Below are 144179 nucleotides of genomic sequence, written 5' to 3'. Positions count from 1 at the left end.
GCTCTCTTGCTTCACTTGCGCTCTGATACCATGTGAAAATTTAGAAGACCCAAATTTCTATTGCAACAACTGATTAAGTATTTTCTATTTGTTAAATCATTGAACAAATTATTTACTGCATCCTATAACAAATAACAAAAATAATACTTTGCAGCCTTCACCAATTAAATTAAATGCGGAAACAAGTAACTGAGAAAGAGATAAATACATAATACATGACACCGTTATTTTTGGACAAATGTCCCCAGAAAACCCCAATGCGTGAAAATCGATGCAGCAAGTAAGGGTTTGTATTATTAAGTAGTAGTTTTCTGAATACAATCTTTGGATGCCTTACTGGATATCCAATACATATAATCAGACTGGCAGAAGATTAGTGAGAAATACCTCACACTATCATTGGCAATCTGACACTGATCCAAGCCCTGGATGGCTGGCCACACGCTGGCTTTGCACAACTACTGCATCAACCTACACAGTTATACGTCAACATCTTTGGGGACTTGCGTCACCTCTTCCCATTGTCTCTCCGGTCTCACACCTTGACTTCTGACTTAGGAACTTGACTTCCCAGCTTAATTTCAGACTCCTTCTGAAGCTTTGCACTGCCTCTGCGTGAGCATACACTGCCCAATGTGGCCTCTACACTGCCTCTTCTGGATCTCTCTCTACCTCCTCTATGATGTATTCCCAGATCAAGAAACTCTCCAACCGGAACTATCCCTACCCCTCACTGCAAGAAATCACTTCGATCTTCTCTCTAACAACTGTTATGCTGCCCTCTATGAGAAATTCGATCTCTTGATCTCTCTTTGATGTATTTTCCAAATGCCCATCGAAGTCCTTCTTATAATACTCCGGTTGAGTAATCAACAGCCCATATTAGATTCTAATCAATGGCTCAAATCATTTGGACTCAATTTCTGTCTTCTTCTAGAAGTTTCACCCTCAGTTTGATTAATACCCTTTAATTATTTTAATTTCCTAAGTTTAGACTTAGGCCTCCATTAAAGATAATTAATCATTTTAATAAAATTGTCTCCGGGTGGAATTTCCCAAAACAATTTCTTGGTATTGTGGAATACATTTGTTCTAGCCTCCCTGCAAATTTTGAGGCTAAGAACACATCCGATGTTACCAAAAATCAACAAGGATATGCACCAAGACCTTTCAAAGCAATGGTGATTGTTGTCCTTGGGGATTTTGGCTATGAAGGTGGCATTAAAGTCCTTGCAAGGATTTTCCTTGGATTTGGTTCATCCAAAAATTTTAAAAATATTTTCCAAATAGATCCATAAAATTTCGAATAATTTCATAAGGAATCCATATGAAAATTGGGGATTTTTCATTTTCCAATACGCTTTAAAGCTTTGGGGATTTTTCATTTGCTTTTTAAAGCTTTGTTGAGGTCCTCCAATGAGATAAGTGATTCACAGGTTTCATCCCCAACCCATCTATGGAACGCTGAAGCAACCCTCATGATATTGGCAATGGTTTGGGTCACTAGTGGATTGTATAATCTTGTAAAGTCCATTTGAAAATTCAGGATTTTTCATTTTCCAATATGCTTTAAAGCTTTGTCGAGGTCTTCCAAAGGGATTTTCCATTTTGTAATATGCTTTAAAGTTCTGTTGAGGTCCTCCAATGAGATAAGTGAATCATAGGTTTCATCTCCAACCTATCTAGAATATGGTAACTAGTGGATTGCATAGCTTTCTAGAATAGGTTACCCCAACTGAAGCAACCTTGATGACATTAATGGTTTTAGTAACCCCAACTGAAACAACCCTCATGACATTGCAAATGGTTTTGATAAACCGACAGATTGTATGGTCCTCTAAACTGGGTTACCCTCATGACATTGTCAATGGTTTTGATAACCGATGGATTGTACGATCCTCTAAAGTAAGTTACCCCATCTGAAACAACCCTCATGACATTGCCAATAGTTTTGGTAACACCAATTGAAGCAACCCTTCATAGCATTACCAATGGTTGTGGTAACCCTACAATCCACTAAAGTAGATTACCCCAGCTGAAGCAACCCTCATGACATTGCCATTAGTTTTTGTAACCAGTGGATTGTATAATCCTCTTAACTAGGTTACCCCATATTGGCTAATGTGACCAAATGATTTACATAGTTCTCTGTGTAATTGATAATGCACAAGTACCTTTGAGTTCACTTTAGATGCCCACTTGTGAAAGATGTACTATGATCCTTGAATTTTGACCAAATTGCCATGCTTTTCATGTGCCACCAAGTTTAAGATGGGTGATTTAAAACAATGACAATAAAATGAAAATCCAAGCAAGTCTTCGATTCAATGGATGCAAAGCAGCATCAGAAATCAAATAAGGCCCACATTCATTGGATTCAAGACAACCTGGCTGCAAAACATTATATTCTGTACAAAAGCTATGTAGTTACAGAAAATTATTTGATGCCTTGTGCACCGAAACCCCCAAATACAATGAAATCCAAGTAGGTTAATTCTTAGAGTCTGAATAAGAGGAGTCGAGGATTACAAAGTGACAAACCACATGACTATTATTTTCTTTGTATTCCTTTGGCTTGAGAGACCTCTTCTTGTGTCCTTCCTCCTCCTGCTGATGGAGAGGATAGTACCAGCTGCCAGGGAGCCAATAGGAGGAGCCCGGAAGGAAAGACAGCCAATCAGGAGCAGCCATTTTGATTCGTTGTTGCTCCAACAAATCCTCGAACTCGCTTTGAATGCTCCTTGTTATGGTGGAGGGCAATCCCTGGTGGAGATGCTCCTTGTTATGGTGGACGGCAATCCAGAGCGATGAATATTAACAGTCCGCAGGAGAATAGATGATTTCCTAAACCCTGCAAACGCCATAGCTAGGTTTCCCAGTAACTACTTCACCAAAGAGGAGTGGAATACGATGAAAATCTCTTCGAATTGAGAGTGAAAAATGGAGGGTTCCAGAGAAATGTTACGAGGACTGATTTTTAAGGCTGTGTCACAAGTCAAGTAAGTTATTTTAAAACAGAGTTGTTTTTAGTTTAATTTATTGGATTTTTGGTGTTGGAATTTTGTGGTAAAATTTGACTTGAAATTTTGATTTGTGTTATTTAAATTGATTTTTTTAACTGTATATATGGATGTATATATAGACATAGCACCCTAAAATTTTTTTGGAACATTTTGATTATGTAGAGATTACTCATCAAATTTGCCATTTCAATAAATTCTAGCTAGATTTTAAATAAATTAGATCTGAAAAACCCAACATTTTTTTTAAAAAAAAATCTCATTAAAAACAACTCGTTTGGATTTTACCACGTTATCCCTCTGGAAGCCACTGAACAAAGTTTCAAGCGACTCACATTTAACAGAAAGACCAACTTTCCCGTCCATTGGGCACATTCCAGAGTGTTTTGGGTTGAGGACTGTATTAATCATGAGCGCAAACATTTATGGGTTTCTCCAAAGAATTCAATGAAATTTCAAAATCTTTAAAATTGATTTTTTGTGCAAATATTTCAATGAAATTTTAAATTTTATTTTAATCAAATTGGGGGTCGAGAAGTTTCAGACGCTAGTTCTCACTAGAGAGGAACTTCTTTGCTGTGAGTTTTTATCACAATAGTTTAATGAAAGCCTAGGTTCTTAATTATTAAGTTTTTTAAAGAAATATTTACTGATTATTAAATGGATGTTGTTTAAATAGTTAATATATTGATTTTTTAAAGCATATTTTCTAACTTATTTTTGTTTGAAATCTGATAAAGATGATTGATAATTGTAAGTTTGAATCAGATAATTTTTATAATTCGATTACTTATTGATAATTGTAAGTTTGAGTTAGATAATTTTCATAATTCGATTGCTTGAGAGGTTGTTCATGTATTGAATTAATTTATAAATTTAAGAATACAATTTAAATATTATTATGACAAAAACATTATATTCGGTGGTTATGTTTACCTTGTTTAAAAAATAAATGTATTTTTTGAATGATTTATAAATAATCAATAAATGTATTTTTTAAATGATTTATGAATAATCAATATAAAGTTGTTGAATCACACGTCATCATTGTTTAGGTATTGAATTAATTCATAAAGTTAAGAATAAAAAATAAATATTATTATGACAAAAACATTATATTGGGTCGTTATATTTACATTGTTTAAAAAATAAATGTATTTTTTGAATGATTTATGAATAATCAATATAAAGTTGTTGAATCACACATCATTATTATTTCCATATGCACGCTAACATTCTTGACATGATATTCATTAGGGTTAACTTATGCAAAGCAAACAAGAAGTCATGCAATATATTATAACACCAATGAGAATGAAAGAAATCTAGTGTACAAGTTTCCTATCACCTTGTCATATAATGGCAAGCCGATGGGGAGGTGCCAATAGTAGCTCTATTTCTCAACATAAATGTTTATTTGGATAGAATTCGGTGGCAACCTTGTTTGACTCGGTTCCTCTAGAGATCAGAAAGAAGATTCGACACCTTGAATCCAGAGAATTTGGCGATAAGGCCTACTTCTCTGATTCAAAGGTGGGTAATCAAGATTTCAAATGGATTCCCGACCCTGGGAAATTTAGAAGAAGAAGACTACATTTCTTGCATTTTGTCGCAATTCATCAATAATTGGACACCCTATTTCGTCTAATGCTCCAATTCAAACAAGTGGATAATTACAAAGTTTTTGCAGGTCAGGAGGACATAAAACGCCTCCTAAGGAATGTTCGTTTTTGTTTGGATGGCATACTTACACATTTGCAAAGGGTGGAAAAATATGTAGTGTCATTTTTTGATTATGATTTTGAACATATCACTGACACTCCTACTGTGATCAATGTCCAACTAGTCAACATTGCTCCACCAGCTAATGGAGCTCCCCTTTCTCCGGTGGTCATCTCAGACTAAGGGTATTGTTTTGTTTGCAAAGCACATTTTTAGCATTTCTCCTCGACACAGACTGCACACTAGTGGCTTCGGTGGATTTCATGACATCAATTCAGCAAACTGATGGCTAACCTTCACTAGGCTCTTGTTTGTACTGGATGGAATTTCTTTTTGTAGTTTTGCATTTTCATACTCAGAATCCTGCCACCTTTTGTTTGGGAGCATATCTGTTTATTACCTGTGTGATATTTTGTAAAACCAATGATAAATGATGATCAAGCTAGTCTTTCTTCTTTTTGGAAGCTTTGATGCTACTCAAAGATATTTGGTTGAGTTTTGCTTCCAGATTAGTCTCTTTTGATAAGCATGTCTTCAATGTAAAATCTTTTTATTAATAGAAAATTTTGCACCAACTTACAAAAAAATAATAATTGTAATGTACATTCTTCTATATAAAAGGAAAATTTTGACATTTTATATATGTTGTTTATGTCTTTGCTTTTCTCATAAAACATCATAATGTCTATGCAAAATGACTTAAAATTGTTCAAATATAAAACATTTTTGGTCCTTTAATCCCAATTTGTGGATTACTTTGTTGGTGTTCTTTTGGGTTCTAATCAATTTAATTCCAAACCCACAAATTTAACATATCAAAATTACAATCTTAGATTTGTTTGGGATATCTAAATAAATCTAGAACCTCAAAATTGAAATCTAAGAAACACTTGATAATTTCAATGATCAAATTTTTATTGGAACTGAAGGGATACCACCAAAAATGAGGAAATTTGTGTACCAATAACCGTGGTCCTTGCATTACAGTTTGCATTCTAGTATCGTGTATAATGCAAATTTAAATGATAAACCAATGTTAGTGTGTTAAATGCCAATGGAATGCATTCAATTGATATTGAGTGCAACCAGAGCCATAAAATCCATGCATATTTTGATAGTTCGTCACACAAACATGGGGCTATATTGAAAACCCACAGAAAATGCCCCCAAGGAGATATCAAAATCAAGCTTCTATTATTCTCATGATAGGATGTTGCCATAAAAGTGAATTGCAAGGAATAATAACCCCTAATCATTATGTTTTCCCACTACAAGCATCCTCCTCCAAATTTTGGAACGTGTAGTCGCAAGTTAAGTGCCACATCATTAGATCATGGTTAAGTTGGTCAATGGTCATGATAAGAGCAAATGGAAGTACAAAGAAGAATATCATAATTGGCTTACAATGTGTAACATATTGAGGAGTTGTTTGGTACAATCCTTTAATAGTTTGTCACACAAACAAGGTGCTATCTAAAAACCTGTAGGAAATGCCTTCAAGGAAGCCTCAAAATTGAGTATTGCTTATTCTCATGAAGAGTCATTACCTCAAAAACAACATGGAAGGAATAATCACTCACGACCATTAGTTTTTTCCATTGCATGTGCTCTCTTTTAAATTTTGGACAATGTAATTGTAGGATGACTACCATGTCAATCTATCATGGGCAAGTTGGTCAATTGTAATATCTTGGGTTGACTCTCCTGCATTCTTTTTTCTTAAAATAAATAAAATAACCAAGGTGATTGGACCAAGAGTGCCTAAAGGGATCATGATACCACAATAGGGAAAAGGTGAGGGGGTTTTGGGGGATTTATACCTAAAATCATATGCATTGTGTTATTTTGAACCTTCACTTATTCAAAACTTATATTTCAAATTTAAATGAGGTTAAGAGGAGTGGAGGAAACGAATTCCTTAATCTAAGTCACTGACTCCTAAAAATTAGCAAGTTATCGTGCTTACATTCATGGAATAAGAAAAAAGTTCTATGATATTTCCCTTATTATCATTCACACATGAAAAAATTCAAATAGGAGAGTGGAGGTTGGAAAAAAGACAAAAAGAGGAAGCTTTAGAGACATGGGATAATAGAAAAACATAACTATTCTATTGTAGAACAAACCAATGATGAAGATAAGTCATTAGACTTGGAAAAATAACCAAGAAAATAAGGAAATGTTGTACAAGTTTTGAGATATCAACCTAGACCTTTCCATGCTAGATTGAATAACATTACAGGGAGGAATTTCTAAGGGATTGTGTAGTAGATAAAGAAGTTCGCCTCGTGTTGTATGGGGTAGGAAATGTGTGTGACTTAGTGTTATGAACCTTGCACCTTAGAATTCATTAGAAGTGAATAAATATAATCCACTTTGATGGAGCAACCTCCTTTTACAATGAATTTAATACACAAGACAAAATATGTTTATACTACGACTAGTTCTCCTTGTTATAAATATAGGAGACAAAGGGTACAATTACAGTGAAAAGTCTAGCCCACCTCCTACTATAACAAATAAACTAATAATGAATGCTTGTGAGGGCCATACTTTAGGAGCCCAAAGGCATTAACATATACCCCATGTTTTTAAAAAGCTTTTCCCTTAAAGCTTATAATTGAGGGTTTTTTCAGGAACTGCTCATTTTTCCACGTAACGTCTTCTGAAGGCATATTCTTCCACATGATTATGTGCTACATAATTGCTCCATTTTAAAGAGATAGTGAACATTTATACATAACTTTTTTTGGTTCAAGAATAAACTTCCTTTCTCAATCTAATACTAGAAGTTTTGTTTGCATTAATGTAGTTTGTCCCAAAAGCTTTTTCAGGAAAAATACACAAAAAACCTTACGAATGCGAAAAGGAGGAAAATCCAACTCATATGCCACATGTCTAATCCTACGAATAATCTTGTAGGGTCCATAAAATTTTGGAGCTAATTTATGATTCTTCTTTTGCTTGAGTGTAAATTGGTTATAAGACTATAGTCTCAAAAATACCTAATCAACCTCCTCAAATTTTTTTTTTTTTCACTTCAGTGTTGATCTACTTGTTGTTTCATCTTGTTTTGCACCATTTGAAGGTTGTCATTAGGAATTGTGAATGTTTCTTAATATTCTCCTAGTATGGCTATATTTCATGTACTTTGGACTTATCTTGCAAAAAATATGAGGTACTAGGAGTTGGATATCCCTAAAAGGCCTCAAATGGAGTCATTATAGTAGATGTGTGATAGGTAGTGTTATACAACCATTTTTCCAAAGGAAGCCACTTCACTCATTGAGATTTCTTATCTAAATACCAACACCATAGATAACCCTCTAAACATTGTTTTAACTATTTTTGGTTGACCATGTATTTGTGGATGATATGCTGAACTCATCGGTAGCGTTGTTCCACTCATCTTCCATAATTCTTTCCAACATTTCCTATAAATTTTGGATCTCTATCACTTACTATTACCTTTAGCAATACCATGAAGTCTACGAATTTCATTCATGAAAACTTGTTCCACTTTGCTTATTGTGTATGTACTTTGGATTCCACATAAATGTGCATATTTATGCATTTATCAATGACCACAAAAGTGGCATACTTACCTTTAGATTTTGGTAACCCTGTAATGAAGTCTAATGATATCTCTTCCCATCTTTGATCAGGTATGTGTAATGGTTGAAGAAAACCTAGGGATTTTACTGTCTCTCCTTTATTTCTTTGACAAACCTAACATTATTTTATAAAATTTTGAATATATTTCTCCATTCCTTCCATAAAAAAATCATTTTTGATCCTTTAATATGTTTTAAGGAACCCTGCATACCTTCCATCAGAGAGTCATGGGACCCCCTTAATATTTGTTTCTTCAACTTTGATTAAGGGCATACACATCTTCTATCCTTGCACCAAAGTATATCTCCTTTCCACTGCCAATGTCCCATAGAGTTCATTCATTCCTTTATACATTATATTTTATGTTTAGTGCTATTGTCATTTTTCCATTCATGGTGAACTTCTTCCAACCATACTATAATAGAAGATGTCATAACGTATAAAATTGAGGCTTCTTCTATTCTAGAAAGAGCAATCAATACTACATTGTCCTTCATTTTCTTGTTTATTATCTCAAAATCAAACCCTTGCATTTTTGCTAACCATTTTTGTTGCTCTTCTAATGAAAATATTTTCTCCAAAAGTACTATAAGCTATCATGGTTTGTATTGAATTTAAAGTGCCTGCTAATGAGATATTGTTTCCATCTTCTATTGCATGTAGAATTTTTTTCCATTTTTTTAGGACATTTATTTCACCAAATATTTTCTCTTGAATTGTTTGCTTTCAAAAACAAATGGTCTCCGTTGTTCCAATTCCTTGTCTTGAAGCATCACATTCTACTACGAATGTTTTACCAAAAACAAGTGTTGCTAATACTGGTGTAGAAGACATAACATCATTTAAGATGGAGAATGCCAAAGTAGCCTCCTCATTCCATACACATGAATATTTATTCAAGAAAGATGTGAGTGGGCCTCCAATGTGTGCATAAAATTTAACAAATTTCCAATAATATCTTGTAAGCCCAAAAAATCCTCAAGGCTCTTGATGTTCTTAGGAATATGCCATTTTGTAATTTCTTGGATCTTTTGAGGGTCCACGTTAACTCCTTCCTTTGAAACAATATGACCCAAATGCCATATTTCTTATTTCCTAAAAGAATATTTGGATATATTTATGTAAATTTGATTGTTCTCAAGAATTTGTAGAACTTTATCCACATGTTTAATGTGTTTTTCCCATGATTTGCCATAGATAAATATATCATCAAAGAAACCAACAATTTTTTTTAAGATGGGGTCTAAATTTTTTGTTCATAAGGATTTGAAAAGTAGAAGTAGCATTAGTCAACCTAAAAGGAACGACCAAGAACTCATAGTGCCCTTCATGTGTTCTAAAATTTGTTTGGGAATGTCTTCTTTTCTTAATCTAATAGAGTGGTATCCTTATCTAAGATCAAGCTTTGTAAATCAAGCCACTATGTGAAGCTCATCAAATAGCTCATTAATATTTGGGATGGGGAATTTATCCTTGATGGTGATTTTAATATAGATCTCTATAATCATGACACATCCTCCAAAAATTATCTTTTCTTCTCACCATCGCTATTAGAGCTGCAAATTAACTCCTACTATGTTAAATAATATCTAAATCTAGCGTGTCTTGTACTATTTTCTCAATTTATCCCTTTTGTTGACGGGGATATTTGCAAGGCCGTTTATTAGGAGGAGTACTTATAGGTACTACTTTGATTTGATGCTCATGATATTTAGGTGTAAGTAGACATTTAAGAGTTTCTTGGAAGACGCTATAGTGTTTTTCCAAGGTGCATTTTAATTCATGCAGAATATTTTTGTAGAAATTTTGAATAATTTAACACATATTCAATGGAGATTATCCTGATCATGTACTATTGCGGAAAACATACACAATACATAAGCTCCTCTACGTTGATCAACAATATAGCAGCATCAATAACAATAAAACATCAAGAGCATTCACACATTAACACAGTATGTATCACGGGGAAAGCATCGCGCTAAAAACCCCAACTATCTGTATATTAATGATTGAGTCATGTAACATTACACAGCATAATACTTCTCACAACTATCTCCACCTCTGTTACACACAATACAGCTCAGATCTGATCTCCAAATCTCTTCCACTGCTTGCCTGCCTCCACTGCTCAATACCTGCTCGAGAACTGATGAGAATTGCTTCCCAAACTCGTTTTTCACCTGCAAAATAGTCACTCACTCTTTGTGGACGTGAGCAAAAGCTAAAATGTGGGCCAAATACGTGAGCAAACTCATTGGCATACTCAATCCTTTGATTGTGCAAGATCTGATGCACAACTATAGTCACAACTGATAGCAATTTGATTCTCTACCACTTGTCCCTGTTGAACTGAACATGCACTGACATGCAACTGAGTTAACTGATGTATTCTTTAGTTGTATTATGAGTTAATAATTAGTTTAACAACTCATCATTAGTCTATCTGCAGTTAGATTAACTACAACTAGTTTAACTAAGTCAAACTGAACACAACTCCATCAACTGTACCTCCAGTCCACTAAACTCAACTCACTTGAGTTCTAACTGAAGTCATGCATGCAACAACTCAACTGACTCATAAGAAAAGCGTATTTCCTTCTGACAGCTGCATGTGCCACCTCTGTAGCTCAAACTGAAGTGCTCCAAGAGAATAAGATCAAGTTTATAGTCCAAATATTATTGTGAGATAATAATATTTGACTTTTCTATTTTTGACAGCCAGTCTAAAAATAGACTTTGATCACTCACACTTTCATCAAAAATAGAAGTCCATCTATTTTTCCCAACTTGATCAATCATCCATAAACATAGACATGATCCATATGTCTAAAAATAGACATAGTCTAAAAATAGACTTGCGCCAAAAATAGCCTGCGGGCCCACTTAGTGAAGGCGACTCTTTTCACTAAGCTCCATCATCTTGTTGCAATCTCAACAATTTTTATCTTCCTACTTAACTTCCATAGAATACAATTTAACCACAATTTCCTTGCTACCATTTTCTTAGGAGTTTTTTCATCCTATGAGAGCTTATTACTTGAGAAGGTCCAAGTTTTAACCCTTTAAGCTCATATTGAATTCCTTCCAATTTAAATCTTATGAATAATTCATTATAGTTTGTAGAAATTATGTCCAATGTTTTCAACCATTGAATCCTTAGAACGACATATACACCTCCAAATGGAATGGAATACATTAGGCTTTCCAAATTATATTCTACTATACTTAGTTTAATGTTGAATCATTTTACCACACAATCACTACTCTCTCCATTGGCAACTAAAACTTGAATTTTTTTCACTAGTATACAAAATAATTGAGGTTCTTTGCTAATCTTTTATCAATGAAGTTATGAGTATTTTCCCAGTCAATGAGAACAGTGACCCTTTGTTTCTTAATGTAACCCATAATATTCAAGGTTTGAGGTGTTGACAAACCTACCAATGCATGAAAAAATATCTCACACCTGTCTGGATCAATGTTATGCATGATTTCCACCTTTATTTCTTGTTCTTTTAATTTGACATTTTATTCCTCATTACTTTGTGTATATGACTCCATTTCCTCTACATCATTATTTTCCAAGGTGAACAATTTTATTTCTTGACATTTATGCCCTTTTGACATTTTGTTCTTACAACCACAACATGGTCCCTTTTCTCTTCTTTCCTCCATTTCTTTCTGTGGTATTCAAGTAGGTTGAGGTAGCATTGTCATATGAACCCAAACTGATCTTTGATTCCTATGTATGCTCTCATGGCAGACTCATGTGTAGCCTTATTCTTGGCTTGAATATGATGAGAAAATTGCACAACTTCCATAACATTTTCGGAATGTTTTAGGAAACACTCATGTTTAATGTATTCTTTTTAATCTACCCATGTAACCTTCCAACACATGTTTATCACTTATGTTATCCACCCTTGTGGTCGAAACCTTAAATTTTGAATTATAATCTTCAATATTACCAAACTAATTAATTCTTGTCACTTGAATGAAGTAGTTCTTTTCCCAAGATTTTCCATACTGTGTTTCTAAGTATATTCTCAATAATCCCCAAGTATAATGATAAGAAAAAGGATGCTTTTTAACTACTCATTGACACAATTGATACAATTTTATCTCAAATTTCAAAGTTGCTATGTGAATCCTTTACTTATTTTCTATCATATTATGCAATTCAAAATATTTTTCTATTTGGTGTAGTCAGGTAAAGACCTCTTTTCCATCAAACTTCATAATTCAACCTTGGGAAGGTTTAGTCCCTAGGAAATCATCCATAAGTAGCTCCACTATTGGACTAAATCCACTTGAAAAATTCTTATTATTGGCAAGTTGTTCGCCTTAAATACTACCTTTATTTTCATGAGTCCCTTCAGGCACATTATCAATTTTAAGGAGCCTCATATTTGTAATTTATATAATATTTTGTTCCATTCCATCGATCTTTTGTTCTAGTTGTTCCGTCTTCTTACATATTCCTTATTTTTGTTGAATTTTCTACAAGATGTATAGTAGATATAATTTTCTGCTAGATAATTATTTCCTAATGATTTTTCACACAATATTTATGCCATTGCTATCATTGAATAATTACATTTTGAAAATTTCAACAATAAATGCAACAAAAACAATAAAGATCATAGAAAGACAACCATGCACAATAGAAACAATATTTTTACGTTGGGAAACCCAACCTTGGGAGAAAACCCAACAACTTTTCTTAGGAGAAATTATTCTTCAGCAAGGTTTACAAATCAACAATTTTTCTAGAAGTCAGTGTCAATATCCAAGTCAAAATACTAGTCAAACCTAGTCAAAATCAACAACTATTAACTGCTAATCAAACCAGTCAAAAATTCAAATCTAGTCAAACTTTCAACCTGGTCAAATTTGAACTTGCAATCAACTCGACCCCATAATCAACTCTTATGGTCAAACCTACGGTCAACTATTCACACTTGCGGTTAAATTCAACATGTTCTGTGGTAAAACTTAGTTAAACAACAACCAAATACTCGGTCAAACAGGTTGGTCAAAGGTTTATTCAACTTCGGTCAAAGGGCTAGATCAAATCGTCCTCCTTCCTCAGATATGCGAAAGTTCAACAGAGCGAAGATAGACCTCAAAAAAATCATATCAGGCTTGCTCTTCATTGGTGAACAAATGAGGCATCACATCATCTATTTATACTTGTTGAATGGGTGTGACAACCCAAGGGACACGTCCTTTCACCTTCCTGGGCGGACTTTACTTTCCTGCACTAACTTGATTGAATATAATTAAAACTTAAATAATTTATCGAGGCTGACTTGAAGACCTCTTAGCCATATGGGAATACCTCCTGATGCTACACTTAAATCAACACTCCCTCTTAGCGAGGGAGGTATTCTCCTTAGCTGAAAATATATTTCCCCTTAGTTGAATTTTCTCCTCCACAAGAAAAGTTCATGAGATTTTTATGTTGATGTACTATCAGCTCATATGCACATCTATAGATATAGATCTCTATCTTGGAGTAGGTAATGTGAGTAACGCATGCCATTTACCTCTGGCCAAATCAACATGGCTTCTTAGGTAAATTTATCCATTTTCCTTGATCAAATCAACATGACCCAACCAAATTAGCATGGATTCTCAGGAGAAGGTTTGCCCTTGGGATATTCACGCCTAGCCAAATCATCATGTCCCATCCACATTAGCATGGCCTCTTAGGTGAATGTATCATTCTTCCCTGGTCAAATCAACATAACCCTGTGAATGCTAAATTAACATGTCTCCATTGGTAAATGTATCAATATCCCCTATTCAAATTAACATGACCTTAGCCGAATCAGTGTGGATGTATGGGAGAAAGTATGCCCCAATCTTGCAAGAATCAACACTTTGGGTCATTCACCCCTAGGCAAATCAACATGGCTTAATGGGTGAATGCATCATTCTCCCCTAGTTAAATCAACACGACCTCGTGGGAGAATGTCTACCTTGTTATGGAAACTGTAGAAAAATCAACACTCCCTCTTAATGAGGGAGACATTCTACATCATGCCAAGCTTGTCTCCGAAGTATACAAACTTCGCTTTAAACACAGGCTTTGTGAGAATGTCTGCAATTTGCTTGTCTGTGGATATGTACCAGAGCTTCATTGCTCCCTTCTGCACCATGTCTAACTATACCATGCAAGTACCTTAACACATGATCTTTCGCATGCCTTAGCTCAAACCACAAACTTGTCAACTTCCTTCAGTAGATCCATTACCAAAACTATTTTCTAGTCGCCCTAATTGGGTGCTCCCTTTGACACTGAAGTAGATCTTCTTGTGGCAATCCTGGTTGCTCCTTTTGTCATGGAAGAAAACCATATTGCCATTATTTCTCCCTATGTCACTAAAGCATACCCTATTGTCTAGTATGGTCCCCTCATAGAAGGCATGCTGCTCCTAGAGACCTCCTGTCTCTAAGCATCTAGTATAAAAATATCAACCCATGACATACTCTTGGAAGGTTTCTCCTTCCACTCTACCTGACTGTCTGCTCCCTCTGATTTGGAAGCTCTTCCAGTCATCTAGCACAGTCTTAGACATCATATCAATTTGTACAATCCTCCTTTTCAAACAACAATCACTCTTTCTCAGTCTATGCTCAAGACCTTAAGCCATACAAGAACTTGACCATTTGGCCACTAGAGAAATTTTTTCCTCGTAGTCCACTCCCTCTTTCTGGAAGAACCCTCTTGCCAAAAAACTCACTTGGTACTTCTTGATGATGCCATTTATTGTATGAATCATCACCTTGGCATCCCCCGCAATAGACCTGTTCTTCCTTTCCGCAAACCTCATTCGAGAGGCCATGTAAAAATCATAACCAAGCAATCATTTTCTGATATCCAAAAAATAAAAGGACAAAAGGCTAACCAAAAACTCAAAAGGAGAAAAAATATGATTGGAAGTACTTATCTCTCAGTCAAGGAAGAAATTGGCAAGAGTTGTAAGGAACTATCCACTCCCTCTTGATCCCTTCCTCCTTGAAAAAATCACTGAAGTCCTTGGAAGTATACTCTCCTCCATTATATGTCCTCAAAATCTTGATCTTCTTCCTTATCAAGTTTTCTACTTGAGTCCTGAAATCTTAGATCTTATTGAAGACCTCATCCTTGGCCTTCATGGGAAAAAATCATTAATGAATATCAAAGGAAGTATTCTTTACAACTTTCCTATGCAATCTCCTTTTGAGGTTGATGCTCATCATCATCATCAACATCAGTTGTTGATGCATGTTGTTTTTCCTTCCTTTTATTTTGAGGACACTGGGAGGCATAGTGTCCAAAATCATGACAATTGAAGCACCTGATCTTTGACATATCCTTCTTCTCCTAATCTTGAATTGGAGCAAGTCTTCTGCTTATATTATTCTTATCAAACTTTCCAATTTTTCTTCTTCCTTTTCCTTTCTTTGCATGCGCTGCAAGTGCTTTAGTTTCTTCATCCCGAGGTCTCTACAAATTGTCCTTGGACAACAATTTGGCCTCCTCTTAGACATAATCAGTCCATATCTCATCAAACTTGGGAAACTTTTCTCATACAAAATTCCTTGAACAAAGGGATCCCATGAGGAAGGAAATCTGTTGAGAATCTTTGTAACAAGCTCTGCATCATCAATGGTATCTCCAATAGCTCCAAGTTCATCTCTCAACTGAGAGACTTTCATATGATAAGAGACATCAAAATATGAGTATGGACATAATGATACTGCATATTTGATTCCTCAAGTCTAACTTCCTTCTAGTGTTATCACTCTAGAAAAATCCCACTAAAGCATCATACACATTTTAGGCAGTCTTCAACTTAGCAACATGTGGAATCAAGGGGCCCTTCATAGAATCTATCAGAATCTATCAAGATACTCTTACCCTTGCCTTAATTTTTCTTATGCTTTCCTTTCTCCTCAACGCCCTCTAGCTCTAGAATGACTTCCTTCACATTATACTAAAGGTCATTTTCTTCCAAGATAAGAAGTATCTTAGTCTTCCAAGATCTGAAATTAGCGGCACCGTCCAACCTGTCTTCAACTCTGAGACTTGGAACCATTTTGACAAGGGATAAAAAACAAATCAAGTTGTTGAGTACTATCTCTTAGGTTGACTTCAATGGTTTCTCTTTCAATAAGGATTTAATACCATGTTGAATTTTATACAAGATGTACAATAGATACAATTTTTTGCCAGACAATTATTTCCTAATGTTTTTTCACACAATATTTATGCCACTGCTATCATTGAAAAATTACACCTTAGAAAATTTCAACAGTAAATGCAACAGAAACATGAAATATCATAGAAAGACAACCATGGATAATAGAGACAATATTTTTACCCTAGGAAACCCAACCTTGGTAGAAAACCCAACAACCTTTCTTAGGAGAAATTATTCTTTGGCAAGGTTTACAAATCAACAATTTGTCTATAAATTTGTGCCAATATCCAAGTTAAAATACTAGTCAAACTTGGTCAAAATAAAAAACTATTCAACACTGGTTAAACTAGCCAAAAAGTCAAATCTATTCAAACTTTTGACTTGGTCATATTCAACCCTACGGTCAACTCCTATGGTCAACTACTGCAGTCAACTCTTGCAATCAAACATGCAGTCAACTCTTCACATATGTGGTCAAACTCAGCTTTTTCTCTAGTTAAACTTGGTCAAGTAGCTTGGTCAAACAATAGTTAAGTATTTGGTCAAACATGCTAGTCAAAGGTTCAATCAACTTCAGTCAAAGGGACAGATCAAATCGTTCTCCTTCCTCACACGTGTGGTTGTCTAAGATAGGGAATATAGACCTTAGAAAATCAAATCAGACTTTCTCTTTGTTAGTGAGCAAATGAGGCATCATGTTGTCTATTTATACTTTTCAAATGGGTGTGACAACCCAAGGGACGCGTCCCTTTACCGTCTTGGGACGACTTCAATTTCTTGGACTGACTTAATTAAATAAAACGAAAATATACACAATTTATCTAGGCCCACTTGAAGACGTCTTAGCCATATGGGAATACCTATCAATTCTACACAAAAATAAATAATTTTCATCTATCTTTTGTTACATCTCCTTTTAAATTTATTCTTACATCTATGACAACTAACTTCCCAACTTGGATATTAGGTACTTGACATATTCTATTATTCATGAGTCATGGATGAGCTTTCTAGAGGTTTAACTGGTGAAGTTACTTTTGAAGTACCCTTAGGAGTGTGTGAATAAATAATAATGGTAATTTTTTTCCTCTTTATGACAAACTTTGAATCACCAAAATTAGATCTTCCAATAAATATGCCAATTGTAAGTTATGTACTTTTCAAAACCCTAATTTGTAGACTAATTGGATAACTGACATTTGTCTTGATATAAATTTGGAATTTTAGCCCTTTTAAATATGAATGTTTGGTTTGTAATACTTTAATATTCTTCTTTGAAATTCCACAAGTCTGATCAAAATTTTATGCGCCAAGTGAAAGTTATGGCAAATTTGACAAAACTTGTTTTTTTTAGCCTCTTCCTAAGAACAAACTTGTATAGCATGCCATTGTCTAATTTCTCAAATATTTTTTGAAATTTTTATCTGAGGTACCTCAATATGTCTCCATAGTTCCATAAAATTTTCATGGTCTAAAACTTCTTTACGAGAAAGTTACAACCAAAAATTCCAATATTACTCATTTGAAATTGATTTGAGGACTATTTTGGAAATCCTAACTTCCATATGATATATCTTCAAAACTATAGAAAACATGAATATAAAAATTTTACTAGATGTGCCTTGAGGTTTCTCCTCAGTTTCTTAAAATTTTCATTGTTAAAAGTATCCCATAAAAATATTATAGTGAAAACCCAAATATCTCTTGTTTGAAAATGATTTTAGGACCATTCACAAACCCTAATTTCCATAGGGTATGTCTCTAAAAGTGTATTGGACATAATCTATATTTTTTACTAAATGTACTCGAAGATATATCCTCAATCATCTCAAAATTTCACATTCTAAAGCTTCCTAGAAAAAATGTTATGACAACGATCCATAATGACACATTTGAAACATCATAACCTTAGGTTTGCATGCTATGATACCAAATGTCATGATTAAAATTGATGAGAATTCAATGAATAGAATCCAATTCAACATAGAAACCTCAGATCACAATGAATTCAATGCACAAGACAAAATATGATCATCCTAAAACTAGTTCTTCTTGGTATAAATATAGGAGGTAAAGGGTATAATTTTGATGAAAGTTTCTAACTAACCTCCTAATACCACAAATAAACTAATGATGAATGCTTATGAGGGCTATAATATAGGGGCCCAAAAACCTTGAAGCTTAGTGTTGGCTTGAGGGGACCTGACCCAAGTTCAGAGTTAATTAGCCAAACAAATCCCTACACTACTGGCCCTTTTGGCAACAGCCCGCGAAGCGCGGACTGATGTCTCACCCAAAGCAGTATGGGGGGATGCTGGAACCAAGTTTCCGCACCCTTGAGATGTCTGAGGGGTCGATTTAGTCCCACTGTGAATACCTTCGTGCACTTCCTTGACCTGCGAGGCCTTCATGATCTACTATAATCGCCTTCGCGCAACCCTAACCAGGGGCTGAGGAGCTTTCGCGCTGCTAAGGCAACGATCTGCGCTATTTCCCAAAGTTACACCACAAATCTTACTTATCTTCTTATAACTGTTAGTTAACTTCGCGTAAACAGATACTTTATCTTATATTCACTTAGTCAACACAATCATATATATTCGTGCATCATATAAACAACATAAATGTAATTTATACCTGATACTTTTAGTGCATAATACAGTAAATAAATACACAGGAATGGTATAAAACTTCTCTTTATTAATGCTTCAATTGGTTACAGACTCAACCTGCCCTGCGCACTCAACTGCAAGGGTTCGTGCACTTAGTTGCGGACTACTAGGCCTCTGCGCACTCAGCTGCAGAGCCTTCTCCTACTCTACGACCCAAGACTCGACTCTACTCTTAGATAAGACTCAATTCTTCATCCTTCATCCATCAATTGATTCAGTCATTTACAACTTAGAGCCGACATTACATTATAAAAATGAGGGCAGACAACCCTATGACTCATTTACAAGCTCACGCTCTGCGCCCACAAAACGCGGAGTCTTTACATCAGATTTAGTCAAAATATGGGCTTTAAGCCCCAAAACTTCCTTTGGGGGATCCCACGCCCAACAGGCCCCCAACACAAACATCGTGATTCGCCCTCGAGTCACTCTGTCGGTGCAGAGATCTTCACACGAAGAACTCCCAACTCCGCTTGAACTGCTGCAAGATCGATAGCACACTGAGCAGTTGCCTGCTGTACCTCCTACAGCTAATCAGATGGCAGGGCCACTTGTGTATGGCTTCAACTGACTACCGTTTACTTTTCCTGGGAAGAGTTCACCATTCAGTTTTGCCAACTGCATCGCACCACCATCTGTGATTTCCTTAATAACATACGGTCCCATCCAATGCATTTGGAGCTTCCCTGGGAATTTATCAAACTTGTTGTCATATAACAACACTAAATCGTTTACCTTAAAAGTGCGTAACTTGATATGTCGATCGTGCAAGGCCTTTTCACGCTACTTTTGTACCTGCTGATGGAATCCAACTAAAAACCGTTCTTCTTCAAGTTCCTCCAACTGTGCGAGCCTCTCCTCCAGGGCGCTGCGGTCCGTCATACCTGTGAGCGTTGCTATGCGTAGACTAGGCATGATATACTCCATTGGCATTATGGCTTCCACTCTATAGACCAGCCTAAAAGGCCTCTGTCACATCAGTTTCTTGCATGTTGTCCTAAAAGCCCATAATACTGCGGGTACGCGCAAGTCCCAGTCACTTCGCTACGCATTGCATACTTTTGTTAGCGCAGTCTCCAATACTTTGTTAAACGCTTCTATGGTCCCATTAGCCTGTGGGTGATACGGTGTGCTTTTCTGATGATACACTTAAAAATCTTCCGTCAGTGCGCTGATCGTTTCATTAAGGAAATGTGTACAATGGTCACTCATCAAGATCTTCGGACAACCGAATCGTGTTAGTACGTGGTCAAACAGAAACTTCGCGGCCGTTGCGGCCGTGCAATCTTTTACTGGTTGCGCTTCTGCCCAACGCATCAGGTATTCTGTCGCAGTAATAATATATCTCGCGCCTGTCTTTCCTTGCAGTTTGATAGGTCCTACAAAGTCGATCGCCCACTTCTCAAAGGGCTGCAATGTCATTTGTGGATTCAAGGGCCTCTCGTCCCTTTGCGATGGCTTACCCGTTCTTTGACATAAATCACATGCCTTGCAATGTGCTTTTGAATTCTGATGAAGGGTCAACCACCAAAACCCTGCACGGAGAACCTTTTGCGTAGTTGCTCTCCCTGCATAATGACCTCCCGCGGGGCCCCCATGCACGTCTGCGAGGATGCTACTTCATTCAAACTCTGGTACATATCTTCGCAGTATCTCATCGTTCCCCATATTATATAGGTGCCCCACAATGACAGAAAAATGTGCCACGCACACCACTAGTTCATTCTTCTGGTGGACAGAGTCACCTTCTGGCGCAGTTCCAGTTATTAGAAAGTGAATTATATCTTCAAAATGTCCATCCAATATGCGCACAACAAAAAGCTGTGCGTTGGGTAGTCCTTCCTCCAAGCTGTTAGGTTCCTCCCCTATCTCAATGCGTGATAGGTGATCAGGTCCCGCTTTCAGGCGTCCAAGCTTCACAACAACTTCAAAATTGTATTCTTGGAACAAGAAAAGCCACCTGCATATGCAGCCCCCCAACACAGGCTTATTGACCAAGTATTTTAGCGCGAAATGATCTGTATACATCTTGAAGTGTCCTCCTAGCAAATAGTGCCGATATTTCTGGAGCACATACACCATAGCCAGTCCCTCGCGTTCGGTGGTGGAATAGTTCTTTTCTACTTTAGATAATCTGCGACTCGCGAACGCGATAGGGTGATCCAAGCCCTCTCCGCCATCCTATGTGAGAACTGCCCCCAATGCTATACACGACGCGTCAACATGAACATGGAATTCTTTCTTCCAGTTCGGGAAGACAAGAATCGACGCAGTCACCATCTTCTCCTTCAAGATATCCAGGCTTCTTTTACAGTCATCGTCCCAGCAGAACATGACATCCTTCTTCAATAGTTTTTCCATCGGCGCAGTGATTTGGGCATAACTTTTGATAAACTTTCTATAGTACCTCGTATGTCCCAAGGTAGCATGCAACTGTTTCACACTGCGTGGTGCTTCCAAATTCAGAATCACCGCGATTTTTGCGGGGTCTACCATCAACCCTTGTTTACAAACCACATGTCCCAACAGGTTCCCAAAAGGAACGAGGAACATACACTTCTTGAGGTTAAGCGCGATTTGGTATCTTTGGCATGTATCCAACATCAAGCGCAGGTTCACTACATGGCTCCTAACCAACCCAAATACAATCCAGTCATCAAAATAGACCTCCAAGAATTTATGAATATATTCCCTAAACGCCGCAACAACTATGCGCGAAAAGATGGCTGGCGCGTTCTTTAATCCAAACGGCATGACAGTGTATTGAAAGCAACCCCACTCCGTTGCGAAGGTTGTCTTGCTCCTATCTTCTGGCACGATCCTGATCTGATGGTACCTTGAGAACCCATTGGTAAAAGAATATGCTTCCTGATCGCCTACATTATCTAGCACCTTGTCTGTGAATGGAGTCAGAAAAGGATCATGTACGCATGCATCGTTCAAATTTTTGAGATCCACACATATTCTTATTTCATCCTTCCGCTTCTTCTCTTGTACTACCATCGGACTTACCCAGCCAGATTCCTCCATAGGCTTAATGATGCCTACTGCAAGCATCTTGTCTAATTCAACACGAACCTTTTCTTTATATTTCGGATTTAAGCGATACGGCCTCTGCTTAATTGGCTTTGCATCAGGTTTCAATGTGATCCTTATTACCCCTAAATCTCTGATTATTCCCTTTAAGTCCATAAACTTGGTCGGGATTAAGTCCTGATATTCGCAGAGTAGTTCAGCGACCTTGTCCACCATCGCGTCATCACAGTAGTCTCCAATCTTCGCGAAGGTTCCGCCTCTGTACCAATATTTACCTTCTTAGTTTTTACCGGCGCGGTTATGTCAGGGTTCTCGATTTGTGGTCCTTGAACCTTGCGCTGGCCTTCTGTCTCGAGAATATCAATGTTCCTTGGATCTTCATCCTCTTCCTCAATAGTTACATTATAACACTCCAGTGCGCAACTTAACTGAGCAACCCATTTAGGCTAAATCATCTCTACTAACTCTTGTGGCATCCTAAAGATGGCTGCTTTTACTTCTTGTAGTGCTTCATCAATACTGTCCCATCCATCCTCAAAATTGAAGGTCATCACGAACCCTTCGCATAGGACATCCCATTCACCTGTCCCATGGCGGAGCTCTGTTTCTATATACCAATTCATTGGTATAACATCCAGGGTGTGACAGAACAGGTGCACCCACTCCGGTTGTGGCTTCTCCCCATAGGCCTGCGTCCACTTGGCCAGATGTATGCGCGGATCATCCTGCCCATTGTATTTATTTATCAATCGCACTCTAGGCTTCCCAAACTGTGTACGCATCATCCTCCTACATGCGCGCTAGTATTCAAGCTTTCTTTGTGCGTACCCCACCACCTTGCGGGCATAGCGTGCAGTACCCAATTCAAGGCTTGGAAACGTTTCTTTTTCGGCACTTCCCTTTCAAATTTGTCTAGGAGAGTATCTACCTCACTTAACCCATCATAAGTAGGCAGATCCCTTACTTCTGTCGATACGCAGCGCAACGTTCTTGTCATCATATTATAGTTCAGTGTGGTTACCTCGTGTAACTGGTTCTGCCATCGCTTTATCTCATCAGAATTCGACATACAGGAGCTTTCGTGCTCCCATGAGATTCGTTCGTCCGCGGTGGGATTTACCCAGTCTTGCTCTCGCGTGGTTATTTTGTAGATGCAGTCCAAATCATCGTCACTTTCATAGTCACGCACCGGCTTTGTATACCACGATCCTTCATCAGGGTCCAAGGGTATAACTACACGCAAAGACTTCCTCTCAAAAATCATTTTGCAATTCTTCAGATTAATCACCCCGTTCATGTTAGTGGCCCAATAAATTCTTAAGAGCACGAGATAGGGATTGCTGTCATCAACAATCTCTATCACTTCAAAGTCTGCTGCGTGCTTGCTCCCTCAATATCCACGGCGATTCCCTGCAATCGCCCCATGGGTATTATTTTTTGCTGGTTCGCCATTCGTAGCTGAATAGGAGACATTGCAATGTAGGCCTCTCCATGCGCTCCCATGTCTGCTTTGGCAGAACGTTCGCATCTGATCCTAAGTCCAGAATTACTTGGTCCATCTCATATTCTCCAATCTACACGATTAACCTCAATTCTCTTCTCATCCTCATCGTATGCTTTCTAATCTTCCGGACTACGCGCGGTTCTCCTAGTGCGGTCCCAATGCATCTGTTAATGAGTTCCTGCAATCCTTTTATAGCCTTACTGTCGCGCAGTAGCTTCATGCATGTTCCCAGAAACGTCATAAGAATAGATGGGTCCCCCTCCGGCTTCGGTCTATCTTTGTTTCCTAAAGTGGAGGCATCAATGAAGCTCTTCTTAGCTTCCATGAAGGTTTCCTTAGCGCGTTCCAAATCAAACTCTGCTTTTTTCATCGGAGCCTTGCGAACCCAAGTACTATCTTCAGGTTGTTTGCCTTTATCATCTCCTGTTGCGATTCCACTTCGGAGCACAATGTTCACATTTGGATCTTCCTCGCGCGGCTCAGAATTCATTATCTGCAGGTTCTTAGTCGGGGTAGGTGGTAGCGCTCCCTTGTCATGTATCCTAGCTGTCACCATAGGACAATCCTCCGTCTCATGATCAAGCAAGGTACAATATAGACATAATGGACGTGTTCGATTTGTACAATTGCGGGCATAATGTCTTGGCCCTCCGCAATTGTAGCATATCAATTGTTTGTGACCTCTTCCAGGTCCTCCGCCACCTCAGCCTCATTCGCGCCCCTGAAATCCGGTTCGCGCCATCCCTGCACTTTGGTCTAGGGGCCGCGTTTCGGCCTGAACCCTGTAGGTGGGAGTTCTATCCATCATCAGCTCATAGCTTCTACAAGTGCACTCATCGTGTCCCACCGACCTACAAAAATTACAGAACAACTGTTGCGAATTTTGTGTATACTTATGTAGAAAATGGCAGTTGTCTATGGCATGCTTTCCACAAAGCAGGTGCTGCGCTAGGTCTTGCTTGCACTTCCGGCCTTAATGGCATCGGTCCTCCTCCCGCGAGGTAATTTGCAAACATTGGGCAGTGGTCCTTATCATGACCCTGACCCTTGCATTTTACGCACCACACCTCTTCGCGCACTTCTGGTCGAGCTGTCCTATCCTGTTTCAGACTCTGCATCTCAAGGCATAAGTTTTTCAACTACGCGTGGATCTGTTGAACTCCCAAGTTAGGATCTTGTATTGGGGTCTCATGAAGCCTCATCGCGATCTCTAGGGCCTCTGCCTGAGTCGTTAACTTCTGCTGCGACAACGCGCTCCTTAAATGTGGCGTCAACGATGCTGCAAAACATTCGCTGTGCTGTCCATCTGTCAAAGTCATATTAGCTTCGCGAATTGTACACTTCATCCTCTGATCCAGCTCCCAAGGAGTCTCGCTTCGTAGCATTGTGATCTCTTTGAATCCAATGATCGACTGTGCCTCTGACTTCGGCCTGCTAAATCTCTGTTTAGCGCTGTTTGGATATTTGCGATTCCTGCATTTAGATTATCATTGGAGTGCTTAATATACTAGGTCAACGCGCGGTCCTGTAGGGCGCTAACTAGTGTCACTTTCTTTATATTGTTATTTGTAATTCCCTACGCTTCCCATATGGCTTTTATGAAAAACCAAAATTGGTCTAGAACCTCATTTCCTACTCCCTTGAACACAGGGAACTTTATCGTGCTTGCCATATTGACTCGCGGTGGTGGCGGAGGTGGTACGGGTGAAGATGGAGGTGATGGTGGTGAAGTTGGTGGTGGTGTGGGTGGGGGTGGTATGTGCGAAATTCTTTGCCTTATCAGATGGATCACACTTCGCGGAGAGACATTTGTGAGCTCTTCCTCGTCCCCTCGTGGAGGTGAAATCAAAGGGCTATTCTCTGGTCCCTTACTTCCTGTGTTTCTGTAGGTTTTTCCACTTCGCGTAGCTCCGAACATCAAGGTAATTGAATAACCCTTTTTTCACACAATAGCATTTTAATCCAAGTATCTAGAGACTTTAAGTACTTACCTCGCGGTCCTTTGAGAAAGCGTTGCTCTGCCTCGCTATAGCTGACTGAAGTATCTACTGCGAATTCAATAATGAATCCTCCTATAATTTGATCGAGTCAGTGATCAACAACGCACACGATCTTATCCTCCGATGCTTCCAATTTGCGCACCAACTCTAGGGTCCACACAATAGGACCGTCAAGCTTCCACCTTCCTTGACTATCTTCTAGCTTCGCGATCCACTCGTACATCTCAGTAGGGAAAGATGTGAACAAAATCTCGTGGATTTCTGTGTACAACTAGCAATCTAACCACTCTTCTTTTGTCAGTCGCGGATTCCTATTCTCCTGCGCCACGAACTCATGAATCCTCCTGTCCAACCAACCTTCAATTTCCTTCTTAGTTGGATTCCAATGATATGACATTAGACATCTTTATGCAGATTCCGGTCCCGGCAACAGAACCATTTGTTGGCTTGAGGGGGCCTGACCCAGGTTCGAAGTTAATTAGATAAACAAATCCTTACATTACTGGCCCTTTCGGCAATAGCCCACGGAGCGCGGATTGAGGTCTCACCCGAAGCAGTATGAGGGGATGTTGGAACTAAGTTTCCTCACCCTTGAGATGTCTGAGGGGTCGATTTACTCCAACTGTGAATACCTTTGCGCAGGTTACTTTGCGCATTGCCCTGACCTGCGAGGCCTTCGCGATCTGCTATAATCGCCTTCGCGTAGCCCTAACCAGGGGCTGAGGAGCTTTCGTGCTGCTAAGGCAACGATCTGTGCTATTTCCCCAAGTTACACCACGGATCTTACTTATCTTCTTATAACTGTTAGTTAACTTCGCGTAAACAGATACTTTATCTTATATTCACTTAATCAACACAATCATATATGTTCGCGCATCATATAAACAACAGAAATGTAATTTATACCCAATACATTCAATGCAGAAAACAATAAATAAATACATAGGAATGGTATAAAACTTCTCTTTATTAATGCTTCAATTGGTTACAGACTCAACTTGCTCTGCGCACTCAGTTGTAAGGGTCCACGCATACAACTGCGGACTACTAGGCCTTTGTGCACTCAACTGCAGAGCCTTCTCCTACTCTACGACCCAAGACTCTACTCTACTCTTAGATAAGACTCAATTCTTCATCCTTCATCCATCAATTGATTCAGTCATTTACAACTTAGAGCCTCGCTCTATTTATACAATCCCATGGTCTGCGGACCATGGGTAGATCTCTAAAGCCGACATTACATTACAAAAATGAGCGTAGACAATCCTATGACTCATTTACAAGCTCGCGTTCCGTGCCCACAAAACGCAGAGTCTTTACATCGGATTTAGTCAAAATCTAGGCTTTAAGCCCCAAAACTTCCCTTGGAGATCCCACGCCCAACACTTAGAGCCGATCTATCTTCAAGAAACTTAGTAATGAAAATTATTTATTTTGGACTTATTTAACTTGAATTAAAAACCTTCTTTTTATACTTTTCCCTAGTGGTATCATAGCTTACTAAGGCACAATGTCCATAGTAGACTACCTATGGGGGGATGAAAGTCACTCGGTCTCAACCAATTACCCACTCTTCAATATGTAAACAAATAAATTTGATCTCTATTTCTTGTAATTCATTGTATATTTTTATCTATAAAATTTATACGGTTGTATGAATTATGTATGATTTAGTGAAATTTTTTAAAAGAATGGTAGAAACTTAATCATCTGTCGTATATGGTACGTGAACAAACATCTGCCATATATGGTACTATGTCATTTACATGGGTAAAAATATTTGATTGTTTCCTCGGGCTTGCTTCTACTCTTTCTTTAATTATTTTTTTTATTAAAGATGATGTTATTAATTTAGTTGATAAAGTATTCCCATGAACAAAGTTCAAGGCATTCTAAAAATAGTTTGACCTTTGTGACACTATATTTTTTCTCATTTTTGTTATAGTGGACTTTTATTCATTAGTTTCTAGATGACCCAACCTTTATTATTATTTTTCTTTAGTACAATGTGTAAGATATTCATAGTTTTTTATGTATGGGATTCATAACAATATGTAATCCTATAAATTCAAGATTGAATTTTTAAATGTTCACTTTATGCATTGAACTTGTTTTCCAATAAAGATAGTTACAAGCTTTTTATCATTTGCATTTGCAAATTCTTCAACTATTATGTGCATTCAAAGCTTCACCAGTGAAGATTGTAAAAGTTCATATAAGTATTGAAAGACGTGTATTTGTCTAGAAATTTATCTTCAAATAGAAGATTTATTAGTATTATTTTATGCTCATATAATGAAGGTTAATAAAGTTTTTAATTTAATGAAAACATTACCGAGTTTTCATTTTGTAGAGGTTATAAGATGTCACATTTTGTGATGATTTTTATTGTTGTTTTGAAAAGTGGTGCTACTTATAACACCCATTTTTTTAAACTGGTTGACATTTTAAATTTTTTATATATAAAGTATCAACAAAATTTTCAAATGTTTAGTTTTTAAGCGTTTTTCAATTATATATATATATATATAGATATGATTTGATTTGATTTGATTTTAGGTTAAGATTATGAATTAATGATTTGTAAATTTCCATCGATATTTTACTGGATAATTCGACACAACAAATCTACTAAAGTATATTAGAGAATATGGAATCTACAATATGAGTTTATTTCTCCTTAGATTTCTAGATCTGTTAATTATTGTTTATTAAGTATGCATGTAAATTATGATTATGCATAAAATAGATAACGACGAAATAAAAACTCGCAAACCACAATTGACACAAGATATATCCTAAGGGAGAATTTTTAAATCTCACGTTGAAATATGCTTAGCTCTGTAAACATGATGGCCTTTGTCACATTCCAATTGATGTCTGTTGCTGACATTTTCTTGTCCCAAAGTGCTTCATTTGTGCGATTTCAGAGCACCTCCATTGCTATTGGGCCATCTGCCAAGTTTTGGGTGATTGCTCTCATGGAGGGTTCCTCTCCTCTTGCAGCCTTGACAATGTTGGGTTGTGTTATATTCTTTCCACGTAGTTAACAGGGGGTTTGAGGGGTACTCGTAACCCCACTTTATGGGGTCCGGGGAAGCGCTTCGGAAAATTTTGGTTTTGGACCCTATGTTAGGATGGGTGGACCCACCTATGGTTTTGTGCATGATTTTCGCACATGTTTTTGGACGCGATGGTTTTGCGGTCCATGGTATTGGATGCTTCGGCATGTATAAATATGTATTGTAACATTGAAAGGAACATAATGAAAAATCAAGCTGGTAGTCCCGGTTTTGGGATCCAGGGGAAATCTCTGTGTATATGTGTTTTATGTGTTATGCTCTCGCATTGTTTATTTTCTATGTTTTAGAATTCATATGCAGGTAATTTCTATACGGGGTTAAAACCTTCATTTGGTATCAGAACATATTTGGCTTCAAGGGGATGCCTTTGTTGTTGAGGGGTTTCACTCGGGCCTGTGGTAGACGCTGTTCAGTAGGAGATCTATGAGATTGATTCTGGTAGTGAAAGAAGATGGCAAGCAGTGGAAAGATAGAGATCGAGAAATTTAATGGTCAGAGTTTTGAGTTGTGGAAACTCAAGATGGAGGATCTGTTGGTGGATAAAGATCAATGGGTCGCGGTAGATCTGGGTACTAAACCAACGGGAGTGTCCGATGAAGAATGGAAGAAGTTAGATCGGAAGGCAAAGAGCACAATACGATTGTGTGTATCAGATTCAGTATTGCTGAATGTATCAGGGGAATCTACAACAAAGGCTTTGTGGGACAAGTTAGGGACTTTGTGCCAATCTAAGTCTCTGGCGAATAAACTATTCCTGCAGAAAAAGCTGTATAACCTGAGGATGAAAGATGGAGACTCGGTGACAGAGCATCTGAATGCATTTAATACTGTGGTAAGTCAGTTAGCATCTGTTGATATTAAAATTTCAGATGAAGATAAATGCATCAGTTTGTTGTGTTCTCTACCAGATTCGTGGGATAGTCTGGTTATTGCAATAGGTAGCAATGTAACTGCCTTGCAGTTTGATGAAATAGTCTCAGCGTTGCTGACGGAGGAGATGAGACGGAAAAATATGGAGAGCCAAAATGGTGATGCCTTGTCTATATGAGGACGGTCCTAGAACAGAAACAAAAATAATTCATCGAGTGGGAGATCTAAATCTAGAGAGAGATCTAAATCTCCAGGAAAACTTTAAAGGTGGTGTGCTGGAAATGAGGAAAGGAAGGCCACTTCAAAAGGGACTGTAAATCTAAAGCTCCTGACAAAGGAAAGGGATCTGATGAGGCTCCTTCTGTAGTGGTGAAAACCACCTCAGATGAAGGTGGGGATGTGTACTTGGCTTCTTCAAGTACACATGTAGATCATGAGGCATGGTCGATTGACTCAGGTGCATCCTTTCACTTCACTCCCCATAGAGAGTGGTTCTGTGACTATGAGAAATATGATGGTGGTGATGTCTTCTTGGGGGATGACAGGAAGGCTAGAATCACTGGTCATGGAAAAGTAAAGTTGAAGCTGCAAGGTGGAAGGGTTAGAACACTTCCAGGTATTCTGCATATTCTTGCATTGGCTAGAAATCTGATTTCTGTAAGCAAGTTGGATGATGCAGGTGTAAAAACAATGTTCAAGAAGGATACCTGCAAGATGGTTCGGGGAGCATTGGTATTGATGCGGGGAGTTCGGATTGGAACTTTGTACAAGGTGCAAGGTAGCACTGTTGTTTATGGGTGCAATAGTTCTGCGGTTCCTAAAAGTGGAGCAGAAAATCTAGTGGTCTATAGAGAAAAGACCATGCTGTGGCATCAAAGGCTTGGACATATTGGAGAGAAGGGCCTTTGAATACTTCATGGTAAAGGTATGGTAGAAGGTATGAGTAATAGCTCTCTAGATTTTGATTTCTGTGAAAATTGTGTATACGGGAAGCAGAATTGGGTGAGTTTCCCCTCTGGTGGTAAGAGGGCGAAACATATATTAGAGCTTGTGCACAGTGATGTGTTTGGACCTATGAAGGTTCCATCACTGGGTAAGTCTGTGTACTATGTATCATTTGTAGATGACTTCTCAAGGAATACATGGATATATTTCCTTAAGAAGAAATCTGAAGTCTTTGATAGGTTTAAAGAATTTAAGGCTCTAGTGGAAAACCAGACAGAGAAGAAGATAAAGGTGCTGAGGACAGATAATGGTGGAGAGTTTTGCAGTAAGGAATTTGAATAATTTTGCAAGTGTGGTATAGCACGACATAAGACTACTCCATATACACCTCAACAAAATGGAGTTGCAGAAAGAAAGAACAAGACGTTGATGGAAAGGGCAAGAAGCATGCTCAGTGGTGCTGGGTTAGGACATGAATTCTAGGAAGAGGCAGTGGATACTGCATGTTACCTAGTCAACAGGTCACCTTCATCAGCGTTGGAGGATAAGACTCCACAAGAGGTATGGACTGGTAAGAAACCCTCTCTTTCACATCTAAGGGTATTTGGATGTGATGCATATGTACATGTTCCAAAGGAGAAACGAACCAAGTTGGATAGTAAATCTGAAAAGTGCATCTTTATTGGGTATAAGGATGGTTTAAAGGGTTATAAGCTTTGGAACCCAGTAACAAGGAAGGTTGTGTACAACCGAGATGTGGTGTTCAGAGAGGTGAAAGATGTTATTAAACATGAATTCCAACCAAAGGAACCTGAGAAGATAGAGTCTGAGCTAAAGGAGGAAGAATCAGACTCTACAACAGAGGAGGAATCAGAAGATGAAGAGCCACAAACTCCAGATGTGAGAAATAAATTCGAGAAAGAAGGCAGCCAGAAAGGTATAGTCCATCTGCTTTCTGTTTAAATTTTGCTTTGTCTGTTACTGATGATGATCCCAGAATTGTGAAGGAAGCAGTGGATTCAGAGGATGGAAAACTCTGGAAAGAGGTCATGGTTGATGAAATGACATCTTTGCACAAAAATGAGGCTTGGGATCTGGTGGAGTTGCTGGCTGGAAGGAAACCCATTGGCAGCAAATGGGTGTTCAAGAAAAAGACAAATGCAGAAGGAAAGGTGGAGAAATATAAAGCTCGGTTGGTAGCAAAAGGGTATTCCTAGGTGCCAGGAATTGATTTTTGGTGATATTTTTTCTCGTGTTGCCAAGGCAACTTCTATTAGATTACTTTTATCTGTTGCTGCTGCTTTTGATTTTGAGGTAGAATAGATGGATGTGAAGACAACATTTCTTCACGGGGATCTAGAAGAGGAGATCTACATGAAGCAACCTGAAGGCTTTGCGGTGAAGGGTAAGAAAGAATTGGTATGTAAGTTAAAGAAGTATCTGTATGGGTTAAAACAGTCACCAAAGATGTGGTATCAGAAATTTGATACATTTATACAGGGACTTGGCTTCACCAGAAGCAAAGCAGATGACTGTGTGTATTTTAAATTAATTGGTGATCGCGTTATTTATCTGGTCTTATATGTGGAAATGACAAAGAAATTATCCAGGTTTTGAAGACCAAATTGTCCTCCAAATTCGACATGAAAGATCTTGGTGCTGCAAACTATATTTTGGGCATGGAAATTAAAAGAGATCGAGCAAAGAGGAAGCTATGGTTAAACCGGAGGAAGTATGTCGAGACAATATTGCAGAGGTCTATTATGCAGGATAGTAAACCGGTGAAGGTTCTTATGCCTGTAGGTGTGAGGTTATCTGCTGAATAGTGTCCCAAGACACAAGAAGAGGAAGAGGACATGTCCCGTGTTCCATATGCAAGTGCAGTCGGTAGCTTGATGTATGCAATGGTCTATACTAGACCAGGCATTGCAAATGCAGTGGGAGTATTGAACATGTTTATGTCAAAACTAGGAAAGGAGCATTGGACAACAATGAAGCGGGTTTTCAGGTATTTGCGTGGCACTAGTGATTATGGTTTGTGCTACCAAGGAAGACCAGGATTGGACAGAGTGTTGGATATTCATGGCTTTGTTGATGCAGACTAGGCTGGAGATTTGGATCAGAGAAGATCTACAAGTGGGTATGTGTTTAACCTATTTGGAGGTGCAGTCAGTTGGATGAGTAAGAAACAATCTGTAGTGGCACTATCAACTACAGAGGCAGAATACATGGCAGCCACTCATGCAAGAAAGGAAGCAGTTTGGTTGCAGAGATTGTGTTCAAGCATGGGGTTAGTACATGAAGCTATAATGATAGACTATGACAACCAAAGTGCAATTTTCTTGGCAAAGAACCCCGCATATCATTCAAAGACAAAGCACATTGATGTTCAGTATCACTTTGTGAGGGATATGATAGAAGACAAAAAGGTGTTGCTGGTAAAGGTGGACACTTTGAAGAATATTGCAGATGCATTGACAAAATCTGTGAGCTTTGAGAAGTTCTCTTGGTGTAGAGAGACAATGGGCGTTTCAGGGCTGGAAAAATGACTAAGCTCTCTTGTGGCCCCCTGTGGAAAGAAAACAACAAGTGGGAGAATGTTGGGTTGTGTTATATTCTTTCCACATAGTTAACATGGGTTTTGAGGGGTACCCGTAACCCTACTTTATGGGGTCCGGGGCAGCGCCCCAGAAAATTTTGGTTTTGGACCCTATGTTAGGATGGGCGGACCCACATGATTTTCGCACATGTTTTTGGATGCGATGGTTTTCGGTCCATGGTATTGGACGTGATGGTTTTTTGGTTCATGGTATTGGATGCTTCGACATGTATAAATATGTATTGTAACATTGAAAGGAACATGATGAAAAATCAAGCTGGTAGTCCCGATTTTGGGATCCAGGGGAAATCTCTGTGTATATGTGTTTTATGTGTTATGCTCTCGCATTGTTTATTTTCTGTGTTTTAGAATTCGTATGCAGGTAATTTCTGTACGGAGTTAAAACCTTCAGACCAAAGGGGAAACAAGAGAAACCCTAGCCATTAAACCTCCTCTTCCCATAGGACCCAAGCGCGGTGCCAAGATCAATATCTTGACATGGGTATTGTGCTAGGTTAAAGCCATTGCTTACTTGGTCGCAATTGATCAGATTAGATGGTTTTCATAAACCCTAGGGCCAAGCTTAGCCATGAATCATGTCCAATAGTATGGTTTTGATGATTGAGATAGCCAATGAAATATTATCCCATTAGATTTCAAGTACATCAACATAGCTGGTCATGAAGACATACTATGAAAAATACCCAATATAATGATTTGACCTATGGACGTTTTGGCTGCTGTCGATGAAAAAAAGAGTGATTCTAGGGAGCCACCTCACTGTTATTTTTCGGCGCCAAAGAGAGTTAAGTGTAATTTCAAAAGAAATAGGTTAGTGTTTCTACCATGAGTTGGATCAGGTAGAGCGTCTGGCTACGGAATCTCGGAGGTATCTCAAGACAAAATTACATCTCCAGATCTTCTGCAATTTTTTGTCTTTTTTAGGTCTTTCTTTGGTGGAAGCCCCTGCATTCGAGCGAAAGCAACCGATCTTATATCTTCGCTGGCTACTAGAATTCAAGAATGGACAAGATTTTATTCCGTCTATATGTTGCTTCTTCATGGAGGATGGAAATTCTAAGAAGGGTATTCACTCAGTATTTGAGGCATTACTAAGGATGATTTTATCTCTCTTGTTCCAAGCTTAATCATTGGTGGTGTAGGAAGGGTGCACCTTATACTTCTAAATCTAATTCCTTTAAGGATGTCATCAATGCGGGCCCATTCCTCTGCCTCGTAAAGAACTCATAGGGTCTGCTTTCATTGTGGATTTGGAAGAAGATATCCCTCGTACTAAAGTAGATCAACTTATCTTAATCCAAATTTAAACAGGGACGCAACAAATTATAGATATAACCATAAATACAAATATACAACAAAAATAACACTTCATTTCATTAATATCAAATACTGAAATATGCTTACAAACATAATGGAAATAAGACTAGCTCGGGTGATGGTAGATTATCTCTGAGAAGAGATGTGGCAGCTACATGCCTCTAAACTATGTTAGAATGAGGCTCAAGAGCCTATTTATTATTGAAAAACATGAGAAAACCCTAAACAACCAAAACCCTAACCCCAGGAGATGTAACACCAAGAGTTTGTGGGTCCCGTTGGGGTTAGTTGGGCAATCAACTTCCCAGGGTCATAACTTGGTCATATTATCTCCGTTTGGCGCATACAATACCTTGCTGGAAAGGTCTCTCCGATTACTATAGGTTTTTCCACAATCCCTTGCCCATGGCTATGGGCTTCTAGTAGAACTCAAAATAACGTCGTTTAGGGGGTAAAAACTGCTCCGGAAGTTCAGGACCCGGAAAAATGCTAAAAATAGTAAATGCACGAATAAACAAGGAAACAAAAGAAATTGACTGGAGATCTAGGTGGGATAGGTGGGTGGCCACAAATATCCACCTGGATCATTCCTCCCCCCTTAGGAAGCAATGGTCCCCATTGCGTGCAGAGCCTCCATGAGGTGAGGAAACTTTTGTTGAACCTGGTCCCTGGTGAGCCACTTGCCTTGGTGCAGGAGTTGGCCAACTTTGACAACCCAATATAGTTGGATCTTTTGTTGGTGAGTGTTCTTGACCTGTGTGTCCATAATCCAATCAGTTGTGGTATGTTCCATGCATTCTAGGTTTAACTTTGTTGGTGTGAGATGTTCTGCAATGTCTGACGTGTCCAACAATGGTGGGAAGTATGGTCGAAGGCGGTCCACATTGAACACTGGGTGCAGGCCAAGGAATGGGGGAATATTGAGCTCAAAATCATTATCTCCCACGACCTTGGTAATGGTGTAAGGAACATATCGAAGTGGTCTGAGCTTCCGATGGGCTCTGGTAAGGTGTTCTTTCTGCAAATGCAACCAGACTTTGTCACGCACCTGAAACTTGTGTCGCACCCGATGTTGATCGTGTCGCTGTTTGTACTTGGGATTTAATTTCTCCAGGATGTTGTGGACCTGCTGGCAGATGTGTTGGATGCATCCAATAAATTTGGTCGTTTTATCAACCTAAGATAGTACATGTGTGGATTTTGTTTGCATAGTTGCATGAGACATGGCAACATCAATCAGACACAATGGTTGAAATCCTAGACCCACTTGAAAGGGACTATGACCAGTTGAGCTATGGAGAACTCTATTATAACTGTGCTGTACATATGGAAGACTCTCATCCCAGGTTCAAGTGATCTAGATTTAAAAATGAACACAACAAATTACAGATATAACCATAAATACAGAGATGCAGCATAAATAAAAACTCATTTCATTAACATCAAAGAACTGAAATATGCTTACATACAGAATCGAAATAAACTAGCTTGGGTGATGGTAACTAATCTTTGAGAAGAGATGTGATGGCTACATGCCTCTGAACTATGTTACAATGAGGATTGAGGGCCTATTTATTATTGAGAAACAATGGAAAACCCTAAACATCCAAAAACCTAACCCTAGGAGATGAAACACCAAACTATGGGCCCCGTTGGGGTAAATTGGTACATCAACTTCCCGAGGTTATAACTTTGGCATACGATCTTCGTTTGACGGATACAATACCTCATTAGAAAGATATATTCGAGGAATACAACTTATGACAATGAATATTGAGTTAAAAACCTGTTTTCACTATTGGTAATTTTCCAAAAAAACATCGTTTAGGGCCTCAAAACGGGCTCCAGAAGTTGAGGACCCGGAAAATTGCCAAAAATAGTAAATTGTGTTACAATTAAGGAAATTGAAAAACTAAAAGAAACAATGGTGGGGGTCCAAGTGGAATAGGCGGGTGGCCACCAATATCCACCTCGATCATTCCTCCCCCCTTAGGAAGCAATGGTCCCCATTGCGTTGAGTTCCTCCATGAGATGATGAAACTTCCGCTGAACTTGGTCCCTGGTGAGTCACTTGCCTTAGTGAAGGAGTTGGTCTGCTTTGACAACTCGATATAGTTGGATCCTTTGTTGTAAGGTGTTCTTGATTTGTGTGTCCATGATTCGATCAATTGTGACTTGTTCCATGCAGTCGGGATTTAACTTTGTAGGTGTGATCTATTCTGCAATGTCTGATGTGTCTAGAAATGGTGGGAAGTATGGTCGAAGGCGGTCCACATTGAACACTGGGTGTAGGCCAAGGAATGGGGTAATGATGAGCTCAAATTCATTGTATCCCACAACCTTGGTAATGGTGTAAGGACCATATCAGAGTTGTCTGAGTTTCTGATAGACTCCGATAAGACATTTCTTCTGCAAATGAAACCATACTTTGTCGCCCACCTGAAACTTGTTTGGCACCTGATGTTGATCATGTCGCTGCTTGTACTTGGCATTTGATTTCTCTCGAATGTCATGGACCTACTTGAGGATGTGATGAATGTTCTCAATGAAGCTGTTTTCCTTGTCGGCTTTGGACTGGACATGAGCCGAATCTGCTTGAGTAGCTACAAATGGTATGGCCACATCAATGGGACATAGTGGCTGGAATCCCAAGCCCACCTAAAAAGGGTTGTGGCCATTCAAGCTGTGGAGATCCTGGTTATAACTGTGCTGGACATAGGGAGGCTCTCATCCCATGTGCGTTGATGCTTTGAGTTTTACATGCACATAATGTGTACGATCATCCTATTGACAACCTTTGTTTGGCCATCAGTTTGGGGATGGAAAGCTGTGGAATTAGTGAGCTTGGTGTCCATCATCAATCAAATACTGGACCAAATGTACTGACAAACCCGCTGTCCCAATCTGAGATGATAGATGGTGGGTTCCCAAAGTGTACCCACACTCATTCAAAGAAGATTTTAGCATTGGCTTCCACTGTGGTATTCTTCTTTCAGGGCACCATAATGGCCATTTTTGAGAATCTGTCGATGACCACAAAAACACAATCATTTCCATGCTTAGTAGAAGGAAGGCTCGACATGTAATCCATGGAGATGGATTCCCAAGGTTGACTAGGGGTAGGCAATGGAGTATATAGGCCTTGCTTCTTGATGGTCGGTTTGGAAATGGCGCAGGCAATGAAGGATATGATGTACTTCCCAACATCCTATCAAAGATTCGACCAATAGAAATACTTCTGCAGTACCGCTACTATTTTCTTGACCCCAAAATGCCCAACGACCTGACTATAGTGTGCTTCCCAAATCATTTTGGCATGCTCGCTTGTAGGAACACAAAGGTGTCCTAGGTGGCATAAGAGTGCATCCTGGAGGTGAAAATATGGAACTTGTTGACCCGCCAAGAGCGTCTGGTATGTGTGGCCAAATTCTGGGTCGATTTTGTAGAGAAGTGACCAATCATAAGTCTCATGCTCACAAGAGTTGAGTACGGTGGTTAACGCCATGATTGATGGTCGGCTGAGGCAGTCTGAAACATTATTGGTGCTTCCCTTCTTGTACTTGATATTCAAATGGAACTGTTGCAAGTATGTGGACCACTTCTAATGGCGATCATTCTACAACTTCCCTTGCATCCTTATGAACTGCAGGGGTTGATAGTCTATGTGGATGACTGTTTCCTTCCCCAAAATGTAATGCTTTTATTGTCAGCAGGCCTGCTCAATGGAATACATCTCTTTGTCATAAGTGGGATACTTCAAGACTGTGCCTGGAAGTGTCTCACTGTGATATGCCACTAGATGCCTCTATTAAGTAAGGACTGCCCCAATAGCATAGCTAGAGGCATCTGTCTCGATCTCAAATGGTTGTTGCAAGTCTAGTAATGTGAGCACTAGTGAAAAGAAGAGGCAATATTTCAACTCTGCAAACGCCTTTTGTTGAGGTTCAAACCAAAATGATTTTTTTTGAATCATTGACCGGAGAATCCACAGTTTTAACATTTTTGCACCAACGTTTCAAATCCCAAATGGGATCCATCATCAGGATATGAGAATGATGATAACAGAAGAGCAACAAAGAAGTAATAAATAGAGAAGAGGATAAATTTTAGATCAACATACTGTCGGCTGCAATAATCCTTAATTAATTTGATCTTATTTGATCTTAAATAATTTTATATTAATTTGTTTTAATAAATTATTATTATTTTTTTTTTTTGGAAAAGATCAAAAAAATAATATCAAGCCTAAAGATTAAATATGGACTAAACTAAGACTAAAGAAATTAATATATTAATATATTAATATATTAATAATATATTAATATATTAATTAATATATTAATATATTAATATTAATATATTAATATATTTTAATATATATTAATATTAATATATTAATATATTTTAATATATATTAATATTAATATATTAATATATTAATATTAATATATTAATATATTAATATGTTAATATTAATAATATTAATATATTAATATTAATATATTAATATTATTAATATTAACATATTAATATATTAATATATTAATTAATATATTAATATATTAATAATATATTAATATATTATTAATATATTAATTTCTTTAGTGTTAGTTTAGTCCATATTTAATCTTTAGGCTTGATATTATTTTTTTTGATCTTTTCCAAAAAAAAAATTAAAATAATAAAATAATAATAATTTATTAAAACAAATTAATATAAAATTATTTAAGATCAAATAAGATCAAATTAATTAAGGATTATTGCAGCCGACAGTATGTTGATCTAAAATTTATCCTCTTCTCTATTTATTACTTCTTTGTTGCTCTTCTGTTATCATCATTCTCATATCCTGATGATGGATTCCATTTGGATTTGAAACGTTGGTGCAAAAATGTTAAAACTGTGGATTCTCCGGTCAATGATTCAAAAGATTCAAGCCACAGATCTCTGAAATCCAAAATGATTTTTCTTTCGCTCCTCCCTTGGTGACTTGACTCAAGGGCCAAGTGCTATGAGAGAACCCCAACACGAACCTGCGGTAGAAATTGGCAAGACCCAAAAATATGTGGAGCTCTGTTAGAGTGGTTGGGGCTGGCCAATCCCGAATCACTTGGATCTTGGTTAGATCCACATGCATTCCCCGTTCATCAATAATGTATCCTAGATACTAAACCTGGGTCATGCCAAAGGTGCATTTCTCCAAATTGGCACACAACTTGTGTTGCCATAGTGTTTGGAGAACCTGTCAGATGTGGTGGAGGTGCTCTTCCCAACTCCGGCTGAAGATCAGGATGTCATCCAAGTATACCACTACAATTGAGTTGGTGAATGGCTACAAGATGTCATCCATCAACCTCATGAAGGTTGCATGAGCATTCGTCAACCCGAAAGGCATAACTAGCCATTCGAAAAGGCCCTCCTTTGCTTTGAAGGTAGTCTTCCACACATCGGAGGGTTTGATTGGTACTTGGTGATATCCGGACTTCAAGTCAATCTTGCTGAAATATTTCCCCCCTTGAGTTGGTCTAGAAGGTCATCAATCCGGGGGATTGGGTACCTATTCTGGACAGTAATCTTGTTCAACGCCTGATAGTCAATATAGAGTCTCCACGTCCCATCCTTCTTCTGTACCAACATGATTGGGCTCCCATAGGGTGATGAACTCAGTTGTATGTGTCATTTTCGCAGTAGCTCCTAAATTTGCCTCTTGATTTTGTCGTTCTCTAGAACAGAGCACCAATAGATTGGTCCTTTGGGCAACGACACACCTGGGGTTAGATCGATGGAGTGCTTGACCTGATAGTGCAGAGGCACCCCTGCGGGAAAGGTGAAGATGTCCTCGTACTCCTCCATGACCTTTTCCATTTATTTTTGTCGCGCGGAGGGGCCCTGTCTGGAGATCATGGCCACCGTCTTCTTCTTTCCCTGTGGGCGTATCATTAGGAAATTTTTTTCCCGGTTTTGGAAATGAGCTTACTGCATTGTTTTGCAGTAACCAAAGAGATGTTGATAGGTGGTGCTACCTCCAGTATCCTGTACAACTTATTTCCCTAGGTAACAATAACAACGCGAGGCCTTGACTCATACACAACATGTCACTTCCACAAGTACAGTTGGCCTAATAATACATCATAAACATCAAGAGGAGCAACACCACATAATACCTCATCCATGAAGGGCTTGATGTTGTATGGAAAGCAACACTGCTAGTTGACGCGAAGATCCTGTCGTTGGTGAAGCCACCCAATGGTGTACAGTTGTGGGTGTGCTATGGTCGGTAAGCCCAGATGCTTCACGACCTCTGCTGGAATGAGGTTCTTTTGGCTCCCACTATCGATAATGAACTGTAGCGAGGAACCCTTTACCCACATCTGGGAGTGGAAGAGGCGCTCCTCCTCCTATCGATCTTTAGGTTCCTCCTTTTGGATCTTCGTGGTGGCAACAATGGAATTAGGCTCCGCACCGATAATATGTGTCCCTTTGTCATTCCCCTTGTCGGGTTTTGACTTAGAGTCAAAACATGCATCTGATTCATAAGCCTTCAGCTCGACTACCAGTGACTGCTTGGCTTGACACTCGTGTTGAGAGTGGAGCTCTTATGGAACTCACACCACTTTCCCGTGTCCTTCTTTGGCTTCACGATGTTGTTATTTGCTTGTAGCTTTGACGGGTTGTCCTGGGCCGCCCCGCCTTGGCTTTGTCCTTTGTTCTGTGGTTTGGGGGCACCTTTCCCTTGCTTTGGATTCATAGATGCAATGTCTCGCTTTTTCTGTTTAAGCTTCTGCATGATCTTGAAAGCGTATCGGTACACTGTGACGAGCGAGGAGATGTCTAGGAACTCCATCTCATCTTGGATGTACCTGTGTAGGAAGTTGTGGTACTTGAGTACCAAATGTTTCTCAGAATCCTTGATACCCAACTTTGTGCGAAGGGTATGAAAAATATTGGTAAACTCTAGCACGTCTTGGTCCCTTCCCTGCCGCAACATGGTCCACTTTATGTATTTATCCTCATAGCTCCTGATAGGGTAGTACTACTCCTTGATGGCATCCCAGAACGAATTCCAAGTGGGTGCAGTTGAAAACAGTGAGGGTGTACTTTCATCCTTCTACTCACAGTAGGTTTCCCACCAGTCCTTGATGTGGGGGGCAACTTTGAGAAGAGAAAAAATAATATTTTCCCGACTGGAAAAATCATGAACATAAAAATATCCTTCTAGCAGATTTAACCATTTATCTATGGCATTTGCATCTATTTGGCCCTCAAATGTGGGAATGTCAAAGTTTACTTGTACCTTAAAAGGAGTGGCACCTCCAGAGTGACTGCTGGATGTGTATGCGCTGCCGGTGGGCAACCGTTGAAGGATCCTGGAAAAGTTATCCATCATCGCGTTCCTTTGTTTCTTGAGGGCCTCCTCGAGCAATATTTTGATAGGATATCCTGCTCCCTCATCTTTCTTTTCTTCCCCCATGGGTGGTCGTCGATGTTTGTGAGGCTGATCTTGTAAAGGTTCAACTAGATCAAGCCCTAACTCCTTATATCTCGACCTCGTTGGGGACATGCAAAGAAGGATCGAGAAAGAGCAGACCGCTCTGATACCACTGATCTAGATTTAAACATGAATGCAACAAATTATAGATATAACCATAAACACAGAGATGCAACAGAAATAAAACTTCATTTCATTAACATCAAAGAACTAAAATATGCTTACATATAGAATGGAAATAAACTAGCTCGAGCAATGGTAGCTTATCTCTGAGAAGAGATGTGGTGGCTACATGCCTCTAAACTATGTTACAATGAGGCTTGAGGGTCTGTTTATTATTAAGAAACAATGGAAAACTCCAAACATCCAAATACCTAACCCTAGGATATGAAATGCAAAACTATGGGCCCCGTTGGGGTAAATTGGTACATCAACTTCCCAGAGTCGTAACTTTGGCATACGATCTTCGTTTGAGGCTTATGATACCTCATTAGACAGACATATTTAAGGACTACAAATGCTGACAATGAATATTGAGTTAAATAATTGTATTCACGCTTGATGATTTTCCAAAAAAAGTCGTTTAGGGCCTCAAAACGACTTCAAAAGTTCAGGACCCAAAAAATTGCCAAAAGTAGTAAATTGTGCTAAAATTAAGGAAATTGAAAAACTGAAAGAAACAATAGTGGGGGTCCAAGTGGAATAGGTGGGTGGCCACCAATATCCACATGTATCATCAACAATTCTTGGAGTTGTACATGAGGAATATGTGCACTATCATCCTATTGACGACATCCATTTGGCCATCAGTCTGGGTATGGAAGGCAGTTGATTTGGTGAGCTTGGTGTCCAATAGTGTCCAGAGGCTTGACCAGAATGTGCTCAGGAACCTACTATCCCAATCTGATATAATGATCTATGGGATCCTAAAATGCACCCATACTCATTCAAAGAAGAGTTTTGCAGTATCCTCTACTATGATACTCTTCTTGCATGCCGCCAATATAGCCATCTTAGAAAATCTCTCCACAACCACAAATACATAGTCATTACCATGCTTGGTAGAAGGGAGGCCAGACATATAGGCCATGGAGATGGATTCTCATGGTTGGCTTGGTGATGGCGCAAGTAGTGCAGGATCTGATATATTTCCCAACATCCAATCGAAGTTTGGGCCAATAAAATTAATTTTGTAGTACAACAATTTTCTCCACACCAAAGTGTCCTGCTACCTGACTGTAGTGCGCCTCCCAAATAATCTTGGCACACTCGCTTGAAGGAACAAAAAGGTGGCCCAAGTAGCATAATAATGCATCCTGGAGGTGAAAATCAGGAACTTGCTTTCCAACTACTAACATCTGGTATGTCAAGGCAAACTATGGATCATTTTCGTATAGTTATGGCCATCCAGAGGTCTCGTGACCACAAAAGTTGAGAATAGTAGTCAGTGTTGTAACTAGGGGTCGACTGAGGCAGTCTGTAATATGATTGGTTCTACCCTTTTTGTATTTAATGTTCAGGTCGAATTGTTGCAGATATGTAGACCACTTCTGATGGTGATCGTTCTGCAACTTCCCTTGTGTTTGTATAAACTAAAGAGGTTGGTGATTGGTGTGGATGACCGTCTCCTTCCCAGAATGTAGTGCTTCCATTGTCAGCAAGCCTGCATAATGGAATACATCTTTTTATCATAGGTGGGGTACTTCCAAATTGTATCGGAAAGTGTCTCACTATGATAGGCCACTAGATGCCCGTGCTGGGTGAGGACTACACCAATAGCATAGTCTGAGGCATCTGTCTCGATTTCAAATGACTACTGCAAGTTTGGCAGTGTGAGTACCAGTGTAGAGCAAAGGCGATGCTTCAACTCAATGAACACCTTCTGTTGGACTCAGACCAGGAAAAATTTTCTTTTGCCCCGCCCTTAGTAATCTGAGTCAAAGGCCAAGTGATATGGGAGAATCCCAACACGAACCTTTGATAGAAATTTGCAAGGTCCAAAAAGATGCGAAGCTCCATTAGAGTGGTTGAGGCTGGCCAGTCCCGAATGACTTAGATCTTGGTCAGGTCCACATGCACGCCACACTCATCTATGATGTAACCTAAGTATTGGACCTGACTCATGCCAAAGGTACATTTCTCCAAGTTGGTACACAGTTTGTGTTGTCGAAGGGCTTGAAGGACCAAATGTGTTGCAAGTGTTCTTCCCAACTCTTGCTGAAGATGAGGATGTTTTCTAGATAAACGACCACGAACGAGTTGGTGAAGGGTCGTAAGATGTCATCGATTAGCCTCATAAAAGTAGCAGGGGCATTTGTTAACCCGAAGGGCATAACCAACCATTCAAAAAGGCCTTCCTTGGATTTAAAGGCAATCTTTCATACATCTGTGGGCTCTATTGGAACCTGGTGATAATCATACTTCAGATCGAGCTTACTGAAATAGTTGGTTCCCTTGAGTTGGTCCAACAGGCCATCAATCCATGGGATTGGATACCTGTTCCTGATAGTGATTTTGTTTAGTGCCCAATAATCAATGCAAAGCCTCCAGGTCCCATCCTTCTTCTCTACAAGTATAATCGAGCTCGCACAAGGAAAGGAACTTGGTCGGATGTGCCCTTTATACAGCAACTTCTGGATTTACCGCTTGATCTCTTCATTTTCCAGAATGGAGCAGAGATATATCGGCCCGTTGGGTAGAGGTGATCCGTGATTCAGATTGATTGAATGCTTGACCTAACAATGCAAGGTACCCCAGTGGGTGAGGAGAAGATGTCCTTGTATTCTTCCATGACTGAATTCACCTACTTCTACTGCTTGGAGGAACCCTTCTCGGGGTCCATGGTTGCGGCTATGAACTTCCGCTTACTTTGAGAGCAAATTAGAAAGAAAACAAATTTCCCAGTCTGGGAGATGACCTTACTACATTGCTTCGCAGATATCAAAGAGATGACGGTAGGTGTGGCTACCTTCGATATCCTATATGATTGAGTACCCAAAGAAATAATAACAGATCGAGGTATAGACTCATATACAACATGTATCTTCCATAAGTATGGTTGTCCTAATAATACATCCTAAATTCAAGAGGAGCAACATCACACAATACCTCATCCATGAAGGGTTTGATGCTATAGGAAAGGTGGCACTGCTGGCTGACACGGAGATCTCGTCCTTGGTGAAGCCACCTGATGTTATATGGCTGCGGATGTTCTGTAGTTGATAGGCCTAGCCTCTTCACGACCTCTGCTGAAATGAGGTTCTTTTGGCTCCCGCTGTTGACAATGAACTACAGCGGAGAACCCTTCACCCAAATCTGTGAGTGGAATAAGTGCTCCCCCTCTTCTAGATCTTCAGGCTCAATATTATGGATCTTGGTGGTGGCCGCGGTGGCACTAGGCTTTGTGTCAATGATTTGCTTCCCTTTGTCATTCCCCTTGTCGGGTTCTGACTTAGAGTCAGAACATGCGTTGAACCCAGAAGCCTTCAGCGTAGCCACCAGTGACTGCTTAACCCGACACTCACTTGTGTTGTGAGTGGAGCTCTTATGGAACTCACACCACTTTGCCGTGTCCTTCTTTTTCTTTGTGGTGTTGTTCTTTTCTTGTGGCTTCGGCAGGTTATCTTGGGTCACTCCACCTTGGATTTGCCCTTTGCTCCGCGGTTTGGGGGCACCTTTCCCTTGCTTCAGATTTACAGATCCAAAGTCTCACTTTTTTATGTTTAAGCTTCTACTCAATCTTGACAACGTATTGGTACGCCGTGCCGAGCGAGGAGATGTCCAGGAACTCCATCTCATCCTGGATGCACCTATGTAGGCAGCCGCGATACTTGAGTACCAAAATTTTCTTAGAATCCTTGATACACAACTTCGTGCGAAGGGTATGAAAAACATTGGTAAACTCCGGCACGTCTTGGTCCCTTCCTTGTCACAGTGTGGTCCACTTTATGTATTTATCCTCATAGATCCCAACAGGGTATTACTGCTCCTTGATGGCATCCCAAATGAATCCCAAATGGGTGCGGCTGAAAATAGTGAGGGAATACTTTCATCCTTCTGCTCATAGTAGGTTTCCCACCAGTCCTTGACGTCGGGGGCGACTTTGAGAAGAGAAAAAATAATCTTTTCCTTGCTGGAAAATCATGAACAAAAAAATATCCTTCTAGCAGATTTAACAATTTATCTATGACATCCGCATCTATCCGACCCTCAAATATGGGAATTTCAAAGTTAACTTGAACCTTAAAGGGTGTGGCGCTTCTAGAGTAGCTGTTGGAAGTAGATGCGTCGCCCTTGGGTAGCAGTAGAAGGATATGGGCAAAGTTGTCCATCATCGCGTTCCTTTGTCGCTCGAGGGCTTCTTCAAGAAATATTTTGGAAGGATCTCCTGGCCCCTCATGTTTATTTTCTTCTCCTATGGGAGGCCGTCAGGATTTGCGAAGCTAGTCTTGCAAAGGTTCGACCAGTTCAAGCCCTAACTCCTTATATCCCGACCTCATTGGGGACATGCAAAGAAAAACAACGAAAGAGCAGACATCACTGATACCACTAATCCAAATTTAAACATGAATGCAAAAAATTACAGATATAACCATAAATACAAAGATGCAACAAAAATAACACTTGATTTCATTAATATCAAATACTGAAATATGCTTACAAACATAATGGAAATCATACTAGCTTGGGTGATGGTAGCTTATCTCTGAGAAGAGATGTGGCAACTACATGCCTCTGAATTGTGTTACAATGAGGCTCAAGGGCCTATTTTTGATTAAAAAACATGAGAAAACCCTAAACAACCAAAATCCTAACCCTAGGAGATGTAACACCAAGAGTTTGTGGGCCCCGTTGGGGTTAGTTGGGCAACCAACTTCCTGGGGTCATAACTTGGTCATATTATCTCCGTTTAGCACGTACGATACCTTGTTGGAAAGGTCTCTCAGAGTACGAAAGGTTTTGCCACAGGCCCATAAATATGGCTATGGGCCTATATCGGACCTCAAAAAATACCATTTAGGGGGTCAAAACTGCTCGGAATTTCAGGACCCAAAAAACTGCTAAAAATAGTAAATGTTGAAATAAATAAGGAAACAAAAGAAACTAACTAAAGATCTAGGTGGGATATGTGGGTGGCCACCAATAGTTACCTGAATCATATCTCCTATGAATATAGCATGGATTTTAGGTTTCATGTTGTTATTTTTCATTTTAACGAGTTTTGGCCATTGATAACTGCACTTCGGGACTGGGTCCATCAAACCTAGACATTGAATGCAAATCTATTCTTTTTCTTTAAATGTTTCTTTGTGGTGAAATTTAGGGTTATGAAGGACAAAGATAGGGTTTTTAACAAAGGAACTTGGTTTTGGGGTCAAGTTCGGCTTTGCGTGAAGCCATATTTTTATAGTTTTAACCCTGTTTCTACACATCTTTTCCCACACCCATTTGGGTTAGGCTCCCAAACATTCCCCTTCATCTGTTACATCCAAATATTTTAGTTGAAGTGGATAACTCAATTATTTGTTTCATAAAGGTAGACACAAACATGTTGGAGAAGGGTATTGTTACATTTTCCCACATATGTGTAGAAGTAAATCTCTCTAGGTCATTTCCAGATAAAATTCTTCTTCACTAGAAAGGCTTGACTTATATGTAGTCAATGGATGATGAAAATACACCTTTCCATTGTAGGATTTATCAACAACATGGTCATATTTAGATTGTATGCCATTCTTCTCAAGATTGCTCTCCCCCTTTATCTAACAAGAATAAACCCCAAGGATTGAAAGACCCAAAACTTTCCATGGAATCTAAGAAATCTGCAGTACACCAACCAAATAAATCTCAGCACCGAAAATCCTCTATAGATAAATCAAGTCCTTTAGATTCAATTCATCCACACACAATGCCATCACATCCTACAGATGTTGCTGTCCACCCCTCGAATGAAGCCACAAGAGACACAACTATGGTTTTAATTTTGTCAATAAGTGGACACAAATACTTCCATGAATCAGATCACTTAGATAGTGATAAGGAAAAAACTACAAATGTAGACCCCCTAGTATTGGATTTATTCAAGGAAACACTATTATTGTACCACATACATCTACTCTTGACAATTCCTTAGGGTGGATATATTTCTGCAAGAAAAAAGGAAAAAAAAAGATGCTCAGATGGATCCATGATCATTCCTAGGTTCATCACTAAGGATAGAAGTAATGTAATTGGATATTTTGAGGCAATACAAACCAATTTACAAAAAAAAAAGATATATCCTACGAAACCCTTTTGGGAGAAAACCCAGTTGGAAGGTGAGGCTGCTCTGCTCTCTTTCTCTACATGGAAAATTGATGTAATTACAGAGAAGTGAGGCATGTGGCCTGATACGGTGAAGAAATCCTCCTCTTCTTATCTCTCCCTATCCCTCTCAACTATTATGCTCATCTTTGGAACAAGATGCACTTGAAAGGAATGGAACTCCTTTTCCTCGTAGTGGTTCAATTATAACATAGCTCTATAGCCTACTAGTGGTTAGGTTTGACTCCTTCAACTCTTAAATAGAGTTAAAATATGGATACTTCTAGAGTATTCTTTATCATGGTCACATGGCAAGCCCATTTCCATGAGTAATCGGGTTGCCATGGCATCCTCTCAAATTATGGTGATCAGAACAAGAAGGTCAACTTCCAAGAGGCATAACTTTTGCATACAAACTCTGATTGAGGCAATTTATGCATCATTGAAAAGGTATTGGTGTGTGGAATATCACAAAACAGTGTTGCACTTAAGTGACACAGTTTTTCCCTCCAAAATAGACATTTAATGCCTCAAACTACTTTTGGAAGGTGCTAGGCCCTAATTTGCCAAACTAGGTCCTATTGGTAATAATCGTCCTGTGAGTTGATTCCTCCACCTTTTCCATTCTAAAAGCATTGAAATGAATGCCAAACAATATAATAATACAATTTAGATCAAATTATTGAAATTATGACCTTGTCAAAAAATGTGAAGTCAATTCTAAATCCAGAAGTGGTATTATTTCCCTTCCTTTTTATAAAAAAATATAAAACATGATTTTTTTTAAATTAAAATATTTTTTTTTTGGAAAAAAATCCCTTAAAACACACCCAAAATAAAATAAATTTTAACTTTAAAAAACTAAATTATAATAAAAAATACTAAAAATAAATAAAATGAAAATAAAAATACATATTAAAATAATAATAATAATAAAACAATAATTTAAAAATATTAGTAAAAGTTAAATAATAAAATAAAATAAAATATTTATAAATTTAAATAATAATAATAATAATTTTTTTATTTATTTAAATAAAAAATAAATAAAATAAAATAAAAAATAAACAAGAAGCAAATGCTAGGGGTGATGTTAGTCATCGTTCCCCTTGACCATACCTCCCATCTCACTAGAATAAACACTCTTGGTCCATTGTGTATCAATGCATTCACCCTCATCCTTTGGTTGTAATTTTTATTTTTGCATCGAGAAGCGCTCTCCATTGTAGTATGGAGGAGATGTAATAATGTCTTATCTTGTTATGTTATTTTATCTAAACATTTGATTTGGTCATATATATATATATATATATATACCAACCTAGATTAATCTTAACTCTGGATCTACCAAGTGTTGAGAGAGATCCAATCTCTTGAGGTGCAAACCCTTCCTCAAGTTTTGCACCCAAAAAAGAGGTTTGAGATTTGATCCTTCACGACACTTGATAGATCTAGAACTAAGATGGATCTAGAATGGTTTAATATAATTATCTTCAATTTTATTTATTTATTTATTTTATTTTATTGTTTTATTTATTCATTATTTTTGTTTCATTTAATTAATTTTTATATAAATATTTTAAATTATTGCTCTAAATTATTTCTTTGCATAGTTGTACGAGAAACATTTCCAACATTTTCTAAACTCATTCCCTCTATTTTAATACTTTTGGGAGCTTAGGGACAAGAAAAAAATGTCCCTTATTGGCCGGGAATGGTTTTGGAAACTTGGTAGCTCTTTAAGAACTCAACTTGAAGGAAATGAGAGCTTGGGGACAAGTTTCCTATATAGAAATTTTAAAATTAAAATTATATTATCGTTATTAATAGATAACAATTTTCATTATTCTTCAATTAAAATATAAACATTTTTAGTATTTGTTTAATTTTTTTTGCAAATCTACATATTCTATTAATTCAGAAAATAGTTACATCATGAGGAGCTTGAGTTGGAAACACCATCGGCCTCATTCCTACCGGACTTGTTGGCCAGATGGAAAAGACAAAAAAACTGATAATAACAATAGAAAACTTGCATACCATATATAGAATGTACAAAATAACTATAATTACCCAAGGATCAAAATGCAACCCACAGTAATCCTTAATATGCTAAATTACCTAGAGTCAGGTTATCCAGACTGTTGCCACGTGGTGGACGAAAAAATTCGTGTAAGTGTGCCTCCATATGAGCCATCCTACCTTCTAAGTTGTTTAGCCGCTCTTGTAGTTGCTTTTGTCCTCAACGAAGAGAGACTAACTGATCCATCATATGCCACTGATTGTGCTAGAGGTCATTCATAAAGGCAATGACCTCATTGCGGTCCTCATGATGGTCACAAGCCAATTACTCCAGAACTTCCAAAACATGTTGTATTTGTAGCTCTAAAGAATCAAAGGGCGGAGGTAGGTCTACTTGACCTATCAAGGTGGCTAGCTATTCTTCTACCCCTTCTCCATCATCATGTTGCTCCACTTAGTGAGTTACCCCTTAGACATGAGGACCAACAACTCTCTGAACCTGACCATGCTAGCGCTGCATGGTGATCCATCTAGTCACTGCACGCAACCAACTAGATAAAACTAAACCAAAAACACAACAACTAGGAGGGATGCACTACCCACAAACACAAGGTACTGCACCAACCAGTTAGTTAAATGAATGCAACTCACCTGATAAAACTAAACTAGAAACCCAACAACCAGGAGGGATGCATTTCTCACAAACACAAGGTATTGTGCCAACTAGCTAGTTAAATGCCTTCCCAACCACCCAAATTCTAGAATTCCCACTATTGGGAACGGGATCCCCCAAGGATAGTTTTGGGGCTAAAAGCGCCCATTTTGGTCAAATTTTGTAATAAACTTGTAAAGACTCCGCATTTTGTGGTCACGGAGCGCGAAGGTGTCGGGTGTCATAAAGGGTTGTTCGCCCTTAGTTTTGTAAAGTAAGGTCGGCTGTAAAAGATCTACCCATGGTCTGTGGACCATGGGGTTGTATAAAATGAGCTAAGTTCTAAGTGGTTTTAGAGTAATGTAATGAAGAAGATAGTCATAGCTCTGAAGTAAGAAGTCTAAGTTTCGAGTCGTAGCGTAGGTAGAGGCTCTGCAGCTGAGTGCGCAAAGGCCTAGGGTGGAAGTCCGCAATTGAGTGCGCGGACCCCTGCAACTGTGTGCGTAGGGTGGATAGAGTCTGTAATCGCTTGAAGATATCAATAAAGAGAAGTATTCTGCAAATTTTGTGTCTTTGTTCCGATTAATGCATCCTCTCATTTTATGTATGAATTTCCTTTATAATGCTTATATGATGCGTGAATGAATGCAATTACGTTGGGTAACCAAACACAAGTAAGAACATCTGTTTACGTCGTACTAACTGTAATTATCTAATAACATAAGTAAGATTTCTAAGGCAACTTGACAATTTGTGCAATACAGTGCCTTAGCAGCGCGAAAGTATCTGAATTGAAGGTTAGCGCTGTGCGAAGGCCAACCGTACCATTTCGCAGAGGTATATAAGGGAGGAATAAGGGGTTAGAGAGACAGAGCCCTAGAATTAAGTGACTTGCGTGAAGGCAGGAATAGAAGGAATAAAATGACATCACGACCATCTTAGGGTGAGGAAACTTGATTCCAACATCCCCCCATATTGGTTCGGGTGAGACTTCGGTCCGCGCTCCGTGGACTGATGCCGAAAGGGAAAATAGTGTAGGGATTTGTTTGGCTAATTAATGCTGAACCTAGGTCAGGCCCCCTTAGGCCAACAAATGGTTCCGTTGCCGAGACCGGAATCTGCATAAGAGATGTGTGATGTCGTATCGCTGGAATCCAACTAAGAAAGAGATTGGTTGGATAGGAAGATCCACGAATTCGCGGCGCAAGAAAACAGAAGTCCGCGACTGACAAAGGAATAATGGTTGGATAGGTACCTATATACAAAAATACACGAGATCTTTTTCTGTTCCTTTCCGGTTGAGCTATACGAGTGGATTGTGAAGCTAGCAGATAGCCAAGGAAGGTGGAAACTTGACGTTCCTATTGTTTGGACCCCGGAGCTAGTACAGAAATTGGAAGCATCGGAGGATAAGATCATATGCGCTGTTGATCATTGGCTCGATCGCGTCATAGGAGGATTTGTAACTGAATTCACAGTTGACACCTCAGTCAGCTACAGCGAGGCGGAGCAACGATTTTTCAAAGGACCGCAAGGTAAGTACTTGAAATCTTTGAATACCTGGATTAAAATGTTATTGTGTGAAAAGTGGGTTATGTAGCTACCTTGATGTTTGGAGCTACGTGAAATGGAAAAACTTACAGGAACGAAGGGAAAAAGGGTCCTGAATATAGTCCATTGATTTCACCTCCGTGAGGTGATGAAGAGGGGATATCACAGGCTCTCCCTGAAGTGCTATTCAGTTAATAAGACAAGGATTCCCACGATTGCCACCTCCACCCACGCCACCTCCAACTTCACCACCATCCCCTGCAACTTCACCCGTATCACCTCCACCTCCATCGCAGTTCAGTATGGCGAATTCAGTGAAGCTGCCTTTATTCAAAGGCTTGGGAAATGAGGACCCATACCAGTTCTGGTTCATTATGAAAGCTATATGGGAATCTCAGTGTGTTACAAACGATCACATGAAGAAGGCGAGATTGGTTAGTGCTCTGCAGGATCGCGCGCTAACCTGGTATATCAAATACTCTAATGATAACCCGAATGTTGGATTGGAAGACATCCCAACAACACTAAATAAAGAATTCAGTAGACCTAAATATGAAGCACAGTCTGTTGTGGGATTCAAGGAAATCGCGATACAACTAGGCGAGACACCTTGGGAATTAGATCAGAGGTTGAAGTGTAAGATCCACGAAGCTAATATGAATTTAATAGACGAACAACATTGCGAATGGTTTGTGGCTTCGCTCCTGCGTCACCTAAGGGTTGCATTGTCACAATAGAAGATAATGACTCAGGCAGAGGCCTTGGAGATTGCAATGAGACTACATGAGATGCCAATGCAAGATCCAAATTTGGGGGTTCGACTAGATGCAAAGTTTGAAGCAGGACAGAACAGTTCGACTAGAGGTGCGCGAAGAGGTATGGTGTCTGAAATGGAAGAGTCAGGGGCATGACAAAGACCATTGCCCAGTCTTTGCGAACTACTTGGCAGGAGGAGGGCCGATGCCTCTAAGGTCGGAAGCTCAGGCAGGACCGAGTGCGGGGCCTACATTGTGGTGCACTATATGTCAGGTAGCAGGAAAACATTCCACATATAACTGTCATTTGTTGGAGAAATTTGTACAGACACTGCAACAACTGTTCTGCAACTTCTGTAGGTCGGTAGGGCATGATGAGTGTAATTGCAGGAGCTATGAACTAATGATGGATAGAACTCCTGCTTATAGGGTTCAGGCAGAAACACACCCTCCTTACCAGAGCGCGGGGATAGCACAAACAGGTTTTCAAGGGTGTAGATGAGGCTAAGGCGGAGGAGGACCTGGCAAAGGTCGAGGACAATTGTTCTGCTATAATTGCGGAGGACCAGGACACTATGCCCGCGATTGCACTAACCCTACACATCCGTTGTGTAAGTATTGCACTCTGTTTGATCACGAAACAAAGACCTGTCCTATGCTGATAGCAAGGATACGTGACAAAGGGGCATTACCACCTCAGCCAACTTAGAACCTGCAGATGATGAGGTCTGAGCCATGTGAAGAGGATCCGAACGTGAATATAGTGCTCCAAAGTGGAATCACAATAGGAGATGATAAGGGGAAACAGCCTGAGGACAACACATGGGTTCGCAAAGCTCTGATGAAGGAGACTAAGTTCAATTTGGAGCGTGCACGTGAAACATTCATGGAAGCAAAGAAGAGCTTCACTGAGGCCTCCACCTCAGGAAGCAAGGATAAGCCTGATTAGGAGATGGACCCTTCTATGCTTACAACCTTCCTGGAGACCTGTATGAAGTTACTGCGCGATAGCAAGGCTGTGAAAGGGCTATAGGAGCTTATAAACAGATGCCCCAGAAACACCCTGAGTGAGCTGCACATAGTGCGAAAGATAGGTAAGCATAAAACAAGGACGAGACGGGAAATGAGACTAACTGCACAAATAGGAGAGTATGAGATGGATCAGGTTATTTTGGACCTGGGGTCAGATGTGAACGTCTTATTAAAGCAGACTTGGGAGCGGATGGGGAGACCCGCGCTACAGTGGTCTCTGATTCAGCTAAGGATGGTGAATCAACAGAAGATCATCCCCATGGGGCAGCTGTAGGGGGTGACTATAGATATTGAAGGCACAAGCGCGTTGGTGACTTTGAAGTAATAAAAATTGTGGATGATAGCAACCACTATCTTGCGCTCCTAGGAATTGATTGGGCTACTGATATGAACGGGGTAATCAATCTAAAGAAGCGAAAAATGATATTTGAGAAGATATCACTCCACGTAATAGTACCCCTAGATCCTGCTGAAGGATCGCGCTATACCGAACCAGTCCGCGATTATGAGAGCGATGATGATCTAGACTGTATCTATCGAGACCAAGATTAAGTGAATCCAACAATGGATGGACAAATTACATGGGATCGTGAGATTTCTTGCACCTCAGACTCTGATAAATAATTAGAGTGTTGGCAGAATCGGTTACATAAAGTAACTACACTAAGCTGTAACATGATGACTCGGTTGCTGCGCTGTGTGCCATCGGAGGTAAGAAATCTGCCTACTTATGATGGCCTGAATGATATATATATCTTTTTGGATACATTTGAGAGGGAGGTACTAGAAAAGCAGCGCTTCCAGGTGTTGGACTAGGCATTGCGCACTACGCCCTCAAGATGGTGGGGTACACATAAGGGAAGCTTTGATGATTGGCACGAATGTAGGAGGATGATGAGAACACGCTTTGGGAAGCCAAAGGTACGAATGATAGGAAATATGATGGGCAGGATGACCCGCGCGTGCACTTGGCCAAATGGACTCAGGCTTATGGAGAGAAGCCCCAACCTGAATGGGTGCAATTGTTCTATCACACCCTGGATGTCGTCCCGATGAACTGGTACGTAGAAACAGAGCTCCGCCATGGTACAAGTGAATGGGATATTCTGCGCGAAGGATTCATAATGACATTCAGTTTTGAAGATGGGTTTGACTGTATTGACGAAGCGCTACAAGAGGTGAAAGCAACAATCTTTAGGATACCGCAAGATCCTTTAGACTTGATTCAGCCTGAGTGGGCTACTCAGCTGAGTCACGTGCTAGAATGCTATAATGTAATCGCTGAAGAAGAAGATGAGGATTCACAAAAAATTAACATCCCTGAAATAGAAGGTCACCACGAGGTTGAAGGACTGCACGTTGAGAATCCTGACATAACCGCTCCGCTGAAAACAAAACAAGTAAACATTGGTACGGAGGCAGAACCCAAATTCGTGAAAATTTGAGATTACTGGGACGACGCGACGGTGGATAAAATCACTGAATTGCTCCGCGAATACCAGGATTTATTCCCTACAAAGTTTACAGATCTAAAGGGATAATCGGGGACCTAGGTGTTATGAAGATCACGTTGAATCCCGACACAAAGCTGGTTAAGCAAAGACCTTACTGTTTCAATCCAAAGTATAAGGAGAAGGTCCACTTAGAGCTAGACAAGATGCTCACGATAGGCATCACTGAGCCTGTGGAAGAATCTCACTGGGTAAGCCCAATGGTGGTATAGGAGAAGAAACAAAAGGATGGAATAAGGATATGTGTGGATCTCAGAAAGCTGAATGATGCTTGCGTACATGATCCTTTCCTGACTCCGTTCACTGATGAATTGTTGGACAATGTAGGTGGCCAAGAAGCATATTCCTTCACTGATGGGTTCTCTGGGTACCATCAAATCAAAATTGGGTTGGAGGATAGGAGAAAGACCACCTTCGTGATTGAGTGGGGGTGTTTTCAGTACACTGTAATGTCGTTTGGATTGAAGAATGCACCTGCAATTTTCTCGCGCATAGTCATTACTGCGTTCAAGGAGTTTATTCATAAGTTCCTGGAAGTATACTTTGATGATTGGATTATGTTTGGGCTGGTGAAATGCCATGTAGCAAGCTTGCGCCTGATGCTGGATACCTGTCGAAGATACCAGATCACGCTCAATATAAAGAAATGCATGTTCTGTGTTCTATTTGGGACCTTGCTGGGTCATGTGGTTTGCAGACAAGGATTGATGGTAGACCCCGTGAAGATCGCGGTGATACTGAACTTGGAAGCACCAAGGAGTGTGAAACAGCTGTGCGCTACCCTAGGACATATAGGATATTACAGAAAGTTTATCAAAGGCTATGTCCAAATCACCGTGCCTATGGAAAAGTTGTTAAAGAAGGATGTCATGTTCTGTTGGAATGAGGACTGTAAGAAGAGTCTGGATGTATTAAAAGAAAATATGGTCACCGCGCGATTTTAGTCTTTCCAGATTGGAAGAAGGAGTTTCACGTACACGTCAACACGTCATGTATAGTGCTGGGAGCAGTATTGACACAGGTTGGTGGAGAAGACTTGGACCATCCTATAGCATTCGCAAGCAGAAGGTTATCCAAGGCAGAGAAGAACTATTCCAACACCGAGTGAGAAGGTTTAGCTATGGTATATGCGCTCCAGAAGTTTAGACACTATTTGCTGGGAGGCCACTTTAAGATGTATACAGATCACTCTGCACTGAAGTACCTGGTCAATAAGCCTGTGTTGGGGGGGAGAATCTACAGGTGGCTATTATTGTTCCAGGAGTATGATTTTGAAGTTATTGTGAAGCCTGGACAACTGAACGCAGGACCAGACCATATGTCGCACATCGAAACAGGGGAAGAGCCCACTAATTTGGAGGAGGGATTGCCTAACTCACAACTATTTGCAGTGCGCGTCATGGATGGTCATATTGAGGATATAATACACTTCCTAACGACAGGAACTGCCCCAAAGGGATACACTGTCCAACAGAAGAGGGAGTTAGTGGTGCGCGTGACATATTTTTCTGTCATTGTTGGGCATTTGTATAAAATGGGGTCTGATGAGATATTGCGACGATATGTACCTGAGTTTGAAAGAAGCAGCATCCCTATGAATGCTCATGGGGGCACCGCGGGAGGAAATTATGAAGGGAGTGTGACTGCGTAGAAGTTTCTATGCGCAGGATTGTGCTGGCCAACCCTCCATCAAGACTCAAAAGTGTATTGCAAGGCATGTGATGTGTGTCAAAGGACTGGCAGGCCATCGCGGAGGGATGAGATGCCTCTAAATCCACAGGTGACGTTACAACCCCTTGAAAAATGGGCGATAGACTTTGTGGGACCCATTCAGCCCAAGGAAAGACAGGAGCAAGGTACATTATCACCGCGGCGGAGTATTTGACCTAATGGGTGGAGGCACAACCTGTGAAGGACTACACAGGCGCAGCTGCTGCGAAGTTCCTCTTTGAGAATGTACTGACACGATTTGGCTGTCCAAAGATCTTGATGAGTGATCGCGGTATGCACTTTCTGAATGAGATGATCAACGCGCTAACAGAGGACTTTCAGGTATATCACCAGAAGAGCACGCCTTATCATCCGCAGGCTAACGGGATGGTGGAAGCATTCAATAAAGTGCTAGAAAACGCGTTGACCAAGGTTTGCAACGCTCAGCGAAGTGATTGGGACCTACATATACCTGCATTACTATGGGTTTATTGGATGACATGCAAGAAGTTGACTAGACAAACTCCCTTTAGGCTTGTCTATGGTGTCGAAGCGGTAATGCCTATGGAATATATTGTGCCTAGTTTGCGCATAGCAGTGCTCACAGGTATGACGGATCGTAGAGCCCTGAAGGAAAGGCTCGCACAGCTGGATGAGCTTGAGGAAGAGATATTTCTGGCTGGATTTCACCAACAGGTCCAAAAGCAACACAAAAAAACATGGCATGATCGACATATTAAGCTGCGCACCTTTAAGGTAAACGACATGGTTTTGTTATATGACAACAAGTTTGATAAATTTATGGGGAAATTCAAAATGCACTGGTTAGGACCCTATGTCATTAAGGAGATTACCGACGGAGGAGTGGTACAGTTGGTCAAGTTGAATGGAGATCCCTTCCCAGGAAAGGTGAATGGTAGTCGGTTGAAGCCATACACCGACGGTCTAGCCATTTGACTAGATGAAGGTAGCACAATCTTAGCTCTCCAGGCAGCTGAAAGGAGGCGTGGGACTATAAACTACATTGCCTGGGTTGGGGAGTTGCGCGATTGGAGGATTGTGTGAAGCAAGGAAGTTTCACAGGGTTCGCGGTAGCATGAATAGAGTTGCTCTGCCCATGGAGAAATCACGTATGTAGTGCCCACTCTAGTTTCCTGACCTTAATACGACATTATCTTAGACACTTTATTCTTCGAGGACCTCAGATTGAGGATCTGGACCCATGACACTATTATTAGCGATTGAGATATTCATGGTTGTGATGTTTATGAATGCTTTCCATTGATATTATGATAGCATGAATGGTTATGTATCTTATCTATCAGTATTCTGATGATTGCAATATTAAATAGTTAAGTTGGTCTCTATTTGAATTTATGATGAGGGTAGTAAAGAATATGTATGCGCTCTACCAAAAGCATAATGAGGATAAATTTGATGGATAGGTACATTTCTACGATGTTACGATGTTGATAGCTTAATGAATATGTATGTTTCCATTAATGATTATTGATGATAGCCATGAGGGATGTGTCCCCTATTTTACCTACTTCCTTTAGTTCAGACTTACAATGGACAATGATGTGAATGACCAGGAATTGTTAATGATGCTATTATGATAATTGACTAGCATTGAGAAACCTTGTTACTGATGATTATTGAGTATGGCAGGAAACCATCAGAGGCACTCACATATGACATGTCGATGACACCTGGTTTGATGAAAATTCATATTAGTTTATCTTTTAAAGTCTAAGTCGATCTTAAAATCTGCCATATATGTTTAACTATATTATGATGATATGTTAATGGTTGTACACACATATTAGTTGCTTGACCAAATGATCCACACATGGGTGATGGGGTTGTACAGGTGGATGGAACTACATGGGAGGGGTGGGACAGAGTCCCTGATCTCACCCACTAGCACTCCCACCGTGACTTGGGCTGGAAGGGTTGAAACACCTTCACCTTGAAGATCACGATGCCATGAGGGCAGGTCCCAAAGTTGGGTCGCTCATGAGGACTTTACCGGGGGGCGTGCATCAAGGCGGATTCCTTGATCCCCGACACCATTAGTCTAACTATAGCAAGCAACATAGGAGATGATAGTGGTCTATGACGTTGCACTATACTTTCCCCTCGTAGTCACTGGATGCTTGAAGTGCAAGTGGTGTGGCACCCTTGGAACTTCAGGGGAATTTCTTGAAGGGCATGACCAACTTGGCACCCTTGGCATCACAAATAAACTACTAGGTGTGGCACCCTTGGAACTTCTAGGGAACTTCTTGAAGGGCACAACCAAATTGGCACCCTTGGCATCACAAATAAACTATTAGGTGTGGCACCCTTGGAACTTCTAGGGAAGTTACCAAACTTGGCACCCTTGGAATCAGTAAAAATAAATAATAATAAATAAATATAAGTAAGGAATGAAAACTAGGTAAAGTTACATCAAGGGTAAATGATGATTAGAAACCAAGGTAATTAAATCAAAAATAAAACTTAGAATAAGGAGGATCATAGGAAGAAATAAAATAGAGTACCTTAAAAACTCTACCCTTCCCATGTTGGAAAATACTAGGAAGATTATGTGGTTTAATTAGGAAAAAGGGGAAAGACAAACATAATTGTAAGGATAATGATTAATCCTAAACTAATTTAAACCTAATTAAGAAAAGAGGAAGGTGAATTAAAATGAGAATAATAAATTAAATTTAGAGAATTGTAGAGAAGCTCCATGTGTCAACAACCAACATAAGAATATCCATCTAGGAGATAACTTGAGTTAAATTAGGGAGTAGATTGGGGATAAAATCTTGACTCATTAATTGACTTCAAGTAATGAACACAAATTAAGGAATATAAAGGGGGAATAAAGGGACAACTAGGAGGAGAAATAGGAATCTTGTTGAGGTGAGGAAAATATCAGTTTTAAATAAAAATTTAAGTAAATAATTTTGGGAGACCCTTGATGTGAGAATGACACATGGGTGGGTGAATAATCAAGCTATTGAATTATAAAAAAAATAATTAATTATGCATGACATGACAAGTGTCACCTATGAGGACTCCTATAAAAGAAGGGCAAGCCATGGGAGAAGGGACTTTTTGGGGGGGGATCCCTATTGTTGGATGGATGAGATGATTGCAGAGCAATGATTACGAAGCTATAGTGAGTTTGGTGAGGTAGAGGATTTTAGAGAGGGGACTCTTGAGCCAAGGTGTGCTCTCCTCTACCAGCTAGTGCTTTCCTACATTGTACAACCCCATTGCAGCTCGGGGGTCCGCGGGGAAGAAGAGGACCCAAGGAGTAGGCTGGGAGGTTAATCGGTGGGTCTTCACATTCAGATCAATTGCGTCATCATTCACTCGCGGAGGTGACCAGCTACAAGAGAATACCAGCAACAACTGAGCAAGTGGAGTCTCGCCTTCTGGTGAACGGTACATATGTATCTCATTACTATTGATCTTAGTTAAAAGTATGAAAATGTTATGATACGTTTCCTGAAAGGAGTGGCAGGAATGTGTATGCTAAATAAATTTGAATTTCAATGCGTTTCTTTTCTAGTTGTATTTGCTGTTTAAAAAAAATAAAAAAAATAAAAATAAAAATGTATATAGTCTGGATGTGGTCCTCACACTTGGTATCAGAGCTATGTTGAACCCTTGAGGCCTATGGGCCCATGCATGTATGGCTAGTTTTGTTAAATAATATGATGAAAATCTCTAACTAATGTGACGAACTCCGACCTCCTCCTTCGTTTATCCCTTGAAATTTCGTCTGGCGGGGGATTTTAAATAATCTCTGCTCACAAATTCGTCAATTTTCGCTGTTGCCCTATTTTTTTCTTTGAAATTCTATCCGCCGAGGAAATCTAAAACATCTCTGTTTAAATTTCATGAATTCTGGTCTGGTATACAAATTAAGAAGACGCACTTATGTGTTCAAAATTAGATCTATTTCCTAGATATATGGATCAACCTGAAGATGAGGTAGTGCAATCCAAGGAAAGACTTTAGATTATCTTGGTATCTGGGCCGAAGCTAAATGTCAAACTTCAAAGTAGATAAATTGCTTAAAAGTACGACTGAACTAAACTCAGCAATCTATCTACTTTGACTGGAGACTAAAGACATGATAACTTTATGCTATCTAAAGCTGTGGCACACGCATGACTGGAGATTAAGGATAATGATAACCTACATGCATGACTGGAGATTAAGAATATTGATAACCTTATCCTATCTAAAGCTGGCGCATGCATGTATGAGCCCTTACTGCTGGAAGCCAAATTTCGTGCTGTACCGTCACCTACAGATCTGAATTAATGCTGTACGGATCCTCTGCCACTGTAACAGAAAGCAACCAGATCTGTTGTACATGCTCCAGCCCGTAGAAGACCATCCAAGGAACACACTGAATAAAGCAGCACCAACAGTTACCCAATGGTTCCTTTCCATCCGTATAATCAAACTTCCTTCCCTTCCTGTCTTTATACAACAACAAAAGATCTGGTTAGCTGTAGTGTAACACTGATTTCCACAGAGAAGACTCTGAGTGCTTGCAGAATTTTGCAATTCTCATTATAACATTTCTATATAGACTCGAATTGAAGTTTTCACAGCCACTATTTTTAACAATATTTTAAAATGGCTTATCATTTTCTAAAAGAGCAAGAGTATAAGGCAACCTAATTGTTTAAAAACTACAACTAGGCCCACAACACTGTGCAAAACAACAAGAAGGTTCACAAAATTGAAAAGAGCCAGCTTCTTCTTCACACCTTCACCTTTTTACCAATCCTGGAAAGAAGTTCCTTGCAACAGAAATGACAGCTCTGGCTCCATAATTCCACCTTGCATACTGACATCCATCATCATTTCCACATAGTAAGGAATTATCAGAACAGATGTGTGCATGTCAACAACAAAGCCTTGGTTTGTTAAACATAGTATGTCTGATTGAATTGCTTCCGTGTTTCCAAACACCTAGATTGATCATTGCATGGCCCAAATATTTTAGTGTGCTCAATTAGCACAATATGTCATCCCATCTCATTAATTGTACTTCATCAGCTGCTTATCCAACAGTAATATCCTCTGTATACTGTTTCCTAATTCCATAAGGATCATAGTGTGAAGACTTAAAGACCATCTATCAGGTAAACATGGCACCTTGATAGTTTTATTGAAAATAAGCATTGACTGGAATTCTTCTTATAAATGTGAGCAGATCTTTCTGAAATGTGACTGACATTCTATTCTTATACTTCCAGAATGAGTAATGACAGACCTGCTGCTCAGATATAATTAGTAATATGTGTCAAGACTCAAAAGAAAAACTTTACAGGCATCGGCTACTTGTGTGATGTAACTAGTGGTTGAATGATTTCATAAACAGAGTCCTAAATATATTTGGTGAACAGGTACATAACCAGATAATGAAATCTATTTGGCACTGATGCATTGTAATAATATATTATTACAGGAACAATACATTCCTTGGTTCCTCCGATAAGGTGTGATGAAAAAAAAAAAATTGCGTTTTCCGGGTCACCTAGATGTGTCAGAGGTGGTAATATTTCATCCAGTTATGGTAGAATTTGTAACCTGCTATGCTGTTACAGGTCCTGCAACCTTACTCTATAGGCCGGTTGTATAACTGTACTGTTTACACTTAGTTGGCATAAGAAACATATTGTTTGTTCATTACAAGAAAGCCACGCCTTGGTTTGTCTGTTAAGTGGTTGATTTGATTCAATGGTCGAGATTTATTTCCACCTAGATTTGTTTTGGACAAATGTAAAAGAGGACCGAAGGCTTAATGAGTTGATGGCTCTGGTAGCCTTTCGACTTTGCATATTTGGACTTGAAAATGGTAGTAATCTATGTTCTTCGCAGGCTTAAGAAACATATTGTTTGTCACTTCTATTTGACAGTATGTCACTTATATTTGGCCCTGATACAACCTTATTTTATGGGCAGTTATATAACCGTCCTACTTACGCTTGACCTAAGGAACATATTGCTTGTTCTTTACAACAAAGCGATGTCTAGCTTTGTTTGTTAAGTGTTTGATTTGACTCAATGCTAAAGATCTATGCAAATTTGTTTTGGACAAATGGAGAAAAACTTTCAGTGCTTTAGGGCCCAATGAGGGTAAGAAGTTGGTAGATCTGGCAGTCATTAATTTCGAGGGAGGTGATTGTATTTGTCATGACTTAAAGTGAGATATTTGTACATAAAAATGGTATTCAGTGACAGTCTTCTTCCTCACACATAATTGCTTCGTGTAGCATGGGATCAAATGGTTTTCCAACAGTATTGACCACATTAACATCAAATCCTTTCATGATTTCTACGAACTGTTTATAAATACTCCAGGCAAATTAGGAGCATTATTAGCGTCTAATGGAAGCCAATCTGTAAAGTAAATTGGAATGATAGGATTGACGACTCCTTCATTTCTAAATTGTTTTCATGCCTACATTGCTAAACTATTTTCGTATAGGGGTTCATAAAAGTAATAATAAGCATTATAAAAATATTTAATAAAAAAGTTTAAGGCATATCTTAAACAGTTTAAGAAAAGAACAGGGGTTCAAGGCATATCTTAAACAGTTTCTATATTTTCAATTCAATTTTCCAATTGCCTGACATTAGCCATCTTACTGGCTTTCTTTTTAAGGAATTCTTGAACATATTTCTCTTTGTATTCTGGGTTTACCAGTTTATATGGTGACGTATAACTCCCAGTTGTCACAATTAATTCCTACATATATTGTTTCTCTGCTTTATTGGCAAAGAAAAATAAAGTTGTTGAAAAGTATTCAGAAGCCTTTTTCATTCATTAAAACATGGAACATGTAATCATATACATTCGACATTTTCCATTCATTAAAATTGGGTAAATCTAGAATATTTAAAATATCTTTCTTCGATAATTGTATTTCAATTTTCTTTGCAACGATTTTTCCATTTCAATTACATTTACAATTTTATGGATTCTGTGCGGTTGGTCGAGTATTTTGGTCTGTAAATTATTTGATATTTTAATGTTTTCGAACAGGTTGTTTTGCCATGGAGAATTTAAGTGAGATATATTGAAGGTATTATTTTTAATTGAAATAAAATTTCCAATAAAAATTTACAGTGTAATTCTAATTATTTTAGTTTCTATTAAGTATTCAACTTTCTTGACTTATTGTGATTTTTCTCTTGATGTTTAGCTTGCTCATTTTGGTTCCCTATAAATTGATACAATAAACAGTAATCTAATATATAAACTTAAATCATAATAGTAGTAATAGAACCATATTTATTCTTGAAACTTCTATAAAGAATTTATCAAATTTATAATGGAATAAACCCCTTGCTGGTAGATGAAGTTTGATTCCAAGAGTTCAGCCTTATTTAAGATTAATTTTATCCAACAACAAAGAATGATCCAGCAAAGAGTGATTATGTACATGCAATGTCTAAATAGGTCTTATTGTTTATCAATGGTAAAGGATTAACTGAGACTAATTCCAATTAGAACAATTGAAAATGGACCAGAACAATAAGAAGCAACATAGGAGCATATTACAATCATGATAATATTATACATTGTAATATTTATGATTTATATCTTAATCTGTGTTTTGGCTCTTTCAAAATTGTCCACCATAGGCAGCAGATTTTCAATTACATCACCTTGAATGTTAGATGCCAAAATTAGTCGTTCTTTCTCTGCTCTCTTCCAGTAATCTCACAGGGAGTTTGAGCTTCTCTTTGTTTGATTTGATTGACTTCTTTGTTCAATGTTTTGTAATGTAACAAGAAAACTTTGCCTTTATGACTTTTTGGATTCTTTGCTAGTTCTTAATGCAGAAATAGAGCTCTAGTATTGGTTTATGGTTATCTGGAGCACCATACTTCTACCAATGCCATTCGATACAGTCAATGATCATTTTAGACCTGGGTTTCTCTCTATTGTTTTACATTCTGTGCATATCTTTTCCTGAAAGGTCCTCTTAAATTCTGAATGATCTTGTATCATATATCTGTTCTGTGAAGATTATTTCATAATGCTTGTATGTCATTTGGCTATTTGGCCCTTTAGCAAATACTTTCAATCCACAAGCTCGACCCTTCAGTTGTTGAATTATCCAAGGAAATGGCATTTTCCCTTTTCGATAGGATTTGCTGTTTCATGACAACTTAACAGGATGATCATATGTCAAAAATATAATGACAAAAAAAAAATTAACATAGTTAAAGGTAGATATATCAAGATAATGGAAAGTTGGATAAATGCATTTGCAGGAAAGCATTATATACACCGACATGCATTATTAAGTGATAATACCTATTAGGTTTTGGTTTATAATTGCAGAGTTCTCCCATAGAGAATGAAAATCGCAAATGATCGTAAAGGAGATTCTGCTGCGGCGGAGGGAAAGGTTTGGTTACCTTAACTGTGATGCTCGCAACAGGACCGTCCGATTAAAAACCCTAAGAAGTGACGAAAAGGATCAAACACCTGTCGAGTGAAAACATATCACTAGCCCCTCCTACGCATGACATATGGAATTTGAGATGTTCCAAGGAACCGTAGGTCATAGCGTTCTAGACATTTACATTTAAACATGGGTCTATTGTTTGGTTATATGAAATTGTGAGATATTTGACAACATGTCGGATGGATGATTTAAACTAACTCCACATAAGAACACAACAATACTCAACGTTAATCCAAAGTAACACTAAAAGTAGATTAGTAACCTATGATAAGTCATAGTGCTTTGAATTAATTCGGAAAGTGCATAACATGATGGAAGGGGTGGCTAGTGGCATTATAGCACAACGTAATATTAGATGTATATATACATTAGTGCATGGTTTTGTGTTATGTAAAATCATAGAGTGAGAATCTACGAGCTTTGAGTGATTCCCAGGTCTTGAGAAGGCGTTAAAGTGTCCACCATAGAAGTAGCAGGTTTAGCATAACCATATTGGGAATTTGCATGTTGTATCGTACTCTGCTGTTTGACAAAGTACTTTTACCCGGTCTCACATTACCAGCGTCCCAATTATTGTACTATTTGCAAGTGTAGGGGCTTCCCACCTCACCACCACCCTTTCATCTAATCATTAAGGACATTTACTTTAGCATGAAAGACGATGCGTGGTTAAAATTACTGCTTTGCTAAATAGACCATATAGTCTAATAAAGATTGTTATACAGTAAAATTTTCCAGTTGTGTAGAAATACTTCTAAAATTATTTGGTTTTCATTTAAGACATTCCATTTGGCATGGGGTAGATGCATGCCAAATGCTAACTTCATGATTTTGCTAATTTTCAATCTATCGAAAATGCAGCCTGTTTATATGTTCACAAGCAATCTTTTTTCATATTGGAATCGGTTTTTTTATTTATTTATTTATTTATTTTTTAATGTTTTGGTCATTGAGGTTGAATTTAAGGCCTTTACTGTTAGCTCCTTCATCTATCATATGATTAAAAGATTCCAGATATGCTGAAATGTCATTTCTGCTAAAGTATTCCTCTGTTATGCTAGAGTTTCTTAACATGTTAAATAATTCTAATAACATAGCTTATGAACCTTGATTGTTAATGTCTCTTATTATCGCTGAAAATAAATCCCAAGTTGTCTATTCTATTCCCTATTTCAATATGCTATGGTGATCCTTTGATTTAAAACACAGATTTTTAATACTGATGAGTCTTACTTCCATTAGGGAGTTGTGGTATTTATGAGTCTATTTGTTTCCTCTCTAGATAAAGCTTTGAAATGAATCTTGTTTTGGGGATAAAACAATGTTAGTATTAAATAACACCCTTAATCGTTAAAAATCCTTTCTATGCTTTTAACTAATACAGTTTGAATCTATATTATCTTGCTTCAATTCTCTACACCAGTGCTTTAGAGTTATCAACTGAAGCAATCTATTTTTGGTTTGTTCCTTGTACAAATTTTTGGGTTGTTAGATGATAAATGAAAAATAAAATAAACATATTATTTCAGACAACAAAGTACTCATTGGGAGTGGCTATTAAAATATGATACAAACATTCTGCTTATTTTTGAGTGCCTGAGGAAATAAAATTTGTATTGCAGAATGGAAATTTATATCAAAGCTTTTGTAAGTGATATATCCTTTTAAGATGATGAATTGGAACCGGGAATGGGAATTTTGGTTCATTAATTTCAAAATCCTCAACCAGTCTCTTTGATCAAGGATATGTTATTGCTACCAATGGCAAGAGCAATGTGCCTTAAGCGTTTATAGTCTAAAAAACATTGCTCTAAGTTATTTTCCTTGAGATGTTTGAGTAACACGTGCTTCTTTTGAAATGATCAGTGTCAACATGGACTTGTATAGTAAGTAAGAGGTGTAATGCGATGATAATTCAGTTAGTTTGTAAATCCAAAGCAATTAGTTTGTGTGGACCTTGATATCATGTTTCCTGGATATATGACAGTCTAATATGTTTTGATCTAGTGAAAACTAAGGCATGTTATTCTCTTCATTGGTGCTTTGTTATTTGTATTTTTGTGCTAGTAAATCCACATATTGACATTTTACTTAAAGTTAAATTATTCAAAAAAAAAGAAAAAAAAAAGACTTGCATTATGAACATAGTATGAAGGATGATCATAACAAGGACAATTGTTGGGCATTACATCTCAAGCTCATGTTCGAAGGAACTATACTTGAAAGACACTCTTGAATATTCAAGAGGTTAAAGGAATGAAAATGAGAAGCATTAGATTTTATGACAATGTTTCATGAGGGCCTAATAGAACTAATTAGGTAAAAATGATAAAAATAATAATAAATAAATTAGTTGAGAAAATTACTTAATCCAGAAGATGAAAACGAATTTGTTAATTGATTTTAATTCCTTAAGAAAAAATGTGCTTAATTTAAAAAAATCAGAGATGCCTGTTACCAGAAGGTTAGCAAGAGTTTCAGGAAGGATTCCTAGGATATGTGCCGTCGTTTTCCTTTATGTTTTGAGGACTTCGGGACGAAGTCCATTGTTAAGAGGGGGTGTATGTAGTGCCCACTCTAGTTTCCTGACCTTAATACGACATTATCTTAGACACTTTATTCTTCGAGGACCTCAGATTGAGGATCTGGACCCATGACACTATTATTAGCGATTGAGATATTCATGGTTGTGATGTTTATGAATGCTTTCCATTGATATTATGATAGCATGAATGGTTATGTATCTTATCTATCAGTATTCTGATGATTGCAATATTAAATAGTTAAGTTGGTCTCTATTTGAATTTATGATGAGGGTAGTAAAGAATATGTATGCGCTCTACCAAAAGCATAATGAGGATAAATTTGATGGATAGGTACATTTCTATGATGTTACGATGTTGATAGCTTAATGAATATGTATGTTTCCATTAATGATTATTGATGATAGCCATGAGGGATGTGTCCCCTATGTTACCTACTTCCTTTAGTTCAGACTTACAATGGACAATGATGTGAATGACCAGGAATTGTTAATGATGCTATTATGATAATTGACTAGCATTGAGAAACCTTGTTACTGATGATTATTGAGTATGGCAGGAAACCATCAGAGGCACTTGCATATGACATGTCGATGACACCTGGTTTGATGAAAATTCATATTAGTTTATCTTTTAAAGTCTAAGTCGATCTTGAAATCTGCCATATATGTTTAACTATATTCTGATGATATGTTAATGGTTGTACACACAGATTAGTTGCTTGACCGAATGATCCACACATGGGTGATGGGGTTGTACAGGTGGATGGAACTACATGGGAGGGGTGGGACAGAGTCCCTGATTTCACCCACTAGCACTCCCGCCGTGACTTGGGCTGTAAGGGTTGAAACACCTTCGCCTTGAAGATCACGATGCCATGAGGGCAGGTCCCAAAGTTGGGTCGCTCATGAGGACTTTATCGGGGGCGCGCATCAAGGCGGATTCCTTGATCCCCGACACCATTAGTCTCACTATAGCAGGCAACATAGGAGATGATAGTGGTCTATGACGTTGCACTATACTTTCCCCTCGTAGTCACTGGATGCTTGAAGGGCAAGTGGTGTGGCACCCTTGGAACTTCAGGGGAATTTCTTGAAGGGCATGACCAACTTGGCACCCTTGGCATCACAAATAAACTACTAGGTGTGACACCCTTGGAACTTCTAGGGAACTTCTTGATGGCACAACCAAACTGGCACCCTTGGCATCACAAATAAACTATTAGGTGTGGCACCCTTGGAACTTCTAGGGAAGTTCTTGAAGGGCACTACCAAACTTGGCACCCTTGGAATCAGTAAAAATAAATAATAATAAATAAATATAAGTAAGGAATGAAAACTAGGTAAAGTTACATCAAGGGTAAATGATGATTAGAAACCAAGGTAATTAAATCAAAAATAAAACTTGGAATAAGGAGGATCATAGGAAGAAATAAAATAGAGTACCTTAAAAACTCTACCCTTCCCATGTTGGAAAATACTAGGAAGATTATGTGGTTTAATTAGGAAAAAGGGAAAAGACAAACATAATTGTAAGGATAATGATTAATCCTAAACTAATTTAAACCTAATTAAGAAAAGAGGAAGGTGAATTAAAATGAGAATAATAAATTAAATTTAGAGAATTGTAGAGAAGCTCCATGTGTCAACAACCAACATAAGAATATCCATCTAGGAGATAACTTGAGTTAAATTAGGGAGTAGATTGGGGATAAAATCTTGACTCATTAATTGACTTCAAGTAATGAACACAAATTAAGGAATATAAAGGGGGAATAAAGGGACAACTAGGAGGAGAAATAGGAATCTTGTTGAGGTGAGGAAAATATCGGTTTTAAATAAAAATTTAAGTAAATAATTTTGGGAGACCCTTGATGTGAGAATGACACATGGGTGGGTGAATAATCAAGCTATTGAATTATAAAAAAAAAATTAATTATGCATGACATGACAAGTGTCACCTATGAGGACTCCTATAAAAGAAGGGGCAAGCCATGGGAGAAGGGACTTTTTGGGGTGGGATCCCTATTGTTGGATGGATGAGATGATTGCAGAGCAATGATTACGAAGCTATAGTGAGTTTGGTGAGGTAGAGGATTTTAGAGAGGGGACTCTTGAGCCAAGGTGTGCTCTCCTCTACCAGCTAGTGCTTTCCTCCATTGTACAACCCCATTGCAGCTCGGGGGTCCGCGGGGAAGAAGAGTACCCAAGGAGTAGGCTGGGAGGTTAACCGGTGGGTCTTCGCATTCGGATCAAGTGCGTCATCATTCACTCGCGGAGGTGACCAACTACAAGGGAATATCAGCAACAGCTGAGCAAGTGGAGTCTCGCCTTCTGGAGAACGGTACATATGTATTTCATTACTATTGATCTTAGTTAAAAGTATGAAAATGTTATGATACATTTCCTGAAAGGAGTGGCAAGAATGTGTATGCTAAATAAATTTGAATTTCAATGCGTTTCTTTTCTAGTTGTATTTGCTGTTTAAAAAAAATAAAAAAAATAAAAATAAAAATGTATATAGTCTGGATGTGGTCCTCACAATGTAGGTCGGTAGGAAAGTGACTGTTGAAGTCATTGTTCATGATTTGATGGTAGAAATGCGGCCAAATGGGGCGGGCAGCTAGAATTTAAGACAAAATTTATGGCTCACATCCTTCAAAATCTGCCACCAATCCAGCATTAATGAACCGAATTTGGGGGGAATGGTCGGATTTAAATTCAAAATGCCTTATAAATTACAAGTGGCTGCCTAGCGAAAAACACTTGGCATTTTGAGAATTGAGTTGTTGAGCTCTCAGGCTCTCATGAACTGAGAATTATTCGAGGCTTTGAAAGAGACTCCAACATTTGAAAACTTACCAAAGACGTCGTGAGCTCTATTGGAAAGCATTATGTCGGCACTCGCAGAAACTATAAATACCGAATAAGTAGCAGAGAAGTCGGCGCCAGAAATGAAGATAGAGCTAGAAGTAGCTGCTCCAGAAGTGGCCGAAGTATTAGCAGAAGTCCCTGAATCGCCGAGGATGCCGAGACCAAAGCCGACCCCAACCAAAGAGATTGCCAAGGACAGAAAGGGCAAACAACCTACCATACCGGTGTGCGCATTGCGAAGGAGAAACCCACCAAAACCCACCGCACAAGAGAAAGGGAAGGCCATAAATTTGGAGCCAGAGGAGGAAGACATTGGAGACATCCCGATGGACGATGAGGATGTGGGAATCAAAGTAGAGGAGGTTGAAGCCCAGGGTGCAGACCTTGTTACTCGGTTGCCTGAGTATGTCCCTCCGCACAAGCCCAAGGCCAAGGTGTCAAAAGACATTGATGAAAGCAAGACCCCCTTGCAAACTCTCTACTGCCGGATGATATTGTTTTCAACGTACCGCACTTGGCGCGGGTGTTGATGCTGAAACTTGAGGACTGGGACTTGGCTTATCACGAAAAATTCCCACACTTGGTGACCAAGCAGTTGATGTGCCACATCATTGATACGAATACTAGAATGACTGCATTGGAGCCGCGGAGGTGGCTTAGAGGAGTGGAAAAGGCAGGGTTGCTCAACCTGCTTTGGGTGCTGCACTACAACCACACCCCGGTGACAGTATTGGTCATCAAGCAACTGTTGTGCTTGGTGCATGATGGATGTTTGTGGGCATGATGGATGTTTGTGGCTAGAGGAGCCAATACCCATCATAGATAGATTGATTCACTGGATAATGCAATTGCCTTACATAGGAGAGAATCCGGCCATGATATTTGGCGGAAAAGGTGGAGAGCAGGCGCTCGCAGAGTCTATGAAGGAAAAGTTTAAACTAGTGAAGAAGCAGCGCGATATGCTATATCTAGCATATGCGACCCTGTTGTGAATGTAGCCACACAGATCTTAGGAAGGAAATGAGGGAGTGTCGCACTGATGAGGTGTCGGCACTTGTCGTCGCGCTAGCAGTCCAGTGCACCGAAGGAGTCTAGTTCAACTGGTCGGACTAGCTTTGCGGTGAGTTCCTGATGAACTGCCGCAAAGCGCAGGAGCTGAGCAAGATGTTCCACTACACGTGGCTCTTGTTGTCAATTTTGCTGGTAGCGTGGGAGCTGCCAGAGGATAGTCAGTTCCCTTCAGTCGTGCTAGACCTCGTAGAAGCAACGAAGTACACTTCGATGTAGGCGACAAAGGACCTCCCAGAAGCAAAGAGTCAAGGACATCAAGATCTTTTGGATCTTGATGGAGATGAACATCCGCATGGCTATCAATCGCAAATCGCGGTTGTCTCCTACGTTGTACGCCAACCTGTAGGGCTATGCAAAATTTAAAGCAGACTTTCATCATGTATCTATCAAGGCATGGAAGGACCCTGCGTAGAAATGGTACAACTTGCCTTACCTGGCAACGGATGATGCCATTGATGCGGTACTTGATCAATGGTCGACAGAGTGGCGTGCTACAATAGACTTGGCGGTGGGAGGGAGTAAGTCCACCGCACAAAGAAAGAAGGAGGAGGCCAAGCTTAAGATGATGTAGCTGGCCGAAAAGAGGAAAAAGGAGGCCGCTGATAAGGCTTAGGTGGAGTGCGAGGCCACGCAATAGATGTCATAACAGATAGGTGGGACTGAGTGAGGCTCTGACAAAGGCACGAGGTCACCTTCACCTGAGACTGAGGAGGATACAGATGAGTAGCATGACGCGGACGCACAGGTGATGTCCGCCCACATCAAGTGCCCAAGGGAGCTGGAGAAAGGTGGGTCCAGGAAGAAATCAAAGGTGACCAAGACATCACTGGACCGTATCATGCTAATAGAGGGCAACTTGCATGATATCGGTGACACAGTGAGGGATGTCGCCGCAGAGGCCCTGCAATAATTTGAGTAGCAGCATCAGATCATCCTGGGCGCTATCTAGACAGGTTTGCAGGAGCTACAGACCCGCACATTGCAGGTTGGCACAATGTCTACCAGCCTTGCCATCGGCACTTCAGAGGCTGCCGAGATGCTGCGTGTAAAGGCGTCCAGTGCGATAGTGCTGCCTGATAGAGAACTGACCATAGAAAATGAGGCTGACGAACCCACTGTCAGCGCCCTAAAGGGAGTAGGGTTGAATCTGGCAGTGCTCTTGCGTGAAGTGCTCCACCTCTTTCAAGATGGAGTGATTGCAGAGCTGAGGGCCCGTGAGCACTGCGCCCTCCAGGTGATCAATGAACAACGGATCAACAACGAGTAGATGGCGCTACAGAGAGATGATTCCATCGCCGCTGAGGCTGAGGCAACCAATCAGAGCAAGCGCATTATGCAGGTCGTCGAGGAGGCATGCCAGATGGTTCCAGAATTGGCCATTCCTAAAGAGGAGCCAGTCGAGGTGCGCATCTGCAAACTGGCCACAGGTGTGTGCGACACTCGTACTGAGATGGTGTGGGTTCAGTTGGAGTTGAACCTGTAGATCACAGAGTTGTAGTTGAAGGCCCAACCTTCAACTCTGCCAGAAGTGAAGGAACAGTGAGCGAATGCTGTCACAGAAGCAGTAGCGGTGGTGGATAGTGTAGTAGTAGACTGCACACAACTGTTTGAGAAATCATTTGAGGTCCTAAAAAGCTTGCAGGAGCACCCCAATGTCTAGCGATTAGAGACGGAAGCGTTGCACAAGGAAGCAGTTCTGAAGGCAAGACTAAAGCCTTGGCTGGATGAGGCTTACACAGTGACAAGATCTATCAAAGGCAAGCTTGCAACTCTGCAAGCAACACAACAAACGCTTCAGGCTGACAACGCAGGAGGAGTAACCGAGCAGATGGTCGAAGACGCGAAGCAGGCGACAACGTAGTGCACGACTGAGGTTGCGGTCATACGGGTCGAGCTGGAAGGGCTTCGTGCAAATATCTCTATGCTTGCTAAGTGACTCGAGGGCGAGTCACGATGTTTGTGTTGGGGGCCTGTTGGGAACGGGATCCCCCAAGGATAGTTTTGGGGCTAAAAGCCCTCGTTTTGGTCAAATTTTGTAATAAACTTGTAAAGAATCCGCATTTTGTGGTCGCGGAGCGCGAAGGTGTCAGGTGTCATAAAGGGTTGTCCACCCTTAGTTTTGTAAAGTAAAGTCGGTTGTAAAAGATCTACCCATGGTCCGCGGACCATGGGATTGTATAAAATGAGCTAAGCTCTAAGTAGTTTTATAGTAATGTAATGAAGAAGATAGTCATAGCTCTGAAGTAAGAAGTCTAAGTTTCAAGTCGTAGCGTAGGTAGAGGCTCTGCAGCTGAGTGCGTAGGGGCCTAGGGTGGAAGTCCGCAGCTCAGAGCGCAGACCCCTGCATCTTTGTGCGTAGGGTGGATAGAGTCTATAATCGCTTGAAGATATCAATAAAGAGAAGTATTATGGAAATTCTGTGTCTTTGTTCCGATTAATGCATCTTGTCATTTTATGTATGAATTTCCTTTATAATGCTTATATGATGCACGAATGAATGCAATTATGTTGGGTAACTGAACGCAAGTAAGAACATCTATTTACGCGGTGCTAATTGTAATTATCTAATAAGATAAGTAAGATTCTTAAGGTAACTTGACAATCTGTGCAATACACTACCTTAGTAGCGCGAAAGTATCTGAATCGAAGGTTAGGGCTGCGCGAAGGCCAACCATACCCTTTCGCGGAAGTATAGAAGGGAGGAATAAGGGGTTAGAGGGATAGAGCCCTAGAATTAAGTGACTTGCGCGAAGGCAGGAATAGAAGGAATAAAACGACATCACGACCATCTCAGGGTGTGGAAACTTGGTTCCAGCATCCCCCCATACTGCTTCGGGTGAGACTTCAGTTCGCGCTCTGCGGATTGATGCCGAAAGGGCCAGTAGTGTAGGGATTTGTTTGGCTAATTAACGCTGAACTTGGGTCAGGCCCCCTCAAGCCAACACCCACTACTGCAGATATGACCACCCTTCGACCTACAGATAGTCTTAAGCCATCTACCCTACTCTGTAGACCTAGACCACCTACAACAAAACCCAAAACTAGCACTACGACATACCCTCATATCTAGCAATAGTTGTCTGAACCTTACACATGAAATGAATTTCCGAGAGCTCCCAGTACACTAACACTTTGTCACTCCAAGGACAAATGAATATAATGAAGAGGGGTGTGAGCCATTCTTGCGCTTCTGCCAACTTCAGTGGCTACCCCATCCAAACTGTAGAACCATTGAACACCATCACAAAGACCAAACCAATAAAAAACTAAACAAAAAATAAAGACACACAAGGAACAATTAGCTATCGCAAAGAAAACAATAATATCTCCCCGGTCAACATGAAGGTATCCCCAACACCTGAGAAAGCCACGTGCTCCGTCACCAGAAGCATCCCCACGACCATCACCGCCCTTAGTGAACTAGGGTCCCAAATGGTCATGACTGAAATCTCATCCCTTATAGAATTACCAACATTGAGCCTTGAATTTCCACTCAATTTCGACCTTACAACACATAGGGTAGGGTAGAGGTGTGATAGATAGCCCCCATGCTCTCCAATAACATGACTCTCCTCCAATGACTCACCTCCCATCCCATGAAACCAACAATTAAGGTCCTTTATCCACCAAACTACACAAATAACCAGTGCTGCTTCCCGAAAGTTCTTATCCCACTTACCAACAGAAGCTTCACCGGGGAGTAAATTCCCCCTCGTGAACTCCCAAATTCCTACAAATTTTTACTTACATATCACTTATACATCATGAGAAAAAATTCAAAAAGTGAAAATATTCCAAAGAAAACTCCCAAATTCCTACAAATTTTTACTTACATTTCACTTAAACATCATGAGAAAAGGTAAACACATTCTATATAAAACCCATTCCTTCATCCCTAACTGGTTCATTTAGATTCAAAATATCAAGTTGAGGAGAGATGGAAAATGTGCTTGTTGAGAAGATTCTAAATGATGTTGTCCCAAAGAGAGTTGAATTTCTTCCATTTTCTAAAGCAGGGCAAATATTTTATTCTATGTCTTCTTTATCATATTGCAATGCTGTATAAATATTTCCATGGAAGAAGTAATAATAGAGGTCACGTTTTTGTGATTTAGTTGGAAAGTGAGAATTTCTTCTTGCATCGATTGCAATTGTGCACGTAGAGAGCCATATTAAGGTCCCAAGCCACTTTTTTGATTCATGGTTAATAGATTTTTCTCAACTGAACTCTACTCTACTTATTAATTTCCCCAAATTGCATAGTTGGTTTTCACACCTATACCCAATAACCTCCTCACTTTAGTTTGAAGAGCACAATTTGAACGATATGTAACAAAAGTTATTGTGCACTGCAAACCCCCAATTGAACAAACTATATTGTAATTGCGAAAGTAGACATTATTGCCTCGAATTTTCCATACACCTTCTTAAAGGTGGATTGACTCCCATCCTAAAGGGATTATAAAGCCATATGTATCAGTCAAACCAACATACAAAATTATAGAACCATCATTATACCACATACATCCAAAAATGCAAAACAAGTCGGTACTTAGAGTATAACCAGGAGATAAGGGTTGAAGCACCAAAAATAACAATAATTGCATTCAACTCAAACTAAACTTAGAACCCAATAAGTTGTAGTGCTCCAAAGCCATTAGTTGGACATAGTTTTAGAATTAGAAGGAATTCCATGCTCAACATAAGATGCAATTTACTGTTATTCTATGCCCCTTTCACCCTTTGAATGTTTCCTGATTATTTAGCATTAGGAGGGTGAAGTAAATATAAAGGAAATTTCAATTGCAATAATTTGAATTCAACATGGGGAAAAGTGGATTCCACCTACGCATATTGCTTGAATTTTCCAAAGCTCCCCATAAGAGGGAAATATGTTCCTTGGGCCACGAATGGTAGTATAAGTGAGTTTATAATCCCGTGTTTCATCTATTGTTGCATGCTTTATACCTCGAGAATAACCGTCATCCAGGGCCCTAAAATATCTTCCATTCTCCATTCCTTTTGGTGTAGAGGATACCACATCTGCATATTGATCAATTTTCCATCATGACATGACATATCCCATGATATCCATCTTGAAGATTATAGAGGATATGGGGAATGGATTTCAAACTACTGCGCCTTGCGTTGCTTCCAGATTAGCCTAGAATCATGCAATGATTCCGCCTTAGAGGTGAAAGAGATATGACAGGACCACTTTTCTACACTCTCACACCTCCATTATTTCCTATTTAATGTCTTTCATTTTATCCATCTCAAACTAGGTAGGGAAATGAATACATAGAAATACTTGGAGCACCATCGCATGAAGCTCCTTTTGATTACTTGTCACATGAATTCTTCGATTAAACAAGAGGTCCCTAAAGTGAAGGGGCTTTTGACATTTTATTTCATGAAGAAAATGTCAAGGGATAGGGCACCATGAGGCTTTCTCATTGACCCTCAATTCACCCATATTAAAATCCACCTATTCATTTTCCATTACATCTAATTTTTAGTTGTTTTCCCTGAGCATATGATTTGATTTGATAGAGAGAAAAAAGGGGAATATAGTTTTGATCCTTTTCATTATATTTTCAACCTAGTTTCATGAGGAAGGGAATCAACTATTATGTGATGTATAAGAAGTTTAGAATCTCGAACGATAATCACAGAGGAAAACATATATTCTCTTTCCAACATTAACCCTTGAAGTAATGCATAATATTACAATTGATTGTATGAGATGGATCACATACACCATGCATAATAAAATTATGTTTTTTAACCCATCACACTCCTACTACCCTTGTTGCATTGTAATTCTCCCTCCCACCCCCTTTTTCTTCCTTGGGTTGCGGAAGGTGTTACTTTGCAATTAATCCGACATTTATGATCTCACTATGAAGATGGGGTTAGAAAAATCCTCTTTTTCTAACTTTGTAAAAACCCAAATTAAATACCACAATCACATTCAGCTCGTTTAGAGATTTCTGACGATAGAAATTTTATCTTGATTCAACTTCCGAATTGAAATCTATGCCCTTTTAAAGTTTGACCAATTAACTCTTGCCACATCAACAAGTCATTGCTACGTGACATCCATATGTGGCCCACATGGCTCTGCCACATCACCTTCTACATCAACATAGCATCCACTTAGATGTCATTTTTCATTCATGGCACTTTCCACCTCATCTTATTTTGTGGGTCCCACAAGATCTAAGTATTTCATGCAATGCAACGATTTCATTTCTATCTAGTTTTAGGGGATATCTAGGTGTGCATGGAATTTGCACTTTGGCATACCTCCCAGACACTCGGACCTCTGGATTTCCATATGTCCACAAGATGTCTGGTACTCACACAATTAATCCACCATGCTGGCCCCACCCTGGATATACTATACATTCTATGAAATTTGGCTCCATGCTAGTTTGAGCTCTCACAAACATTCCACGAGGCTTAGACCCACCTCAAATACATTCATGAAGATTTAAATTTGAATTGATGCATATTTGGCCCTGCAAATATGTTTTTACTATGTGTAACCTCCCAAATTAACCAAATCTTGGATTTACTTACCAAACAACATAACATTGGCTCCACCTAAGTGGGTCTCTCACTGGATATTACTTCTTACTTGCATCCTCTACGAGTTATTCAAATTATTTCAAATCTAGTACATTCCCAAAAATGCATGTGTAAAATAACTTGATGCTTGGATTCCCAAACACATCTTCTAGTCTACCTAAAGTGCATCCAACCCAAATAAAAAATCCTACCATCAACTTATCCAAACCCGGATACACAATTTGATCTCTTTAATACTTAGACTTAGAAATTATAAGAAATTCAAGGGACTCATCCAAAGCTTTCCTTGAAGCTTGGTGTTGCTCAAAACACCACCTTCTACAAGAATGAAACTTTTATTCAAACACTCCCATTTCAAATATTATCCATAACCATTATGCAATGAATGGATCTATCAACATGCATACTATCAAGCACTTAAACAAGCTAAGTCATAGCTAATTCTACTCTGTAAATTCAAATACAACAACATCAGATCCTACCAAAAAATGAATCCCAACAATAACCATCAGATCCACTAATATATCTTACATTGCATTATTCTTAGTTCTTTAATAGGAAAGACACTCAACATTCTTAAACAGCCAGAGATTTGTGATATCCATAACATACCAAATAAATAAATTCATACACTGCAATATTTTAGTTGAGCACATCAAGCATCCACACATGACCATGTAAATAACTATGTAATTCAAGAAAGTAATAACAACCACAAGGATCTGCAAGTCCCTCATAACCATGAGAACATTCACATAGGCATATCATTGTAGACAAACAAGAATAAAACATTCATCCATTAACAATGTTGATACATACATTGTCATAACACATAACAACATCATTCATCTTTCGTAGTGCAACATATGTGCATGTAAATACACTTATTTGATTAACTTGAATGACTGGAAAATGAGAGAGTGGCTCCAACTCTCCACCCAACCATAAGCCAGCTAAATTGCAATATTTATTGCAACTAACCACCCTTCCATATTCATAGTTTGAGGAGTTATGTTCTTAAGGGAATTCAAACCAATTCAATTAACCAAGTCACATGAGAATACATGGCACACAATTTCTCCACCCTCTAAACTAGAGTCCAGAGCACACGGTGTCTCCACTTACTAAACAATATAAGAGTCCAGATCCCACATTATCTCCACCTACTAAATAAGATTCCAGAGCACACAATGTCTCCACTTATTGAACACTACAAGAGTCTAGATCCCACCGTGTCTCCACTTGCTAAACAAGAGTCCAAAGCACACAATGTCTCCACTATGTGCCATCCTCCTCTACATTTTCCTGCTCTTGTGATTACATTACACCCATTTTTTATTTTATTTCTTTTATTTTCTCTTGTGAGCTCTCTTGCAATTTATATTGTCACCTATGAGCATACTTTGCATGCTATCTCACATTCTCCTTCCCGTTAGCCTCTTTTTTCCTATTGATCCGGTTGTCTTCCTCTTATGTGTTGAACACAGCAACATGCCCTACAAGGACATAGGTGGTATGGGGTTCGTCCTTCCATTATGGAACCCATACTCAACCTACTTGTTTGCTATGTAGCCCATTAAACTTAGTAAGGGAGCTTGTAGCATAATAAATGAAGTAGCATGGTTTAATCACTTCCCAAGCAACTCCTCCTTTGACCTTTGAATCCATTTCCACTCCTTCAACCCAATAGTTATATGTATTTCCTCATTAGTTACATGAATTACAATTCATTGTGACATTTACAAGAGGTGTAGCAAAAAGGGTTGTTACAGTCCCCACCCCCTTAAAGGAACACTGTCCTTGGTGTTCTATACATACAAATTTAGCAGTGAGCTTTATATACTGTTGTAGTGGCTACAACCACCCTCCAAAATTTTTCCCATGTTTTAATTTTGGAGCCTTCCTTTATGTTTACATGAGATTATCTTTGGATTTCGTCAAGTATTCATGATCTGATCAAAGACTTATTCTTTTTACCTATGCTTGTGTTTTCTTGTTTTCATACTTAACTGATATTTTGAGTCACAATCTAACCTTTTGAATTGATCCTGCAGTAGTCCTAGGCTTGCCTCCAGAAACCACGCAATTTATGAGGGAAAGCTAGTGTTGATGATGGAAATTGTGCAATCCTGACAGGAAGATCAACCTTGAGAATGAGAACTACGCAGTCATGTATAAAAGCCTAACACTAAGCTCATAATCTGTGCAATCCACTTCTTGAGCTCAGAAACTACAAAATTGTTGGGTGTGTGTTATATTCTTTCCACGACTAGCCCCACCTGTAGGGGGCTCACAGGGGGGGCGATAGCCCCCCCTGTTCGTTGCGCTGTGTGCAATAGGGGAACTGTCGGGGGATTTGAGGTATTGCCCCCCCTGTTCATTGCACTGTGTGCAACAGGGGAACTGTAGGGGGATTTGAGGGGGCTCTGGGGCAGCGCCCCGTGGAAACAAAATTTGGACCCTATATTAGGTGGACGAACCTACCTATTGTTTTTGTGCGTGGTTTTAGCACATGGTTTTGTGTATGGTGGTTTTCTGCCCATGGTATTTTGTAGATCTGGTCAAGGGAACTACGATTATGTTTTAATCCAGGGTTAATGGATGCTTCGACATGTATATATATGTATTGTAACATTGAAAGGAATATAATGAAAAATCAATCTAGTAGTCTTGGTTTTGGGATCCAGGAGAAAATATCTGTGTATATTTGTTTTATGTTTTATGTTCTTCTCATCGTTTATTTTATGTTTTTAGAATTTGTATGCAGGTAATTTTTGTATGGGGTTAAAACCTACATTTGGTATCATAGTTGTTTTGGCTTCAAGGGGACACCTTTGCTGCCGAGGGTTTTTTCTTGGGCCTGTGGTAGACCCTGTTCAGTGGGAGATCTGCGGGATCGATTCTTGTGGTGAAAGAAGATGGAGAGCAGTGGAAATATAGAGATCAAGAAATTTAATGGTCAAGGTTTTTAGTTGTGGAAACTCAAGATGGAGGATTTGTTAGTGGACAAAGATAAGTGGATTGCAGTGGATCCAGGTACTAAACCAATGACAATGTCAGTTGAAGACTGGGCAAAGTTTGATCAGAAGGAAAAGAGCACAATACGATTGTGTATCTCAGATTCAATATTGTTGAATGTATCAGGGGAAGCTTCAACGAAGGCTTTGTGGAACAAGTTAGGGAATTTATACCAATCTAAGTCTCTGGTGAATAAACTGTTCCTTTGGAAAAAGTTGTATAACCTGAGAATGAAGGATGGATACTCGGTGACAGAGAATATGAACACCTTTAATACTATGGTAATCCAGTTTTTATCTGTTGATATAAAAATTTCATATGAAGATAAGTGCATCAATTTGTTATGTTCTCTACCATATTCGTGGGATAGCTTGGTAGTTGCAATAGGTATAAATGCAACTACCTTGCAATTTGATGAAATAGTATCATCCTTGCTGTCGGAGGGGATGAGATGGAAAAATACGGAGGGCCATAATGGTGATGCATTGTTTGTACGAGGACGGTCCCAGAATAGAAACAAAAATAAATCTTCGAGTGGGAGATCTAAATCTTCAGGAAAAACTATAAAGGTGTGCTTGAAATGCGGAAAGGAAGGGCACTTCAAAAAGGACTGTAGATCTAAATCTCCTGAGAAAGGAAATGGATTTGATGATGCTCCTTCTACAGAGGAAAAAACCAGGTCAGATGAAGGTGGGGATGTGTACTTGGCTTCTTATTCAAGTACACATGTAGATCATGAGGCATGGTTGATTGACTCAGGTGCATCCTTTCACTTCACTTTCCATAGGGAGTGGTTCTGCGAGTATGATAAATATGATGGTGGTGATGTATTCTTAGGGGATGAAAGGAAGGTTATAATCGTTGGTTGCGGAAAAGTAAAGGTGAAGTTGCAAGGTGGAAGGATTAGAACACTTCAGGGTGTTCTGCTTATTCCTGCATTGGTCATAAATCTGATTTCTGTAAGCAACCTAGATGATGCAGGTGTAAAAATAGTGTTCGATAAGGATACCTGCAAGATGTTTCAGGGAGCACTTGTATTGATGTAGGGATTTTGGATTAGAACTCTATACAAGCTTCAAGGTAGCACTGTTATTGATGGGTACAACAATTCTGTGGTTCCTGAAAGTGGAGCAGAAAATATAGTGGTCTCTAGAGAAAAGACCATGTTGTGGCATCAAAGGATTGTACATATTGGAGATAAGGGCCTTCAAATAATTCATGGTAATGGTATGGTAGAAGGTATGTCTAATTATTCTTTGGATTTTGATTTCTATGAAAATTGTGTATATGGGAAGCAGAATTGGGTGAGTTTTCCCTCTGGTGCTAAGAGGGTGAAACATATATTAGAGCTTGTGCACAATGATGTGTTTGGACCTGTGTTGGTTCCATCACTGGATAAGTCTATGTACTATGTATCATTTATAGATGACTTGTCAAGGAATACATGGATATATTTCCTTCGAAAGAAATCTGAAGTCTTTGACAGGTTCAAAAAATTTAAGGCTCTGATGGAAAAATAGACAGAGAAGAAGATAAAGGTGTTGAGGATAGATAACGTGGAGAGTTTTGCAAGAAGGAATTCGAAGAGTTTTGTAAGAAGTGTGGTATAGCATGACAGAAGATTACTCCATACACACCTCACCAAAATGGAGTTGCAGAAAGAATGAAAATGACATTGATGGAAATGGCAAGAAGCATGCTCAGTGGTGTCGTGTTAGGACAAGAATTCTGGGCAGAGGCAGTGGAGACTCCATGTTACTTGGTCAACAGATCACGTTCATCAACGTTGGAGGACAAGACTCCACAAGAGGTATGGACTGGTAAGAAACCCTTTCTTTCACATCTGAGGGTATTTCGATGTGATGCATATATACATGTTCCAAAGGAGAAAATAACCAAGTTGGATAGTAAATCTGAAAGGTGCATCCTTATTGGGTATAAGGATGGTTTAAAAGGTTATAAGATTTGGAACCTAGAAAAAAGGAAGGTTGCATAGAACCATGATGTGGTGTTTAGAGAAGTGAAAGATGTTATTAGACATGAATTTCTACCAAGTGAACCTGAGAAGTTAGAGTTTGAGCTAAAGGAGGAGGAACTAGACTCTACAACAGGAGAGGTATCAGACGATAATGAGACACAAACTCCAACTGTGAGAAGATCGGTTCGAGAAAAGAGGCAACCGTAGAGGTATAATCCAACTGATTTCTATTCAAATTTTTCTTTATCTATTACTGATGATGATCCTCGAACTGTCAGGGAAGCATTAGATTCAGAGGATGGCAAACTTTGGAAAGAGGCCATGGTTGATGAAATGACATATTTGCACAAAAATGCGGCTTGGGATATGGTGGAGTTGTTGGTTGGAGGGAAACCCATTGGCAACAAATGGGTGTTTAAAAAGAAGATGAATGCATAAGGCAAGGTGGAGAAATACAAAGCTCGGGTTGTAGCAAAAGGTTATTCCCAGGTGGCGGGAATTGATTTTGGTGATATTTTTTCTCCTATTGCCAAAGGAACTTCTATCAGATTACTTTTAAATGTTGCTGTTGATTTTGATTTTGAGGTAGAACGTGATGGATGTGAAGACAACATTTCTTCACTGGGACATTTAATAAGAGATCTACACGAAGCAACCTGAAGGCTTTGTAGTGAAGGGTAAGAAAGAACTGGTATGAAGGTTAAAAAAGTCTCTGTATAGGTTAAAATAGACACCAAGGATGTGGTATCCGAAATTTGATAAATATATATGGGAACTTGGCTTCACCATAAGCAAAGAAAACCACTATGCGTATTTTAAATTAATTGGTGACCATGTTATTTATTTGGTCTTGTATGTGGGTGATATGTTGTTGATTGAAAATAACAAAGAAATTATCCAGGGATTGAAGACCCAGTTGTCCTCTAAATTGAACATGAAAGAACTTGGTGTTGCAAACTATATTTTGGGCATGGAAATTAAACAAGATCGGGAAGAAATGAAGCTATAGTTAAACCAGAGGAAGTATGTCGAAACAATATTGCAGAGGTTTAATGTGTAGGATAGTAAACTAGTGAAGGTTCCTATTCCCGTTGGTGTAAAGTTATCTGCTGAACAATGTCCCAAGACACAAGAAGAGGAAGAGGACATGTCCCGTATTCCATACGCAAGTGAATTCGGTAGCCTGATGTATGCAATGGTCTGTACTAGACCAGATATTGCACATGCAGTGGGAGTATTGAGAAGGTTTATGTCAAAACCAAGGAAGGAGCATTAGACAACAGTGAAGCGAGTTTTCAGGTATTTTCGTGGCACTAGTGATTATGGTCTATGTTACCATGGAAGACCAGGATTGGATAGAGTTTTGGACATCCATGGATTTGGTGATACAGACTGGGCTAGAGATCTGGATCAGAGAATATCTACAAGTGGGTATGTATTTAACCTATTTGGAGGTGCAATTAGTCGGATGAGCAAGAGACAGGTTGTAGTGGCACTTTCAACTACAAAGGCAGAATACATGGCAACCACTCATGCAAGCAATGAAGTACTTTGGTTTCAGAGTTTGTGTTCAAGTATGGGGTTGGTACAACAAGCTATAAGGATAGACTGTGACAGCCAAAGTGAAATTGTCTTGGAAAATAACTGTGCTTATCATTCAAATACAAAGCACATTGATGTTCAGTATCACTTTGTGAGGGATATGGCTGAGGACAAAAAGGTGTTGCTGGTAAAGGTGACCACTTTGAAGAATGTTGCAGATGCATTGATGAATTCTATGAGCATTGAGAAGTTTTCTTGGTGTAGAGAAACAATGGGCGTTGCAGTGCTGGACCAATGACTAAGCTCTCCTATGGCCCCCCATGGAAAGAAAACAACAAGTGGGAGAATGTTGGGTGTGTGTTATATTATTTCAATGACTAGCCCCTATATTAGGTGGGCGGACCTACCTATGGTTTTTGTGCGTGGTTTTCGCACATGGTTTTGGGTATGATGGTTTTCTGCCCATGGTATTTTGTAGATCCGATCAAGGGAACTAAAATTATGTTCTAATCCATGGTTAATGGATTGGGGTTTATGGATGCTTCAGCATGTATATATATGTATTGTAACATTGAAAGGAATATAATGAAAAATCAATCTGTTAGTCCCGATTTTGGGATCTAGGGGAAAATCTCTGTGTATATTTGATTAATGTTTTATGCTTTCTCCATTGTTTATTTTCTGTTTTTAAAATCCGTATATAGGTAATTTCTATACGGGGTTAAAACCTACAAAAATGCACTGAGTCAGGAAGTTGCCTAATTCCCTAGAACTACACAATATTCCTTGATAGTCTGCATGACAAGTTTCCCAAAAAATCCAAAAAAGAAAAAAAAAATCAAAAAGAGAAAAATCAATCCCTAGAAAATAAGGATTAATCATTAGTTTCCTGAAGGTGGCACAGTCCCTATTTTTACAAATTTTTACCAAGTGTCACATTTTCCTTGATTTTGGGCATGCGCGTCATAAACCCCAATCCGCCCAAACATATTTAATAGATGCCTCTAGAGCTCATTTGCATATTCGATCTTAGATCTCTAGCATTCCCGAGGAGATCAAGGAACCTTCTGTGGAGTTGTCGTCACTTTTCTAGGTGAGTTATGCTTTTGTCATATTTTTCCGCTTTTCTATTGCTTCTTATCATTTCACTTATATGAGTGTTGTTTTTTTTGTTTCTCTTCATGGTTGTTGGCATTTTAACTTGTATTAGATTTTAGAAGTGTTGTTTCAATTTTGTGTATGCCTTTCATAAGTGTCACATCGATTTTCCTGTTTTTGCACACCAGCGATTGCTGTTTCAACGACTCTCCTCACATATTTTTTTTTTCCTTCCGTTTGTAAAGTTTATGCGCTCGATGCACATTGATCCATCGACACTTAGTCAGATCTATGTTTTAACTTTCATTATATTTCAGATATGCTTGTTTCCCACAATTTCACCGGACATATCTACACTTTCCCTTGGCCAGTTTTCAAACAGGGCCTTATAAAATTTAGAAGCTCAAGCTAAGGCTTGGCCTCAGAGACTGCACAATGCATAGTACAAGTTGGCCCAAATTTGCATTGCGCAGTTCCAAGGCTCAACTTGCCACCTTGTCCACTGAGACTACGCAATGCGTAGTCTCTCCCAGTCACTACCCAGGCTAGATTGTGAATTGTGCATTCTCAAGCCTCATGCTACACCCTGGCTTCTGGGACTGCGCAATGTGCAGTTCCCACAAAACTTCTCCCTCACTTTCGTAGAAACATTGTACAATATTTCTCACTAGTTCATTGGTTTGTTGCCTAATCTTCCTGTGAAGGTAGATTTGCAAAAGCTAATGTTTTCTTGCCATGAGTGCCTTTTCTATCCCATAGGTACCACAATTGTTTAGCACTTCTCTCCAGCAGTCACTGTTACCATGGAAACCAATAGAATTGCTTCAAAAGATACCATCAAAAGCAGTACCGGGGAAGAAATTGAGCAAACACCAGTAAACTTATGAGTATACTTAGACACTCAACTGTATGTAGAAAATGACTCAGATCTTACATGGTAGAAGGTGAACAAAGCTTTTTCAACAAAGGAATTTGCAACAGATCTAGAGGATCAGAAGGTATACATTAATGTGCAGAGACGAGGGATACACAAGGTTGCATGCAGATATCCAACCTTCTCATTTGTAGATGCCATCAGTTGGATTGTCTCATATATTGATGTGAAGACCATGACTTTAAGCAGTACTAGCGGACGAAGGCTTACTACTTTTCTGGCAGCAGATTACTAACATATGTACCAATTTATTGAGCCAAAAACACTCATGGATTCACTCTTTTATGCCACCAAGGCACAAAAGGTGAAGGAGCCCTCAAAGTTTCGATAGACACCTACCAACACATATAAGACAAAGCTTCTCAAGTGATCCTATTAGCTGCTGATCATATTAGCTTGAAAAATCTATGGTCAACAGAGCAAAAATACCTTTCCAGAAGGGTGGGAAATCTTTTTGAACCAGGTTGTGAACGAAGGGAAGCTACTCAACTGGCCAAAATTGTTGGCTTGACAGTTAATGATCCATGTAGGTAATGCCTTGAATCCTCCTAGGGCAGGAAAGTGAAATTATTCAATAAGTCTGCATATTTATTAGATGCAATCTGCACACAAAACACATTCCTTGGCATGAATTGGTCTTGGACACCTTGAAACCCTTCCATGTACATCCACTACAAGCCGCTCTCGGATTGCAACCATCAGGGAATTATGGAGAAGATAAATGACCACTTCCTGATTCCGCTATACAAGATGATCTTTAAGGAAGAACCACCTTGCATATCACCTGCGGTAATGGAGGAAATATCAGAGAGCGCAGATTGGTTTGCCTCACTGGATGGCACCTTGCTTAGAGTGTTCGACGAAGATAAGTCATCGCATATTTTGCCAAGGTATGCCACTAACAAGCTTGTCATGCAAGAAGGGTCATATTATCTCACCACAGGGTTATCTGCATCGTTGCACATGAAGAAGAAATAACCTTAGCAAACTCTTCCTATGAAAATTGGATTGTACAAGATAAATAACCTAAAAGTTGTGGATATCGAAGGAAAGACGAGAGAGAATTTTCATTTGGTACTCGAGATTTTAATTTGTATAATCCCAGTGGTATTGGCAAGAACCACTGTGCAATAATTCACTTTCAGTGGCTCAGTGGGACATTTCATAGGCAGGAGGAGGATCCATGGAATAATTTCTATAATGCCTCCAAGACTCATGATCCGATCAGTTTTGCAGGAACTTAACAGGTGACTCTACCAAAGGAAGCTACTCCGGAAGCAACGCTAGAGGAAGGGAGCAACCCCACACAAGATAAGGGAAAGAGAAAGGTTGCTTATAGTCCAGGGGGAGAACGAAGTTGCAAGATTAAATGGGATCCAACTCTTATGAAAGTGGCTTTAGTAGCAGAGGCAAAGGGGAAATAGAGGATGCAGAGAGCGGAACGAAAGAAGAGGGAAAAACAGAGGAGATTGGAGGTAGAAAAGAAGAAGCAAGAACAAGAAGATAAGCAGAAGTAGGAAGAAGAAGAAAGGAAACATGCAATATTAGAAGAACGAACACATAAACAAGTTGAAGAGTAATAACAAAACCAAAAACTAGTAGAGGAGGAGGGCGGAAAGATGCATAATCAAGAGATTTCTCAACAGATTGGACAATTGATAGATTTTGATGACATGGAGGCAGAACTAGAACCACAAAATCAAGATGTTGACCTAATTCCTAGCACATAATAGGTCATGATTCAAAACCCACTGCCTCCAGCAATAGAGTAACCTCCAAGCGAGGAAGGGGGGTTTATTCCTCTTGATGATGATCTAATTATGGACATATAATCTATCATACGATGAACTCTAGAAAAATATTTTACAAGCATGTAAGAAGTGTTTTCCGGATGACCTCGCATCTCCTGCATTTATTAGAGAAAGGGTAATTGTGGCTGACACCAGGAGAAATCCCGAATCCATTGCCTTAATCAATTTGGTCTTTGCAGGTGCAGAAAAGTCGAACACTCAGTATTTGATGGCCGAGAATAAGCAATTGGTAAATAACTTGTAGGCTACCAGGAAAGAGGTTGAACAACACCACACAACAGCTCAGAACACAACTTTCACATAGGTCCATTTGGAGGAAATGAAGGCAATGATACTTAGTGAAGTATCGACACTTGGAGAGACTATGTGAGATCTCTATGAGGAGCTTGTTACTATGTATAAGGCAATTATTCGCTTGCATGGCTTGAAGCAACAATGCAAAGACTTTGTCAAAACTCTCGTAAATGCGCAAGCTGCAATCACTACTGTGCATGAATGGACAATGCGATACAAAGGGGCACTGCTTGAATTGGATAAAAAAATGAAGCCACATGCAGAGCTCGAGAAAGAAAGAGTTCAGATGTTGATCCAGAACAATGAACAATGCGTCTCATTCATTGGTAACATTTAGGCCTCATATGCATGGATTTACAATAGTATGGATTTCTTGGTGAAGACCCACAAGATCCCATCAGTTGGCTCACTCACTAAAGCTAAACCCAGGAACTAGGTCAAATAGGAGAGAGGAATACTTGGAGTAGCTAAGACAGATTGCCACCAAGGAGGACATGGAGGTGAATAGATAGAACATGCACAACTACATTGGTGGCCCTATCCAAGTGCGGACAATATTGATCATGCTTTAATAGGAAGTAGAAACTAGTTCCAAATCATTGTACCTGGATGCGATGGAGGCTTGAGTCCGCTTCCAGCCAGACACCATCACATAGTTTGGGGATGTCATCACACAGTACCAAGCTTGGTACTGCTACGTGATCAACAAAAATCAATTGGAAGTTGTTGAGCTTGAGTTCTCCTAAACTCAAGCATGATAGTGTTTTGTCTTGTTAGGTTGTCTAGTTGTCTCTACCCTATTTTGTCTTATATGGGTACAAGTGTAAATTGTAATATTATTTATAATTAATGTGTAAGTGGAATTTCAAGTGTCAATATTTGAATGTGAAGAGTCATGATGTAATGTAATGCATATTTTGTAAAGAGGTGTAAGAGTCACGAGGGTAATCCAAAAGTCACAAAGGGGATTTGAAGAGCCAACCCCTCTTGTTATAAATAGAACCTCATAACTCATGTAAAGGGATTTTGGTAGCCAAGATTTTGTCTAGGTTTAGGCTTAGAGTCAGAAGCTTAGGATTTTTATGAGAGCCTTGGCTTCTCCGTAGCATAGAGGAAGTATGTTTATTTAGAGGAGCAGGTGGTGTTGACTTCACATTCCACTATTGGGGCTAGTGGTCCGTCAATAGTGTATGTATGATTGGAACTTTCACTTAATAAAAGCTCAAAGTTGGCACATTTTCATGCATATGTTGTAAATGTAGTAGGACTATTCTTGTTATGTTTGTAATATATGTTATTTAACTTACACTTCTTCTTATGAACTATTTCGTTTGCATTAGTACGAATCTTGTTGAATGCGTGTTGTTGTATTAATTCATCACTATAAACTTGTGAACTATCTCACATATTACCTTATGATGTCATTATGCTTGTGTGTTCCTTTCAAGTTGCGTACTATTACATGATTTTAAGGGGCTCACTTATTTTCCATTCAGCATGGAAGAACCTTCATGCATCACACTTGACTCTCTGCGGGGTCACACACTTGTTCTCACCAAAGTCACTATACATCACTCTATGCATAATTGCAGCCAGGTCATATCATTGGCACCCACTGCATCGACAATTGGGTCGTAGTACCAGATGGGAATCCTACACCAAATGGTGTGAGGTCTAATTGGGACTTCATATCGGGGAGATCCCCTGAATGTTGGTGGGCTCAACACTATCAACATTTCTGGTGTTAGAAGGAGCACCATATGATACATTGAGCCCATGAAGGCTATTTGAACTTTCCGCACTCTTTAATGGCTTCCTCCCATATCTTAGGCACCACATGTTTTTCTAAAATCTCAAAACTGAAAGTACCAGTGGAAATCATTAATGACTTTTCAAATCTTAAATTCAATGGTGAGGGTAAAACAACCTTCTTTGAGAACACTACTCATTTTCTTGAATTCTCCACGAAGCACACTATTCATTTAGAGATAACTACTAGTAGGTTGTTCACCCTTACGTTCAAAGGGTGCGTAAGGGAATGGTGTTACACATTTCCTGTCGCTTCCATCCACTCTTTCGAACATCTTGCCACAAAAATTTACCACGCCTTTGATAGGTATGATTATTGATCCGTGTTCAAGAAAATTATGCAATTGTGAAAAGAACTTGATGAATCTCTTGATGATTTTCACGATTGTTTCATTCATTTTTGTTTTGAATATGATGTTGATTGGCCTTTAATGACAGAGAAATTCGAATTTCTTGTTCACATTTTGATGAATCCGCATGAATATGAATCTTTTGAAAACCTCCCAACATACCTTGGTATTAGAGATTCTAAATATGCTACGGACGAGGTTGTTGTACCAAGTAACTCTCCATCCCCTTCTAATCAAGAAACTCCAGTTATGTAGGTTGAGGTGGGGGAACTTGAGAATTCATCCACTGGTTTATCACCATCTTATCCCACCCCACATACTCATAATTCTAACGCAAGATTGGACTGTGAATCTGGTGTTTACGATGAAGTTCTATCACCTCATCTTCCATCCTTTGGTTCCTTTGGTCCTCCAAATTGTGAGTTGTTGTGTTCACTTGTTTCCAATGTTTCTTTGGATATTTATGAGGATCAATTTCAGTATGGAGCTGGTGTTCCATAGAAAACTTGTGATATCATTTATGATGACTATGTGTGGGAGTCTACATCTGAACAAGAATTTGCGATGAAGGATGATTTTTTTTCCTTCCACACCTCTTCCCCATTATTGTGACATTTTCTGCGATTCTGTCATTCTTGTTGAATCACGTGAAAATTTAGTTTATGATGATATTATTACTTCTGATCATTTTTAGAACTCGTGGAATGTCAGTTTTTCATCTGAATGCGGGGAGGAAATATATTCTTTTCTAATCTCCCTAGTCTATCATCTCATCATTGTGAAAAATCATTGGGTGAAATTTCTTGTTTTCCATCTTCCCCTCTTTATGATTCGTCAGATCATGAGGATGCCCCTATTTTTTATCTTGAACTTTCTGATCATGGTTGTCATGATATTTTCACTCATTCATTTGATCACGATTCTGATTTTTTTGTTGATTTTTCTAAGCCATTGGTCTTCGATGATCTATCTCCTGATGATTTGGAACTTCTACAAGTTGTTGAGGCACTTTAGCCCGATTTGATGGTTATGTCAGGTTCTTGCAACCTTGAGATCAGTTCCAATTCTGATCAGAATAGTGATGTATCTTTCAAGGCTCCTCATCACTCTGCCACACACATTGAAAATCAATCTCTCTCACAATTTTTGCATCCTCCATCTGCATTGCACGATCCTATCACTCAGTTATTGGAGGAGTCATACCTAGCGAGCACGGTTGCAAAACACAAGTTTTCTTCTTTCTTTATGTTTTCCTATTTCCATAGTTAGAAAGTTTGTTGTTGCATATCTTCATGTCGCAATGTGTCGAAACACCGTAATCCATCCACAGATTGCCTAACATGTGTGTTTCTTTCTTACTTTTCTGCATGCATTTTCAAACTTCGAATGTCCTAGTATGTATTGTCTTATCTTTCTTGTTTATGTTTATTGTTGAATATATTTCTTGATATGAATTCCCTCACTTACATAGGCCAACTGATGCATCGATGGTTACACTGGAAATATCATTTTACGTAGGTCTGACCTATTCTATGTTATTTTAGGAGTAAGAGTATTTTGTTTCTTTCTTTGTTTTGTTTTGCTTTGATTTACTTTTTGTATTGCTCCTTTTTTATCTCTCTTTGTTTATTTTCATTCATAGAATAACTTCTGCATGAGATCATGTTTGGTTTCCGAAGCATGCATGGTGAAGTTCATGAGGAAGTTGTGCTACTATGAATGCTTGATTTATGTTTACTCCCTCTCTTTGTGTGAATCTTGCATTCTTTTAGTCAATGATAATTTGATGGAAAATACTTTCTTTTTGGAGAAAACCATAGTGGAATCACGATGCTTGAACTTATAACTAGTAGTGCCTACTCCAATTGGTATTTTATTTTCGTTTAATCCTTGTTAGCTAAGTCAAGTAGAGTAAGGAGGGGAGGAAAACCTTAACAAGTGTGTTAGAGGTATATATAAATTTCCTTCTCTTAAGGGACAACATCTTCTACTCTCAATAAGTTGGGATCCCTCTTTTGCCTCGTTAAATCAATAAGTGCCTATGCATAGTTTTACGAACAAAATGAAAAAAAAAGGTGAAAGAAGAGAAAGGCTTCCTACGAAAAGAGGTGAAGCAAGAAACTCTGCCAGGGTACTGTCCAAGCTCACTGGAAGCGGAGCAATATTTGTGTTCCTGAAGTGAATCCACCAGGGTAACGTCTAGATCTGCTGGAAGCGAAGCAACATTAGAGATGAAAACTAAGACTCTGAAATTTCTTTTCACTTGTGCATCTATATACTCCTCATCCCCAATCGAAACAACTTGGTTTGACTTAGCTTGGTTGAGTGTGATGTTGATGAAGAAGATGGTAGGGACTATATCTTTAACACAACTAAGTAGAGAAGCTATGGTAATAGATGAACTGAACAATAATTCCTAAAGAGTTAGACTTGTTTTGCATGAGACAAGACCATATAGAGGGTTTGAGTTCTACCAGTGTGTCACCAAGTGTTGTAGCGGCTACAATCGCCGTCCAATTTTTTTCCTATCCTTTGATTTTGGAGCCTTCCTTTTTGTTTACATGAGCTTACCTTTGGCTGTCATCAAGTATTCATAATCTGATAAAGACTTATTCTTTTTATCTATGCTTGTGTTTGCTTGTTTTTATACTTAATTGATCTTTTGATTCACAAGCTAACCTTCCGACTTGATCTTGCAGCAGTTCTAGGCTTGCCTCTAGAAACTATGTAATCTATGAGGGAAAGCTAGCCTTGATGATGGAAATTGTGCAATCCTGATAGGAAGCTCAACCTTGAGCTTGAGAACTGCACAGTCATGGATGTAAGCCCAACACTAAGCTCATAAATTGCGTAATCCACTTCTTGAGCTCAAAAACTGTGAAATGCACTAAGCCGAGAATTTGCCCAGTTCCCTAGAATTGTGCAATATTCCTTGGCAGTGTGCATGGCAAGTTTCCCAAAAAAGAAAAAAAAGAAAAAAAAAGGTGAAAAAGTAATCCCTAGAAAATAGGGATTCATGATTAGTTTCCTGAAGGTGGCACAATCCCTATTTTTAGAAGTTTCCACCAACTGTCATTTTTTCCTTGAGTTTAGCATGTGCGTCATAAACCCCAATCCACCAAAATCTATTTAATATACGCCTCTAGAGCTCATTTTCACATTCGATCTTGGATCTCTAACACTCCCAAGGAGATCAAGGAACCTTTAGTGGAGTTGTCGTCACTTTTTCAGGTGAGGTTTTCTTTTGTCATCTTTTGCCACTTTTTCTGTTGCTTTTTGTCGTTTCACTTCTATGAGTGTTGTTTTGTTTGTTTCTCTTCATGGCTTCTGGTGTTTTAACTTGTATTAGATTGTAGAAGTTTTGTTTCAGTTTTTTGTTTGCCTTTCATAAGTGTCGCATTGATTTTCTTGTTTTTACACATTGATGATCACTGTTTGGGTGACTCTCCTCACATATTTGTTTTTTCTTATGTTTTTTAAGTTCTTGCGCTTGATTCACATTGATCCATCCACACTTAGTCAAATCTATGTTTTAAATTTCATTAAACTTTCACCAGGAAGATATGCACTTTCCCTTGGCCAATTTTCGCCTTGCCCAGCTGGGCATTGCGCAATTCAGAAGCTCAAGCTGAGGCTTGGCCTCTGAGACTACACAATGTGTAGTATGTAATAACCCAGGTGAAAATTCCATGTAAAACTATATAAGGCCATAGATGATGGTACATGTATTCCAAGCTTAATGGTGGGGGAACATTCTAATGGGCGTTCATTTGGTTGTTTATGGCTAAGGAAATTGGAAAAGGAAATAACTAAGGTTTTTGAAAGGCATGAGGCATTAATTGGTATTTTACTTATGAAAATAATGGAAATTAGGAGAAAATAAGGTGAAAGGTCACAAGCTGCATGTGGGGAGGAAGTTGAGGTACTAGTCCTAGAAGCCTTGGTTGGACAAATGCTCTAGAAGCTTGAAAAAAGTTGTGGGTTGAGTTACTAGTCCTGGAGCCTTGGTTGGAAAAATGCTTTGGAGACCGACAACAACCGTGGGTTGAGTTACTAGTCCTAGGAGCCAGGTTGGAACAAATGCTCTGGAGCCTTGGAAGGCTGGAATATAGACCGATCAGATGAGGGTTTTGGTGATGTCTGACCGTGAGGTGGATACATTGTTTGATGGGTTGAGGTGGATGGCCTCTAGAAGCCCTGGATGTTTTTTGATTGATGTGTTCTATGAGATCCCGCATTCATGCTTGGAATATGGCACGAGGGTGAATGGCTAAAGAGATATTTGGCACAACCATTCTATGGTCGGGTGGAACGTGGAAGTCCCATCGCGGGTTTGGATTTTTCATCATTAATAAAATGTTATTTCTCCTGGTATTTATATGAGTATTATGATGTATTATATGTGGTGTATATGGTTGTGATTTCAATTATATTTCTGTCCCTATTATGCTGGTTATTTACATGTTTTATGATAGCAGCCATGAGTGGCTCTCATCATGTTCTTACTTGTTATTGAACGATCGATGTATCTATGACATAATGGATGAAATGGTAGTTAATGTGACAAGGATACAATGCTTCTTAGCAATTCTCAACTAAGTATGAGACCTCTATGCTTAGAAATGTTAATTACAACTGTAGATTACACATTTGAAATATGTTTGATGAAATTCCTGTCATGGATAGTAGGGGTCCAATCAAAGTCTTAAACAAGTATTTTCTTTAGTACTATCATTTCCATGTTACTTTACTGATCTGAAGAGATGTTTCAATTCTGGGCAGTGACCTGGGCTGTGGGCTTGAAAATGTGGCTCAAATATTGGAGTCGCTACCATAGCACTGACAATTTTGGTCTTTGGTTGCTGGCAGGCAAGCCTGTGAGAGCAAATTTGGGTTGTTGGTCACACTCATGCCTATAGCATGTGAGTGACTGAGCCTTAAATTGTCCAAAAGCTCAGCGGGACCCCAAGGCAAGTTGTCTAAAGTATTTGATTGGTTCTTGAGGGTCCTATAGCTGATGATTAATGTCTGTATGGTGTGTTTCCGTCAGTTCCACTTCCTTAACATGACTTAGGAGGTGGAATCATATCATAGCGTCCTCTCATCACATGTTTACCCTAGCTGACCGATTGCTTGGGTAGATGTGGGAGGAGGGTGTTATAGAGTGGTATTAGAGTGTTGTTGCGCTCTCATTTGGTCGTGTGTTGGTCATGCATTCATGTCAGTTGCATGTGTGTCTCTTGTGTTGTAGTTCACATGTTTATTACATTTGCATCGTATTGATCATGGTTGTAGTGATGTCACCATGTGAAGGTTGCAAGTGTTGTTGTGGAGTATGTCTTCATGTATGTATGGTTGATCATGCAGTGCTAGGCACATCAATGTTCACATGTTATCAAGTGCACATGATGTGGTTGTTGTTGTCATGCATGAGGTCATGGTTTGTGTAGTTGATATGGTCATGCATTGATGACTGGACTCTAGATAGAATGGTGTGTATATGGTTTTTTCGCTCATGTGTTATATGTCTATATGTAGTTGTTATGCATGTATAGTCTTCGTTATAGTTATGCATGAATAGTAGGTCAAAAATGCCTTGTGAAGTCATTATATGCAATTTAGGTCATCATGGTGATATTGGTTGTTATGATGCTAATGTGCCGGATGAGATAGAATAGGAGATGCAGATCATCATAATGAGATTGCAACATTGGAATTTGGGGTAAGAGTAGATCGTCATACATGTATTGTATGTTTGGCACGCAGGTATGTAAGTTAAGGATTGTCATATGCATTAGGTTTATGTAGATGTCTTTTGATGTTATGGTTACATTCATGATAGATGTTAGTTGATTAGTGTAGTTATATGCACACGTGTTGGATAGTCAAGAATGATATTAGCATGTAGTTGTATGCATTGCTATTTTTTTTATATATGAGATAACTTGATGATTATGCTATATGTTGTTGATGAGTATGCTATAGGTTAACTTGTTGTTGTTATATGACAGTTAGCTTGACGATTAGGTTATATGTTGTCGATGATAATGATATATATCTTATGGTTGTTATATGTTACTTGATGATTAGGGTTATTCTATTAAGCTATTGATGTCATGCTAAATTGGATTGGCATATGCATATGGTTAGGTTACAACATTCAGGTATGAGTCGAACTATTGTGTTGCATTGTGTGTTACTAATCTAGACCAATCGTACATATGTGATTGTTGTGCATATATGATAAATTCTTATGAGTTTATGATGTGAACATGTTAGTTAGTTAGCGTTATGGATATCGTGATTTATTTATGTTTGAGTTGACATGTTGTAAAAGTTATATCCTGCTAACTAGATTGATTGTGCAAACAAGATAACCTCTCTCGAGATACATTAAGGTACGAGCTTTCTTATGTCATCTATTTAGAGTTTGAATGTTTGATTATGTCGTCTATCTGGTCTTTGAGTGTTTGGTGTCTATTATGTCATCTAGTTGATTTATTTAACATGGTATGTTTGCAAGTTGGTTGAATGTTTGATGAATTGCATAATATGAGTATGTGTTTATAAGGTTTCTTGCCGAAATGATCTTGTTTTAAGAGGATTGTACTAACACATATGTGTTGAGACAGTTGATATGTACTTGAGTATAGTAGGTGACAGTTGTAGCATTGTGTCTAAGAACTATGAGTTGATTATGAATTATAACATGATTGTTAGTCTTGGTAAAGGTTGATTTCAAATTGATAGATATGATTGTCTTGATATTTGGAACATGTGGTTGACATGTGTGAGAAGTTGCAGGGTAACATGTTAGGTATTAACATGATAATGTAACACTTGATGTGTTTATATAACTAACAGTTGGGTGATGTGACAATACATAGTATGCCTCGGTTGCAACAAGGTAAAAAGGGTAAAAGAAAGGAATTAGACAAGAATTTCTTTTGCTATGTTTGGAAACCCTAATTCCAAATGAATGAGTGCCTTGCATATAGGATTCTTCTTAACCTTGATTTTGTCTGACATTGTGGATATGTGCTATAGTCATGAAAATGTACTTGACAGGTATATTAGCTAGTCTCTAGTTGTAGGAGAATTTGTCAAGGGAATTGGAGTCCCTTGAGAGATGGTGTGGATGTGTTCAGTTGCAAGCAACGTGCTTGGCACAACAAGGTAAGGTAACCCATGTATTATTATGTTTATTTATGCATTGATAGTTATGTGTTGATGGTAGTATGATGCAGGGGATTGCATGGAAAGAGATTTCCACGAAGTCTTGAAGAAGGCTCAGGTTAAGCTTTCCTTGGGAACCATAGGGATTGAGTCACAGTGTTTGTTGTCAGTCTTCTGATTTTGGTCTTTTGGTGCTTTGTTATGCTTGATTACGGTTTTGTTTGTGTCTTTTGAATTTCCATGACACTTGGGTTGTGGTGTCATTATTGGTTTCATGTTTTCCTTCTTGGTTGTTTCTTATCTTGCCTTTTATGTTTTGAGTGTCTTGGGAATTGGTTGGGGAAGAGGAAAGTTGATGGAGCTCGAGGAGAGCTGTATGGCACCCAAAAAGTAATGTAAGAACTCAGATGAAACTCTGTGAGTGAGTAAGCACAACAAAAGGTAAGACTATGACAGTTGGTTAGACTGGTTGGGTCCATTGTGGTAAAAATATGGTGGCAGTACGGACATGAGAAAGGTAACCAAAAAAGGTAAAGTAAATGGACCTAAGATATCAGATGGCTTGACTAAGTTGGGAGTGGTGGTTCTCAATGTTGTGCATGAATAAAGGAAGTTATCTTAACCTTGACCTTGATATATAGTATTTATGATGTGATCATGATTGCTTTATGCTAATGATTATATGCATATATGTATGTATGTACATTGTTAGATGATAGGGTCATCATGGATAATGGTTGTTTTATGCTAATGTTGATGTATATGTATGTATGTGTTTATGTATCTATGTCACTATCCGACAGGGTCATCAAGAATCATTCTGGTGGAGGAATGATTACTTATGTAGGCAAATGACATGAAGAGGTTCCTGGTTTTACGAGGAATCAATTGGGAAGAGTAGTCATGACAAATATATTAGGTTAGGATCATGTGGTTATGAGCTAATATTATGTTATTATATTATGTCTATGTTATGGACATGTTATACCAAGGGATACATCAACGAAATGAAAGCAGCGTGGTCTATGGCATGCTAGGACAAGCATGAATAAGACACTAGAAGCAAGGTTTCTTGGTAAGGATAGTGTAGTTTTGGATGTGTGGTATTATTGTTGTACATATGGTACATGTTTCATCTGTGATGATTGTGCGCATGTGGTATTGTGCACATGTAGTGTGTGTACATGTTTTTAATGCAATATTATGTATAGGGTGTTAGTACGATAGTGTTGTATGAATGTTGCATATTCATTTTTGGGTATATATGGTGTTATGTACATGTTGGATATATGGTGCTGTGTACATATTGTATTGTGTGCATGATGTATATGTGGTGTTGTATGCATATGGTGCTTTGCATGTGTTGGATATGCGGTGTTGTGTATAGATGATGCTATGTACATGTTGGATATGCAGTGCTATGTACATGTGGTGTTGCGTGCATGTTGCACATGTGGTGCTATGTACATATGGTGTGGTGTGCATGATTTTACAAGTGGTGCTATGCGCATGTGGTCCCATGTACATGTGGTACAAGTGGCACTGTGTGCAGGTGGTGCTGTGTACATGTCGTGCATGTGGCATTGTGTACATGTGGTGTCGCGTACATGTCGTGCATGTGGTACTATGTACATGTGGTGTTGTGTACATGTTGTACACGTGTTGTAGTGTACATGTGGCATTGTGTACACGTTGTGCAGGTGGCATCATGTACGTGTGATGCTATGCACACGTTGTGCAGTTGTTGCAGTGTACATGTGGTACTGTGTACATGTTGTACATATGGTACTGATGCACGTGTGATATTGTGTGCATGTTATACATGTTGTGTTGAGGGCATGTGGTACTGGGTATGTGCATTGTGTAGGTACATGTATTGTGTGGTGTTTTACATCGGGTATAGATGTATTGTGTTGTGTTTTACTCTAGGTGTAGGTGTATGTATTATGTTATGCATTGGATGTAGGCATATGTATTATATTATAGACACTGGGTGTAGGTGTATGTGTTGTATGACAGGTGTAGGTGCATGTATTGCATGGATTTGTATGTTGTATGTGGTCGTATGGGTGTGATGGACACTATGTATATGTGCACCTGGTTGAGGAGAAGGCACTGGGTCTTTGTCGGGTGTGGCAACTGATCCGGTGTGTGTACGAAATAAGAACAAAGGAAGAAGTAAGGGTCAATTAAAGGATAAGTATCGATATATTATTTTAGTTTTATTATGCATGTGATTTATGATTCTAGTATATGATAATTACATGCGAATTATAATTCTGGTTTATGCTGGTTACATGTGATTTATGATTCTAGTATATGATGATTACATGTGAATTATAATTCTGGTTTATGCTGGTTACATGTGATTTATGATTTTGATGGTTATGTTTTGAGCTAACTTGATGTGATATTTTTATACATGTTGATTTGGTCAAATATGCTAGTTTTACTTGTTATGATAGGAAGCGAACATGATTGCAAATGCACCTTATTGACGAGCTACCATTGAGGTATGATGTGAATTTATTTCAATTTATTTTAAATCTAATGGAAGTTATGTGCTTGGTATAGGAATGCATGAAATTCCCACTTGGGTGATTGAAATCAACTACAAGAACTTGCAACAACAAAAGGAATTGGATATGCAGTAGTATGCTAGTAAAGCATTTAGGAACAGGGCCATTGTGGGACATTAGTACCCAATAATGTCCATTGATTGCCATGATCATGCTATGATGGGTATGATGGTTTTGAGGCAGGGATATGCCTTGGTTTTTGTATCTTCCAATGCGAGGAAGCATTGCCAAGGGATGGACTACCCGAGATGGGGTTTCCAATGGAACTTGGAAGGTGAGTGATTGCATAGAAGGGGTGACTAGATTGCTTGAGGGACTGTGTAGTAGAGAAGGGAAGGTCAGGATATATTTGTTTTGGATCAATAGCATTTCTAGATGGAATCAGATGCACATTGGGAGTGTGCCCTGGAACAGTGAGTCGGTAACTGTTCACTGAGAGGACAAGTGGCATAGGATTATGGCGCTAAACAATGGATGTAGATTTGACTTTGTAGTGGATTCTAGACTTCTTGGGAAGGAGGTGAATCCTTGTATTACTTTGAGAGTGGAGGTGTGAGCTTCTGGATTCCCTTGTTGCGAATATAGGCATCGTATCCTTTTATTTATTGGTTGAGAAAATGTATATATGTGTATATTATTGTAAATACTATATCAAGCTAGTTTATAAAGCTCCATAGACAATATTGTTATTTGTTGGTTGAAGCAAATGTGTATGTGTATATGTGGTTATTGTAAATACCATAATGAGATGTGTTATAAAGCTCCAGTAAATGGTATGATTGTCATGTTTTGGCAGTGGTCATTGTAAATACTGCAACGAGCTGTGTTATAAAGCTCCATGGGTAGTATGTTTTGTTTTCAACAGTATGTTCGGTTATAGGTGTCATTAAACATCGAGGATAGTGTTCCCCCAAGGGGGAGGGTTCTGTAAAAACCCTGGTGAAAAGTCCATGTAAAAATATATAAGGCCATGGATGATGGGACACATATTACAAGCTGAATGGTGGGGGAAGCATCCTAGTGGGTGTTTATTTGGTTCTTTATGGCTAAGGAAATTGGCAAAGGAAATGGCTAAGGTTTTGGAAAGGTATGAGGCACTAATTGGCATTTTATTTATGAAAATAATGGAAATTAGGAGAAAAGGAAGGTGAAAGGTCATAGGTTGCATGTGGGGAGGAAATTGAAGGAAAATAATGGAAAACGAATAAAATAGAGGCCTCGTTAATAAAAAGGCTTCTGAGGATCAGTGGGCAAGACTTGGTCAGTTCAGTTTTGGAGCTCTCTCATTATTCTCTCTCTCTCTCATACTCTTGGAGACTTAGAGTTTGTTGGCTTAGGTTGGGCTGACCCAAGTTCGGATTTTACTATGCACCAACAAAACCCTTAATCACTGGCCCTTTCGGAAACGACTTGCAAGAAAGTTGCAGTCTCACCCGAAGTGACTATGGGAGGTTGCAGAACCAAGTTTCTATAGCTTTGAGGGATACTGCGATGTGGAAATTTTGTGTTTTCTTATCCTTTAACACTTATGAACTACTTCACATTTATATATTATTTCATAGAATTACATTCATCACTTAAACATATCATAAACATACATAAAATTCACAGTACTGAAATAAAGTGCAGATAATAAGAAAACACAAGAAGACACATATTTTACTGTGGGTCATCCTAATGTGGGACTATGTCCACAAGAACTATTGCTTATAATAGAGAATTTGGTACAACAACAATTCTTCACTTGTGCACATAGTTGCAGGTTGTCTGTGCACTAAGCTGCAGATGATTTGCACACTAAGTTGCAGACCCAGGCCTCCACGCACTTAACTGTGGAGGCTCGCCCTTTCTTCGAAGTACAGATCACAAAGATACAATCATACAACACAAATATGGATAAATAAATAGATAGATAGATGCATTCCTTCTTTATTATTCATCCCTATATACTATTACATGGAGGGATTACATTGCTACATTACCATGGACCCAATACCATGGTTTCCAAAATACAAGGAACTATGGTCCAAACCATCCAACTTTTACAATTTTATATGCTTTTACAAAAAGTGAGGGGCTTCACCACGAAGCCCCTATACCGCACAGTGAGTTTGTTGCGTGGTCCACTTTACACTCCACGAAATCCTTTGTACTGCGCGCTCCACAAAATTCGACATCCTTGCCCAAAATTTGGCCAAGTTGGGTTGCACCCAGCAGGCCCCCAACACTCACATGTGACTCATCCTAAGTAACTCGGCTAGTTTTCTCTGATCTTGTCTGCAATGTTGTTGTATGCCTTGTTGAATTGTTGCAGAATGTATGCTAGTTGCTTTTCTTCGCTGCACACTTCTTCTAATAGTGCTTATGTGACATGTTTTACAACCTTCTTTGCCAATTATGCCTCCCTTTATCAAAGTTGTTGAAGCTTCTCATCTACTTCCTATGATAGATGGAGGGCCTCATCCTGCCAAGGCTGAGTCCTTTCTATCAAACTTTGCTCCTCCTTCTTCAACTCTTCGATTTTATTCTGCAGCTCCTTTGACTTATTAATTTTTACGAGCCTCTGTGAGATTGGAAAAGTCTTTGCAACTGCCCGAATCTCATCCAATTGTTGTTGCTTGTGCTACATTTCCTCCTGCATTTTCTAAACATTTGGATCTTCCGACAACGAAGTCCAAATTTGCATGCTCTCATCTAGTAATTTTCCACAGTCTGCTAATGCTGTGAAGATGCTAGCCATCCCACTATTTAAGTTAATCTCCCTCTGTTCACACAATTTTTGTGGTGTCACTGGATACAACTTCATTTGCAGCTCACTGATCTGCATCTCATACTTAAATTACACAGTGGAAATTTTATCCTTCTGCTCCTTGACTACAAGGCCAAACTTCGCAACCTTGTCTTCTGCCGATTCATCGTCGCAGACATCCTTATTTAGAATTTCCTTGCAAGTAGATTCGACCACCTCCTTTAGTCTCTGTTGCTGTAGCTCTGCCTGTTCCTTGTCCTTGATGGCATGGTTGAGTTGTTTCTTTAATGCAACACTCTCTTGTTCTATTTGAATGTTTAAGTGTGAGGTGTGTTGTTCATGCTCTTTGAGATCATTTGTTATACCTTGATGAAATTCATGTAGGACCAGAGTGGGCAGTGCTTCCATGTTCATATTGACATGGTCCCAACCTTTTTCCTGCTACTTGACTTCGACGGAGTCAAACTGTAGAGCTCTGGCAGGTATCTGCATTATCCTCATCCTGAATGTAGTTTCTATCAGTCTTTCTTGATGGAGTCCTTGGCCTATCTGCGCTGGTGGTCTGGATGTTTGTGCCCAAATCTCCAAATTTGCAATACTCTGTTGCACACCTGTGATAATCTCACCATAGCAATCTTCCACCCTATTCTAGTATTCTGTTGTTATCTCTTGAACCTTGTCTCTAATTTGATCTAGGTCACCTTCAGTGAGAACCACTTATGGGATTTGTTTTGATTTATCCTCTTTATGCTTCTTTCCGCTCTTAATGGTAGCTTCACCGTGGCTCTTTCTTTTCTCCGCGACAGTTTTCTCTTTTTCTGCCTTTTCTTTCTCCTTAGTCATATCCTCACTTCCTTGAGGATCTTCCTCATGGTGTTCTTCGTCATGGTGTTATTCTTTGTGGTTTTCTTCTTCCTCTTCCTCTTCCTCTGCTTCCTTCTCCTTTTCTTTTCCACTGCCTTCGCCATGGTGCAAAGTGTCTAGTTCTTCTTCTTCTTCTATTGTGCTATCTCCTGCTTCGTCCAACGGAGTCATCCATTCTGCAGGCCATGTATGTATTACTTCTACCAGATCATCTTGTTTGTCCATATATGGAAATGCATGCCATTCCTTCTTCGCGTCTCTGCGCGCATGTATGTACAATTTATGGAAATACGCCTTGAACCTCGCCACAGGGCTATACTATTTGTGTAAACTCGGTGAAAGGCATGGATGCTGGTTTACCAAAATGTGTATCCATTTGATATAATATAAAAAATATCCTATTTTCCTGCGCTTACAATGGTTGTGTGGTATGCCAAATCGAAGCATACCTCACGATCTCACATACATATGCTTCTATCGGAGCAAACTGCGTATCCTTCGACTCCTTCCATGTCAACATAGCAATGATCAAAATTAACCAGGCATAATAGAAAGATGTACTTTTCTCCTGGACTTCGTGATAGTCACACAAAAATTCCTTGCATAATTATCCAATCCAGTTACACTAGACTCCATTTGCACACTGCGCGACTAAAGACACCATTGACGTAAGAACTTCATTTGTGCGACACTCTCTCATGATCTTTCCAGCCAAAATATGTGTGGTGAAGCAGACTTCTTGGTCGCTGATTGAGTTTATGTCGTAGCCCTGTTTCCTTTGACCAACCCATACTTCTTCTTCATATTCTCCGCCACATCGCGGTCCTGATCCTTTCCCATGAACTCCTCCACAGGGTTTTTCCCTTAGTAAGGTAATCTAGTGATCCTCCAGATCAACATTTGGTCTATGGGGATCTTATTCCCCATCCACAGGTGTCCATCATGTATTAATACCAATAATTGGTGCCCACCTCATCATTAGATTTGATTTTGTTCCGATTTTGTTCATATTTCATCATTAAATGCACATCTATACTTAAATTCTATCATCCCTGTTTACATTATATACCTTGGCCAATGCATTCTCAATAATTTTATTGAATGCTTCCACAATTCCATTTTCCCAAGGATGATAAGGAGTGCTCTTTTGGTGGTAAACTTGAAATTCCTCAGTTAATGCTTTAATGGTTTTATTAAAGAAATGTGATCCTTGATCACTCATCAAAATCTTTAGACACCAAAATTTGGACAGTATGTATTCAAATATGAAATTCATAATAGTTTCTATGTTGCAATCCTTTACTGGTTGTGCTTCGAACCACCTTCTCAAATAATCAGTCGTAGTGATTATATACCTCATACCAGTCCTTTTTCCTAGTGGATTGATAGGTCCAACAAAATCAATAACCCATTTATCAAAAGCCTACATTGTTAGTTGTGGCACTAATGGAATTTCATCTCTTCTTGAAGGTTTTTATGTTCTTTGGTAGGTATCACAAGCCTGACACTGCTCCTTTGCATCTTTGTGTAGTGTAGGCCACCATAATCCTGCTCTTAAAATTTTCTGGGCAGTGGCTTTTCCTGCATAATGTCCACCAGTTGTGCCACTATGAGCTTCTGTTAAAATTATTTGTCTTTTGTGCTCAGGAACATACCTGCGCAGTATTTCATCTGGTCCCATCTTATACAAATGTCCTTCTATTAGTGAAAAATATGCTGCCTTAACCACCAATTATTTCTTCTATTGCATAGTGTATTCTGAAGGGGCCATCCCTGTGGTTAAGAACTGAATAATATCAGTGAAGTGATCATCTGCAATCCTGATTGCAAACAGTTGTGCATCAGGAAGATTATCCTCTATATTCATTGGTTCTTCTCCTGTTTCCAACCTTGACAAATGATCAGGTCCAAAATTTAGTCTCCCTGTCTTAACAACAACTTCAAAGTCATACTCCTAAAACAATAATAGCCATCTACAAATCTTTCCTCCTAAAACAGGCTTATTGACCAAATATTTTAGTGCAGAGTGATCTGTAAACATCTTGAAATGTGATCCAAACAAATCATGTCTAAACTTATGTAAAGCTTATACCATAGTCAATTCTTCCCTTTCTGTAGTTGTATAGTTATTTTATGCTTTAAATGTAGAAATTTTGAATAATTTAACACATATTCAACAGAGATTATCCTGATCATGTACTATTGCGGAATACATACACAATACATAAGCTCCTCTACGTTGATCATGAATATAGCAGCATCAATAACAATAAAACATCAAGAGCATTCACACATTAACACAGTATGTAACCCAGGGAAAGCATCTCGCTAAAAACCCCACACTATCTGTATATATTAATGATTGAGACCATGTAACATTACAAAGTACAATGCTTATCACAATCAATCCAGTACCGGCTCCACTTGTTACACACAATACAACTAAGATCTAATCTCCAAATCTATTCCACTGCTTGCCTGCCTCCACTGTTCAATACTTGCTCAAGAATGAATGAGAATGGTCTACCAAACTCGTATTTCACCTCCAAATAATCACTCACAATGTGTAAGACGTGAGCAAAAGCTACAAACTGGGCAAATACATGAGCAAACTCATTGGCATACTCAATCCTTTGATTGTGCAAGATCTGATGCACAACTATAGTCACAACTGATAGCAATCTGATTCTCTAACACCTGTCCCTGCTGAACTGAACATGCATTGACATGCAACTGAGTTAACTGATGTATTCTATAGTTGTATTATGAGATAATAATTAGTTTAACAACTCATCATTAGTCTATCTGCAGTTAGACTAACTACAACTAGTTTAACCAAGTCAAACTGAACACAACTCCATCAACTCCACAATCAACTCCACCAAACTCAACTGATTGAGTTCTAACTGAAGTCATGCATGCAACAACTCAACTGACTCATAAGAAAAGCGTCCTTCCTTCTGACAGCTGCATGGGCCACATATGTAGCTCAAACTGAAGTGCTCCAAGAGAATAAGATCAAGTTTATAGTCCAAATATTATTACGAGACAATAATATTTGACTTTTCTATTTTTGACAGCCAATCTAAAAATAGACTTTGATCACCCACACTTTGGTCACCCACATTGTGATCATCCACACTGTGATAAAAAATAGAACTTGCGCCATAATTTGCTTGCGGGCCCACTTAGTGAAGGCGACTCTTTTCACTAAGCTCCATCATCTTGTTGCAATCTCAACACTCCCTCTCGAAAAGATATGGATTATCAGCAACCCCTATCCTGCCTCGGCGGTACTCGAATTTGCTCCTGGTGAGAGCCTTTGTCAGAATATCAGCATCCTGATCCTCTGTTGGAATGTATGAAAGCAACATGATCCTCCGCTGCACACAATCTCTGATATGATGGTACCTGATGTCAATATGCTTAGATCTATCATGAAATACAGGATTAGCCGAGAGTTTAATGCAACTCTGGTTATCACAGTAAATCACAGTAGGATCCAAATGAGAACCGAACAAACCAACCAGGATCTTCCTCATCCATATAGCCTCGCATGCAGCCAAACTTGCTGCCATATACTCGGCCTCCGCTGAACTGAGTGCCACGGATCTCTGCTTCCTGCTGTACCAAGAAACTGTTGTCGATCCAATACTGAAGACCCCTCCTAATGTGCTCTTTCTGTCCGTTGGGCTTCCTGCCCAATCTGCATCCGTGAAGCCACATAACTTCACCTCATCCTCCTGTCTGTACCAAAAACCATATCCCGATGTGCCTCTCAAGTAGCACAATACATGCTTGCCCGCCTTCCAGAAGAGCTTGGTAGGCTTAACCATAGCTTGTGAAAGCTGGTTAATTGCATAGCATATATCAGGTCGTGTATTGACCAAATACATCAGCGACCCCACCAACTGTTGATAAACAGTGGCATCCACTTCTTCTCCCAAAGTGGCATCCTCCTTCCTCCAACCTCCAGGAAGAGGAGTATCAACAGGCTTGCAGCCATGCATGTTGAACTTCTCCAGTATCTCCCGAGCATACTTGCCTTGAGAAACAAACAGTCCACCACTGTGTTGCCATATTTCCAATCCTAGGAAATAGTGAAGGAGGCCCAAGTCCTTCATCTCAAACTCTGTAGCAAGATCCTTCTTGCATGACAGTATCAACAACTCATCACCCGTTAGAATCAAATCATCAACATACAGTACAATGATAAGCAACTTACCCTCCACCACAATCTGGTATAGGTTAGGATCCGCCTCGCTCTTGGAGATTCCAAGTCCTATGAAATAGTTGTCTATCCGTGTGTACCAAGCACGTGGTGCTTGCTTCAACCCATACAGCGCTCTCTTGAGCCTGCACACATGCGACTCGCTGCTGAAGACCTCAAAGCCTTCGGGCTGCTCAATGTACACCTCCTCCTCAATGACTCCATTGAGGAACGTAGTCTTCACATCCATCTGATGAATGTGCCATCCCATCTGCGCTGAGAGAGCAAGAATCGTCCGTATGGAAGAATACCTTGCGATAGGTGCAAAGGTCTCCTCATAATCGATCCCCTCTATTTGTGAAAAGCCTCAGGCAACAAATCTTGCCTTGTACTTCTCCACACTCCCGTCAGCTTCCTGCTTGACCTTGTAGATCCATCTCGAACCCACCACTGATTTCCCTTCCGGTCTAGGAACAATCTCCCATGCACTGTTTTTGACAATAGAATCATACTCTTCCACCATGGCGTCTACCCATGCGGGATCCTCCACAGCTTCCTCGAAAGAGGATGGCTCAGTCACAACACACTTGCTCATCAGAGCCATGTATCCAGTGTACTGATCAGGTGACTGTCTCTGCCTGCGTTGGGCTGTAGGTGGTCCTACAACTTTCTCTGCATCTTGAGCCAGTCGCTCAGCTTCTGTCAAGCGCTTTCGCCCTCTGATGGTTGGCGCTGCATGAGTGGTCTCTTCCACTCCATGAACCTTGTCCTGTGGTTGATCCACGTCCTGAAGCTCATCCTTAGGAACTAATAGCTCCTCATCTGCATGCAAGTGTAGCTCCCTCTCAAGCGAACACTTCATGGCTTTCTCCTCCTGAAATTTTATATCCCGTCGCACAACAGTTTTACCACTGTCTGGCAAATACACAATATTTGTGGGGCGTATTAGTGTACCCCACAAATATCCCAACCTCTGCGGTCGGCTCCAACTTCTTCCTGGCATCCTTCGTCACATGCATGTAAACGTTAGCACCAAAAATCCTCAAATGAGAAAGATCAGGCTTCTTACCAGAATAAGTCTCCTCAGGTATACTCATGCCAAGTATCCTATGAGGACAATGGTTCTGCACATAAACTGCTGTATTGCATGCTTCCGCCCACAAGTGAAGGGGTAGGCCCTGATCATGCAACATTGCTCGTGCAGCACCCACAATCGTTCTGTTCTTCCGCTCAGCTACCCCGTTCTGCTGTGGGTTATGGGGAGCTATGAGCTCTCTACGAATCCCTTCTGCCTTGCAGAAATCCTTGAACTCGTCCGAGATGTATTCACCACCATTATCGCTCCTAAGAGCCTTCACCTTCTTCCCCGACTTCTTCTCGACCAATGCTTTGAATTCACAGAACTTTGAATATGTCTTGCTCTTCTTCTGCATGAAGAAGATCCAGCACTTACGAGAGAAATCATCAACAAAAATCACATAATACCTGTGTTTTGCTGTCGAAGCAACTGAGAAAGGTCCACACACGTCTGTGTGAATTCTCTCAAGGATCGTCGTGGCGCGACTATCCTTCTCGTGAAAGGTGGCTTTCACAAACTTCCCCAAAGTACACCCCTTGCACTGATCTAACTGCGCAAGTGTGCCTTTAGGAAGCCCTGTAGTGATCTGCTGCAGTATCTTCAAGGCTCCATGGTGAAGGTGACCCAATCTCCTGTTCCACAACTCGCCATCATCCCGGCTCACCAATCCTTCTGCCTTTCCCACCATTGCTGCGCATCCATCTACATGCAACTGATAAAGGTTCCTCACTCGAACCCCTATCTTCCGGGTCTCACCAGTTGTCTTGCTGCGCAGGAAAGCCTTTCCCTCGCTGAAAACAACATCATACCCCTTGTCTTCTAACATCGCCACTGAGATGAGATTCTTCATCAATCCTGGAACATGCATGACTTCCTTCAATACGAAGGGTTTACCAGACTCCCTCTCAAAGGAAATGGTACCGATACCGGTCGCACTATATCTACCATCATCGCCCATCTCGATGTGCACTCCAAGATCTTTGTCCTCCAGATCAGAGAACAAATCTCTATCTCCCGTCATGCGAAAAGACGCACCACTGTCCAAGAACCACACTGATCCCATCACACTTGAAACCAAGCATGCGATCAATGAAAAATCAAGCTCAAACTGTGAGGCTAGAGCCTCTCCTGCTGAAGATCCAGCAGCCTGCTTGTTCTTCTTCTTCTGCAGACAATTAGTGGCATAGTGTCCATGCTGGTGACAGTGAAAACACTTCACCTTGGACATATCCTGCTTCTTGACTTTTGCACCAGACTGAGAAGCTTTCTTTCTCTTCCCTTTCTTTGCTTTGGCAGCCAAAGCACAATTCTCTTCATCAGCTCGCTTTGACGAAGATCCGTCCCTGGTACTCCGCCTGATCTCCTCCTGCACAAGATCTGACCATAGTCTTTCCCATCCTGGCAATTTCTCCTGACCATTGACAGAGTCCTGATAGGAATGCCAACTCTTCGGAAGACCAAGGAGAGCCAAGCTCACCAAGTCCTCATCATCGACAGTAACCCCCACACTTCCCAGCTCATCTCGACACTGAGTGAACTTCATGAGATACTTGGGAATACTGTCACCCTTATCGCATTTGATGTTTCTGAGTTTATCTTTGAGCGCCAGCTTCCTCTGATCGCTCTTGCTTTGGAATAATTCTGTTAATGATTTCCACATCAAATATGGAGTAGCCTTTCCATGGAGGCTGGACACAATGTGATCCTTCACGCCCTCCAACAGAATCCTTCGACATTTTGCGGTCTTCTTTTGTCGAACTTCCGCCTCAGCAGCATCAGTAGGCTTTGGGATATCCGTATCTATGAACTCTTTCAGCCCGTTATCATCCAATACTACCTCCATCCTGTCCTTCCATGCAATATAGTTTGAGCTGCCCTCAAGAGCATACTCCAATCGCAATCCGTTGAAAGACATTGCTGCGTTGTCACCAAGAAAACACTGCTGCAAATTCGAATTCCACCAGCAACTAACTCAACTGCCTCGGATCTAAGATTCGTGAGAACAAAATATTTCTTGTACAGAGATTGACTGTATGGGCATTCACCGGATATCTCACCTTCCAAAGGAAGGATGAATCCAGAGGCTACCTGGCCCGATTACAGACTCCACCTGAAGGAATAGAATGTAAACACTTCCTGAATAGTAGATCTGATGATCAACAGCTCCGATACCATGTAGAAATTTTGAATAATTTAACACATATTCAACAGAGATTATCCTGATCATGTACTATTGCGGAATACATACACAATACATAAGCTCCTCTACGTTCATCATCAATATAGCAGCATCAATAACAATAAAACATCAAGAGCATTCACACATTAACACAGTATGTAACCCAGGGAAAGCATATCGCTAAAAACTCCACACTATCTGTATATATTAATGATTGAGACCATGTAACATTACAAAGTACAATGCTTATCACAAGCAATCCAGTACTAGCTCCACCTGTTACACACAATATAGCTAAGATCTGATCTCCAAATCTATTCCACTGCTTGCCTGCCTCCACTGCTCAATACCTGCTCAAGAATGAATGAGAATGGTCTACCAAACTCGTATTTCACCTCCAAAGAATCACTCACAATGTGTAAGACATGAGAAAAAGCTACAAACTGGGCAAATACATGAGCAAACTCATTGGCATACTCAATCCTTTGATTGTGCAAGATCTGATGCACAACTATAGTCACAACTGATAGCAATATGATTCTCTAACACCTGTCCCTGCTGAACTGAACATGCACTGACATGCAACTGAGTTAAATGATGTTTTCTATAGTTGTATTATGAGTTAATAATTAGTTTAACAACTCATCATTAGTCTATCTGCAGTTAGACTAACTACAACTAGTTTAACCAAGTCAAACTGAACACAACTCCATCAACTCCACAATCAACTCCACCAAACTCAACTGATTGAGTTCTAACTGAAGTCATGCATGCAACAACTCAACTGACTCATAAGAAAAGCGTACTTCCTTCTGACAGCTGCATGGGCCACATCTGTAGCTCAAACTGAAGTGCTCCAAGAGAATAAGATCAAGTTTATAGTCCAAATATTATTATGAGACAATAATATTTGACTTTTCTATTTTTGACAGCTAGTCTAAAAATAGACTTTGATCACCCACACTTTGGTCACCCACATTGTGATCATCCACACTGTGATAAAAAATAGAACTTGCGCCATAATTTGCCTGCAGGCCCACTTAGTGAAGGCGACTCTTTTCACTAAGCTCCATCATCTTGTTGCAATCTCAACATTAAATAGTTTCCTACTTGCAAAAGCTATAGGGTAATCAATTTCTCCTACACCAGGCTATGCCAATACCAATCCTAAAGCTATGCATGAAGAATCCACATGAAAATGAAATTCCTTATCCCAATGTGGGAATACCAGTATAGGAGCAGTCACCATATTTTCTTTTAATGGGTCAAGACTTTTTTGACATTCTTCATTCCATAGGAATGTTACATCTTTCTTCAACAATTTCTCCATAGGCGTAGTGATCTGTGCATATCCTTCGATAAATTTTCTGTAATATTCTCTATGTCCTAATGAGGTGTGAAGTTGCCTCACTGTCTTTGGTGGAGGTAAATCTACAATAATAGCAATCTTCGTAGGATCCACCATCAATCCTTGTTTGCAAACAATATGTCCCAACAATATACTAAAAGGTACACAAAATATGAACTTTTTGATATTCAAAGAAACCTGATACTGTCTACATGTGTCGAGAATCAATCTTAAACACACAACATGTTTCTCCAATAACCCAAATACTATCCAATAATCAAAGTATACTTATAAAAACTTGTGAATATATTCTTTGAAAGCTGCAACCACCACTCTTGAAACTATGGTAGGGGCATTCTTCAGTCCAAAAGGCATCACTGTATACTGATATTAACCCCATTTTGTAGCGAAGGTGGTCTTATGTTAATCTCGTGGTGCAATTATAATATGACGGTATCCTGAAAATCGATTTGTAAATGAATAGGCTTCCTGACCTCCTACATTTTCCAATACTTCATCAGTGAAAGGAGTAGGGAATGGGTCATGCAGACATGCATCATTTAACTTCCTTAAATCAACACAAATCTTGATTTCTCCTTGTGTTTTATTTTCTTATACCACCATAGGACTTACCCACTCTGATTCTTCCACATGTTCAATGATTCCAACTGCTATAATTTTTTCAAGTTCTTTCTTCACTTTTTCTTTGTACTTTGGATTCAGTCTATAAGGCCTTTGCTTAACTCACTTTGCATTAGGCTTTAGAGGAATCTTCATAACTCCTAAATCTCCTACTATGCCCTTCATATCTAAAAGCTTAGTTGGGAATAACTCTTGGTATTCATGTAGAATATTTGTCACTTTGCTGACAATTTCTTCATCTGAATAATCTCCTATGGTTGAAAACTTCGGCTCCTCTTCTGATCCTATATTCACCTTCTTCATCTTTAATGGATTTGTTATATTAGGCATTTCTAATTTAGGTCCATTTACTTTGTGGTAGCCTTAAGATTCTGCTATGTCAATATTGTGAGGGGCTTCAACTTCTTCTGCAGTGATGTTGTAGCATTCCAGTACATTCCGTAGTTTCGTAGCCCAATCAGGCTGCCAAGTGAGTGGAATTTAATTATCAAAAATCTTCTTTTTAACTATCTGAAGGGCTGAATCTATACATGGACAATCATATTCAAAACTAAATGTCAATATAAACTCATCAACCATCTCTACCCAATTCGCAATTCCATGTCGAAGTTCTATTTCCATGTACCAATTTTGAGGAACTGTCTCCAATGTATGGATGAATATGTGCACCCATTCTTTTCGTGGAATCTCCTTCCACGTTGTCATGCAAAGTTGGATGTGCTCTCTAGGATCAGTTTGACCATCATATTTGTCTACCAACTTTGTTTCTACCTGGCTAAACCTTATCCATATCATCCTTCAACATTCTTGCCAAGTTCCTATATTCTTCTTATGTGTACCCCACCATCTAGCAGGAGTAGCTCTTAGGGCTATATCCATATCTAACAATCGTTGACATTCTGGTACCTGTTCTTCATATTCTTTAAGAAAAGTATTTATATCACCAAAACCATCATAAAAAGGCAAGTCACATACTTCAGCTTTCATACAACGAACTACTTTAGTAACTGTTGCAGATTGCCTCATAGATACTTCATGTAACTTGTTTTGCCAATTTTCCAATTCTTCTTCCGAATCTGAAGCACATGAACTGTCATGCTCCCAACTTAACTTGCCTTTAGTAGGGTTAACACAATCTTGTTCTTTTGTTGTTATCTAATAGATGTTATCTATATCAGTTGTGTTGTACTCCTCCTTAACTGGTTCAATATACCTTGCTCCTTTTGATGAATCCAAGGGAACAATCACTCTCATATTGTTGCTTTCAAATATCATTTACTTCTTTAAGTTGATTATAGCCATGTTGGAAAATGCCTAATCTAGTCCAAGTAATGCAGGGTAGAGGTTACTATCATCCACAATTTCTATCACTTCAAAATCATTAGTAGTGTGCACCCTCTCAATGTCCACTATAATCCTTGATAGTCTTCCTAGAGGAAAAATCTTTTGTTGATTCACCATTATTAGATTAATAGGTTACCATTGCAACTTCGGTTTACCCATTAAATCCCATGCTTTCTTTGTTAGGACATTAGCTTCAGATCCTAGATCTAAAATAACTTGGTCCATGTCATATTCTCCTATTTGTGCACTAAGCCTCATTTCCTTTCCAGTTCTATTATGTCTATGTAAATTGTTAACTTCATGCATTTCACTCTGTTGTACTTATTTAGATGTACAAGAATTTATCAATTGTTGAAGTCCTTCTACAACTCTTTGATTTCGCAATTATTTCATACAAGTTTGAAGAAAATATTTTAAAGTATCTACCTTACATGTTGCATCATGTTCTTGTATTGTCAGAGCTTGGTTTTGTGTCGAAGATGTTACACCACAACTATTCTTCTAATTTTGCTGCGCACTAGATGTCGAAGCTCCTATATCCATAAATATTCACTTCACTTCCATAAAGAATTATTTTTATTTCTTAACATCAAAGGCAGGAGCTTTCTCCGTAATCTTTCTTACCCATGTGGCTTCAACGTCCTTTTTCCCATCTGCTTTATCATTTCTAGTCGCAACACCACTCCTTGTTACAATATTAATGTGAGGTTCACCGGTCCTTGGTTCTGTAATCATCATCTGAATGTTTTGTGTTGGCTGTTGATTTTTCTTTTCTTGTATTTTTTCAATAAGCACCAGACAATCCTCAATTACATGATCAAATGATTTGCAATACTTACATGTCGTAGTAGGATTTTGACAATCTCTTGCAAAGTGACCTACCTAGCCGCAATTGTAACAAATAATTTGTCCACAACCTTGACCAGCTCCGCCACCTCAACCTTTTCTAGGTAGCTACCTCGACCACCACACTGTCCACTTCCTTCCTTTCCATGTTCTTTAGCTTACATTCTATAGGCATTAGTATTACGCTCTATCATCAATTCAAAAGCTTGACAATTGTTCTCATCATGCCCTTCTGATTTTCAAAATTTGCAATATAAGTTTCTTGGAGTTTAGACATACTTATGCAATAAGTAGCAATCTTCTGCACGATGTTCACCTCTAGTTTTACATATCTCACACCATAAGCGGGATCTGGGATTCCAAGGATTTGATGGTCCACTGGCCATGTAGTTTCTGGATAGAGGGCATTGTTCTTTAGAATGGCCTTCTGATTTACACTTTGTACACCACACTTCGCATACTTCTTTAATTTTATTCATATCTTGTTTCCGCAGAGTCAAATTTTCCAATCGACTCTGGATTTACTGCATTCTTGCATTGGTATCCCCTATAGGCAAAGCTTCTAATTTCATCGCAAGTTCTAAATATTCGGCTTGAGTTTCTATCCTCTGTTGCGACAAAGGAAATCTTATATGTGGAAGCAACACAAGTATAAACCATTCTTTATGTTGTTGCGAAGCTATTTCGAAGCTCACCTGATCTAATAATATCATGAATCTTTGATCAAATTCCCAAAGCGACTCAGTAAGCTTCTATTTGTTTTCTTTTAATTATGTGATGCACTGCGACTTAGACTTCGGCTTGTTAAATTATTTTACTAGCGTTGTTTAAATGTATGCAAACGATCTAATTTGATTTCTCGAATACTTCATGTACCATGTTAGCACTCTATCTTATAATTTTGTGACAAGTTGCGCTTTCTTCATATTTTCATCATGGACCTGCTTCGTTGTCCATGCTGCTTCGCATAAAAACAAGCACTGCTCAGGATCCTTTGATCCAGTCCCTTTAAAGATAGGTAGCTTAATATCATCGACCATAGTTCTTCTCGGAGGGGGAGGGGGATTCGTAAGGGGAGGGGGTAGGTGGACAGAGAAAACCAAAAGAATCTTGATTACTACTTGATTCTAGATTCGGGGAAATTTCAGGCTAGAAGGGTGAATACTACGGAGTTCAGGGTTCTCAAGGTGGTTTTCTTCACTTTCAGACTCACTCAATAGGGGGTTGTAGTCAGTTTCTATAAAAGTATTTAGATCTTCGCCACAAGATCTCTTCCTAGTGTCTATTCTATATCTTTTTCCACTTCACGTTGTTCCAGTTTCTTCTTCAGATCTTATCCCAAACATAAGTAACTAATAGTTTGACTGCATTCATAAAATTTTCTTTTCGCACAAAAGCACCTTAATCCAAAATTTTAGAGATTTCAAGAACTTACCTCGCAGTCCTTTGAAAAATTTCCACTTTGATTCGCTATAAGACACAATCTAGTCTATCGCAAACTCAGTAATGAATCCTCCCAAGATGCTATCAATCTAGAGGTCAACAACTATTGAGATCCTATTTTCAGTGTTCTTGTGTCGCTGTATCACTTCAGGAGTCCACTCCTTAGGTTCGTATCCTTTAAAATAATTCTTTATCTCGGTAAACCTTGATATCGACTCATATAGCTCAACATGAAATGAACCGAAGAAGATTTCGTATTGATCTTCAAAAATATACTTATACAACCACCTACTAGTTGACAGATGAGGGTTTCTATTTTTTATTTATTTATTTATTTTATTTTATTTTTATTTTTATTTTTTTGCAAATTCTCGTTCCTTTTGTTCAACCCAATCTTGGATTTATTTCTTCGGCAGATGCCACATAAACATCCCTCAAAAAGATCTTGGTCCTGACAACTGAACTATTTGTTGACTTAGGTTGGGCTAACCCAGGTTTAGATTTTACTACGCACCAAAAAAACCCTCAATCACTGGCCCTTTCGGCAACGACGTGCAAGAAAGTCGTTATCTCACCCGAAGTGACTATGGGAGGTTGTAGAACTAGGTTTCTACAACCTTGAGGGATACTGCGATGTGGCAATTTTATATTTTCTTATCCTTTAACACTTATGAACTACTTCACACTTATATATTACTTCACAAAATTACATTCATCACTTAAACATATCATAAACATACATAAACTTCACAGTACTGAAATAAAGTGCAGATAATAAGAAAACACATGAAGACATAGATTTTACCGTTGTTCATGTGGGACTAGTCCACAAGAACTATTTTTTATAATAGATGATTTGGTACAACAATAGTTCTTCATCTACGCACACAACCACAAGTTGTCTGTGCACTAAACTGCAGACCTAGGCCTCCGCGCACTCAGTTGTGGAGCCTTTCCCTTTCTTTGAAGTACATATCACAAAGATACAACCATACAACACAAATCTGGATCAATACATAGATAGATAGATGCCTTCCTTCTTTATTATACATGCCTATATATAATATTACATGGAGGGATTACATCGCTACATTGCCATGGACCCAATACCATGGTTTCCAAAATACAAGGAACTATGGTCCAAAACCATCTAACTTTTACAATGTTTTATGCTTTTACAAAAAGTGAGGGGCTTCGCCGCGAAGCCCCTATATTGAGCGGTGATTTTTCTACGCGGTCTTCGTTGTGCTCCATTTCTCTGATGCGTAGTCCACTTCGCACTCCGCGACATGCTTTGTACTACATGCTCCACAAAATTCAGCAACCTTGCCTAAAATCTGGCCAAGTTGGGCTAAGCCCAACATAGTTTTCTTGGAGCACTCTTATAGGGTGTGGCATACATGGATTCTTGCAGCGAGAAGGCAAAGGAAGAGAAGGAAACCGTAAGAAGGCATTGAGATCAGTAGCTACATCAAACTTGATTGCAGGTACCGAGTTGCATGTATGTTTCCTTCACTAGTTTTGGCATGCATGACACATGCATGTGGTTTCTTGGCTGAGATCTATCATTGACATGGGAGATTGCCGAGAATGACAGTGGATTGCCTATCCTTGCCATTTCGTGGATAGCCATGGATATTGTGGGTTTATTTCCTTGTTTGTTTTGGTTGGTTCTCATGTTTTCCTTAGCTTGGGTTGATTTATTAGTTCGTGTAAGCCTTGGTTGGATAAATGCTCTGGAAGCCCTTTATTGACTTGGGTTGAGTTACTAGTCCTGGAAGCCTTGGTTGGAAAAACACTTTGGAAGCCTTGTAACATCTTGGGTTGAGTTACTAGTCTTGTAATACTTTTGATTGGACAAACACTCTAGAAGCCCGAAATAGTTGTGGGTTGAGTTACTAGTCCTGGTCCCTTGGTTGGACAAACGCTTTGGAGCCCCACAAAAACCGTGGGTTGAGTTACTAGTCCTGGGAGCCGGGCTAGAATAAATTCTCTATAGCCCTAAAAGGCTGGGATGGAAACTGATCAGATGATGGTTTTGGTGATGTTCGATAGTGAGGTGGATGGCCTATGGAAGCCTTGGATGGTTTTTTTATTGATGTGTTCTATGAGATCCCACATTCATGCTTGGAATATGGCACGAGGGTGAATGGTTGAAGAGAGATTTGGCTCAGCCATTCTACGATCGAGTGGAACTTGGAAGTCCCAACCCGGGTTTGGATTTTGCATCATTAATAAAAGGTTATTTCTCCTAGTATTTCTATGAGTATTATGATCAATTATATGTGGCGTATATGGCTATGATTTCATTGATAATTTTGTCCCTATTATGCTAGTTATTTACATGTTTTATGACGACAACCATGAGTGGCTCTCATCATGTTCTTACTTGTTATTGAACGATAAATGTTTCTATGACCTAATGGATAAAATGGTAGCTAATGTGATAAGGACACAATGCTTCTTAGTGATTATCAGCTAAGTATGAGGCCCCTATGCTTAGAATTGTTAATTACACATGTAGATTACACATTTGCAATATGTTTGACGAAATCCTTGTCATGGCTAGTGGGGTCCAGTCAAGGTCTAGAACAAGTATTTGCATTAATATCGTCATTTCCATGTTATTTTAATGATTTGAAGAGATGGTTCAATTTTGGGCAGCGGTCTGGGCTTTGGGCCTGAAAACGTGGCTCAAATCTTGAAGTCGTTGGCATAGAAATGGCAGTTTTGGTGTCTAGTCACTGGAAGACAAGCCTGTGAGAGCGACTTTGGGTTGATGGTTGCACTCATGCCTATAGCATGGGAGCGACTGAGCCTTAAATTGTCCAAAAGCTTAGTGGGACCCAAAGGCAAGTTTTCTAAAGTATTGGATTGGTTCCTGAGGGTCCTATAGCTGATGATTAATGTTTGTATGGTGTGTTTCCTTCAATTCCACTTCCTTAACATGACTTAGGTGGTCGAATCATATCATAGTGGCCTCTCATCACATGCTTACTCCAGTTGGACGGATTATTAGGTAGATGTGGGATGAGGGTGTTACATAGTACATGTAATCCTAACTGCGCATTGCGCAGTTCCAAGGCTTAGTTCGCCACCTTGGCCAGTGAGACTACACAATGCACAACCTCTCTAAGACAATGCCTAGGATAAACTGCGCTTTGCATAGTATAAAGCCTCAAGCCATACCCTGGCTACTGGGACTACATAATTCACAGTTCCCATAGCCAGTATCCCTTACCTACATAGAAAAATTACGCAATCTTTCTCGCTAGTTCACTAGTTTGTTGCCTGATGTTGTTGTGAAGGTAGATTTGAAAAAGCTAATGTTTGCTTGCCATGAGTGCCTTTTCTGTCCCATAGGTACCACAGTTGTTGAGAACTTCTCTCCAATAGTCACTATTACCATGGCACCCAAGAGAAATGCTTCAAAAGATACCATTGAAAGTAGTACCGGGGAAGCAGTTGAGCAAACACCAGTAAACTTGCTAGTATACTCAGACACTTAATTGTATGTAGAAAATGACTCAGATCTTACATGGCAGAAAGATAATGAAGTTTTTTAAGAAAGGACTTCGTAGCAGATCTAGAGGACTGATAGGTTACATTAATGTCCAGAGATCAGGGCTATACAGGCTTACATGTAGATATCTAGCCTTCCCATGTGCAGATGTCATCAGCTAGATTGTCTCACATATTAATGTGAAGACCATGACTTTGAGAAATACCAGCAGACGGAGGCTTGCTACTTTTCTTGCAGCATATTACTAACATATGTACCATTTTCTTGAGCAGACACACTCATAGATTGACTCTTCTATGCCACCAACAACGATTTGAATACAAAGGATGTTGTTAAGAGCTGGGTGAAGGAGCCATCAAAGTTTCAACAGACACCCACCAACACATATAAGAAAAGGTCTCTCAGGAGGGCCTATCAGCTGTTGATCATCTTAGCTTGCAGAATCTACGGTCAGTAGAGCACATAGACCTTTCAGGAAGGGTTGGAAATATTTTTGAACCAAGTTGTGAATGAAGGGAAGCTGCTCAACTGGTAAGGCTTGTTGGAACGACAGTTAAATATCCATGCATGTAACATCGTGAATCCTCCAAAGGGCGAGCAAGTGAGATTCTATATGTTTGCATATTTACGGGATGCAATCTGTGCACATAACACATTCCCTAGCATGAACTGGGTTTGGACACCTCGAAACCCTGCCGTGTACATCCACTGCAACCTTCTCTCGGATTGTAGCCATTAAGGAGTTATGGAGAAGCTATCTGAGCACTTCCTCGTTCCTCTATACAAGATGATCTTTGAGGAAGAACCATCTTGCATTTAGCCTATGACAATGGAGGAAATACCAGAGATCACAAATTGGTTTGCCTCACCGGATGGCATCTTCCTTTGAGTGTTCGGTGGAGAGACGTCACCGCATCTTTTATCAAGGCATGCCACTGTTGGCTTAGTGGGTCCTGACCCAGGTTCAAAGTTATTTTTTCCAAACAAATCGCTACACTACTAGCCCTTTCGGCATCAACCTGCGGAACGCGGACTGAAGTCTCACCCGAAGCAGTATGGGGGGATGCTGGAACCAAGTTTTCACACCCAAAGATGAGAGTGATGTCGTTTATGCCCTAAATCTACCTTCACGCAGATTGATAAGCCTTTATGTCTTATTGATATAACTACCCTTAATCAGCTTCTATACCTTCATGAACGTTTACGACTGTCTTTTGTGGACCCTGATTAGGCGGATCAAGTAATTACACACATCAAAGATGACTTATAACCCAGTAATTATTCCAATCGGCTTAAGTGTTCAATAAATTCACATACAACAATATATTATTTTCATAAACAGTTAACAATAATTGCGTTCATGTATTAATATAAATCATGTAAAGTCGCACATCAATACATCATTATTTCATAAACCCATTATAAGATAAGGCACATTCATATAACAGAGTAAAGAGATAACACAAGTATTTCTGCAACAATATTATTTATTGATAATAAGTTCAATCTTATAGAATCGAGACTTCCCTGCGCACTCAGCTGCAGGCGTTCTACACACTTAGCTCCGGATTCTACTCTAGGCCTCTGCACACACAGCTACAGAGCCTTCCTTCTACTCTAAGACTTCTTTGCTCTTACTCTTACTGACCCATTACATTTGTCTTCAACGTCAGTATTCTGCCTTAGAATCTCTAAGACATGCCTACTTATACAATCCCATGGTCTGCGGACCATGGGTAGATCTTCAAAATCCAACTCAACTTACATAAAAGAAGGGTAAAACCTTTTATGACACTTTAACTATCTATGCGCTCCGCGACCACAACTTGCAGAGTCTTTACATTTTATACAACAAAATTTGGGCTTTTGCCCCAAAATTGACGCTAGGGGACCCCATCCAAACAGGCCCCCAACACAAAGATCATGACTCACCCTCGAGTCAATCTACTGGCACGAAGATCTCACTACGGAGACCTCCCAACTCGACTTGTGCCACTGCCACTTCAGCCGCGCTCTACGTGGCTTCCTCTTTGATTTGCTCCACCAACTTCTCTGTTGCCAGTCCTGCACTGTCTTCCTTGATTTTCTACTGTGTGCTTTGTAGGCTCGCCAAATTCTCCTAAATTTTGGCGGAGATAATGTAGGCCTCATCCAGCCAAGGGCCCAATCTGGCCTTGAGGACCACCTCTTTCTTCTACGCTGCTTCCACCTGTAGAGGTAGTTGCCTGGCCTTCTGCAACTTAGCAAGGTGTTGTGTGGCAACAATGGTGCACGCGTTGCTCTAACTTCATCATACTGTTGTTGGAGTTCGTGAGCTTGTGTATTCAAGGCTTACAGGGTGGGATCTTCCTGTAGAGCTGTGACTACCTCCATTGCTTGCTTGAAGAGTGCGTTGCAATTTTCCACCACCTTTCGCAACTCCATCCTTCACAGCGTATTCACACTATTCCCTGATCTCTGGCGGAGTTGAAGGTTGTGACTTCAGCTATAACTCTGAGATATTCAAGTTTAGCTCAAATTGAACTCTAGCCATTTCTGTCTTGGCATCGCACACGCTTGCAGCCAACTTTATTATTTTTGCCTCCACCGGTGCTTCGTCTGGTATATGTAGCTCAGGCACTGTTCTGCAGGCTTCTCCCACCGTAGCTGCAAGCTGGTCTTTTTGTGCCTAGACTTTCTTTTGTGCCTCCAGCGCCTTTGATTTCTCAACAAACGTCTGTTCATTGTTGACTATGTACTCGCTGAGAAGGCTCAATGCATGCTACTCTCGGGCCTTAACTTCTGCTATCACACCTGCTTGCAGCGTGTGAAGAAACTCACTGGGGAGCATAGCCAAGTTGAGGCTGATGTTCTTAAGAGAGCTGACAATAGCCTTGTCAGCAGCCACCTCTACGCTTAAAGATCCATCTGGCAGTGTGACTGCCCGGAGATCCAGTGACAGAACCATCTTTGCTTCTTGAGTGGTCCCCGGTGCCAAATTGGTTGATGCAATGCTACTCTATCCTACACTTGCCTGGATTCTAGTCATTTGAATCTGCAGCTTGCGCAAATCTTTCTGGATGGTGCTCAGTGCCTGCTTTTGCTGCTACTCAAACTGCTACAATAGTTCTGATTTGGTATCCCGCACCTTATCACCTATTTCATCCAGGTCGCCATCTATAAGGTGATTAGATCTAGCGATGGATTTGTCGCCTTTGGCTTCTTCCACGGTCCTTCCTTCCTTTGGTCTCTGTATCTTTTGATCTGGAAGGGAGTGCTCTCTTGCTCTTCTTGACCACCACCACCTTGCCTGGACTGCTCTTCCTCCTCCATTTTAGGCGAAGAAGACTTATCACTTTGCTCAGATCCGCGCTCCTCCTACTTTGCCTGCTTCTTCCCGGCACGCTCCGCTTCTACCTTGGCCTTCTCCTTAGTCTCCTTACTCCTTTTCTCAGCCAACTTCTGCACCTTCTGTTTGTCTGCATCGCTCTTCTTCTTCTCCGCAGACTTTCTAGTCCCTGTGGCTAGATCGGAAGGAGAATTCCAATCTGTTGGCTAGCGCTTGATGACCTCCTCGATAGCATCATCTGTAGCGAGGTAGGGTAGGTCGAACCACTTTTTCTCCGGATCCTTTCGCGCCTGGATGTATATGTGGTGGAAGTTAGCTTTGAATTCCGCGTATCCTGAAAGTTGTTCAAACACGGTTGGTGACAACTGTAGCTTCTGGTTGATGGCCATGCGAATGCTCGCCTCCATCAGCACCCAAAAGACTTTGGTCTCTGTGACCCGCACAACATCTTTTGTGGCCCACAAAGATGCAAATTTTGCAGCCTCCAACAAATCTTTCTCCACGAGAGGAAATTGGCTATCCTTTGACAAATCCCAGGCGACCAACACAATCGAGAGCAAAAACCATGAATAGTGGAAGGTTTTACTCTTGTCTTAAGCCTCTCTGTAGTTCATGAGGAACTCATTACACAGGTAGCACTCCCTTTGCGCACTGTGTAGCCAAGGAAACCACTTGTGTTGGAGCCTCGTCTACACGACATTTTCTCATAACCTTGTTAGCCAAAATTTGCGTGCAAACCTTTACCGCGAGGTCAGTGATCGAGGTAATAGAGTACCCGTGCAGCTTCTTCACAAGTTTAAAATTGTCCTTCATCTTCTCAGCAAGGTCGTGTTCGCTCGTCTTTTCACCAAACTTCTTGGATAGATTTAATCCTAACTGCGGAAATAGCGTGATTAGATGGATCAACATATCGGTGATGGGGATCAGTGCGTTCAACCACAAGCACCCGTCATGCACTAGGCACAACAACTGCTTAATGGAGATCAAGTTTATGTTGGAGCGGTGGTAGTGGGCACCCACAACAGGTTCAACAACCCCAACTAGTTCACTTCGCGAATCCACTCCACAGGCTCGACTGCGGTGACACCAGAATCTTAGAAGACCCTCTTCCTGTAAGTGTCTGTAGCAAGGTGGGGGAACCACTCGTGGTCCGCCAAATCCCAATCTTCTAGTTTCAAATGCGGGATTTGCACCAAGCGCGGACCTTCAAAGGTGAGGTTCTCCAATAACAAGGGTGTGTTGAGGAGGAACTCTCCTGCATTTGGGTCCTTAGGGAACTTCACTTTTCCCTTGCGTGGAGGGATATACTCTGGCAACATAGATATGGGATCCACCCCCTCAGTATCTATATCTTCCGCGCCTTCCTCAGCCTCCAGATCCACCACTTTCCCCTTATCTTTCGCACTCGGCTTTTCTTTCCTCTAGGTTTGTGTAGCAGCATGCTTTCTCGGTGACTCGCGCACCGGCACCGACTTATTTTTTTTATATTTCTTCGGCTTGGGGACCTCTCTCACTAGCGTAGGCTTCAACCTAGGTGACCTTGGTGCTGTGGGCATTGCAGCCGAAGCTTCCATGCTCATCTTCTCTGGAGAAGCTCTCTCAGAGGCGATAGTACCTCCAGTGATAGCAGTCTTTCCTGGTCCAGACATCGTGCTGGGAATGAAATGCTGGGTATCCTCGGGAAACTTCTCGAATACAGAACTAGCGACCAAATTAGTGTAAACCTGAGGATTCATATACAATCGACAGCTCAACACAGAAAGTCTAAGAGTGCAAAGTGTTTTTCACTAGATAACCACGCATAATTTATAGGCGAATTCGAATTCAAATACGACCGTTCCCCCCAAATTCTGTCCATAAATGCTGAATTGGCAGCAAATTTCCCAAGATTTCACTTTTAAATTTAGCCTTAAATGCCTTAAATTCTGCCCCCCAACTCCTCTTAACTGTCTCCTGGCAGTCAAATCATGAATAGTGACTGTAATGGTTACTTTCTGGTCACGCGTCTAGTACTGTGACACCATCTTGTTTGGCGCAGACTCCCTGTCATGCAACTCTCCAAACCGAGTAATGTAGTTTATAGTCCCGCGCCTCCTTGCAGCTTCCTAGAGCACTAAGACTGTGCTACCGTCATGTAGTCATTGGGTCAGATCCTTGGTGTATGGCTTCAATCGACTTCCATTTACCCTTCCTAGAAATGGATCTCCATTCAAATTCACGAGTTGAACTGCTCCACCATTTGTAATCTCTTTGATAACATATGGCCCCAACCAGTGCATCTGAAATTTTCTTGGAAACTTATCAAACTTACTGTCATATAATAAAGCTAAATCGTTTACCTTGAAGGTGTGCAGTTTGATGTGCCGATTGTGCCAAGTTTTTTCACATTCCTTTTGAACCTACTGATGGAATCCAGCCAAGAACCTATCTTCCTCGAGCTCTGTCAGCTACGCGAGGCTCTCTTCTAAAGCTCCACGATCCGCCATTCCTGTGAAAGCCGCTATGCGTAGACTAGGCACAATGTACTCCATAGGCATTACAACTTCTACGCCATAGACCAACCTGAAAGGTGTCTAGCTAGTAAGATTCTTACAGGTGGTTATGTAATCCCATAACACTGCTGATATGTGCATGTTCCAATCATTCTGCTATGCGTTGCAAACGTTCGTTAACACATTCTCCAATATCTTATTAAATGCCTCAACCATCCCATTGGCCTGAGGATGATATGGCATACTCTTCTGATGATAAACCTGGAACTCCTCTATCAGCGCGCTGATCGTTTCATTGAGAAAATGTGTATCACGATCACTCATCAAAATCTTTGGGCAATCAAACTTGGTCAACACATATTCAAACAAGAATTTCGCTGTTGTTTCCCCTGTACAATCCTTCACAGGTTGTGCCTCTGCCCACCAGGTAAAATATTTGGTCGTGGTGATGATATATTGCGCACCTGTCTTCTTTGCTGGAGGCTGAATTTTCCCTACAAGATCAATTGCCCACTTCTCAAATGGCTGCAATGACACTTGCCAATTTAGAGGCAGCTCATCCCTCCGCGATGTCCTGCCCATTATTTGACATACATCGCATGCCCTACAATATTATTTGGAATCCTTATGCAGCGTCGGCCACCACAAACCAACACGTAAAATCTTCTGCGCTATCACTTTTCCTGCATAATGGCCTCCCGCAACTCCTCCAAGAGCTTCAACGAGGATACTATTTCATTCAAAATTAGGCACATAATGTTGCAATATTTTGTCCGACCCCATCTTGTACAAATGGCCTGCAATAACTGAAAAGTCTGTCGCGCACTACCAATTCTTTCTTCTATTGACTCGTGTATCCATCTAGCGTCGTTCCTGTAGTCAGGAAGTGGATAATGTCCGCAAAGTGACTATCCGTTATGTGCACCATGAAGAGTTGTGCGTCGGTTAACCTTTCCTCCAAATTGGTAGGCTCTTCTCTTGTTTCAATGCATGACAGATGGTCTGGCCCTGCATTTAACCTTCATGGTTTCACAATTTCTTCAAAATCATACTCTTGAAACAACATCAGCCATCTGCATATTCCCCCCCCCGCCCCAAAAAAAAACAGGCTTATTAACTAGATATTTCAATGTATAATGGTATGTGTACATAAAATTTCCGCCTAGCAGGTAATGTCTAAACTTATGGAGCGCGTACACCATTGCCAAGCCTTTGCGCTCTGTCTTTGAATAATATTTTTCGGCCTTAGACAAATTCCTGCTCGCAAATGCTATAGGGTGATCTAATTCTCCTTCACCGGCCTGTGTCAGCATTGCTCCTAGTGCAATAAATGAAGCATCCACATGTACATGAAATTCCTTCTTCCAGTCCGGGAAGACTAGGATCAGCGCGGTGACCATTTTCTCCTTCAATACATCTAGACTTTGCTGACATCCTTCGCTCCAATAGAATGTAGCATCCATTTTTAGTAGCTTTTGCATAAGCACCGTAATCTGAGCATAACTTTTGATGAACTTTCGATAGTATCCAGTATGTCCCAGTGTTGCGTGTAGCTGTTTAATACTCCTTGGCACCTCCAAATTGATTATAACCACGATCTTAGCAGGGTCCACCATTAATCCTTGTCTGCACACCACATGACCCAACAAGATTCCAAAAGGGACGCAGAACAAGCATTTCTTCAAGTTTAGCACGATTTTATACCTTCGACATGTATCCAACATCAAGCACAGACTATCTACATGGTGCTTAACTAGCCTAAACATTGTCCAGTCATCGAAATAGACTTCCAAGAACTTGTGAATGAATTCCTTGAACACCGCGATGACCACGCGCGAGAAGATCGCCGACGCATTCTTAAGTCTGAAAGGCATCACTGTATACTGGAAACATCCCCATTTTGTCGCGAAGGTGGTTTTACTCTTGTCTTCTGGCGTGATCTTTATCTGGTGGTATCCAGAGAACCCATTAGTGAATGAATAGGCCTCCTGCCCGCCAACATTATCCAGTACTTCATTTGTGAACGGAGTTGGAAAAGGGTCATGAACACAAGCATCATTTAGCTTCCTGAGATCTACGCAAATCCTTATTTCTTCCTTCTGCTTCTTTTCCTGAACTACCATTGGACTCACCCAATCAGGTTCCTCCACTAGTTCAATAATACCCACTACAAGCATCTTGTCCAACTCTAAGCAGACCTTTTCCTTGTATTTGGGATTAAGGCAATATGGCCTCTGCTTAACAGGCTTCGTGTCCAGTTTCAAATTTATTTTCATCACTCCCAAATTGCCTATGATGCCTTTCAAGTATGAAAATTTTGTGGGAAATAAATCCTGTTATTCGTAGAGTAACTCAGCGGCTTTGTCTATAGTAGCATCATCCCAGTAGTCCCCTATCTTCACAAACTTCAGTTCCGCCTCTATGCCAATGTTTACCTGTCTAGTTTTCAGGGGCGTGGTGATATCCAGATTCTCTATCTGCGGCCCCTCAACTTCGCGGTGGCCTTCCGCCTCTGGGATGTTAATGTTCCTTGGATCCTCTTCTTCATCTCCGACAATCACATTATAGCACTCCAACGCATGGCACAACTAGGTGCTCCAATCCGGTTGAATCAAATCCAAGGGATCCTACGGAATTCTGAAGATTACCGCCTTAACTTCTTGCAACGCTTCATCAATACTTTCAAATCCATCTTTAAAGCTGAATGTTCTCACAAACCCTTCTCTCAAAATATCCCATTCCGCAATGTCGTGGCAGAACTCAATCTCTAAATACCAGTTCATAGGGATGATGTCCAAATTGTCACGGAAAATATGCACCCACTTTTCTATGTGATCGTATGGATCATCTCTCCCATCATAATTCTCAGTCAATCATACCTTGGGGTGACCAAATTGCGTCCACATCATCCTCCTATAGTCACACCATTCTTCAAAATTGTCTTTATGCGCACCCCACCATCATGCAGACGTAGCGCGTAGTGCCAAATCCACCGCTTGGAAGTGATGCTTCTCAGGCACTTCCCTTTCAAATGCATCCAAAAATTTATCCATGTCAGTTAGACCATCATAATAAGGCAAAGTTCTTACCTCGGACGATACACAGTGCAATGATTGAGTCATCATATTACAACGCAACGTAGATACTTCGTGCAACCTATTCTGCCAGTCCTCCAATTATTCCTCTGAATCTAATGTATAGGAACTTTCGCAGTCCCACGCAATTCCTCCATCGGCTGTTGAATTAACCCAATCTTGGTCTCGCACCATTATCTTATAGATCTAATCCTAATCATCCTCGCTTTCCTCATAGTCGCAAACCGGTTCAGTATAACGCAATCCTTCTGCAGGGTCCCATGGTACTACCACATGGAGCATTTTCCTCTCAAATGACATCGTTCACTTCTTCAGATTGATTACCCCATTCATGTTGATAGCCCAATCAATTCCTAGGAGCACGGGGTATGGATTGTTGTCATCAACAATCTCTATCTCTTGAAAGTCAGCGAACGCGCTCGCACCTTATATATCTACAGTTACCCCATGAAATCTCCCCATAGGGATAATATTTTGTTGATTTTCCATTCTTAATTGAATCGAAGACCACTTCAGCGTAGGCATCCCCATCTTTTCCCAAGTATGTTTAGGCAAAACATTCGTGTCCAACCCCAGATCCAAAATAACTTGGTCCATCTCGTATTCTCCTATTTGCGCGATGAGCCTCATCTCGAGTTCTATCCTTGTCTTGTGCCCACTGATCTTTTTGACCGTGCGGTGCCAATCAGGTGCATTATCTTTTCTAGCACATTTATTTATCAACTCCTGTAATCCTTTCACAGCCCTACTGTCATGCAATAGTTTCATGCAAGTCTCTAAGAAAGTAGTAAGCACAGAGGGGTCAACTTCTTCAGATAGCCTATTCGGACTTCCCAAGGTAGAGACTTTAACGAAGCTTTTCTTTGATTTCATGAACGTCTCCTTTGCGTACTCTAGAAGAAACCCAACTTATTTTTCTGGAGCCTTACGGACCCTTCTTCAGGATGTTTTCCCTTATCGTCACCAGTTGTCACACCACTTCGTAGCACGATATTAACATTAGGATCCTCTTCGCGAGGCTCTACCCTCATCATCTATAGGCTCTGGGTAGGCTGCTGACGTTGCACCTTCTTCTCTTGCATTTTGGCTATCAATACAGGGAATTCCTCTATCACGTGGTCAAACTGAGTACAATACCGACATGACGGGCGTGTTTGGCTCGTAAACTCCCGCACTTAATGTCCTGGTACTTCACAATTATAGAAAATAACTTCCCCTTGACCTCTCGCAGGTGCTCCTCCTTCTTGGCCTCGTTCGCTTCCCTAATATCCTTCGCGCGCTCCCCTGTCGCCTTGATCTAGAGGTCGTGTTTCTGTTTGCATCTAATACATGGGTGTTCTTTCCATCATCAATTCATAGCTATGGTAGTTATGCTCATCATGGCCTACCGATTTACAGAAGTTGCAGAATAACTATTGCGACGTCTATACAAATTTTTGCAGTAAGTGGCAATTGTCTATTGCATGTTTTCCTACTACTTGGCAGATAGCATACCACAATGCGGGCCCTGTACTTGGTCCTTCTGGGGCTTCCTGCCTTAGGGGCATGGGCCCTCCCCTTGTCATATAGTTCGCGAAAACAGGGCAATGATCCTTATCAGGCCCCTGGTTCTTACACTTGAGGCACCAGACTTCTTCGTGCACTTCCGGCTGAGCCGCTTTCTCCTTCTTCAAGCTCTGAAATTCCAACCATAGGTTCTACAACTCCGCATGAATCTGTTGAACTCCCAACATCACATCCTGGATAGGCGTCTCATGTAATCTCATTATGATCTCCAGCGCTTCCGCCTGCGTTCCTATCTTTTGTTGTGACAGAGCAATCCTTAAGTGAGGCAGGAGCATGACTATAAACCAGTCACGGTGTTGACTGTCAGTGAGATTCATATTGGCTTCGCATATTTCGCACTTCAGTCTCTGATCCAGCTCCGAGGGTGTTTCACCGATCCTCATCATGATTTCCTTGTACCCCACTACCAACTATGTTTCAAACTTAGGCCTATCGAATTCCTTGTTTATATTAGTTTGAGTTTCCGCTAATGATGCCACCGGGTTATTAGTGAAATACTTAATGTACCACGTCATTGCGTGATCTTGTAGAGAAGTAACCAACTGCGCTTTCTTCATATTATCATCTATAATAATTTGTGATGTCCACATGACCTTCGCAAATTTCCCAAGCCCTTGAAAATAGGAAACTTCATCGTATTCGACATATTGAATGGTGGTGGAGGTGGTGGTGGTGTGGGTGAAAGTGTATGCTATGGAGGTGAAGGTGGAGATGGTGTGGACGAATGAGGTATTTGCGGAAACCCTTGCCTTATTGACTGGACAACTCTCTACAGTGAAGCCTGTGCTACTCCTTCGTCGTCACTCAGAGGAGGCTCAATCAATGGGCTATATTCAAGACCTGTTCTCCCTCTATCCCTGAAGAAATTTCCACTTTGCGTAGCTCCAAACATCAAGGTAATGGCATAACTCACTTTTCACATAAGAGAATTTTAATCCAAGTATTCAAAGATCTTAAATACTTACCTCGCGGTCCCTTGAAGAAGCATCGCTCTGCTTCGTTGTAGTTGACCGAGGTATCAACTGCGAATTCTGTCACAAATCCTCCTATGACTCGATCAAGCTAGTGATCGACGGTGTGTGCGATTTTATCTTCAAAATCTTCCAATCTCCGCACTAGCTTTGGGGTCCACACTATTGGATCGTCAAGCTTCCACCTTCCTTGGTTGTCTATCAATTTAGTGATCCACTCATATAGTTCAATATGGAAGGTGCAGAAGAAGATTTTGTGTAGCTCTGTGTATAGGTATCTGTCCAACCATTGTTCTTTCTTAAGGCGTGGATTTCTGTTTTCTTGTGCCATGAATTCGTGGATCTTTTTACCCAACCACTTCTCAATTTCTTTCTTAGTTGGATTCCAGTGATGCGACATCACACATCTCTTTATGAATATCCTAGTCCTGGCAACGAAACCATTTGTTGGCTTAGCGGGTCCTGACCCAGGTTTAGAGTTAGTTTTGCCAAACAAATCCCTACACTACTGGTCCTTTCAGCATCAACCCATGGAGCTCGGATTGAAGTCTCACCCGAAGTAGTATGGGGGGATGCTAGAACCAAGTTTCCACACCCAGAGATGAGTGTGATGTCGTTTATGCCCTAAATCTACCTTCACACATATTGATAGGCCTTTAAGGCTTATCGATATAACTACCCTTAATCAACTTCTATACCTTCGCAAACGTTTACAACTATCTTTTGCCGACCCTGATTAGGTGGATCAAGTAATTACGCACATCAAAGATGACTTATAACCCATTAATTACTCCAATCGGCTTAAGTGTTCAATAAATTCACATACAACAATATATTCTTCGCGTAAACAGTTAACAGTAATTGTGTTCATGTATTAATATAAATCATGTAAAGTTGCGCATCAATACATCATTATTTCATAAACCCATTATAACATAAGGCACATTCATATAACAGAAGTAAAGAGATAACACAAGTATTTCTGCAACAATCTTCTTTATTGATAATCAGTTCAATCTTACAGACTCAAGACTTCCCTGCGAACTCAGCTACAGGGGTCTGCGCACTCAACTACGGATTCTACTCTTGGCCTCTGTGCACACAGCTGCAAAGTCTTCCTTCTACTATAAGACTTCTTCGCTCTTACTCTTACTGACCCATTACATTCATCTTCACCGTCAATATTCTGCCTTAGAATCTCTAAGACACACCTACTTATACAATCCCATGGTCCGTGGACCATGGGTAGATCTTCAAAAGCCAACTCAACTTACATAAAATAAGGGTAAAACCCTTTATGACACTTTAACTATCTACACGCTCCACAACCACAACTTGCAGAGTCTTTACATTTTATACAACAAAACTTAGGCTTTTGCCCCAAAATTGACCCTAAGGGACCCCATCCCAACAGCCAGCGACAAGCTTGTCATGCAAAAAGTGTCATATCATCTCGCCAAAGGGTTGTTAGTAGCGTTGCAGAGGAATAAGAAAGCACCTTGTCCAACTCTTCGTATGCAAATTGGATTGTACAAGATAAAGAACTTGAAAGTTGTGGATACCGAAGGAAAGGAGATAGAAAAGTTTGCATTCGGTACTCGAGACTTTAATTCATATGATCCCCATGGTATTTGCAAGAACCACTATGTGAGAATTCACTTTCAGTGGCTTAGTGGGACATTTCATTGATAGGAGGAGGATCCATGGAAGAATTGTTATAATGCCTCCAAGATCCGCAAGCCGATCAGTTTTGCAGGAACTTCACAGGTAACTCCATAGAAGGAAGCTACTCTGGAAGCAATGCCAACAGAAGGGAGCGACCCCGCACAGGATAAGGGAAAGAGAAAGTTTGCTTATAGTCAAGGGGAGAACAAAGCCATAAGATGAAAGTGGATCTAAATCTTATGAAAGTGGCTTTAACAATAGAGACAAATAGGAAACATAGGATGCAGATAGCAGAACAAAAGAAGAGGGAAGAGAAGAGGATATTGGAGGAAGAAAAGCCAAAGCAAGAACAAGAAGAGAAGCAGAAGTAGGAAGAAGAAGAAAGGAAGAAGAAGAAGAAAGGAAACACGCAATATCAGAAGAAACAATGCAGAAATAAGTTAAAGAGCAAGAACAAAACTGGAAACCAATAGAGGAGGAGGGAAGACAAATGCAGGATCAAGAGCTTGCTCAACAGATTGAACAATTAATAGAGATCAATGACATGGAAGAAAAATTGAAACCATAGAATAAATATGCCAATCTGGTTCCTAGCACATAACAGGTCATGACTCAGTCTCCACCATCTCTAGCAGCAGAGTCAACTCCAAGTGAGTAAGGGGAAGTTATTCCTCTTGACGACGATCCAGTTATGGACATGTACAATCTATCATACGATGAACTACACAAGAATATTGTACAAGCATGTAAGAAGAATTTTTCCGATGACCTCGCATCTCCTACATTTATTAGAGAAAGGGTAATTGTGGTCGGCACTAGGATAAATACTGAAACCACTTCCTCATCTAACTTGGACTTCGCAGGTGCAACAAATTTTAAGACTCAGTATTTGATGGCCGAGAATAAGCAATTGGAAAAGAACTTGTAGGCTTCCAGGAAAGAGGTTGAACAACTCCACGCAACAACTTAGAATGCAACTTCCACACGGGTCCATCTAGAGTAAATGAAGGCAATGATACTTAACGAAGTATCGAAACTTGGAGAGACCATGGAGGATCTCTATGAGGAGCTTGTTACTGCGCATAAGGCAATTGTTTGCTTGCATGGATTTCAACAACAATGTAAGGACTTTGTCACAAATCTCAGAAATGTGAAAGCTACAATCATTGTCATGCATGAATGGAAAATGCGATACAAAGTAGCATCGCTTGACTTGGGTAAGAAAATGAAGCCACAGGTATAGCTAGAGAAAGAAAGAGTGCATATGTTGATCCAGAACAATAAATAACTAGTCTCATTGATTGGTAACATTTAGTCCTCGTATGCACAGATTTACAACAATTTGTATTTCTTAGTGAATACCCATAATATCCCATTAGTTGGCTCACTCAGTAAAGCCAAATCCAAGAAGCAAGTCAAAAAGGAGATAGAGGAATACTTGGAGTGGCTGAGATAGATTTCCACCAAGGAGGACTTGGAGGTAGATAGACAAAACATGCACAACTAAATTGGTGGCCTTGTCCAAGTGCAGACAATGTTGATCATGCTTCAGAAGGAAGTAGAAACTGGTTCCAAATCATTGTAGCCAGATGCCATGGAGGCTAGAGTCTGCTTCCATCCAGACAACATCACATAGTTTGGGGATGTCATCGCACAATACCAAGCTTGGCACCGCTACGTGACTGACAAACATCAATTGGAATTTGTTGAGCTTGAGTTCTCCCAAACTCAAGCATGATAGTAGTTTGTCTTTTTAGGCTGTCTAATTGTCACTACCCTATTTTTTCGTATATGGGTATGAGTGTAAATTGTAATATTATTTGTAATTAATTTGTAAGTGCAATTCCAAGTGTCAATATTGGAATGTGAAGAGTCATGATGTAATGTAATGAGTTATCTTGTAAATAATTTGAAGATTCATGAGGGTAATCCAAACGTCACAAAGGGGAGTTGAAGAGTCACCCCCTCTTGTTATAAATCGAACCTCATAACTCATGTAAAGGGCTTTTGGGAGCTAAGATTTTGGCTAGGCTCGGGCTTAGAGTCAAAAGCTTGGGAGTTTTGTGAGAGCCTTGGCTTCTCCATAGCGTGGAGGAAGTATGTTTATTTGGAGGAGTAGGTGATGTTGACTTCACGTTCCACTATTGGGGCTAGTGGTCCATTAATGTGTATGTATGATTGGAACTTTCACTTAGTAAAAGCTCAGAGCTGACACATTTTCATGCATATGTTGTAAATGTAGTATGATTATTCTTGTTATGTTTGCAATGTATGTTATTTAAATTATGTTTCTGCTTATGAACTATTTCTTTTGCATTGGTATTGTAACACCCTCCTCCCACATCTACCCAAGTAACTGGCCAACCAGGGTAAACATGTGACAAAGAGTTACTATGATATGATTCATCTTCCTATGTGTTAGTTAAAGAAGTGAAACCAATGAAACACAACAAAACAGACCTTCCAGACCCACTGCAGAACCCCCAAGAGCCATCCAACCTTCCAGGTGACTAGCCCTTGAGAAAAACTAACTTTTTACCTCATTAATTCCCCAGTCGCTCACATGACATGGGCATGAGTGCGACTAGGACCCTCTAGTTGCTCCCACAACTTGGGTATGCATGCGACTAGGGGCTTTTCCAAGCAGCTTTGTGTCCGTGACTCCGACTTTTGTGCCACTTTTTCAGGCCCAGGGTTCAGTTCACTGCCCAGAACTCCATGACACTTCCAGAAAAGAAAGATAACATCAGAATAATGAGACAAATGTAATTAATTGAACAAGTACTTAACTGGACCCCCACTAACCATGACTGTAATTTCATTAAACATGTCATAAGGATGCAATCTATACATTTAAACAACAAATCTAAGCATAGGGGTCTCATACTTATCTAAGGATCACTAAGAAACATTGATTCCTCATCATAATAACTACATTACCATCTATTAAGCCATATCATTAGGAGAGTTTTGAGGTCTAAAATGGGCCTCCAAAGAAAATTATAAAATAATAGTGGAAATAATAAAATAAGATTAGATTACATCATCAAATTTTAGAGGGAAAAAAGGAAAAACTATTTTTTCAACTCGTATTTTTAACTTATATCCCCATGGGTTTCCTCAAATTTCGAGCGAAAACATTTATTGGATGCATAATTTGATTCCTCATCCAAGGAGTACCCATGTTGCATACTTTTGATGGACCCTGCTACACGAAAAATGATAAATACATGAAAAACGTGATTGCAATCACGTTTTTTTCATGTATTTCTCATTTTTTGTGTAGCAGGATCCATCGAAAGTATGCAAAATGAGTACTCTTTGGATGATGAATTAAATTTCACATCCAATGAGTACTCCCACTCAAAATTTGAGTAAAACTTTAGGGATATAAGTTGAAAATACGAGATGAAAAAGTAATTTTATTATTTTATTACTTTTTAATCTTTTTACTTTTTTACTCCAAAAATGGTGAATCATCCCCCATGGTTGACATAATCATAATGGTTGTACATTTTTCTTAGGAGGCCCATTTTAGAGCTCAAAATTCCCCTAATGATTCATTATACATTCAATGATTAACCAAAACATGATGAGAGCAATACATTTCCATTGTCATAAAACTCCTTCATAAATAATATATAACCAGCAGAAATATAAGGGATATAACTACCATATAAACCACATACAAACAAGTATATTTATCGATAAAATACCAAGGACAAAGAGAGCTCTTATTGATGATTTCATAGGCCGACCAAGTACAGGACTTCCACGAACCACCCGATCGTAGACTAGGCTGAACCAAATATTTTTTTCTTCAGCTAATCACCACCATACCATATTGCAAGCATGAATGTGGGATCTCATAAGACACATCAATAAAAACCATTTAAGGCTTCCAGAGGCCAAACCAACTCAATCGTCAACCAATGATTCCACCTCACGGATGGACATCACTAACCATCACCAGATTGGTATCTACCCAAGTTATCTAGGGCTCTAGAGAATTTGTTCCAGCCAAGGATCCAAAACTAGTAACTTAATTCATAGCTACTACTGAACTCTAGAGCGTTTATCCAACCAAGGCTCTAGGACAAGTAACTCAACCCACCAAGGGCTCCAAAGAATTTTTCCAACCAAGGCTTTAAGACTAATAACTCAACCCAAGTTGTTACATGGCTCTAGGGAGTTTGTCCAACCAAGGCTTTAGGAACTAATAACTCAACCCATAGCCAAAGGAACTTGGGAACAAACCAAAAAAAAAGGGGAAAGAATTCCACAACACCATGGCTATCTAGGAAATGGAAAGGCTAGGAAAAAACCACTTTCAATCTAGGCAACCCTCTATGCCAATGACAGATTTTAACCAAGAAATCACATGCATATGGCATGCATGCTAAGACTAGTAAGGAAAAAATACAAGAAACTCGGTACCTGCAAGCAAAACCTGCTTTATCTGTTGATCATGATGTCCTCTTGTGCTTTCCTGCTCTTCCTTTGCCTTCTTGCTCCAAAAATCCAAGTACGCCACACTCCTCCAAGAGTGCTCCAAGAAAGCTCTAACTGTCCAAGAGTATGAGAGGGAGAGAATAGAGAGAGAGCTCCAAAAATGAATTGATAAAAGTTTGTGAACTGATTCACAAAATCCTTTTTATCAATGAGGCATCTATTTTCTTCATTTTCAATTATTTTTCTTCATTTTCCTCCTCACATGAAACCTGTGACCCTTCGCCTTCCCTTTCTCCTAATTTCCATTATTTTCATAAATAAAATGCCAATAAATTCCACTTTGCCTTTCCAAAGCCTTAGTCATTTCCTTTGCCAATTTTCTTAGCCATTAATTAATCACAAGTGATCCCCATCACTATGTTTTTCCCAACATTCATCTTGGAATACGTGCCCCATGACCAAGGTCTTATTTTACCTTTATTAACTTTTACATGGATTTTTGAACAGGGTTGTTACAGAACCCTCCCCTTTGGGGGAACACCGTCCTCAGTGTTCAACACCACCTACAACCACAAAACTGTTGTAAATAGAACATATAACCCATGGACCTTTATAACTTAGCTCGTTGCAGTATTTACAATGATCAACCTACTGAGAAGCAAACCAACATGAAAATATAACAACACGACAACCATAATGACATGGCACCCATATCGGTTATCGAAGATAATTTATAACATAATTCATGGAGGTATTTACATCCATATACATATGTACATATACCAAAACATATACTGAAACATATACCAAAGACATATACCAAAACATTCGCTCAACCAGCGAATAGAGAAGGATACATAGCCCACATCTGATCCACCATCTCCATGTAGCTTCATCGGGCCCAAAGTGCTTCCACTACACTTTAACCTACTCAATTGCTCGGTTCGAGAGCATGAACATATTTCTCTACAAAATGCACTGAGGTTCTGGCGAGAATTCTCCTTCTGAATCCACCTACAATACAAACTTGTCAATCACATGATAACATCTTTAACATACTTATTAAGCAATGATACATAGAAAACATCATGGACTTTCATTGTCAAGAGGCAGTGCAAGTCAATAGGCTACTGGCCCAATCCTCTAAAGAATCTTGAAAGGTCCACAGAGCCGGGGTACCAGCTTGGCACAAGTACACCTTCTCCCCAACCTCAAACTCCTTAAACAATATGTTCTGATCTGCATAGCTCTTATGCCTATCCTGTGCTACTTTCTAATTCTTCTTGATTACCTACATTTCCTGTTCCATTTCCGCCAACATATCTAGTCCAATCAACACCCTGTTAATTGGATCAATCCAATTGATGGGAGTATTACAACTCCGCCCATATAATGCCTCAAACAGACTCATCATTAAAGATTCTTGATACCAATTATTGTAAGAAAACTATAGCAGTGGAAGATACTCTTCTCACTTCTACTACTAATGCATCACATACATCCTCAACATATCCTCCAATATCCTATTGACCCTCTCTTGTCTGTCCATCTGTTTATCGATGATAAGATGTGATGAAGTCCAACTTTCTACCTAAACCTACAAACAATTCTTTCTAGAACCTAGAAGTGAACTTCGCATCCCTGTCTGACACAATCTTCTGTGGAACACCATGAAATATCACAACATCTATGCTGAAGACCCGTGCTGCATCATTTGCTGAGTATGTAGATGTTAGAAAATTATATATTATGGAGCAATGGAACACATAAAATATCGCAGAAATATAAACACAGAAAATGCATAAAACAAGAGAGACACAGATATACGTGGTTCATCCAGTTTGGGCTACGTCCACCCTGAACAGCTAGTCCTTCCTTTCTATTATCCAGCAAAATGAAGAGACACAACCTACAAAAGATCCGCTGTAATATCCTCTGTTTTCTCTCACAGTCTCACCTCTCTGCTTCTCGCTCGGAGAATACACATATATTTCACAGACTCAATACAATACCCTCATACAAAGAGAGGGGTTGCCTTCTAGGGAAAAAAACCCTAAACTAAACATAAGTTCTACCGTCAGATCATCTGCCTAATGAATGGCCCAGATTGGTTAGAAATTACTATACTTTTACAAGGCAATTTTACATCTGTTTTTAGCTTCGGGGGTGCTGCCCCCGAAACTCCCCGCTAGAGGGGGGCTCCCCAAAGGTCACAGCCGCCCCCCCTGTACCCCCCCTGTAGTGAATATTTTACGGGCAACATTGCCGCCCCATTTCGAACTAGGGTCTAATGTGGTGATACCTTTGAATACAGAAGATAATGAGGCTCCACACCCAACAATATCCCACTTGGAGACTGATTATAGCAACTCCACCACTGCTTCATTTGCTGGAAAATGGCTCTTCTTTGGACCTGGCTGTTTCTCATCTTCATCATCATCCTTGAAAACCAATTGAAACTGAGCATATTCTCAGTTTCTCCCTGGTTACAACTTTTGTTAGCATATCTACAGGATTCTAGCTAGTGTGTATCTTTTCCAGCTTCAACTCTCCATCTTCCAACACTGATCGTATGAAATGGTACTTGAGCTATATGTGTTTAGTCTTGGAATGAAATGTTGAGTTCTTTGCAAGATGAATGGCACTTTGGATATCACTGTATAACGTGCCCATATCATGCTTCTTACCTAATTCACCCATAAGCCTTTGTAACCAAATCATTTCTTTACTAGCCTCTGTAGCAGCAACATACTCTGCTTCTGTTGTTGAAAGTGCAACAACACTTTGAAACCCAACTGACAGCTATTCCACCAACAGTAAATACATATCTTGTAGTGCTCCTCCTGTTATCTCTGTCACCTGCCATATCTGCATCAACATATCCCTGTAGAGAAATTTTTGAACCACCAAAACATAATGCTTGATTTGTGGTATCTTTCAAATATCTGAGAATCCATTTCACTGCCATCCAATGTTCCTTTCCTGGATTGTTCATGTACCTGCTTACAACTCCCACTGCATGTGCAATATCAGGCCTTGTGCAGACTATTGCATACATTAAGCTTCCAACTGCTAATGCATATGGAACTTTAGACATATAATCCATGTCTTCTTGGGTCTTTGGGCACATTTCCTTGCTAAGTTTGAAATGGCTAGCAAAAGGTGTACTAACTGGTTTGCATTGTGCATATTAAATCTTTTCAACACCTTTTGTATGTACTCATTCTAAGACAATGTTAATTTATGATTTTTCCTGTCTCTAGTTATTCTCATACCAAGGATTTGTTTTGCAACTCCCAAATCCTTCATTGCAAATGAATTTGCCAATTTTCTTTTGAGCACATTTATTTCCTGCATGTTAGACCCTGCAACAAGCATGTCATCTACATACAATAACAATATAATATAGTTGCCATCATTTTGTTTTTTCAGATAAACACAATGATCAGAGTGAAATCTAGTATAACCTTGTTCACACATAAACTTGTCAAATTTTAGATACCACTACCTTGGAGCCTGTTTTAAGCCATACAAGCTCTTCTTCAACCTGCACACTAGTTTCTCCTTCCCTTTCACTTCATATCCTTGTGGCTACTGCATATATATCTCTTCCTCCAAATCCCCATGGAGAAAAGCTATCTTTACATCTAACTGCTCAATATGCAAATCTTTAACTGCTACTAGATTTAAAATAGTTCTGATTGAATTCATTTTAACAACAGGAGAAAATATTTCATCAAAATCAATACCTTTCTTTTATGCAATTCCCTTCACCACAAGTCTAGCTTTGTACCTCTATTTTCCTCCATCTTCTTCCTTCAACCTATAAACCAATTTATTCTTCAATGTAGTTTTTCCTGCAGGCAACCTGACTAAGTCCCAAGTCTGGTTATGCATTAAGGAGTCCATATCTTCTTCCATGGCTACCTCCCACTTCTTCCTGCTTTCAACCTGCATTGCTTCTTCATAACATTCAGGTTCACCAGAATCAGTCAACAATAAATAATATAATGAAGGAGAGTATCGTTCAGGGGGTCTACTTATCCTGGTAGATCTTCTAACACCACTTTCAGGTGTTTGGGGTGCCTGTTGCTATTGTGGTGGTTGCTGTTGTTGTGGTTATTGATTATTATTATTTTCAGGCACCTTTACTTTTTCAGTGATTTCATCAAGAACTGCGTATTCCTTGTTTTCTTTTTCCTGTTTATTTTCCTACAACTAATTCTTATACAAGACCTTTTCATTGAATATTACATCTCTGCTCCTAATGATTTTGTGATTTTTGTAATCATATAAGAAATAACCAAAATCATTAACACCATATCCAATAAAGGTACATTTCTTTGACTTTGCCTCAAGCTTTGTTCTATTTTCTTTATCAATATGGACAAAGGCCTCACAACCAAAAGGCTTTAAAAAAGAGTAGTTTACCTTTTTACCTGTCCATGCTTCCCCTGGAACACCACCATCCAAGGAACTTGAAGGCCCTCTGTTTATTAGATAAACAGCAGTATCTACAGCTTCCGCCCAAAATTGTAAAGGCAATCCTGCATGCAATCTCATGCACCTTGCACGCTCCATGA

The sequence above is a fragment of the Pinus tabuliformis genome, chromosome J (genome assembly GCF_031772625.1).
Source record: "Pinus tabuliformis cultivar Carrire ecotype Pingquan chromosome J, CPIR1, whole genome shotgun sequence".
NCBI classification, from domain to species: Eukaryota; Viridiplantae; Streptophyta; class Pinopsida; order Pinales; family Pinaceae; genus Pinus; species Pinus tabuliformis.
The sequence above is the reverse complement of the archived record's forward strand: the minus strand, read 5'-3'. Positions refer to the sequence as shown.